This window comes from Ranitomeya imitator, chromosome 2 (assembly GCF_032444005.1).
Source record: "Ranitomeya imitator isolate aRanImi1 chromosome 2, aRanImi1.pri, whole genome shotgun sequence".
Classification (NCBI taxonomy): Eukaryota; Metazoa; Chordata; class Amphibia; order Anura; family Dendrobatidae; genus Ranitomeya; species Ranitomeya imitator.
Window position 1 is genome coordinate 353,591,599 of NC_091283.1, and position 144,179 is coordinate 353,735,777.

The 144,179-nt window shown below is 46.2% G+C and overlaps 2 protein-coding genes across 3 annotated transcripts in view; both read left to right on the top strand.

The window, feature by feature from the left end:
- LOC138663760 (gastrula zinc finger protein XlCGF57.1-like) overlaps positions 1 to 5,582 on the top strand; it is a 17,105-nt gene extending 11,523 nt beyond the window's left edge. For both annotated transcript variants that reach the window (XM_069750088.1, XM_069750089.1), the window contains exon 5: positions 1,642 to 5,582. In XM_069750088.1, the coding sequence (XP_069606189.1) occupies positions 1,642 to 2,798 (1,157 nt within the window). In that variant the 3' untranslated portion in view covers positions 2,799 to 5,582. The remainder of the gene's footprint in view (positions 1 to 1,641) is intronic.
- Positions 5,583 to 66,465: 60,883 nt separating this feature from the next.
- Positions 66,466 to 120,047, top strand: LOC138663767 (oocyte zinc finger protein XlCOF7.1-like). Its single transcript, XM_069750106.1, has 7 exons — positions 66,466 to 66,508; positions 112,359 to 112,473; positions 112,602 to 112,781; positions 112,850 to 112,973; positions 113,053 to 113,150; positions 113,342 to 113,432; positions 114,113 to 120,047. The coding sequence occupies exons 2-7, from the start codon at positions 112,399 to 112,401 to the stop codon at positions 114,862 to 114,864; spliced, it is 1,320 nt and encodes a 439-aa protein (XP_069606207.1). The 5' UTR covers positions 66,466 to 66,508; positions 112,359 to 112,398; the 3' UTR covers positions 114,865 to 120,047.
- The last annotated feature ends 24,132 nt before the right edge of the window (positions 120,048 to 144,179 follow it).

Here is a 144,179-nt window from a genome sequence, read left to right on the forward strand (position 1 = left end):
TAATCTTCCCCCCTTATACTTACCCGGCGTCCCGGTGTCCGTCCGGCCGTCTTCTCCCTGGGCGCCGCCATCTTGCAAAATGGCGGGCGCATGCGCAGTGCGCCCGCCGAATCTGCCGGCCGGCAGATTCGTTCCAAAGTGCATTTTGATCACTGAGATATAACCTATCTCAGTGATCAAAATAAAAAAAAATAGTAAATGACACCCCCCCCCCTTTGTCACCCCCATAGGTAGGGACAATAAAAAAAATTAAGAATTTTTTTTTTTTTCCACTAAGGATAGAATAGGGTTAGGGTTAGGGGTAGGGGTAGGGGTACGGTTAGGGGTAGGGTTAGGGTATTTTCAGCCATTTTAACTGCATAGAAAACTGCATAAAAAAAAGGATCAAAAAAAGGATCAAAAAACGCATCAAAAAAGGACAAAAAAAGGACCTGCGTTTTCTGCCAAGAGCTGCAGTTTTTTAAAAAACAGTCCTGAAAAAAAAAGGATGGAAATCAGGAACGTGTGAACATACCCTAAGGCTGTGACATCACAGAAAGGCTGGCTTATCCAGACCCTCCTCTCTCTACATTCTGCCTAAACTTTAAACTATTTTCTCTGATTTCTATAACTTCACTACAAAACATGTCAGAGTCCTAACATACTCCTCATTCATCTCGGATTAACGTGAGCATTCTAATGAGATCAAATATGTCCTATCTGGGATACATATTTACAGAGAAATCCCTACTTCTTTACCAGATGGAGTTAGAAGCCCGAGTTTCAAGGGATGGGTAGGTACACCAAGTGAGAATAAGAATATATATTTTCGTATGTCTAGCTTAAATCGTTTGCCTAATATCTAACAAAAACTAAACAAAGAATCTTTCATGAATCTTGGAGCCACTTTTCCAGTTTCAACTAGAGCAGGTGGGAGGGGTGAGGGACTTTCGTCCGAGCCTGGAATTTATGACCCCAGGGCAATAAAACCCCCTTCTAGCATACAGCCCGTAGCCCAGAGAGAAACAAGGAGAGTCAGCTAGTGAAGGGGGGGTTTAGCCCACCTCATGAGCTGAAGAGCAACTAAACTTATATGATATTTCATACCATCTCGTGACAGTCACAAAACCTTAATTTTCTATCTCTGGAGGAAATGGCTTTGTTGAAGAATCCACAAATTGTAATTTAATCTTTATATTTCCTTGAGACAAAACAGACCCATACCAACAGAAGAATTGTTCCCTGACAGATGGAAAGGGATCAGAGAGGTGAAAACTGAGGCAAATTAGAAATCATGTTTTAATTCTAGAAAATTCACTTCATCCTGAGGAGTTCACTTGTTTGAGCTGACCCTTTTCTTTCTGAAACTCCACCTAAAAGCGCTGAATTATAGGCCACATATTTTAGTCTTCACTGAATGTTTTGCTAAAAGAAAAAAGATTGATGTCAGTAACATTAAAACATTAAACTATGAATAAACTGGCTTGACCTGAAAAGTTAAAAACTTGAAACAGAACCCTTTGGCCTAACACTATAATATATTAGTCCCTGTTTTGATGTCTACTGTTGCCACCACTGCGTTATTCAGTTTTTCTTTTAAATTAATAATGTAATGTCAAGGCTTTATTTCTGAATCATAGTAAGTTCAGTCTTATCTTACAGATGACTGCACCAGGAGCTCAGAGGGACATCTGTTATCTTCGAATGATCATGGCGTCACATCAAGTACAGATGAAAAGCATGTCCTTCTCCAAAATAAATCTCGATCTCTTCACAGCAAAAATCAATCATCCAATCATTTTCAACATGTCCCATCTTCTGATTCATTAAAGACTGTTAAGCTAAATAAAAATAACAGAACGGATGTAGTACGTCAAAAAGCTCACACGTTAAAGCCATATTCATGTTTAGAATGTGGGAAAAGTTATAGCATTAAATCACGGCTTGTGAGACATCAAAAAAGACACACAGGGGAGAAGCTGTTTTCATGTTCAGACTGCGCTAAATGTTTTAAAGATAAATTGGAACTTGATACACATCAGAAAAGTCACAAAGCGAAGAAACCATTCTCTTGCACAGAATGTGAGAAATGTTTTTCCCGGAAATCCCGTCTTATTATTCATCAGAGAACTCATACAGGAGAAAAGCCATTTTCATGTTCAAATTGTGAAAAATGGTTTACAGAAAAATCCTTTCTTGAAATACATGAGAAAACTCACGCAGGGGAGAAGCCATATTCATGTTCCGAATGTAAAAAATATTTTAAAGAGAAATCACATCTTGTTAGACATCAGAAAACTCATCCACGGGAGAAGCCATTTTCATGTCCAGAATGTGGGAAATGTTTTGCAAAGAATTCAACCCTTATTGTACATGAGAGAATACATACTGGGGAGAAGCCATTTTTTTGTCCAGAATGTGGGAAAGGTTTTACAGAAAAATCTCAACTTGTTAAACATCAGAAAAGTCACAAAAGCAAAATGCCATTTACATGTTGTGAATGTGGGAAATGCTTTACGGAGAAATCACAACTTGGTAGACATCAGAGAAGTCACACAGGGGAGAAACCATTTTCATGCTCAGAATGTGAGAAATGTTTTATAGAGAAATCAGCTCTTATTAGACATCAGAGAACTCACACAGGGGAGAGGCCATTTTTATGTCTAGAATGCGGAAGAAGTTTTTCAGTGCAATCAAATCTTAGTAGACATCAGAGAATTCACAAAAGAGGGAAAATATTTTCGTGTCCAGAATGTGAAAAATGTTTTCCCTACAAATCACATCTTCTTAAACATCAAATAACTCATACACGGAAGTAGACATTTTTCTATTTCATTTGAGATAATTTTATAGACAAATTCTATGAAAAAATAATACACTGATTTCAGTTGAAGTAAAATAGTATCTACAGGAGGAAGGGAAAGCAATTTAGGGAACTAAATGATAAGGAAATCTATGCAATCACCAATAAAGATCTACTATTAAAATTAGTATACCTATAGATCAGCCAAGTGTATAAAATATTACTATCCCCAGCATAATTCTCACCAGTGGAACCATGTGATGTGAGCTTTACTACCATGTATGAACAATAATTATGTATACTCGCCTTTGATTTCTGGTAATAATAATAATCTTTATATAGCGCCAACATATTCCGCAGCGCTTTACAGTTTAACAGTTTCAAACACAAAAGTCATAAGTAACAACGTTAACAATACAATAATTAAAGCAAAATAAGAAGACCCTGCTTGTGAGAGCTTACAATCTACAATGAGGTAAGGGAGATGCAAAGTACAGGTGTGTATTTACAATGATGTATTTACAATCATGGTCCAGCCATCTTCAGGGGTTGGGGAATAGATGGGGATAGTGAATGGGCTACACACACACACAAACATAAAATGACTTTGATTAGTGAACGTGATAGGCCGCTCTGAACAAATGTGTTTGCAGAGCGCAGTGGTCTGTTAGGCTGATAGACAGAAATGAGGGAGGAGATGTAAGGGGGTGCCGCACTGTGGAGAGCTTTGTGGGTGAGAACAAGTACTTTGAATTGTATCCTGTAATGAATGGGTAGCCAGTGTAACGACTGGCGAAGAGCGGACGCGTCCGAGTAACGATTAGCCAGATGGACGACCCTGGCTGCTGCATTAAGGATGGACTGGAGAGGGGAAAGTCGAGTGAGGGGGAGGCCAATTAATAGAGCATTACAGTAGTCCAGGCGGGAGTGGATCAGGGCGACAGTGAGGGTTATAGTTGTCTCCATGGTGAGAAAAGGGTGGATTCTAGAGATGTTCTTTAGGTGTAAGCGGCACGAGCGAGCAAGAGATTGTATATGGGAGGTGAAGGAGAGATCGGAGTCAAACATAACACCCAGACAGCGCTCCTGCTGCCGGGGTGTTATTATGGTGCCACCAATGGAGAGGGAAATGTCAGATTTAGGGAGGTTAGTAGATAGTGGGAGCAGAAGAAGTTCAGTTTTGGAGAGGTTGAGTTTCAGATAGAGAGCAGACATGATGTTGGAGACTGCGGACAGACAGTCAGTGGCGTTCTGTAGTATAGCGGGGGTAAGGTCAGGGGATGACGTATATAGTTGTGTGTCGTCGGCATAAAGATGGTACTGAAAGCCAAATCTGCTGATGGTCTGTCCAATTGGGGCCGTGTAGAGAGAGAACAGAAGGGGGCCAAGGACTGAGCCCTGAGGTACCCCGACAGCGAGAGGAAGAGGAGATGAAGTGGAGCCAGAGAACAGAACACTGAAGGAGCGGTCAGAAAGGTAGGAGGAGAACCAGGAGAGAGCAGTGTCCTTAATGCCTAGTGACTGGAGCCTAGAGAGCAGGAGAGGGTGGTCAACAGTGTCAAAAGCTGCAGAAAGGTCGAGAAGAATGAGCAGAGAGTGGTCACCATTACGTTTTGCTGTCAGAAGGTCATTGGTCACTTTGATGAGTGCAGTTTCTGTCGAATGTAGGGGGCGGAAACAGGACTGTGAAGGGTCTAGGAGGGAGTGAGTCGAGAGGTAACGGGTAAGGCGGGAGTATATCAGGCGCTCCAAGAGTTTAGAGATGAAGGGGAGATTGGAGACCGGTCTGTAGTTTGTGCAGGATGGGTCGAGGGTGGGTTTCTTTAGTAATGGAGTAATGATAGAGTGTTTGAAGGAGGAGGGGAAAATGCCAGAGGAGAGGGAGAGATTAAAGATTGTAGTTAGGTGACTTGTGACGACTGGAGAGAGAGACTGGAGGAGATGTGAGGGAATGGGGTCGGTAGTGCATGTAGTCGGACGGGAAGAGAAGGAGCTTGGAGACGACTTCTTCTGTGATGGGATCGAATGTGGAGAGTGAGCCAGGGGCAATGAGGGGAGGGATGGGAGTCACTGAACTTAGTTGTTGGGAGCGGATCTCCTGACGGATATTGTCTATTTTCTCTATAAAGTGGGAGGCCAGGTCACCAGCACAAATGTCTGTGATAGGGGCTTGTGCTTTTGGCCTGAGGAGGGAGTGAAAGGTGTCAAAAAGTTTCTTGGAGTTGGATAGTGAGGAGATCAGGGTGGTAAAGTAGGTCTGTTTAGCGAAGTGAAGGGCAAAGTTATAGGTCCTTAACATAAATTTGAAGTGTATGAAGTCTTCTGGTGTGCGTGTTTTCCTCCATAAGCGTTCAGCACACCTAGAGCATCGCTGGAGAAATCGGGTTTGCGATGTGAGCCAGGGCTGTTTTATTCTGTGTTTGGAGGTTCTGAGGGTGAGGGGAGCTACTTGGTCAAGGGTGCTTCTAAGAGTCTCATTGAAGTGATGTACAGCCAGATCAGGACAGGAAAAAGAAGAGATTGGGGACAATGATGAGCGTAGGGAGTCTGAAAGTGTAAGAGGGTTAATGGCTTGTAGATTTCTGACTGAATGGTATGTAGAAGGGTGCTGGGGTGAGCGAGGATATGTGAGTGTGAAGGAGAGAATGTTGTGGTCAGAGAGGGGAAGCGGTGAGTTATCTAGGTAGGAGATTGAGCAGAGCCGGGCAAAAACCAGGTCCAGGGTGTTACCGTCTTTGTGTGTTTCAGAGGTTGAGAGCTGTGAGAGGCCGAGAGAAGTGGTTAGTGACAGAAGCTGGGATGCAGATGTGGAAGTGGGGCTGTTAATGGGGATGTTGAAGTCTCCCAGGATAAGGGTTGGTAGTTCTGAGGACATGAAGTGCGGCAGCCAGGCAGAGAAATGGTCCAGGAAGTGGGTGGGTGAGCCTGGGGGCCGGTATATGACCGCTACTCTGAGGGAGAGGGAACGAAAGAGTCTGATTGTATGGACCTCAAAAGAAGGGAATGAGAGTGATGGAACTGAGGGGATGACCTGGAAAGTGCATTGTGGGGACAGGAGTATGCCAACTCCACCACAACGTCTGTTTGTGGGTCTCGGGGAATGGGAGAATTGTAAGCCACCATGGGTAATGGCAGCAGGAGAGACAGTGTCAGAATCCTGAATCCAGGTTTCCGTGAGGGCTAGCAGATTCAGAGAGTTTTTCAGAAAGTAATTGTGTAGGAAAGGAAGCTTGTTGCATACAGACCGTGGATTCCAAAGGGCACAATTAAAAGAAGGAGGAGATGAAGGAGTGCAATTAATATTAGTAAGATTATTAAGGTTTCGATGTGAGGTAGGGTAGGGGTTGTGGTTGGTGGATGGTGGACCGGGGTTTGGAGAGATGTCCCCTGATATCAGCAGGAGTAGGAAGATAAAAAGCAAGTAGCTTTTGGGATTGTATGAAGTTTTTTTTATGCAGTCTGTTTGGGTAAGATGGACTGAGGTTTTTCAGGAAGGTGAGAAGTGCATGGGAGCTGTACATGGGAGAGGGAAGGAGTGAGGAGCTGATCTTGATGAGTCGTGATGGAGGGGGGATTGGGCGGTGAATGTGGATTGCAAGGGAACATAGGAGGATAGGAATAAAGCACATGGATAGAAGGGAGAGCAGAGTGTGGGTTACCTGACTCCTGCCCTGACTAACTGCCATGGAATAACTGCGGTATCACGATGCTTATCTTCTGTGACGCTTTGCTTATGGGACGCTAGCGTGCACCCCTAAGGAAGGTTCTAAATTTATAGCCCAGAAGAGATGGATTGTGGGAACTGGTTGAGGATAATTTGGCAGCTGGCTTGCACACCAGGGGCTTTTTTTTTTTTTCTTTGAAAAGATGATCAAAGACACTCAGCCTGGTAAAATCTACTTTCACACCTTCCACCAGATAAGATCTACACTGATCCCAGTCATGATAACCTGACAATTCTCTGTATTTTTAATCTATTTTAATCATGTAACTAATACTACTAAATTTTTGTAAATTTTGCTATTAAACTAAGTTTGTAATGGGAGATGAATGATTTTGATTGCCACTATACATTTAAAGGTTATCTGTCTGCATAAAATGGCTGTTTAAAGGGAACCTGTCAGCAGGAATGTGCATAGCATCCTACACACAGTGTCAGGTCAGCACTGTTATACTGAATAAAATTATAGCTTGGTTAATGAAATCCATCTTGTGGCTGTTTCTTAATCTTTATTTTCAGTTTTGTGTCAATGTATGTGGTGCTCTGATTAGGTGTTCATAATGCAGACTGCTGACAGGTCACTGATCCCTCAGTGACGACCATGGCACCTGCGCTGCAACATAATCCCATGGTTATTGTGCAGTTAATCCCTTTTGCAGATTTACTTGAGCGAGGAAAAAAAAAGTAATTTTGATAATGACGCCCGGGACGCCTGCACATTAGCAGCTATCGGTTTGTATAGAGATCCGATAGCTGCTGTTGCGCAGCTGTCGGCGCCATCTTGCTGAAGAAGAAAAAAAAGTCCTCCAACAAGATGGCGCCACCCGCACATGTGCAATAGCAGCTGTTGGCGATCTCCGAGAGCTACTACTGCGCAGGCGCGGGTGGCGCCATCTTGGAGGAGGACTTTTTTTTTTCTTCTCCAGCAAGATGGTGCTGCATATATATATTTTTTTTATTCAGTATGTGATGGTATTCATTATGCAAACTAGGGGGCAGGTCACTGAGGGATCAGTGACATGTCAGCAGTCTGCATTATGAGTACCTAATCAGAGCACCACATACACCAACCCTTCCTTAGGACACGGGCATATCATTAACGCAAAACTGAAAATAAAGATTAAGAAACAGCCACAAGATATCAACCAAAGAATGATTTTATTCAGTATAATGGCGCCGACCTGACACTGTGTGTAGGTTACTACGCATAATCCTGCTGACAGGTTCCTTTTAAAGATAAATGCTTTATCAAGCTGTGTTAAAGCGCTTTGGGAGACGTGTGCGATGCCCACAGTGGTGAGAGAGTCCACTTCTCTCTGCATAAGCCATCCATGGACCTGATGAAGGTCAGAGTCAATGACTGAAACTAGGGTTGAGCGACCTTGACCTTTTTAGAGTCGAGCCGTGTTTCGCGAAACCCGACTATCTTAGAAGTCCAGTCGAGTGGAATCGGCCGATTATCGCGAAAAGTCGGGTATCGACCGAAACACGAAACCCAATGCAAGTCAATGGGGGAGCATAGTCGGCAGTGAGTGGAGGCCAGGAAAACACCTACACTGCCCATTTTAATGGCAAAAACATCCATTCTTGTTACAGAAGCTTGTCAATCGTAATTTACCTTGTAATAATTGGAAGGCATTTGAAATTGGGGGTCATTTGGCTAAAGTTGTGGGGGGTAGGGCTGGTTCAAGTAATTAGTGGGCCCAGGAAATCTGGACCACGTCACGGCAGTGGAGCAGGGAGAGGTAAGTATTTCAACTTTGCAAGTGCTGTGATCCTGAGCAAGCAGGGGGGGCCCACTCGTTGGCATTGGCACTGGCACAGGGCCCCTCAAAGTACAGCGGTGTGTTTGCACGGCGGGGGCGCCTCCCACCGGCAGCAACACTTTTGCGTATTATGAGAGGCCCTGTGCCAGTGACGTCGCCAACTAGTATTCCTCCCCCCACCTGATGAAGGAACCTGCACTTTCATCTGCACCTTCCTCTTTGTCCCCGTGTAAGGTGGTATGGTATGCGGGAAGAGGAACCTGACTTTCAGCAGGGTCACAATCTTGTTGTGTAGCGTGCATGGGGAATGTTGTGTTATGGGTCAATGTACCAGCAGACTCATCTATCACTGGCTGTGCAATGGGCAGGATGAGGAGGAAACACAGATATAGGCCCAAAGAATAAAGTTGGCTAAATGCAGTTCCAAATTGGTAACACAGGACTAACCAGGGGGCATTGCAGTGGAGGACAACTGGAATGAGAGGCTGACACAGAGAGAAGGCCCAAATCAGTAAGTAGTCGAAATGCAGTTCAAAATTGGCAGCCGTAGTAAACAGGCGGCACAGCTTTGTTCAGTGGAGGAGAACAGCAAGGAGCGGCAGACACCGATAGTAGGCCCCAACCCAACTAGTAGGCCAAATGCAGTTGTTCCATTTAACCACTATTTAACAAGAGCCTGAAGATAGAAGCTCAGGAAAGGCAACCTGGAGAACACCTTGGAGTGGAACACACCGTCTCTACACCCCATACCAAATGTGTAGGCCTAATGCAGTGTAGTTTCCAACAACTACTAAACGAGAGCATTAAGATTGAAGCAATGGAGAGGAAACCTGGGGAACACCTTGGAGTGGAACACACCGTCTCTCTACACCCCATACCCAATTTGTAGGCTTAATGCAGTGTAGTTTCCAACAACTGCTAAACGAGAGCATTAAGATTGAAGCAATGGAGAGGAAACCTGGGGAACACCTTGGAGTGGAACACACCGTCTCTACACCCCATACCAAATGTGTAGGCCTAATGCAGTGTAGTTTGTTGTGAGTTCTGTTTTTGGGCTCCCTCTGGTGGTTACTGATGGTACTGGGTGATTTGTGTTCTGCTGTCTCTGGTGTCCACCTGTTCTATTAGGATTTGGGAGTTTCCTATTTAACCGGGCTTTCTTGTCATTTCCCCGCCGGCTATCAAGGTTATCAGAGTGTTTTGTTACCTCAGCTTCCGGCTTCAGTAATCTTCAGAAAAGTTTTTGATTTTCTTGTTCCACGTTTTGCTTTATTTTTGTCTTGTCCAGCTTGCATATAATTGTTTCTTTGCTGCTGGTTGCTCTAGTGGGCTGTAATTGCTCCTCATGTTCCATGAGTTGGAACATGAGTTCAAGTAATTGCAAGATGGTTTTTTGAAGGGTTTTTTGCTGACCGCGCAGTTTACTTTTGTATCCTCTGCTATCTAGTTTTAGCGGGCCTCATTTTGCTGAATCTGTTTTCATACTGTGTATGTGCCTTCCTCTCATTTCACCGTCATTATATGTGGGGGGCTGCTATTTCTGTGGGGTATTTCTCTGGAGGCAAGAGAGGTCTGTGTTTCTTCTAATAGGGGAAGTTAGATCTTCGGCTGGTGCGAGACGTCTAGGATCAACGTAGGCACGTTCCCCGGCTATTGTTATTTGTGTGTTCAGGTTTAGGGTCGCGGTCAGCTCAGGTTCCATCACCCTAGAGCTCGTTGGTGCTTGTCCTTTTGTGATTCCCTGCCATTGGAATCATGACAGTATACCCGGCCAAAATGTTTGGGCTGAAGTAGGAGGAAAAGTAGTCTGAGGAAGTTTTTTTTTTTTTTTTTTTCCTCCTCTTAATCCTTGAATGGCTCTGACCTTAGCTGTTTATCATGGACGTCCAGAGTTTAGCTTCCAGCTTGAATAATCTTGCTGCTAAGGTTCAAAATATACAAGATTTTGTTGTACATGCTCCTATGTCTGAACCTAGAATTCCTATTCCAGAGTTCTTTGCTGGAGATAGATCTAGTTTTCTGAATTTTAGGAACAATTGCAAGCTGTTCCTTTCTTTGAAATCTCGCTCTTCTGGAGACCCTGCTCAGCAGGTTAAGATTATTATATCTTTCCTGCGGGGTGACCCTCAAAATTGGGCATTTGCATTGGCACCAGGGGATCCTGCGTTGCTTAATGTGGATGCGTTTTTTCTGGCATTGGGTTTGCTCTATGAGGAACATAACCAGGAGATTCAGGCTGAAAAAGCTTTATTAGCTCTCTCTCAGGGGCAAGATGAAGCAGAAATATATTGTCAAAAATTTCGGAAATGGTCAGTGCTTACTCAGTGGAATGAGTGCGCCCTGGCTGCAAAGTTCAGAGATGGCCTTTCTGAGGCCATTAAAGATGTTATGGTGGGGTTCCCTGCACCTACGGGTCTGAATGAGTCTATGACTATGGCTATTCAGATTGATCGGCGTTTACGGGAGCGCAAACATGTGCACCATTTGGCGGTGTCTTCTGAACAGGCACTTGAGACAATGCAATGTGATAGAGTTCAGTCTAGAAGTGAACGGCAAAACTATAGGCGGAAAAATGGGTTGTGCTTTTATTGTGGTGATTCAGCTCATGTTATATCAGCATGCTCTAAACGCACAAAAAAGGTTGATAAGTCTGTTGCCATTAGTACGTTACAGTCTAAGTTCATTCTGTCTGTGACTCTGATTTGTTCATTATCAGCCATTTCCGTCGATGCCTATGTGGATTCAGGCGCTGCCATGAGTCTTATGGATTGGTCATTTGCCAACCGCTGTGGGTTTAGTCTGGAGCCTCTGGAAGTCCCTATTCCTTTGAAAGGAATTGACTCTACACCTTTGGCTATGAATAAACCTCAGTACTGGACACAAGTGACCATGCGTATGACTCCCGTTCATCAGGAGGTGATTCGCTTCCTGGTATTGTATAATTTACATGATGTTCTAGTACTTGGTCTGCCATGGTTACAAACTCATAATCCAGTCCTTGACTGGAAAACAATGTCTGTGTTAAGCTGGGGATGTCAGGGGGTTCATGATGATGCACCTCCGATTTCTATCGCTTCATCTACTCCTTCTGAGGTTCCTGTATTTTTGTCTGATTATCGGGATGTTTTTGAGGAGCCTAAGCTCAGTTCGCTTCCTCCTCACAGGGATTGCGATTGTGCTATAGATTTAATTCCTGGTAGTAAATTTCCTAAAGGTCGTTTGTTCAATCTGTCAGTGCCAGAGCATACTGCTATGCGGGATTATGTTAAGGAGTCCTTGGAAGAGGGACATATCCGTCCATCTTCGTCCCCTTTGGGAGCAGGTTTTTTTTTCGTGGCCAAAAAAGATGGGTCCTTGAGGCCTTGTATAGATTATCGTCTTTTGAATAAGATTACTGTAAAATATCAGTATCCTTTGCCTTTGTTGACTGATTTGTTTGCTCGCATTAAGGGGGCTAAATGGTTCACTAAGATTGATCTTCGGGGTGCGTATAATCTTATACGAATAAAGCAAGGTGATGAGTGGAAAACCGCATTTAATACGCCTGAGGGCCATTTTGAGTATTTGGTAATGCCTTTCGGACTTTCTAATGCTCCTTCAGTCTTCCAGTCCTTTATGCACGATATTTTCCGTGAGTATCTGGATAAATTTATGATTGTGTATTTGGATGATATTTTGGTTTTTTCTGATGACTGGGAGTCTCATGTTCAGCAGGTCAGGAAGGTGTTTCAGGTCCTGCGGGCTAATTCCTTGTTTGTAAAGGGCTCAAAGTGTCTCTTTGGAGTCCAGAAGATTTCTTTCTTGGGGTATATTTTTTCCCCTTCTACTATTGAGATGGATCCCGTCAAGGTTCGGGCTATTTGTGACTGGACGCAGCCTGCATCTCTTAAGAGTCTGCAGAAGTTCTTGGGCTTTGCTAATTTCTATCGTCGTTTTATAACTAATTTTTCTAGTGTTATTAAGCCTTTGACGGATTTGACTAAGAAGGGTGCTGATGTTACTGATTGGTCTCCTGCGGCTGTGGAGGCCTTTCAGGAACTTAAACGCCGGTTTTCTTCTGCTCCTGTGTTGCGTCAGCCTGATGTTTCGCTTCCTTTCCAAGTTGAGGTTGATGCTTCCGAGATTGGAGCGGGGGCGGTTTTGTCACAGAGAAGCTCCGATTGCTCGGTGATGAAGCCATGTGCGTTCTTTTCTAGAAAATTTTCGCCCGCTGAGCGAAATTATGATGTGGGTAATCGGGAACTTTTGGCCATGAAGTGGGCATTTGAGGAGTGGCGTCATTGGCTGGAGGGTGCTAGACATCGTGTGGTGGTCTTGACTGATCACAAAAATCTGATTTACCTTGAGTCTGCCAGGCGTCTGAATCCTAGACAGGCTCGTTGGTCACTGTTTTTCTCTCGTTTCAATTTTGTGGTTTCATACCTGCCAGGTTCAAAGAATGTGAAGGCGGATGCTCTTTCTAGGAGTTTTGTGCCTGACTCCCCTGGAAATTCTGAGCCCACTGGTATCCTTAGGGATGGGGTGATTTTGTCGGCCGTCTTCCCAGACTTGCGACGTGCTTTGCAGGAGTTTCAGGCGGGTAAACCTGATCGTTGTCCGCCTGAGAGACTGTTTGTTCCCGATAGTTGGACCAGTAGAGTCATCTCCGAGGTCCATTCTTCTGCGTTGGCAGGTCATCCTGGAATATTTGGTACTACAGACTTGGTGGCCAGGTCTTTTTGGTGGCCTTCCTTGTCGAGGGATGTGCGTTCTTTTGTGAAGTCTTGTGAGGTTTGTGCTCGGGCTAAGCCTTGCTGTTCTCGAGCCAGTGGATTGTTGTCACCTTTGCCTATCCCGAAGAGGCCTTGGACGCACATTTCCATGGACTTTATTTCGGATCTCCCTGTCTCTCAAAAAATGTCTGTCATCTGGGTTGTGTGTGACCGCTTTTCTAAAATGGTTCATCTTGTACCCTTTCCTAAGTTGCCTTCCTCCTCTGAGTTGGTCCCTCTGTTTTTCCAGAACGTGGTTCGTTTGCATGGGATTCTGGAGAACATCGTTTCTGACAGGGGATCCCAGTTTGTGTCTAGATTTTGGCGGACGTTCTGTGCTAAGATGGGCATTGATTTGTCCTTTTCGTCTGCATTCCATCCTCAGACGAATGGCCAGACGGAGCGAACTAATCAGACCTTGGAAACTTATTTGAGGTGTTTTGTTTCTGCTGATCAGGATGACTGGGTTACCTTTTTGCCGCTGGCCGAGTTTGCCCTTAATAATCGGGCTAGTTCTGCTACCTTGGTTTCTCCTTTCTTTTGTAATTCGGGGTTTCATCCTCGTTTTTCCTCTGGTCAGGTGGAGCCTTCTGATTGTCCTGGAGTGGACATGGTGGTGGATGGGTTGCATCGGATTTGGAGTCATGTGGTGGACAATTTGAAGTTGTCCCAGGAGAAGGCTCAGCAGTTTGCTAATCGCCGTCGCCGCGTGGGTCCTCGACTTCGTGTTGGGGACTTGGTGTGGTTGTCTTCTCGTTTTGTTCCTATGAAGGTCTCTTCTCCTAAGTTCAAGCCTCGGTTCATCGGTCCTTATAGGATCTTGGAAATTCTTAACCCTGTGTCGTTTCGTTTGGATCTCCCGGCATCGTTTGCTATTCATAATGTGTTCCATCGGTCGTTGTTGCGGAGGTATGAGGTACCTGTTGTTCCTTCGCTTGAGCCTCCTGCTCCGGTGCTGGTGGAGGGAGAATTGGAGTATGTTGTAGAGAAGATCTTGGATTCTCGTGTTTCCAGACGGAAACTCCAATATTTGGTCAAGTGGAAGGGTTATGGTCAGGAGGATAATTCTTGGGTGGTTGCCTCTGATGTTCATGCTGATGATTTGGTCCGCGCTTTTCATAGGGCTCATCCTGGTCGCCCTGGTGGTTCTCGTGAGGGTTCGGTGACCCCTCCTCAAGGGGGGGGTACTGTTGTGAGTTCTGTTTTTGGGCTCCCTCTGGTGGTTACTGATGGTACTGGGTGATTTGTGTTCTGCTGTCTCTAGTGTCCACCTGTTCTATTAGGATTTGGGAGTTTCCTATTTAACCGGGCTTTCTTGTCATTTCCCCGCCGGCTATCAAGGTTATCAGACTGTTTTGTTACCTCAGCTTCTGGCTTCAGTAATCTTCAGGACAAGCTAAGTTTTTGATTTTCTTGTTCCACGTTTTGCTTTATTTTTGTCTTGTCCAGCTTGCATATAATTGTTTCTTTGCTGCTGGTTGCTCTAGTGGGCTGTAATTGCTCCTCATGTTCCATGAGTTGGAACATGAGTTCAAGTAATTGCAGGATGGTTTTTTGAAGGGTTTTTTGCTGACCGCGCAGTTTACTTTTGTATCCTCTGCTATCTAGTTTTAGCGGGCCTCATTTTGCTGAATCTGTTTTCATACTGTGTATGTGCCTTCCTCTCATTTCACCGTCATTATATGTGGGGGGCTGCTATTTCTGTGGGGTATTTCTCTGGAGGCAAGAGAGGTCTGTGTTTCTTCTAATAGGGGAAGTTAGATCTTCAGCTGGTGCGAGACGTCTAGGATCAACGTAGGCACGTTTCCCGGCTATTGTTATTTGTGTGTTCAGGTTTAGGGTCGCGGTCAGCTCAGGTTCCATCACCCTAGAGCTCGTTGGTGCTTGTCTGTTGTGAATTCTGTGGCTGAGTTCACTTCTGTGGTCACAAGTGGTATTGCAGTCTCTGGGCTTCCTCCCTCAGGTGTTTTGGTGAGCTCGTTGGCTGCCTTGCTATTTAGCTCCACCTGAGTCTGTCTTCCTTGCTCCTTGTCAATGTTCCAGTGTTGGATCTGAGCTACTGCATCTTTCCTTGGGCCTGCTGCTCTGCTAGATAAGTGCTTCTAGTTTGTTTTCTGTTTTTTCTGTCCAGCTTGCTATTATCTTTTGCTGGAAGCTCTGAGAAGCAAAGGGGTGCACCGCCGTGCTGTTAGTTCGGCACGGTGGGTCTTTTTGCCCCTTTGCGTGGTTTTCGTTTTAGGGTTTTTTGTAGACTGCATAGTTCTCTTTGCTATCCTCGCTCTGTCTAGAATATCGGGCCTCACTTTGCTGAATCTATTTCATTCCTACGTTTGTCTTTTCATCTTGCTAACAGTCATTATATGTGGGGGGCTGCCTATTCCTTTGGGGTATTTCTCTGAGGTAAGTCAGGCTTGTATTTCTATCTTCAGGCTAGTCAGCTCCTCAGGCAGTGTCGAGTTGCATAGGTAGTGATAGGCGCAATCCACTGCTGCTTATAGTTGTGTGAGGATAGATCAGGTACTGCAGTCTACAGAGATTCCACGTCTCAGAGCTCGTCCTATTGTTTTTGGTTATTGCCAGATCTCTGTATGTGCACTGATTACTGCACGCTGTGTTGCCTGATTGCCAGCCATAACAGTACAAGGAGCCCCACCAATGATTCCCAATAGAGGGAAAAAAGAAATCCTGACATCATTTTTTTTTCTTAGCTCTGTCTTCAGTCTTTTTTTTCCCCTAGACATTAGAGTGCTTCAGGACACAGCTGTGGACATGGATATTCAGGCTCTGTGCTCCTCAATGGATAATCTCGTTGTAAATGTACAAAAGATTCAAGATACTATTGATCAGAAATCGATGCTAGAACCAAGAATTCCGATTCCTGATTTGTTTTTTGGTGACAGAACTAAGTTCCTGAGCTTCAGAAATAATTGTAAGCTATTTTTGGCCTTGAAACCTCATTCTTCTGGTAAAACTATTCAACAGGTTTTGATTATTATTTCTTTTTTGCGCGGCGACCCACAGGACTGGGCGTTTTCTCTTGCACCAGGAGATTCTGCATTGAGTAATGTTGATGCATTTTTCCAGGCGCTGGGATTGCTTTACGATGAGCCTAATTCAGTGGATCAGGCTGAGAAAAATCTGCTGGCTTTATGCCAGGGTCAGGATGATGTAGAAGTATATTGTCAGAAATTTAGGAAGTGGTCAGTACTCACTCTGTGGAATGAATCTGCACTAGCGGCTTTGTTCAGAAAGGGTCTCTCTGAAGCTCTTAAGGATGTAATGGTGGGATTTCCTATGCCTGCTGGTTTGAATGAGTCTATGTCCTTGGCCATTCAGATCGGTCGTCGCTTGCGCGAGCGTAAATCTGTGCACCATCTGGCGGTATTGTCTGAGAGTAAACCTGAGCCTATGCAGTGCGACAGGACTATGACTAAAGTTGAACGGCAGGAATACAGACGTCTGAACAGACTGTGTTTCTATTGTGGTGATTCCACTCATGCTATTTCTAATTGTCCTAAACGCACTAGGCAGTTCGATAGCTCTGCCGTTATTGGTACTGTACAGTCCAAATTCCTTTTGTCCATTACCTTAATGTGCTCTTTGTCATCGTATTCTGTCATGGCGTTTGTGGATTCAGGCGCTGCCCTGAATCTAATGGATTTGGATTATGCTAAACGTTGTGGATTTTTCTTGGAGCGTTTGCGGTGTCCTATTCCGTTGAGAGGAATTGATGCTACACCTTTGGCCAAGAATAAGCCTCAGTACTGGGCCCAGCTGACCATGTGCATGGCTCCTGCACATCAGGAAGTTATTCGCTTTCTGGTACTGCATAATTTGCATGATGTGGTCGTGTTGGGGTTGCCATGGCTACAAACCCATAATCCAGTATTGGATTGGAACTCTATGTCGGTGTCCAGCTGGGGTTGTCAGGGGATACATGGTGATGTTCCATTTTTGTCTATTTCGTCATCCATTCCTTCTGACATCCCAGAGTTCTTGTCGGACTTTCAGGATGTATTTGAAGAGTCCAAGTCTGATGCCCTACCTCTGCATAGGAATTGTGATTGTGCTATCGATTTGATTCCTGGTAGTAAATTCCCTAAGGGTCGTTTATTTAATTTGTCCGTACCTGAACACACCGCTATGCGCAGTTATGTGAAGGAGTCCCTGGAGAAGGGACATATTCGCCCATCGTCGTCACCATTGGGAGCAGGGTTCTTTTTTGTAGCCAAGAAGGATGGTTCGCTAAGACCGTGTATTGATTACCGCCTTCTTAATAAGATCACTGTTAAGTTTCAGTATCCCTTGCCATTGATTTCTGACTTGTTTGCTCGGATTAAGGGGGCTAGTTGGTTTACTAAGATTGATCTTCGTGGTGCGTATAATCTGGTGAGAATCAGGCAGGGAGATGAATGGAAAACGGCATTTAATACGCCCGAGGGTCATTTTGAGTATCTAGTGATGCCGTTCGGACTTGCCAATGCTCCATCTGTTTTTCAGTCTTTTATGCATGACATTTTCCGTGAGTATCTGGATAAATTCTTGATTATTTACTTGGATGACATTTTGATCTTCTCAGATGATTGGGAGTCTCATGTGAAGCAAGTCAGAATGGTTTTCCAGGTACTGCGTGCTAATTCCTTGTTCGTGAAGGGATCAAAGTGTCTCTTCGGTGTGCAGAAAGTTTCATTTTTGGGGTTCATCTTTTCCCCTTCTACTATCGAGATGGATCCGGTTAAGGTTCAGGCCATCCAGGATTGGACTCAGCCGACATCTCTAAAAAGTCTGCAGAAATTCCTGGGCTTTGCTAATTTTTATCGTCGCTTCATCTGTAATTTTTCTAGCATTGCCAGACCATTGACCGATTTGACCAAGAAGGGTGCTGATTTGGTCAATTGGTCTTCTGCTGCCGTGGAAGCTTTTCAGGAGTTGAAGCGTCGTTTTTGCTGTGCCCCTGTGTTGTGTCAACCTGATGTTTCTCTTCCGTTCCAGGTCGAGGTTGATGCTTCTGAGATTGGTGCAGGGGCGGTTTTGTCACAGAGAGGTTCTGGTTGCTCAGTGTTCAAACCATGTGCTTTCTTTTCCAGGAAATTTTCTGCTGCTGAGCGTAATTATGATGTGGGCAACCGAGAGTTGCTGGCCATGAAGTGGGCATTCGAGGAGTGGCGTCATTGGCTTGAGGGTGCTAAGCATCGCGTGGTGGTATTGACTGATCATAGGAACCTTACTTATCTTGAGTCTGCCAAGCGCTTGAATCCTAGACAGGCCCGTTGGTCGTTATTTTTTGCTCGTTTTGATTTTGTGATTTCATTCCTTCCGGGCTCTAAAAATGTGAAGGCGGATGCTCTGTCTAGGAGTTTTGTGCCCGACTCTCCGGGGTTATCTGAGCCGGCGAGTATCCTCAAGGAAGGAGTCATTGTGTCTGCCATCTCCCCTGATTTGCGGAGAGTGTTGCAGAAATTTCAGGCTAATAAACCTGATCGTTGTCCGGCCGAGAAACTGTTCGTCCCTGATAGGTGGACTAGTAAAGTTATCTCTGAACTTCATTGTTCGGTGCTGGCCGGTCATCCAGGAATCTTTGGTACCAGGGAGTTGGTTGCTAGATCCTTCTGGTGGCCATCTCTGTCACGGGATGTGCGTGCTTTTGTGCAGTCCTGTGGAATTTGTGCTAGGGCTAAGCCCTGCTGTTCACGTGCCAGTGGGTTGCTTTTGCCCTTGCCGGTCCCGAAGAGGCCTTGGACACATATTTCGATGGATTTCATTTCTGACCTTCCCGTTTCTCAAAAAATGTCGGTCATTTGGGTGGTCTGTGATCGCTTTTCTAAAATGGTCCATCTGGTGCCCTTGGTTAAATTGCCTTCCTCCTCTGATTTGGTGGCTTTGTTCTTCCAGCATGTGGTTCGTTTACATGGCATTCCTGAGAATATTGTTTCTGACAGAGGTTCCCTGTTTGTATCGAGGTTCTGGCGAGCCTTTTGTGGTAGGATGGGCATTGACCTATCTTTCTCCTCGGCCTTCCATCCTCAGACTAATGGCCAGACCGAACGAACCAATCACACCTTGGAAACATATCTGAGATGTTTTGTTTCCGCTGACCAGGATGATTGGGTGTCATTTTTGCCGTTGGCTGAGTTCGCCCTTAATAATCGGGCCAGCTCGGCTACCTTGGTCTCTCCATTTTTCTGCAATTCTGGGTTCCATCCTCGTTTCTCTTCAGGACAGGTTGAGTCTTCGGACTGTCCTGGTGTGGATTCTGTGGTGGACAGGTTGCAGCAGATCTGGACTCAGGTAGTGGACAATTTGACCTTGTCCCAGGAGAAGGCTCAGCTTTTCGCTAATCGCAGACGCCGTGTGGGACCCCGACTTCGTGTTGGGGATCTGGTTTGGTTATCTTCTCGTCATATTCCTATGAAGGTTTCCTCTCCTAAATTTAAACCTCGTTTTATTGGTCCGTATAGGATTTCTGAGATTCTCAATCCGGTGTCTTTTCGTCTGACCCTCCCAGACTCCTTTTCCATACATAATGTATTCCATAGGTCGTTGTTGAGGAGATACGTGGCACCTATGGTTCCATCTGTGGAGCCTCCTGCCCCTGTTTTGGTGGAGGGGGAATTGGAGTATATTGTGGAGAAGATTTTGGATTCTCGTGTCTCTAGACGGAAACTCCAGTATCTGGTCAAATGGAAGGGTTATGCTCAGGAAGATAATTCCTGGGTTTTTGCCTCTGATGTCCATGCCCCAGATCTTGTTCGTGCCTTTCATGTGGCTCATCCTGGTCGGCCTGGGGGTTCTGGTGAGGGTTCGGTGACCCCTCCTCAAGGGGGGGGTACTGTTGTGAATTCTGTGGCTGAGTTCACTTCTGTGGTCACAAGTGGTATTGCAGTCTCTGGGCTTCCTCCCTCAGGTGTTTTGGTGAGCTCGTTGGCTGCCTTGCTATTTAGCTCCACCTGAGTCTGTCTTCCTTGCTCCTTGTCAATGTTCCAGTGTTGGATCTGAGCTACTGCATCTTTCCTTGGGCCTGCTGCTCTGCTAGATAAGTGCTTCTAGTTTGTTTTCTGTTTTTTTCTGTCCAGCTTGCTATTATCTTTTGCTGGAAGCTCTGAGAAGCAAAGGGGTGCACCGCCGTGCTGTTAGTTCGGCACGGTGGGTCTTTTTGCCCCTTTGCGTGGTTTTCGTTTTAGGGTTTTTTGTAGACTGCATAGTTCTCTTTGCTATCCTCGCTCTGTCTAGAATATCGGGCCTCACTTTGCTGAATCTATTTCATTCCTACGTTTGTCTTTTCATCTTGCTAACAGTCATTATATGTGGGGGGCTGCCTATTCCTTTGGGGTATTTCTCTGAGGTAAGTCAGGCTTGTATTTCTATCTTCAGGCTAGTCAGCTCCTCAGGCAGTGTCGAGTTGCATAGGTAGTGATAGGCGCAATCCACTGCTGCTTATAGTTGTGTGAGGATAGATCAGGTACTGCAGTCTACAGAGATTCCACGTCTCAGAGCTCGTCCTATTGTTTTTGGTTATTGCCAGATCTCTGTATGTGCGCTGATTACTGCACGCTGTGTTGCCTGATTGCCAGCCATAACACTTGTCCTTTTGTGATTCCCTGCCATTGGAATCATGACAGTAGTTTCCAACAACTACTAAACGAGAGCATTAAGATTGAAGCAATGGAGAGGAAACCTGGGGAACACCTTGGAGTGGAACACACCGTCTCTACACCCCATACCAAATGTGTAGGCCTAATGCAGTGTAGTTTCCAACAACTACTAAACGAGAGCATTAAGATTGAAGCAATGGAGAGGAAACCTGGGGAACACCTTGGAGTTGAACACACCGTCTCTCTACACCCCATACCCAATTTGTAGGCCTAATGCAGTGTAGTTTCCAACAACTACTAAACGAGAGCATTAAGATTGAAGCAATGGAGAGGAAACCTGGGGAACACCTTGGAGTGGAACACACCGTCTCTCTACACCCCATACCCAATTTGTAGGCCTAATGCAGTGTAGTTTCCAACAACTACTAAACGAGAGCATTAAGATTGAAGCAATGGAGAGGAAACCTGGGGAACACCTTGGAGTGGAACACACCGTCTCTACACCCCATACCAAATGTGTAGGCCTAATGCAGTGTAGTTTCCAACAACTACTAAACGAGAGCATTAAGATTGAAGCAATGGAGAGGAAACCTGGGGAACACCTTGGAGTGGAACACACCGTTTCTACACCCCATACCAAATGTGTAGGCCTAATGCAGTGTAGTTTCCAACAACTACTAAACGAGAGCATTAAGATTGAAGCAATGGAGAGGAAACCTGGGGAACACCTTGGAGTTGAACACACCGTCTCTCTACACCCCATACCCAATTTGTAGGCCTAATGCAGTGTAGTTTCCAACAACTACTAAACGAGAGCATTAAGATTGAAGCAATGGAGAGGAAACCTGGGGAACACCTTGGAGTGGAACACACCGTCTCTCTACACCCCATACCCAATTTGTAGGCCTAATGCAGTGTAGTTTCCAACAACTACTAAACGAGAGCATTAAGATTGAAGCAATGGAGAGGAAACCTGGGGAACACCTTGGAGTGGAACACACCGTCTCTACACCCCATACCAAATGTGTAGGCCTAATGCAGTGTAGTTTCCAAAAACTACTAAACGAGAGCATTAAGATTGAAGCAATGGAGAGGAAACCTGGGGAACACCTTGGAGTTGAACACACCGTCTCTCTACACCCCATACCCAATTTGTAGGCCTAATGCAGTGTAGTTTCCAACAACTACTAAACGAGAGCATTAAGATTGAAGCAATGGAGAGGAAACCTGGGGAACACCTTGGAGTGGAACACACCGTCTCTACACCCCATACCAAATGTGTAGGCCTAATGCAGTGTAGTTTCCAACAACTACTAAATGAGAGCATTAAGATTGAAGCAATGGAGAGGAAACCTGGGGAACACCTTGGAGTTGAACACACCGTCTCTCTACACCCCATACCCAATTTGTAGGCCTAATGCAGTGTAGTTTCCAACAACTACTAAACGAGAGCATTAAGATTGAAGCAATGGAGAGGAAACCTGGGGAACACCTTGGAGTGGAACACACCGTCTCTACACCCCATACCAAATGTGTAGGCCTAATGCAGTGTAGTTTCCAACAACTACTAAACGAGAGCATTAAGATTGAAGCAATGGAGAGGAAACCTGGGGAACACCTTGGAGTGGAACACACCGTTTCTACACCCCATACCAAATGTGTAGGCCTAATGCAGTGTAGTTTCCAACAACTACTAAACGAGAGCATTAAGATTGAAGCAATGGAGAGGAAACCTGGGGAACACCTTGGAGTGGAACACACCGTCTCTCTACACCCCATACCCAATTTGTAGGCCTAATGCAGTGTAGTTTCCAACAACTACTAAACGAGAGCATTAAGATTGAAGCAATGGAGAGGAAACCTGGGGAACACCTTGGAGTGGAACACACCGTCTCTACACCCCATACCAAATGTGTAGGCCTAATGCAGTGTAGTTTCCAACAACTACTAAACGAGAGCATTAAGATTGAAGCAATGGAGAGGAAACCTGGGGAACACCTTGGAGTTGAACACACCGTCTCTCTACACCCCATACCCAATTTGTAGGCCTAATGCAGTGTAGTTTCCAACAACTACTAAACGAGAGCATTAAGATTGAAGCAATGGAGAGGAAACCTGGGGAACACCTTGGAGTGGAACACACCGTCTCTACACCCCATACCAAATGTGTAGGCCTAATGCAGTGTAGTTTCCAACAACTACTAAATGAGAGCATTAAGATTGAAGCAATGGAGAGGAAACCTGGGGAACACCTTGGAGTTGAACACACCGTCTCTCTACACCCCATACCCAATTTGTAGGCCTAATGCAGTGTAGTTTCCAACAACTACTAAACGAGAGCATTAAGATTGAAGCAATGGAGAGGAAACCTGGGGAACACCTTGGAGTGGAACACACCGTCTCTCTACACCCCATACCCAATTTGTAGGCCTAATGCAGTGTAGTTTCCAACAACTACTAAACGAGAGCATTAAGATTGAAGCAATGGAGAGGAAACCTGGGGAACACCTTGGAGTGGAACACACCGTCTCTCTACACCCCATGCCCAATTTGTAGGCCTAATGCAGTGTAGTTTCCAACAACTACTAAACGAGAGCATTAAGATTCAAGCAATGGAGAGGAAACCTGGGGAACACCTTGGAGTGGAACACACCGTCTCTACACCCCATACCCAATTTGTAGGCCTTATGCAGTGTAGTTTTCACCAACTACTAAACGAGAGTAGGAAGATCGAAGCAATGTGGACGAAACCTGGGGCACACCTTGTGGCGGCAGACACCGTTAGTAGGCCCTACCAAAGTTGTAGCCCCAATGCAGTTTTAAAATTCCTAGAGGCTGAAAACAAGACTATTGACGCTCAGCTTTTTTCAGAGGAACACAGCTGTATTGAGTGGCGCAGACAGACACAGGTAGTAGGCCTTAAACCAAAAATGTGGCTCACTGCAGCTTAAAAAAGGTTACAGGGGTACACAGGCAGCATTGCTCTGGGCAGTGGAGGACAATTTCAATAGTGGACCGCAGACAGACTTTGTACGCCTTCTATTAAAAAAAGGATGCTCTATGCAATTAAAAATAGGTTCCAGGGGTACACGGGCAGCTGTGGTCTGGTCAGTGGAGGAGTAGTAGAAAGAACGGGCCGCAGACAGGCTTCGAAGGCCTAACATAAAAAGATATTGGGCTGTAGGCACTTTAACATTGGTTCCAGGGGTACACGGGCAGCAGTAGGCTGGTCAGTGTAGTAGTAGTAGAAAGAACGGGCCGCAGACAGGCTTCGAAGGCCTAACATAAAAAAATATTGGGCTGTAGGCACTTTTAAATAGGTTCCAGGGGTACACAGGCAGCAGTAGACTGGTCAGTGTAGTAGTAGTAGAAAGAACGGGCTGCAGACAGGCTTAGAAGGCCTAACATAAAAAAATATTGGACTGTAGGCACTTTAACATTGGTTCCAGGGGTACACGGGCAGCAGTAGACTGGTCAGTGTAGTAGTAGTTGAAAGAACGGGCCGCAGACAGGCTTCGAAGGCCTAACATAAAAAAATATTGGGCTGTAGGCACTTTTAAATAGGTTCCAGGGGAACACAGGCAGCAGTGGTCTGGTCAGTGTAGGAGTAGTAGAAAGAACGGGCCGCAGACAGGCTTTGAAGGCCTAACATAATAAATTGGGCTGGCTGTAGGCAATTTACAATTGGTTCCGGGGTACACGGGCAGCAGTAGACAGGTCAGTGGAGGCCTAGTGGAAGGAGGGGCCGCAGACAGGCTTCGAAGGCCTAACATAATAAATTGGGCTGGCTGTAGGCAATTTAAAATTGGTTCCAGGGGTACACGGGCAGCAGTAGACAGGTCAGTGGAGGCCTAGTGGAAGGAGGGACCGCAGACAGACTTCGAAGGCCTAACATAATAAATTGGGCTGGCTGTAGGCAATTTAAAATTGGTTCCAGGGGTACACGGGCAGCAGTAGACAGGTCAGTGGAGGCCTAGTGGAAGGAGGGGCCGCAGACAGGCTTCGAAGGCCTAACATAATAAATTGGGCTGGCTGTAGGCAATTTAAAATTGGTTCCAGGGGTACACGGGCAGCAGTAGACAGGTCAGTGGAGGCCTAGTGGAAGGAGGGACCGCAGACAGACTTCGAAGGCCTAACATAATAAATTGGGCTGGCTGTAGGCAATTTAAAATTGGTTCCAGGGGTACACGGGCAGCAGTAGACAGGTCAGTGGAGTCCTAGTGGAAGGAGGGACCGCAGACAGGCTTCGAAGGCCTAACATAATAAAATTGGACTGGCTGTAGGCACTTTATAATTGGTTCCAGGGGTACACGGGCAGCAGTGGTCTGGTCAGCGGAGGCCGATTGTAATGAGTGTCTGCCAGTTAGTAGTCCAAAACAATAAATAAATGTGAATGTCTCGCATTAAAACAAAACGAAAACACTAAAGGGTGCAATCATTAGGTACAGGGGTGGGATCCTCTGCGTAGTTTCAGACCTACTAATTTGGCGCAAAGTATTTACTTTGGTAAATAGAGGACACTGCCCCTGACTATGTTAAGTACCATCATACATGTCAACACAATGGTATTGTCAGTGGCAGGAATGGAAGGATGTCAGCGCATAGACTAAACATTGGTGGAAGTGTGAGAGATAAATGTGGAAGTGGTAGAGCAATGTTTGACCTGGGGGTGGGTGAACTCTCTTGTGGCCGGCGGTACAGGCCCAGGGCCCCTCATGTTACAACAGTGTGTCTGACGTTGGGTGCGCACCACCACCGCCAGAGACACTTTATTGTACTATGAGGGACCCAGTGGCAGTGCTGTCGACCAAAAGCGGGCACACCCACCTCTTCAGACAAACAGCACTCTCACGGGTGCTTGCGCCAAGTCGCGATACCACGGCCCCGTGTGGGGAGTTTGGCCATTTAGGGAGGTGTAAACATGTCGTATGATGGACAATCAGTTGCAGCAAATTAAGACATTAGAAAAGTAATTCACAGTAGTCCACAGGCAAGAGCTTTTCATAGGAAAGCTAGGTGTCGGCCGGGCAAGGTGGGGCAAAAGAATTCGAACTCCAGTTGTGGTTCATTTTAATGAATGTTAGATCATCAACATTTTGGGTAGCCAGACGAGTCCTTTTTTCGGTTAATATTGAACCTGCAGCACTGAATACTCTTTCTGATAGGACACTAGCTGCCGGGCAAGCAAGCTCCTGCAATGCATATTCTGCCAATTCTGGCCAGGTGTCTAATTTGAATGCCCAGTAATCAAATGGGAATGACGGTTGAGGGAGAACATCGATAAGGGATGAAAAATAGTTTGTAACCATACTGGACAAATGTTGTCTCCTGTCACTTTCAATTGATGCAGCAGTACCTGTCCTGTCTGCGGTCATAGCAAAATCACTCCACAACCTGGTCAGAAAACCCCTCTGTCCAACGCCACTTCTGATGTGTGCACCCCTAACACTCCTGGTCTGCTGCCCCCTGGAGCTCGTGTGAGAACGATCACGGGCGCTGTGTGCTGGGAATGCCTGAAGCAAACGGTCAACAAGAGTTGATTGTTTGGTTGCTAATATTAGTTCCAAGTTCTCATGTGGCATAATATTTTGCAATTTGCCTTTATAGCGAGGATCAAGGAGGCAGGCCAACCAGTAATCGTCATCGTTCATCATTTTCGTAATGCGTGTGTCCCTTTTGAGGATATGTAAGGCATAATCCGCCATGTGGGCCAAAGTTCCAGTTGTCAAATCTGCGGTTGTGATTGGTTGAGGGGCAGTTTCAGGCAAATCTACGTCACTTGTGTCCCTCAAAAAACCAGAACCCGGCCTTGCCACGCAACCAATTTCCAGTGCCCCCGGGAAAGCTTCCTCATTAAAAATATACTCATCCCCATCATCCTCCTCGTCCTCCACCTCCTCTTCGCCCGCTACCTCGTCCTGTACACTGCCCTGACCAGACAATGGCTGACTGTCGTCAAGGCTTTCCTCTTCCTCTGGTGCAGACGCCTGATCCTTTATGTGTGTCAAACTTTGCATCAGCAGACACATTAGGGGGATGCTCATGCTTATTATGGCGTTGTCTGCACTAACCAGCCGTGTGCATTCCTCAAAACACTGAAGGACTTGACACATGTCTTGTATCTTCGACCACTGCACACCTGACAACTCCATGTCTGCCATCCTACTGCCTGCCCGTGTATGTGTATCCTCCCACAAAAACATAACAGCCCGCCTCTGTTCGCATAGTCTCTGAAGCATGTGCAGTGTTGAGTTCAACCTTGTTGCAACGTCTATGATTAGGCGATGCTGGGGAAGGTTCAAAGACCGCTGATAGGTCTGCATACGGCTGGAGTGTACGGGCGAACGGCGGATATGTGAGCAAAGTCCGCGCACTTTGAGGAGCAGGTCAGATAACCCCGGATAACTTTTCAGGAAGCACTGCACCACCAGGTTTAAGGTGTGAGCCAGGCAAGGAATGTGTTTCAGTTGGGAAAGGGAGATGGCAGCCATGAAATTCCTTCCGTTATCACTCACTACCTTGCCTGCCTCAAGATCTACTGTGCCCAGCCACGACTGCGTTTCTTGCTGCAAGAACTCGGACAGAACTTCCGCGGTGTGTCTGTTGTCGCCCAAACACTTCATAGCCAATACAGCCTGCTGACGCTTGCCAGTAGCTGGCCCATAATGGGACATCTGGTGTGCAACAGTGTCTGCTGCCGATGGAGTGGTTGGGCGACTGCAGTCTGTGGAAGAGCTCTCGCTTCTGCAGGAGGACGAGGAGGAGGAGGAGGAGGGGGTGCGAACGCCTACAGCCAACTGTTTCCTAGACCGTGGGCTAGGCACAACTGTCCTGAAATTGATGTCCCCTGTGGACCCTGCATCCACCACATTCACCCAGTGTGCCGTGATGGACACGTAACGTCCCTGGCCATGCCTAATGGTCCATGCATCTGTAGTCAGGTGCACCTTTGTACTCACAGATTGCCTGAGTGCATGGACGATGCGCTGTTTAACATGCTGGTGCAGGGCTGGGATGGCTTTTCTGGAAAAAAAGTGTCGACTGGGTAGCTCGTAGCGTGGTTCAGCGTACTCCATCAGGGCTTTGAAAGCTTCGCTTTCAACTAACCGGTAGGGCATCATCTCTAACGAGATTAGTCTAGCTATGTGGGCGTTAAAACCCTGTGTACGCGGATGCGAGGATAAGTACTTCCTTTTTCTAACCAGAGTCTCATGTAGGGTGAGCTGGACTGGAGAGCTGGAGATCGTGGAACTAGCGGGTGTGCCGGTGGACATGGCAGACTGAGAGACGGTTGGAGACGGTATTGTTTCCGCCGGTGCCCTAGATGCAATATTTCCTCCTACAAAACTGGTGATTCCCTGACCCTGACTGCTTTTGGCTGGCAAAGAAACCTGCACAGATACTGCCGGTGGTGCGGAAAATGGTGGCCTTACAGTGACGGAAGGGATGTTGCGTTGCTGACTAGCTTCATTGGCCGAGGGTGCTACAACCTTAAGGGACGTTTGGTAGTTAGTCCAGGCTTGAAAATGCATGGTGGTTAAATGTCTATGCATGCAACTTGTATTGAGACATTTCAGATTCTGACCTCTGCTTAAGCTAGTTGAACATTTTTGACAGATGACTTTGCGCTGATCAATTGGATGTTGTTTAAAAAAATGCCAGACTGCACTCTTCCTAGCATCGGATCCCTTTTCAGGGATTGCAGACTGAGCTTTAACCGGATGGCCACGCTGTCCTCCAACAGGTTTTGGCTTTGCCACGCGTTTTGGGCCAGATACGGGCCCGGCAGATGGAACCTGTTGCGATGTTGATGCCTGCTGTGGCCCCTCCTCCACCTCCGCTTCAGAACTACTGCCCCCTGCACCCTGTTCCCCCAATGGCTGCCAATCGGGGTCAACAACTGGGTCATCTATTACCTCCTCTTCTAGCTCGTGTGCAACTTCGTCTGTGTCACCGTGTCGGTCGGTGGTATAGCGTTCGTGACGGGGCAACATAGTCTCATCAGGGTCTGATTGTGGATCAGTACCCTGAGAGGGCAATGTTGTGGTCTGAGTCAAAGGACCAGCATAGTAGTCTGGCTGTGGCTGTGCATCAGTGCACTCCATGTCAGAATCTACTTGTAATGGGCATGGCCTGTTAACTGTTTCACTTTCTAAGCCAGGGACGGTATGTGTAAAGAGCTCCATGGAGTAACCCGTTGTGTCGCCTGCTGCATCCTTCTCTCTTGTTGTTTTTGCTGAAGAGGACAAGGAAGCGACTTGTCCCTGACCGTGAACATCCACAAACGATGCGCTGCTTTTACATTTACCAGTTTCAGAAGAGGAGGCAAAAGAGCTAGAGGCTGAGTCTGCAAGGTAAGCCAAAACTTGCTGTTGCTGCTCCGGCTTTAAAAGCGGTTTTCCTACTCCCAGAAAAGAGAGCGTTCGAGGCCTTGTGTAGCCAGACGACGAACCTGGCTCCACAGCTCCAGACTTAGGTGGAATATTTTTTTTCCCACGACCACCTGATGCTCCACTACCACTACCATCATTACCAGCTGACAATGAACGCCCACGGCCACGACCTCTTGCACCAGACTTCCTCATTGTTTTAAAAACTTAACCAAAGTAACTTTATTTGTTGCTGTCAAACAACTTACACGGTGAGCTATAACTTCAGTATGATTTCAATATCCCTTTACAGGTTGGTGAGACCACAAGGAAAATCAGGCACAATGTTTTCTGTGGCACCAAATCACAGAGATGCCACACACGCAGGACTGTCACTCAAGCACAAATGTCAATATTAATCTCCCACTGATTTTTTTTTTTTTTTTTTCAGGGAGACTTTAGAAACAAAATAAAATAAAATGATTTTTTCAGGAAGAATTTAGAAACCAAATAAAATAAAATAAATAGGCTTTCTATGGCCCACTGAGTGAGAGATGGCACACACAGGAGTCAGGAGTGGCACACAAGCCCAGAGGCCAATATTTTTCTCCCACTGATTTATTGATTTTTTCAGGTAGAATTTAGAACCCAAATCAAGCAAAAAAATAAATAGGCTTTCTATGGCCCACTATTTGAGAGAGAGAGATGGCACACCCAGGAGTCAAGACTGGCACACAAGCAGAAAGGGCAATATTAATCTCCCACAGATTTTTTTTTTTTTTTTCAGGGAGACTTTAGAAACCAAATAAAATAAAATGATTTTTTCAGGAAGAATTTAGAAACCAAATAAAATAAAATTATTTTTTCAGGGAGAATTTAGAAACCAAATAAAAAAAAAATGCTTTCTATGGCCCACTGAGTGAGAGATGGCACACACAGGAGTCAGGAGTGGCACACAAGCCCAGATGCCAATATTTTTCTCCCACTGATTGATTTATTGATTTTTTTCAGGTAGAATTTAGAACCCAAATCAAGCAAAAAAATAAATAGGCTTTCTATGGCCCACTATTTGAGAGAGAGAGAGAGAGAGAGAGATGGCACACCCAGGAGTCAAGACTGGCACACAAGCAGAAAGGGCAATATTAATCTCCCACAGTTTTTTTTTTCAGGGAGACTTTAGAAACAAAATAAAATAAAATGATTTTTTCAGGAAGAATTTAGAAACCAAATAAAATAAAATGATTTTTTCAGGGAGAATTTAGAAACCAAATAAATAAAAAAAAATAGGCTTTCTATGGCCCACTGAGTGAGAGATGGCACACACAGGAGTCAGGAGTGGCACACAAGTCCAGAGGCCAATATTTATCTCCCACTGATTGATTTAGTGATTTTTTCAGGTAGAATTTAGAACCCAAATCAAGCAAAAAAAATAAATAGGCTTTCTATGGCCCACTGAGTGAGAGATGGCACACACAGGAGTCAGGAGTGGCACACAAGCCCAGAGGCCAATATTTTTCTCCCACTGATTGATGTAGTGATTTTTTCAGGTAGATTTTAGAACCCAAATCAAGCAAAAAAATTAATAGGCTTTCTATGGCCCACTGAGTGAGAGATGGCACACACAGGAGTCAGGAGTGGCACACAAGCCCAGAGGCCAATATTTATCTCCCACTGATTGATTTAGTGATTTTTTCAGGCAGAATTTAGAACCCAAATCAAGCAAAAAAATAAATTGGCTTTTTATGGCCCACTTAGTGAGAGATGGCACACACAGGAGTCAGGAGTGGCACACAAGCCCAGAGGCCAATATTTTTCTCCCACTGATTGATGTAGTGATTTTTTCAGGTAGATTTTAGAACCCAAATCAAGCAAAAAAATTAATAGGCTTTCTATGGCCCACTGAGTGAGAGATGGCACACACAGGAGTCAGGAGTGGCACACAAGCCCAGAGGCCAATATTTTTCTCCCACTGATTGATTTAGTGATTTTTTCAGGTAGAATTTAGAACCCAAATCAACCAAAAAAATTAATAGGCTTTCTATGGCCCACTGAGTGAGAGATGGCACACACAGGAGTCAGGAGTGGCACACAAGCCCAGAGGCCAATATTTTTCTCCCACTGATTGATGTAGTGATTTTTTCAGGTAGATTTTAGAACCCAAATCAAGCAAAAAAATAAATAGGCTTTCTATGGCCCACTGAGTGAGAGATGGCACACACAGGAGTCAGGAGTGGCACACAAGCCCAGAGGCCAATATTTATCTCCCACTGATTGATTTAGTGATTTTTTCAGGTAGAATTTAGAACCCAAATCAAGCAAAAAAATAAATAGGCTTTCTATGGCCCACTGAGTGAGAGATGGCACACACAGGAGTCAGGAGTGGCACACAAGCCCAGAGGCCAATATTTATCTCCCACTGATTGATTTAGTGATTTTTTCAGGTAGAATTTAGAACCCAAATCAAGCAAAAAAATAAATAGGCTTTCTATGGCCCACTGAGTGAGAGATGGCACACACAGGGATGGCACTCTAGCAGAAATGCCAATCTTAATCTCCCACAAAAAAAAAAAAAAAACAGGGACTGTCCTACAATTACTATCTCCCTGCAGTAATCTCAGCCAGGTATGGCAGGCAGCAATAAGGAGTGGACTGATGCACAAATTAAATAAAAAGTGTGTACAAACCAAAAAAGATAGCTGTGCAGAAAGGAAGGAACAAGAGGATTTGTGCTTTGAAAAAAGCAGTTGGTTTGCACAGCGGCGTACACACAGCAATGCAGCTATCAGGGAGCCTTCTAGGGCAGCCCAATGAGCTACAGCGCTGAGAAAAAAAAAAATGTAGCTTCCACTGTCCCTGCACACCGAAGGTGGTGTTGGACAGTGGAAATCGCTACAGCACAAGCGGTTTGGTGGTTAATGGACCCTGCCTAACGCTATCCCTGCTTCTGACGAAGCGGCAGCAACCTCTCCCTAAGCTCAGATCAGCAGCAGTAAGATGGCGGTCAGCGGGAACGCCCCTTTATAGCCCCTGTGACGCCACAGACAGCAAGCCAATCACTGCAATGCCCTTCTCTAAGATGGTGGGGACCAGGACCTATGTCATCACGCTGCCCACACTCTGCGTTCACCTTCATTGGCTGAGAAATGGCGCTTTTCGCGTCATTGAAACGCGACTTTGGCGCGAAAGTCGCATACCGCATGGCCGACCCCCCACAGGGGTCGGATCGGGTTTCATGAAACCCGAGTTTGCCAAAAGTCGGCGACTTTTGAAAATGAACGACCCGTTTCGCTCAACCCTAACTGAAACGTTGCACACTTGCATACTCATTTTTGTATTGCAAAAATATTTTCTATATCTCATTTATGAGTGCCTAGTTCTTCGGATTTACAGTATACAAAAGCTGGACCACTGCTAGCACACCATCCTGTCTGGATTGCTGTGGTTTAAACAAAATCATAAAATAGTAACGTCTGCATATAGTGGGGCGTATACCACCTTTCTAAATTTAGAGTGTTATGTATAGGACAACATCTCGTAGGGCTAGTAACTAAATCCTGGCTGCTGCTGCCAATTCAAAATTGGCGACGAATGTTCTAGGCGGCGTTTCTGGTAAGAGACAATGCAGTAACTCACCACATTACTGTGATGAGATTGACCCCTTCATCAGGAGAATACAAACATTTAAATAGAAAAGGTATTGGATACTAGCTGTGATAGTTTTGATTTGGATATTCCCATTGGGTGACATCTTTTAGTTGGGACGTTTTCTATTTAAATCAACGTTTGTTGTACTTCCATGTGATGTTTTTTTACTGATGAAGGAGTCAGTCCAATCCAGAAATGCATTGATTTGTACGTTGGAATAAATACTAATCCCTAAATCACTGGTCACTGTATCGTCACTTGTCAACAGTGCAGCCTGATTTCCCGCTTTCTCTGATAACTTCACTGCCTACACTTCCATGATACCCACTATGGGATTGTCTATAAGGATGAACTAATGCAGGCGTTACAAAACTGATCAAAAACTGTGGTCTGTTGCCATTACCTCTTCCATATGCATTGTCATTTAAATAGTCTGTAAAGTAAAAATTAGAAGGAATCACAGAAGATTTCTAATGATGAGAGATGGGGAAGTAATAAAATGTTCCAGAGGTCTTTTTTTTTCATTTCACCCATGATGGCACCATGAGAGGGTCCGCCTCCCAGTAAAGGAAACCTGTGGATATAAAAAGGCGCAGCATCCCACCGTTCATCAGTGGTTTTCGGTCCTAGGGGCAGGATCTTGTGGATTCTCATCTGATGCTTGCAATATGGCGAGGATAGTGTTTGCAACCCACCATTGGCTGCCTTAACATGGGGAGGCGAATGAAGGTGGATTCCATGATATACCACACCTTGTGTTCTTCGGGTGAATATTCTTCTCAACCCCTGGGATTGTTATGGGGTGTTTGCTGAGTGTCCTTTCCCTACCCCATTCTCCTTGTCCAGTGGTGGGGTGAGGCGGCAGGCATCAGCGCAGACCTGGCAAGTGACGTTATAGCGATCTAGAAGTGCCAGACACTGGGGAAAATTCAAGCATACTGCTCCTCCCGTGATTACGCAGGGGAGGAAAGGGAGCGGGCAGCTAAGCCCAGGATAAGCTAAAGTCTACTAAGTCTGATTCAGGGTCTGAAGGAAGGCTTTTTCTCATGGATGCTTTGGCTTACAGAGGGATAGTCCAGGCGAAGTGAACCATGTCTCGGCTATCCCATTCACTTCGGTATTTGGGATGTTATGGTTGAGTGGCTGTGGACTATAAAACTGTTTTCCTTCCCCAATATTTTTACATTCATGTCTTAGGAGAATAGACCTTCAAAGGCATCAGCGTAGATGAAAGGTTAAGAGTGTGTTTTCTAAATCTAAATTGGGTGCCTCCTATACTAATCTGTAAATGATATTAACCCCTTTCTGCCATTAGACATACTATTCCGTCCATGTGGGGTGGGCCCTACTTCCCAAGGATGGAATAGTACGTCATAGGCGATCGGCCGCTCTCACGGGGGGAGCGCGGCCGATCGCGGCCGGGTGTCAGCTGCTTATCGCAGCTGACATCCGGCACTATGTGATCGCGATGTGCCGGCGGTGCAGGGAAGCATCCGCAGGGAGGGGGCTCCCTGCGGGCTTCCCTAAGACCCCCACAGCAACGCGATATGATCGAGTTGCTGCGGGGGTCTCCTACCTTCCTCCCTGCAGCAAGTCCCGGATCCAAGATGACCACGGATCCGGGTCCTGCAGGGAGGGAGGTGCCTTACCAAGTGCCTGCTCAGAGCAGGCACTTGGTAACGCTGCAGCGCTCTGAGACAGATCGGTGATCTGACAGAGTGCTGTGCAAACTGGCAGATCACCGATCTGTATTGTCCCCCCCTGGGACAAAGTAAAAAAGTAAAAAAAATTTTTTACAAGTGTGTAAAAAAAAAAAAATCCTAAATAATGAAAAAAAAATATATATTATTACCATAAATACATTTCTTTATCTAAATAAAAAAAACAAACAATAAAAGTACACATATTTAGTATCGCCGCGTCTGTAACGACCCGACCTATAAAACTGTCCCACTAGTTAACCCCTTCAGTAAACACCGTAAGAAAAAAAAAAAAAACGAGAATAAAAAAACAACGCTTTATTATCATACCGCCGACCAAAAAGTGGAATAACACGCGATCAAAAAGACGGATATAAATAACCATGGTACCGCTGAAAGCGCCATCTTGTCCCGCAAGAAACGAGCCGCCATACAGCAGCATCAGCAAAAAAATAAAAAAGTTATAGTCCTTAGACTAAAGCAATGCAAAAATAATTATTTTTTCTATAAAAGTTTTTATCGTATAAAAGCGCTAAAACATAAAAAAATGATATAAATGAGGTGTCGCTGTAATCGTACTGACCCGAAGAATAAAACTGCTTTATCAATTTTACCAAACGCGGAACGGTATAAACGCCTCCCCCAAAAGAAATTCATGAATAGCTGGTTTTTGGTAATTCTGCCTCACAAAAATCGGAATAAAAAGCGATCAAAAAATGTCACGTGCCTGAAAATGTTACCAATAAAAACTTCAACTCGTCCCGCAAAAAACAAGACCTCACATGACTCTGTGGACTCAAATATGGAAAAATTATAGCTCTCAAAATGTGGCAACGCAAAAAATATTTGCCAATCATAAAAATCCGCTAAAAAAACCACTATAAAAGTAAATCAAACCCCCCTTCATCACCCCCTTAGTTAGGGAAAAATAAAAAAAAATAAAAAAAATGTATTTATTTTCATTTTCCCGCTAGGGTTAGGGCTAGGGCTAGAGTTAAGGTTAGGGTTAGGGCTAGGGTTAGGGCTAGGGCTAGGGTTAGGGCTAGGGTTAGGGCTACGGTTAGGGTTAGGGTTAAGGCTACAGTTAGGGTTGGGGCTAAAGTTAGGGTTAGGGTTTGGATTACATTTGCGGTTGGGAATAGGGTTGGGATTAGGGTTAGGGGTGTGTCTGGGTTAGAGGTGTGGTTAGGGTTACCATTGGAATTAGGGTTAGGGGTGTGTTTGGATTAGGGTTTCAGTTATAATTGGGGGGTTTCCACTGTTTAGACACATCAGGGGCTCTACAAACGCGACATGGCATCCGATCTCAATTCCAGCCAATTCTGCGTTGAAAAAGTAAAACAGTGCTCCTTCCCTTCCGAGCTCTCCCGTGTGCCCAAACAGGAGTTTACCCCAACATATGGGGTATCAGCGTACTCAGGACAAATTGGACAACAACTTTTGGGGTCCAATTTCTCCTGTTACCCTTGGGAAAATACAAAACTGGGGGCTACAAAATAATTTTTGTGGGAAAAAAAAAGATTTTTTATTTTCACCGCTCTGCGTTATAAACTGTAGTGAAACACTTGGGGGCTCAAAGTTCTCACAACACATCTAGATAAGTTCGTGGGGGGGTCTAGTTTCCAATATGGGGTCACTTGTGGGGGTTTTCTACTGTTTAGGTACATTAGGGGCTCTGCAAACGCAATGTGACGCCTGCAGACCATTCCATCTAAGTCTGTATTCCAAATGGTGCTCCTTCCCTTCCGAGCCCTCCCATGCGCCCAAACGGTGGTTCCCCCCCACATATGAGGTATCAGCGCACTCAGGACAAATTGCACAAATACTTTTGGGGTCCAATTTCTCCTGTTACCCTTGGGAAAATACAAAACTGGGGGCTAAAAAATAATTTTTGTGGGAAAAAATTTTTGTTTTATTTTTACGGCTCTGCATTATAAACTTCTGTGAAGCTCTTGGTGGGTCAAAGTGCTCACCACACATCTAGATAAGTTCCTTAGGGGGTCTACTTTCCAAAATGGTGTCACTTGTGGGGGGTTTCAATGTTTAGGCACATCAGTGGCTCTCCAAACGCAACATGGCGTCTCATCTCAATTTCTGTGAATTTTGCATTGAAAAGTCAAATGGCACTCCTTCCCTTCCGAGCTCTCCCATGCGCCCAAACAGTGGTTTACCCCCACATATGGGGTATCAGCGTACTCAGGACAAATTGTGCAACAACTTTTTGGTTCCAATTTCTTCTCTTACCATTGGGAAAATAAAAAATTGGGGGCGAAAATATAATTTTTGTGAAAAAAAAATGATTTTTTATTTTTACGGTTCTGCATTATAAACTACTGTGAAGCACTTGGTGGGTCAAAGTGCTCACCAAACCTCTAGATAAGTTCCTTAGGGGGTCTACTTTCCAAAATGGTGTCACTTGTGGGGGGTTTCAATGTTTAGGCACATCAGTGGCTCTCCAAACGCAACATGGCGTCCCATCTCAATTCCAGTCAATTTTGCATTAAAAAGTCAAATGGCGCTCCTTCGCTTCCAAGCTCTGTCATGCGCCCAAACAGTGGTTTACCTCCACTTTATGGGGTATCGGCGTACTCAGGACAAATTGTACAACAAGGTTTGGGGTCCATTTTCTCCTGTAACTCATGGTAAAATAAAACAAATTGGAGCTGAAGTAAATTTTTTGTGAAAAAAAGTTAAATGTTAATTTTTATTTAAACATTCCAAAAATTCCTGTGAAACACCTGAAGGGTTAATAAACTTCTTGAATCTGGTTTTGAGCACCTTGAGGGGTGTAGTTTTTAGAATGGTGTCACACTTGGGTATTTTCTATCATATAGACCCCTCAAAATGACTTCAAATGAGATGTGGTCCCTAAAATAAAATGGTGTTGTAGAAATGAGAAATTGCTGGTCAAATTTTAACCCTTATAACTCCCTAACAAAAAAAAATTTTGGTTCCAAAATTGTGCTGATGTAAAGAAGACATGTGGGAAATGTTACTTATTAAGTATTTTGTGTGACATATCTCTGTGATTTAATTGCATATAAATTCAAAGTTGGAAAATTGCGAAATTTTCAAAATTTTCGCCATATTTCAGTTTTTTTCACAAATAAACACAGGTAATATCAAAGAAATTTTACCACTATCATGAAGTACAATATGTCACGAGAAAACAGTGTCAGAATCACCGGGATCCGTTGAAGCGTTCCAGAGTTATAACCTCATAAAGGGACAGTGGTCAGAATTGTAAAAATTGGCCCGGTCCATAACGTGCAAACCACCCTTGGGGGTAAAGGGGTTAAGGAGACGATTTTCTGCTGAATCTCGGTTCAGATTTAACCCATTAAGCAGTTAATTAAGGGGGAAATCTGTAATACACTATAGAGAAAGAGATTAAAACCTTCAGTGAGATTGGAAGCTCCCAGTACATCCCATAGAAGGAATTATGTCCATAAGAATGTTTCTGCCATGATCAAACAGAAATGGAGCCCAGCTCAGAAGACATGCAGATGTACAGTAACAGAAGCACCAGCCACCATCAGCAAGTACTGCCTACGTTTTCATTCCTTAAAGTAAAATGCCCAGAGAACATATTTTAACCTCCTCACCTCTTATTTAACGTGGCTTTAATGTTTGAAGAGTGGTAATGTCTCAAAAGCTATGTGGGGTCAGCAGGTTCTCTAGACCGCTAGCCGAAACAGAATGAATCGCCGGAATAAAAGCAGGTGTGACTTCAGAGCTTCCAGGGCCGACTACCCCATCTGTGGCACACACAGAGAGGAGGTAACGACAAACTTAGGAAGCTAATAGTCCATTGACATATGAGGCCAGGTGATCTGATTGTCCCAACCTGGATTCCTCAAACCTTTTGAAGGTTCAGTTATGGTCAATGAAGCATCTCTGTATTTCTGCAGTTGGAGCCTTGATGTCATGGCTGCTATAAGCTCTGAGACAATGACTCTGTATTTAGTTAGCCAGGAAGGTGATCCGTTCCACCAGCAGGGTCCTCCATATTCTCCCCATGGTCTCCAGCTTGACCTGGGAAACTCCACTTGTAATCGATGAGAACTGAACACGTATTAATGATTTCCCTCACAGCGTCCACTGCATCCCTCAGATCCTGGAAACTTTTAAAGGCAAATAGTGTGACACTGACCCCCCATGATTTTTCAGCTCGATGGTACAGATCCCCCTAAACTGATGGAACAATTTTTCCAGCTCCTTCTCCCGTACATTGGCAGGTAATTTGTCCACATAAATGCGCCCATTCCCTGAGCACTGACCCTCAGCCCGGGAGAAAGCCACTTGGCAGCCTGGTAAATGGTGTTCTCGTGGGACAATATCTGGGTGGACTAGAGTGATGGAAGATCCAGTGTTCCGAGGTCCATGGGCTTTGATATCACTGACCTTGACAGGTGGAAGTGGCAATGCAGGTTTTCTGGTGTAGGGTGGTCAATCTGCCATATAGTGTGAAGAACAGGGTATATCACTTCATCCTCTGCTGGTGTATTCCAGGCGTAGCGCCCCTCAGACCGTAATAGTTCTTCTTGTCAGACGTTGACTGGACAGGCTCCAGGCATGGGGCCCAGGCCCTGTAGAAAATCTTTGGCCATGTGTCCAAGGTGCTCACACGTGTAAAAGCGCCATGGGTTGGTCAAATCATGAGTCCTGTTTATCCTAGTGGGGTTTCTGCTGGGTAGTGGGATAGTCCTGCTCGAATGGCTCGTGGCCGCTTAAATCCTTGGTTGACGGGTCTCCTGGGATTGGCGGGCATATTGGATCGCCAGTGGCGTCTATTATCTGTAAACTTGTCGGCCAATCGGACTCCATGTTCTGGGGTTTCAGGCTTCTGGTCGGCTAACCACTCTCGTATTTCTGGGGTTATTTTCTTCATAAGTTGTTTGAGCAGAATCACTTTCCAGAAGGCATAAGCAGAGTGGGCAGCCCGACCATTAAGCCAGCGGTTTTAGTGTCGTCGGAGTTGACTGCCAATTTCTACATAGGTGACCCCTGGAGATACAATGTCCAGAACGTGGTACAATATCTTTCAGGGTGGTAAAACGTGACAACAGGGAATCCTTAACAGTTCAGCAGTCCAGACAGTCCTAAGGCCCAAGAGACCGAACAGCATTCCTTGCCCGGCCAGTCAAACTAGTCCACAAGTATTTGTCCCAATCAGCTGTGGACACCTGGTGCATCATCATTAGGGTTTCAAAGCTTTGCAGATGTTCATCAACATCTGTATTGAACTCATAAACACTGCTACGTCTCTGTAGCGAAGATGATTTTCTAGGTGGACATTCATGGAGGTAGGGTTCACAGTTTGTGGTAGAGGTACTGGAACTCCAAAACGTTATTCAATAACACATGCCCGCTCCTTGCTTGAGGCTCCCGGTCCCAATGCAATCAACAATTCCTGGATTCGGGCAGCTGGTGACTGGGGGTTTGATTCCAGACTACCAGTCGATCCTGGATTTAGCAAGCAGTTTAATTCCTCTGGGACCACTTCAGCTGAGTTGTCATCATCCTCCATGATGTTATGGGCATCCTAATAAACCAATTCCTGTATCAAATTTGACAGAGTGTCAGTGGCCCTGTATGCGATCTGTCGAAGCCGGCACAACTTGTGCAGTCATCGTTTCTGTATAACCCATCCGGTCATCCTCCCAAGGCTGAACTGGTGGAGTTGGACATGGTAGCATCGAAACCTGCTTTGTATGTTTCACCTATGGTCTACTGGGTCTATCTATATGCCTTTCTGGTTGTTGAGCCCTTGGATAGTGTATACGAACACCAATACCCTATAGCTCCCCTGGATCCGCCGGGCTGGGTAGTATCCCACCGCTGCCACCAAAATGTGGCGACATGGGGGGGAGGGTCAGCAGTTCTCGCTCATCCCACCAAATGACCTCTCTCCTTTTTTCCATGGGCATAATACTACTCAGACAACATAGGATGATAGGGAATTAGTATACACTAATTAAGTCCCTTTAACCAATCCATCCCTTATCCCTTTAACACTCTTCATAGAAGTATAGCAACAGAATAGAAAACAGAAAATGTCAGCAACTTGATCATTTTAGGATTAATAAGTAATTACTAAGTAAAGATGAAGTGTTTACAGAAGCTACCGCAGTATTGCAGAGGCCACTTCTCTTGGTCATGCTACCCTTTTAGGGTCAGTGTGGTTTAGGGTAAGAACCTTGAGCATCAACCGCTTCTGTTGCAACTTAGTATTAACATAAACAAACAGAATCATTTTTATGTAACCTCTTGTCATAATCTAATTGTAAGTTAATTGTTTCTACTGTAATATGATTGGTTATGTTAAAATATCCCTATGTCACTCCTACTTGTACATCTTTCGGTAATTTACTATTGTGCCCCAACACAATGGAGGCAGTTCTGTTCTTACATTGATCAGAGCTCCTGTGGTTACAATAAAACTTTCTTCACTCTATATAGAAGGTTGTGACGTCATCCTTGGGAAACTGAGAAATTATTCCTTATCGTTTGGTGCCGAAACCCAGGACTCAGTGGTTATCACACGGGGATCTTCCAAGCGAGGCTCAACGGGAAAAGTGGATCACTGCTAAAGTGTGCAGCAGGTGAGATTCCCTTTTTTTATGTGGTCATCCACTTTGCCTGCCAGTAACTGCTTGATCCTGTCTGGTGTCGCCTGAGATACCTTTGTTTTCCTTTATTTTTTTATGTTCACTCTCCCAAGGGTTTATTTTTCTTCAGGTTACATCTCTTATTGATTTTACAAGTTTAACATTTGTATAAAGTACAAAAGTCTTTTAAGATAAGTTTGTTATATGCAAAATATAAGGGTATGTTCACACGTTCCTGATTTCCATCCTTTTTTTTTCAGGACTGTTTTTTAAAAAACTGCAGCTCTTGGCAGAAAACGCAGGTCCTTTTTTTGTCCTTTTTTGATGCGTTTTTTGATCCTTTTTTTGATCCTTTTTTTGATCCTTTTTTTATGCAGTTTTCTATGCAGAGTCTGTGTTTTCTAGGAAGTTTTTTAGGGTTAAAATGGCTGAAAATACCCTATCCCTACCCCTAACCCTACCCCTAACCCTAACCCTACCCCTAACCCTACCCCTACCCCTAACCCTAACCCTACCCCTAACCCTACCCCTAACCCTAACCCTATTCTAACCTTAGTGGAAAAAAAAAATTCTTAATTTTTTTATTGTCCCTACCTATGGGGGTGACAAAGGGGGGGGGTGTCATTTACTATTTTTTTTTATTTTGATCACTGAGATAGGTTATATCTCAGTGATCAAAATGCACTTTGGAACGAATCTGCCGGCCGGCAGATTCGGCGGGCGCACTGCGCATGCGCCCGCCATTTTGCAAGATGGCGGCGCCCAGGGAGAAGACGGCCGGACGGACACCGGGACGCCGGGTAAGTATAAGGGGGGGAGATTAGGGCACGGGGGGGCATCGGAGCACTGGGGGGGGCATCGGAGCACGGGGCGGTGGGATTGGAGCACGGGGGGGCGGGATCGGAGCACGGGGGGGCAGCCACACTCCGCCCACGCACTTCCGCCCGCTTCCCCGCACTTCCTGCTGCAGCGGTTCTGCACCACAAACCGCAGTAAAACCCGCAGATATTTTTTTCATCTGCGGGTTTTACTGCGGGTTTGACCTCACAATGGAGGTCAATGGGTGCAGAACCGCTGCGGCTCCGAAAAAAGAAGTGACATGGTACTTCTTTTTTCCCGCAGCTATTCAGCGCGGCTTTTTTTTTTATTTTCCGCATTGTGGGCACAGCAGTTCCTGTTTTCCATAGGGTACAATGTAATGTACCCTGCATGGAAAACAGCTGCGGACCCGCAGCGGGAAAATCGCGGCAATTCCGCATGAAAAAAAGGATCGTGTGAACATGGCCTAAGTGTGTTTTCCTCTGTTTCTATGATCTCTGGTTCTAAATTTGTCAAGCTGTCTGAACACTGATTTTTAAACTAAATCAATATATCACTCACTGACTATTTGTTCAAGTGAATTTTTACCAGCATACAGTTGTGGCCAAAAGTATTGACACCCCTGCAATTCTGTCAGATAATACTCAGTTTCTTCCTGAAAATGATTGCAAACACACATTCTTTGTTATTATTATCTTCATTTTATTTGTCTTAAATGAAAAAAACACAAAAAGAATTGTCCTAAAGCCAAATTGGATATAATTCAACACCAAACATAAAAAGGGGGTGGACAAAAGTATTGGCAGTGTTCGAAAAATCATGTGATGCTTCTCTAATTTGTGTAATTAACAGCACCTGTAACTTACCTGTGGCACCTAACAGGTGTTAGCAATAACTAAATCACATTTGCAGCCAGTTGACATGGATTAAAGTTGACTCAACCTCTGTCCTGTGTCCTTGTGTGTACCACATTGAGCATTGAGAAAAGAAAGAAGACCAAAGAACTGTCTGAGGAGTTGAGAAACCAAATTGTGAGGAAGCATGAGCAATCTCAAGGCTACAAGTCCATCTCCAAAGACCTGAATGTTCCTGTGTCTACCGTGCGCAGTGTCATCAAGAAGTTTAAAGCCTATGGCACTGTGGCTAACCTTCCTAGATGTGGACGGAAAATTAAAATTGACAAGAGATTTCAACGCAAGATTGTGCGGATGTTGGATAAAGAACCTCGACTAACATCCAAACAAGTTCAAGCTGCCCTGCAGTCCGAGGGTCAACCCGTACTATCCATCGGCATCTGAATGAAAAGGGACTGTATGATAGGAGACCCAGGAAGACCCAACTTCTTACCCCGAGACATAAAAAAGCCAGGCTGGAGTTTGCTAAAACTTACCTGAAAAAGCCTAAAACGTTTTGGAAGAATGTTCTCTGGTCAGATGAGACAAAAGTAGAGCTTTTTGGGCAAAGGCATCAACATAGAGTTTACAGGAGGAAAAAAAGAGGCATTCAAAGAAAAGAACACGGTCCCTACAGTCAAACATGGCGGAGGTTCCCTGATGTTTTGGGGTTGCTTTGCTGCCTCTGGCACTGGACTGCTTGACCGTGTGCATGGCATTATGAAGTCTGAAGACTACCATCAAATTTTGCAGCATAATGTAGGGCCCAGTGTGAGAAAGCTGGGTCTCCCTCAGAGGTCATGGGTCTTCCAGCAGGACAATGACCCAAAACACACTTCAAAAAGCACTAGAAAATGGTTTGAGAGAAAGCACTGGAGACTTCTAAGGTGGCCAGCAATGAGTCCAGACCTGAATCCCATAGAACACCAGTGGAGAGATCTAAAAATGGCAGTTTGGAGAAGGCACCCTTTAAAATATCAGGAACCTGGAGCAGTTTGCCAAAGAAGAATGGTCTAAAATTCCAGCAGAGCATTGGAAGAAACTCATTGATGGTTACCGGAAGCGGTTGGTTGCAGTTATTTTGGCTAAAGGTTGTGCAACCAAGTATTAGGCTGAGGGTGCCAATACTTTTGTCTGGCCCATTTTTGGAGTTTTTTGTGAAATGATCAATGTTTTGCTTTTAGCTTCATTCTCTTTTGTGTTTTTTAATTAAAGACAAATTAAATGAAGATAATAATACCAAAGAATTTGTGATTGCAATCATTTTCAGGAAGAAACTGAGTATTATCTGACAGAATTGCAGGGGTGTCAATACTTTTGGCCACAACTGTAAGCTCGGTGACAGGGAAAGTGGTATATATAAAAATTCTCTCAGCTTTCCAATGAAACCTGTAGAGATTAAGGAAATCAAGTAAGTATGTACTATTTGCTTAATTATTGACGTATTAACTTAGAAGATAATAAGAATATTGGTATAAGTATTGTTTATTAAGAACGAGATTGGATAACCTCAGGTTGTGTCAATCATATCAAGAAAATAAATCTGATTATTATTAAGCTCATAATCTGGTCTGACGAGACCCACATTTGTTTCCTGGTATATTTACTCCACTGAAGATATGTGCAATATCAGTAGCCGTTGTGCCAATCCTACTGAAATTCCACAGAAGGAAACCAAATGTGTACAATATTCAGAAGGGGGTCCAATGATCTATATGATTTATACATATGGGCAGCCTGCTTATAGTATGTGGAACAGATGGAGGTTGGTTTTGCCAGACCTACCAACAGAAGGTGCACTAGATATCCCCCTTTTAAAAACAAATAATCTTACCTTGCTGCACTAGTGAAGATGAAAAAACATGTATTGTCCCTGGCTAGAAAGGGCTGCATCCATAGTTATTCCTCCTGCAACTGTTATTCCCCAATGCCCAATGCTCCACCATCATAGTATTACCCAAATAATCCCAAGTTAATGAATATGATGGATTGTGATGATGAGCAGATGATAACCTGTATTGCTCATAGCTTGTTAAATCAAGCACTGTAGTGCAGCGGTGTCTTTACTGTGCAGTGAAGAGGCAATGACCCAGGAGAGTTCAAAGTAAACGTAGGTTTAATGTCCAAAAACTTACAAACAAAACAAACGGTATCCTCCGGATTGCAGCTGGGAAACAAGACAGTCCATTAATGCGTCCTGTTACCAAGGGCGACTGCACCACTGTATTAGGCTGCGGGGTGCCAGGAGTTCGCTCTGCTTGGTTCTGTGTTCCCTCACACAGGCTGAGCGCTTGCAGAGCCGTCTGCTCTGCACCTTGCAAACTCCACACTGACACATCCAACCCTCTGCAGCAGACGTTTTTACACAAAACCTGTGGCCGTAGGCCACATGGAAAACCCGGGCCAGGGGAGGAAACGGACTACTCCACTACCTTTCTGTAGTCCGTTTTAAAAATAAAAGCCATGGCAGGTTTTTCTAATCTGCCTTGGACAAATAGCTTGTCCAAGACTAACACTCACTTTTATTCTGCATTGCAATCACAGCTATGCCTGTGACTGCAATGCACTTCTCAATATGCTTGTTTGCACATTCTGGGGGACACATAGCAACCCTTGCATATGACCAAGGTCACTGCCTCACAGCACGTATGGTCCGAACTACAGACACTGCACAGACAACGTCACAGGTGCAAACTTCCTCCCTTGAACATCAACCTCTTGCGTTGCATCTTTGTATTAACATAAACACATAGAATCAATTTTATGTAACTTCTCATAATCTAATTGGTTGTTAATTGTTTGTACTGTAATATGATTGGTTATGTGATAATCTTCCAATGTCCCTCCTACTTGTACATCCTTCTGTAATTTACTATAAGAATTGTACCCTGACGTAATGGAGGAAGTTCTGTTCTTCCATTGACCAGAGCTCTTATGGCTACAGACTGAGACTGAGAAGTTGTTCTTTATCAAGGGTGAGGGTAAGACAGTGTGGCAATACATTATTGAACCACAAAACAAGCAAATAACAAATAGAACAGTCTCATCAAAATACCCAAGATGGTGCACATTAGAGTCTCAACCGTCTCCTGACTTGCTGGGATAAGTGCAGCTGTGACTTCAGAGCTTCCAGGGCCGAGTACCCCACCTGTGGCACGCACAGAGAGGAGGTGATGACAAGCTTCGGAAGCTTACAGGCCATTGATGTACGAGGCCAGGTGACCTGATTGTCCCAACCTGGATTCTGCAAACCTTTTTGAGGGTTCAGTCATGGTCAATGAAGCATCTCTGTATTTCTGCAGTTGAAGCCATGATACCATGGCTACTGTAATGTATAGTCTGTCTAAACTTAGGCGTAGCCTCTTTTTTATAGTTCACAACTCTTTCAGGTATTTTTCCACAGGCTCGGAGAAAGGTGGAAGTAGGTAATTTCTCACTGCTCCAGTGTTCAAACAACATAGTTTGTCCTTGATATTTGCAGAGCACCAATGGGTATGGTTCAATTATCCTGTGCCTTTATTACCCAAGGATAGTAGAACAATACTAGAACTGCAATACTAGGACAGATACAATAGCTAATCAGCAGCCAATAATTCAATTGACAATAAGAGTCAACATTCATGATATGAACAATAGCTCATGTCCTTGGGCCTATAGAAATTATACATCTGGATAATTAAGAATAAATTCTGTGTTATCATACTATGCTATTGGCAATTCCCTTTCTGGATGGAGTTTTGTCTCAGGCTGCTGTTAACAAAAAAGAGGCATAGTCCTTCTACTTACAGCAATCTCTCTCTATGATGAGGAACATGTTTGTGCTCTGGGCTGTCTGCGGGCAGGTCTTTCCTTGGTTTCTCTGACTTAGAGCAGGAAAATAAGATGTGTCTACAGTCCCGCTCGAAGCACGGGCATCTCATTAACTGAAAACTTCTTAGGCCGGCCTCACACTAGCGAGTTTTACGGATGTAGGAGAGGTGCAGAAAATACGGATTGCACACAGTACAATGATTCTCTATGGCCCAGCTCCTATCTGCCGTATTTTACTGATCCGTATTATACGGTCTTCTACGGCCGTAGAAAATCGCAGCATGCTGCGTTTGTCACCATATTGCGCAAAAACTCCGCCAATGAAAGTCAATGGGGGCGAGAAAAATACGGATTACACATGGACAAACAGTGTGACTTGCAAGAAATACGCAGCGGTGTTCTATAGAAAAGCCGTCAATTCAGTGCGGTGTACAGTAAAATCACACTGACAGGTTAGAATAGAATAGCTAAGATAAATGTCTACACATAGTATATATATATATATTTATATATATATATATATACCGTATATATATATACATATATATAATATTATATATATGTCAGTGAGACACATACAGTGGGGCAAAAAAGTATTTAGTCAGTCAGCAATAGTGCAAGTTCCACCACTTAAAAAGATGAGAGGCGTCTGTAATTTTCATCATAGGTAGACCTCAACTATGGGATACAAACTGAGAAAAAAAAATCCAGAAAATCACATTGTCTGTTTTTTTAACATTTTATTTGCATATTATGGTGGAAAATAAGTATTTGGTCAGAAACAAAATTTCATCTCAATACTTTGTAATATATCCTTTGTTGGCAATGACAGAGGTCAAACGTTTTCTGTAAGTCTTCACAAGGTTGCCACACACTGTTGTTGGTATGTTGGCCCATTCCTCCATGCAGATCTTCTCTAGAGCAGTGATGTTTTTGGCTTTTCGCTTGGCAACACGGACTTTCAACTCCTTCCAAAGGTTTTCTATAGGGTTGAGATCTGGAGACTGGCTAGGCCACTCCAGGACCTTGAAATGCTTCTTACGAAGCCACTCCTTCGTTGCCCTGGCGGTGTGCTTTGGATCATTGTCATGTTGAAAGACCCAGCCACGTTTCATCTTCAATGCCCTTGCTGATGGAAGGAGGTTTGCACTCAAAATCTCACGATACATGGCCCCATTCATTCTTTCATGTACCCGGATCAGTCGTCCTGGCTCCTTTGCAGAGAAACAGCCCCAAAGCATGATGTTTCCACCACCATGCTTTACAGTAGGTATGGTGTTTGATGGATGCAACTCAGTATTCTTTTTCCTCCAAACACGACAAGTTGTGTTTCTACCAAACAGTTCCAGTTTGGTTTCATCAGACCATAGGACATTCTCCCAAAACTCCTCTGGATCATCCAAATGCTCTCTGGCAAACTTCAGATGGGCCCGGACATGTACTGGCTTAAGCAGTGGGACACGTCTGGCACTGCAGGATCTGAGTCCATGGTGGCGTAGTGTGTTACTTATGGTAGGCCTTGTTACATTGGTCCCAGCTCTCTGCAGTTCATTTACTAGGTCCCCCGCGTGGTTCTGGGATTTTTGCTCACCGTTCTTGTGATCATTCTGACCCCACGGGGTGGGATTTTGCGTGGAGCCCCAGATCGAGGGAGATTATCAGTGGTCTTGCATGTCTTCCATTTTCTAATTATTGCTCCCACTGTTGATTTCTTCACTCCAAGCTGGTTGGCTATTGCAGATTCAGTCTTCCCAGCCTGGTGCAGGGCTACAATTTTGTTTCTGGTGTCCTTTGACAGCTCTTTGGTCTTCACCATAGTGGAGTTTGGAGTCAGACTGTTTGAGGGTGTACACAGGTGTCTTTTTATACTGATAACAAGTTTAAACAGGTGCCATTACTACAGGTAATGAGTGGAGGAAAGAGGAGACTCTTAAAGAAGAAGTTACAGGTCTGTGAGAGCCAGAAATCTTGATTGTTTGTTTCTGACCAAATACTTATTTTCCACCATAATATACAAAAAAACTGATAAAAAAACAGACAATGTGATTTTCTGGATTTTTTTTTCTCAGTTTGTCTCCCATAGTTGAGGTCTACCTATGATGTAAATTACAGACGCCTCTCATCTTTTTAAGTGGTGGAACTTGCACTATTGCTGACTGACTAAATACTTTTTTGCCCCACTGTATATGTATGTATATTAATATTTCAGACAGCGCTAGATAGATTAAAATTGGGTAATTCAATTGCCGACTTTTGCTATCTCCTTCCAAAACCCGACATGATATGAGACATGTTTTACATATAGTAAACCATCTCATATCCCTTTTTTTTTTTTGCATATTCCACACTACTAATGTTAGTAGTGTGTATGTGCAAAATTTGGGCGCTCTCGCTATTAAATTAAAGGGTTAAATCGCGGAAAAAATTGGCGTGGGCTCCCGCGCAATTTTCTCCGCCAGAATGGTAAAGCCAGTGACTGAGGGCAGATATTAATAGCCTGGAGAGGGTCCATGGTTATTGCCCCCCCCCCACCCCGGCTAAAAACAGCTGCCCCCAGCCACCCCAGAAAAGGCACATATGGAAGATGTGCCTATTCTGGCACTTGGCCACTCTCTTCCCATTCCCGTGTAGTGGTGGGATATGGGGTAATGAAGGGTTAATGTCACCTTGCTATTGTAAGGTGACATTAAGCCAGATTAATAATAGAGAGGCGCCAATTATGACACCTATCCATTATTAATCCAATAGTATGAAATGGTTAAAAAAACACACACATTATTACAAAGTATTTTAATGCAATAAATACACAGGTTGTTGTAATATTTTATTAGACTGGTAATCCACCTGAAGACCCTTGTCACCTGGAACAAATGTAAAAAAAACAAACAACAATATTCCATACCTTCCGATGATCAGTCTCGTCCCACGCTGTAAATCCATCTGAAAGGGTTAGCTAATTTTACAAGCAGAAGCCTGCTAATGCAGCCGCCCCTGCCTGTAATAACCCGGCGAATGAATGGAATGTAGGTGAATGACCTGTAGTTACCTCGAGTTGCAGTGATGCGCCCTCTGCTGGATGTCCTCATATGAACTCGAGCGTGGGAAAATATTCTGAAAAGTTCCCAGAGGTGTACGGAGCGGAGTCGTGAGTGTACGAGGTGTACGGAGCGGAGCCTTGTGTGTACGAGGTGTACGGAGCGGAGCCGTGAGTGTACGAGGTGTACGGAGCGGAGCCGTGAGTGTACGAGGTGTACGGAGCGGAGCCGTGAGTGTACGAGGTGTAAGGAGCGGAGCCGTGTGTGTACGAGGTGTACGGAGCGGAGCCGTGAGTGTATGAGGTGTACGGAGCGGAGCCTTGTGTGTACGAGGTGTACGGAGCGGAGCCTTGTGTGTACGGGGTGTACGGAGCGGAGCCGTGAGTGTACGAGGTGTACGGAGTGGAGCAGTGTGTGTACGAGGTGGATCCGTGTGTGTACGAGGTGTACGGAGCGGAGCCGTGTGTGTACGATCTGTTTTTTCTCATAAACTTGTATTAGCGACGGATTGCCTCACGTTTCATCCTTCGCTCGCTAGATCTGTCGAAAATTGTCGGTCCGGCGGCCGGAGACCACGCACAAAGGAACTTTTTTTGTGTCCGTCAAAAAAACGGATAGCGACGGATTCCATTTTTTTAAACTGAGCATGCTCTTATTTTTTTAGGATCCAATTAGCCCTGATGAAGAAGGTGTGTAGCCTTCGAAACGCGTTGGACATTTTTAGGCCTCCCGCACACCCGTCCAGCAACTTGTGATGTCACGATCTACCACGCCCCCCCCCCCCTCGCACTCCGTCACAGCCTTGGCGTTGCTTCTGGCCGGAGCACGCCAGGAGCCGGCGGTCCCCTGAATCTTGCCAGCAGGATTACCTCTACGGGAGGACACTCCCTGGCATATCCACAGCTTACCACCAGGAGTGCGCCATGCGCTGCAGCCTTGTAGCAACACAAAAAAACCTAGGGACCGATCACTTCTCCTATACCCCGACACACTGTACCACCACCGATAACGCAAGTGCTTAATTAGTAGAGACAATTACTCTTCACTTGCCTTGATTGATGTAATTGTCAGGGGTCTGGTGCACAGCTGTATGACCACAACTCTTGCTTTCATGCAGTTTTTAAACATTGGCACACTATACCACCAACCCTGGTATGCACTAAGCGTAAAAGGCATTGTTGGTGCTTTTACCAGTGCCAACATAATCATTTCTTAGTTTTACATAGTTTTTGTTACCCTACCCACAGGTAGGGTAATACACAGACCCTATCACATCACCAGCAGCTTCACTTCTCCCAAGTTATTTAGGAGCGGCAGTATGTTTCCCTTTCTTTTCTTACCCAAGAATCTGAATAATTTTACTTTTGGCCACAACTGTAAGCTCGGTGACAGGGAAAGTGGTATATATAAAAATTCTCTCAGCTTTCCAATGAAACCTGTAGAGATTAAGGAAATCAAGTAAGTATGTACTATTTGCTTAATTATTGACGTATTAACTTAGAAGATAATAAGAATATTGGTATAAGTATTGTTTATTAAGAACGAGATTGGATAACCTCAGGTTGTGTCAATCATATCAAGAAAATAAATCTGATTATTATTAAGCTCATAATCTGGTCTGACGAGACCCACATTTGTTTCCTGGTATATTTACTCCACTGAAGATATGTGCAATATCAGTAGCCGTTGTGCCAATCCTACTGAAATTCCACAGAAGGAAACCAAATGTGTACAATATTCAGAAGGGGGTCCAATGATCTATATGATTTATACATATGGGCAGCCTGCTTATAGTATGTGGACAGGGGCTGACTGGCAAATTTTAGCCTGGGGGGCAAGCACAAGCAGTGGCCCATGAGTAGCGGCCCATCCTTAAAGGGGTTGTCGGATCTTAAGCTACATGTCTACAGTCACTATGTGTGAATCCTCATATCGTGTGCACTGCGCGCTGTGAGGATTCTCTGGTGCCATCGCCGCGAACAGGTGGTCTGGTGACCGCAAGCACGTGATAGATAGAGATATTATATATATATATATATATATATATTTAGACACACACATTCCCACTATATAATGACAGGCACAGCCCCACTGTATAATGACACGCACAACGCTACTGTATCATGACACACACACACACACACACAGCCCCACTGTATAATTAATGACACACACAGCCCCACTGTATAGTGACAGACACACAGCCCCACTCTATAATGAGGAGTGGTACTGTGCAGTGTATAGATACAGAATAAGGCCACATTCAGTATTTGACCTCAGTATTTGTAGCCAAAACCAGGAGTGGGTGATAAATACAGAAGTGGTGCATATGTTTCTACTATACATTTCCTCTGGATTGTCCCACTCCTGGTTTTGGCTACAAATACTGATGAAAACACTGAACAAATACTGACCGTGTGAACGTGGGCTTAATACAGGTGCTCATTAGGGTGGAATAACACTAGCATATGGCATCAGATGTGATATGTCAATGATACTCGGCTCTTGCTCTGCTGTGAGCGTGATCAGAGTGTCCGTGCTCCAATGCTCTCGCAGCACAGGTGTGGAGGAGACGGAGAAATTAATTTCTCCATCTCCTCAATGGTCTGACTCGCCGTGTATCAGACTGCAACATCTGCTGAGAAAAAAAAAAAAAAACACGACTGCACACGGACAGCAAGAGAGAAGAAGATTGTACCACTTTTGTGGAAGAAAATGGAACCGATTTTTTTTTTTAATACTCTTTATTAGTCAATGTGGCAACATTTCACTTCCATATCAGAGAAATGTTCAGTTATGGATCCAAAACGTTGCCACATGGGCCAATAAAGAGTACGCTACTTTTCTCATAATTAATCGTTGTGCTAGATAGACAGATACACACATACAATAGAAAAGATACTGAGAATTACACCATTTATGCAGGACATTAGAAGTATACACAGCTCCACAATATACTGTATATACTTGAGTATAAGTCAACCCAAGTATATGCCGAGGCACCTAATTTTGCCACAAAAAACTGTGAAAACGTATTGAGTCGAGTATAAGCCAGGTATGCATTGTCCCCACATCCCCGTCCTTGTATGCATGGCTCCCCTGTCCCTGTATGCATGGTTCCTCATCCCCGTCCTTGTCTGCATGGCTCCTTATCCCCGTGTCTGTGTGCATGGCTTCTTATCCCTGTTCATGTATGCATGGTTCCAAACAAAAAACAAAAAAAAAAAAACATCCTGCTTACCTTCACTGCATGCCCTCGCAGCATCTCGTTCCGGTGCCAGCAGCTCCTGTGGTCGGGCGATCACGTGTCCCCCGCTCATTAGGGTAATGAATATTTACCCACACCTATGGGAGTGGAGAGGGGTGAATACTCATTACCTTAATGAGCAGAAGACACGTGATCGGTCGCCCTGAAGAGCTGCTAGCGCCAAAACGAGATGCAGCGAGGGAGCGCAGGGAAGGTAAGTATGATGTGTGCTGGAAGCCGGCGGCTGTGGCTGTCAACGCTCTAAGAGAAATGAATATTCACTGCCATTGCAGTGAATATTCATTTCTCTTTAGCAGTGGCACAGGCTTTAGCCACAGCCGCCGGTTCCTGCTTCTGTCACCCGCTGCTCCTTCTCCATCTTTCTGGGACAATGATTTGTGAATAAAGGTACCGTTACACTAAACGATTTACCAATGATCATGACCAGCGATACGACCTGGCCGTGATCGTTGGTAAGTTGTTGTGTGGTCGCTGGGGAGCTGTCACATAGACCAACGATCAGAGGAAAGACTTCGGCATCGTTGAAACTGTCTTCAACGATGCCGAAGTCCCCGGGTAACCAGGGTAAACATCGGGTTAGTAAGTGCAAGGCCGCTCTTAGTAACCCGATATTTACCCTGGTTACCATTGTAAAAGTTAAAAAAAAAAAAAACAGTACATACTCACCTTCCTGTCACGTCCTCCAGCATCAGCTTCCCTGCACTGTGTAAGCGCCGGCCGTAAAGCAGAGCGGTGACATCACCGCTGTGCTCTGCTTTACGGCCGGCCGGCGCTGACACAGTCAGTGAGGAAAGCTGACGCTGAGGGACGTGACATGTGAGTATGTAATGTTTTTTTTTTTTTTAACTTTTACAATGGTAACCAGGGTAAATATCGGGTTACTAAGCGCGGCCCTGCGCTTAGTAACCCGATATTTACCCTGGTTACCAGTGAACACATCGCTGGATCAGCGTCACACACGCCGATTCAGCGATGACAGTGGGTGATCAGGGACCAAAAAAAAAAAGGTCCATTCCCAGCGACCAACGATCTCCCAGCAGGGGCCTGATCGTTGGTCGCTGTCACGCATAACGATTTCATTAACGATATCGTTGCTACGTCACAAAAAGCAACGATATCGTTAACGAAATTGTTATGTGTGAAGGTACCTTAAGCCGAGGGGAGTGTTTTCAGCACAAAAAAATATGCTGAAAAACTCGGCTTATACACGAGTATATATGGTATACTACAATCTATTATATACAGAGAGGCATATTATATACCGTGTTAAGGAATATAGAGCGGTGCATATATTATATAGTGTAGAGATGTGGCAGCAGTGTATATAGTGTGAATTCCACACTATATGCATAGCGCCATACTATATAAACATCTCTACAATATATGGTAATTAAGACAGCATTATACTATATTATGATGCATACATCACATAGGAGACACTGCGACTGCTGAACATATATCACATTGAAACTACTGTATATACAATACATATTAGATGGTGGCCCGATTCTAACGCATCGGGTATTCTAGAATATGTATGTCCACATAGTATATTGCCCAGTCACGTAGTATATTGCCCAGTCACGTAGTATATTGCCCAGCCACGTAGTATATTGCTTAGCCATGTAGTACATTGCCCAGCCATGTAGTACATTGCCCAGCCACGTAGTATTCAGCACACAGCCACGTAGTATATTGCCCAGCCACGTAGTATATTGCCCAGTCACGTAGTATATTGCCCAGCCATGTAGTACATTGCCCAGTCACGTAGTATATTGCCCAGCCACGTAGTATATTGCCCAGTCACGTAGTATATTGCCCAGCCATGTAGTATATTGCCCAGTCACGTAGTATATTGCCCAGCCATGTAGTACATTGCCCAGCCACGTAGTATTCAGCACACAGCCACGTAGTATATTGCCCAGTCACGTAGTATATTGCCCAGCCACGTAGTATATTGCCCAGACAGGTAGGTATATAACACTGCCCACGCAGTATTTAGCAGTGTGTGCACCATATCCCTGTTAAAAAAAAATTAATTAAAATAAAAAAGTTATATACTCACCCCTGGGATCGAGCGAAGCTGTGTGATGCGGCCGCCATCTTCTGTTCCCAGGATGCATTGCAAAATTACCCAGATGACTTAGCGGTCTCGTGAGACCGCTAAGTCTTATGGGTAAGTACGCAATGCATCTTTGGGAACGGAAGATGGCGGCCGGCTGGAGCGCATCGTCCGACGACGGAAGGTGAGAATAGCAGGTTTTTGTTTTTTTAACATTACATCTTTTTTACTATTGATGTTGCATAGGCAGAATCAATAGTAAAAACTTGGTCACAAAGGGTTAATAGCGGCGGTAACGGAGGGCGCTAACCGCGCCATAACGCGGTCTGTTACCGCTGGCATTAACCCTGTGTGAGCGATGACTGGAAGGGATTATGGAGCGGTCACTGACTGCGGGGAGTATGGAGCGGGCGCCGGGCACACGGACTGCGGGGAGTATGGAGCGGGCGCCGGGCACACTGATTGCGGGGAGTATGGAGCGGGCGCCGGGGACACTGACTGCGGCGAGTATGGAGCGGGCGGTGGGCACTGTGACTGCAGGGGTGTAGGGGAGGGACTAATCGGACTGTGCCCATCGTTGATTGGTCGCGGCAGCCATGACAGGCAGCTGGCGAGACCAATCAGCGACGCGGGATTTCGTTACGGAAATTGCCGACAGAAAGACGGAAGTACCCCTTAGGCAATTATATATATATATATATATATAGATTAGACACAGTAGTAGAAAAAACGGAACAGCACAACGCTTTACCTATCTTCTGGGTGCAAAGCCTCCAGGCAGCCCGTCCACCGGCTCTCCTTAGTCCATAGATTCAAGCAAAAAACAGGCAGCACTCCATTATATCTCAAGGCTTGAGAAAGGCTCATTTGGAGCCGAAACGTCGTGGTAAAGACATGTGGGTCTAATTAAACTCTGCACAGTTGACAAAGATATAATGGAGTGCTGCCTGTTTTTTGCTTGAATCTATAGATTAGACACAGATAGATAGTGCGACTATACACAGCAGTGTCGCCTATATAACGCATATACATTAGTCGGTACATTATACAGGTGATACTGCAAATGTTGGATACACGTTATATAGGCGATAGTGCTGTATATAATGATAGTATCACCTATATATCATATACAGTGGGGCAAAAAAGTATTTAGTCAGTCAGCAATAGTGCAAGTTCCACCACTTAAAAAGATGAGAGGCGTCTGTAATTTACATCATAGGTAGACCTCAACTATGGGAGACAAACTGAGAAAAAAAATCCAGAAAATCACATTGTCTGTTTTTTTAACATTTTATTTGCATATTATGGTGGAAAATAAGTATTTGGTCAGAAACAAACAATCAAGATTTCTGGCTCTCACAGACCTGTAACTTCTTCTTTAAGAGTCTCCTCTTTCCTCCACTCATTACCTGTAGTAATGGCACCTGTTTAAACTTGTTATCAGTATAAAAAGACACCTGTGCACACCCTCAAACAGTCTGACTCCAAACTCCACTATGGTGAAGACCAAAGAGCTGTCAAAGGACACCAGAAACAAAATTGTAGCCCTGCACCAGGCTGGGAAGACTGAATCTGCAATAGCCAACCAGCTTGGAGTGAAAAAATCAACAGTGGGAGCAATAATTAGAAAATGGAAGATATACAAGACCACTGATAATCTCCCTCGATCTGGGGCTCCACGCAAAATCCCACCCCGTGGGGTCAGAATGATCACAAGAACGGTGAGCAAAAATCCCAGAACCACGCGGGGGGACCTAGTGAATGAACTGCAGAGATCTGGGACCAATGTAACAAGGCCTACCATAAGTAACACACTACGCCACCATGGACTCAGATCCTGCAGTGCCAGACGTGTCCCACTGCTTAAGCCAGTACATGTCCGGGCCCGTCTGAAGTTTGCTAGAGAGCATTTGGATGATCCAGAGGAGTTTTGGGAGAATGTCCTATGGTCTGATGAAACCAAACTGGAACTGTTTGGTAGAAACACAACTTGTCGTGTTTGGAGGAAAAAGAATACTGAGTTGCATCCATCAAACACCATACCTACTGTAAAGCATGGTGGTGGAAACATCATGCTTTGGGGCTGTTTCTCTGCAAAGGGGCCAGGACGACTGATCCGGGTACATGAAAGAATGAATGGGGCCATGTATCGTGAGATTTTGAGTGCAAACCTCCTTCCATCAGCAAGGGCATTGAAGATGAAACGTGGCTGGGTCTTTCAACATGACAATGATCCAAAGCACACCGCCAGGGCAACGAAGGAGTGGCTTCGTAAGAAGCATTTCAAGGTCCTGGAGTGGCCTAGCCAGTCTCCAGATCTGAACCCTATAGAAAACCTTTGGAGGGAGTTGAAAGTCCGTGTTGCCAAGCGAAAAGCCAAAAACATCACTGCTCTAGAGGAGATCTGCATGGAGGAATGGGCCAACATACCAACAACAGTGTGTGGCAACCTTGTGAAGACTTACAGAAAACGTTTGACCTCTGTCATTGCCAACAAAGGATATATTACAAAGTATTGAGATGAAATTTTGTTTCTGACCAAATACTTATTTTCCACCATAATATGCAAATAAAATGTTAAAAAAACAGACAATGTGATTTTCTGGATTTTTTTTTCTCAGTTTGTCTCCCATAGATGAGGTCTACCTATGATGTAAATTACAGACGCCTCTCATCTTTTTAAGTGGTGGAACTTGCACTATTGCTGACTGACTAAATACTTTTTTGCCCCACTGTATACGGCAGTCTACATTCATTATATAGGCAATACTGCTTCTGATGTGTATATATGTTATATATAGGTGTTACTGCTGTGTATATATGTACGTGTGTGTGTGTGTATATATACATACACACACACACACACACACACACACCAGTATCACCTACATAACGACATATATACACAGAAGTATCACCTATATGCACATCAGTAGCAGTATTGCCTATATAATGTGTATAGACTGCTATATATATACATTATATAGGCGATACTGCTGTATATAATCACTATACCACAATATAATGTATGTATAGCAGTCTATATCCTATATAGGTGACACTGCTACTGATGTGTATATACCTTATATAGGTGATACTGCTGTGTATACATGTACATATATGTGTGTATATATATATATATATATATACATACATACACACACCGCAGTGTCACCTATATAAGGTATATACGCATCAGTAGCAGTGTCACCTATTAAGATATAGACTGCTATACATGCATCATAGTGGTATAGTGATCATATACAGCAGTATCACCTATATAATGTATATATAGCAGTCTATACACATTATATAGGCAATACTGCTGTATATACATTAAAAAATCATCTTGGGACTCACCCAGGTCCCTGAGATGGGGGGAGGTCGGGAGGATGAAGAGCTGAGGTGGGTCGGGTGACGGGTCCTGGCCAGCGTTGGCAGTGAAGTGGAGAGGAAGGATCATCCCAGGCATTGGTGAGCAGTCTGTCTGACGCTGGTGCAGGCCGGCCAGCGTCAGACACAGTCAGGCTATGCGCGCCGGCTTTTTCAAATATGTGCGCGCAGCCGCGCATGGTCTCCTCTCTCCTGCTTGCCCGCTCTGACATGGCCAGCGAGCACGCGCAGGAACTAGGACCGCGGCCGTGCTCGCACACTAGTGCGGGCCGCCGCGGCACTTCAGTGCAGGCAACGCGCGCGCACAGGACCTGACTAAAGGGCCGGCTGGAGGGACGCGGCGCGCTATGTATTAAAATCGCTGCCGATCCTCCAGCGGCCCTGTGCACCTGCTCAGGCACCGGCCCGGGGGGCAGATGCATTCCTGCCACCCGGCCCAGTCCGCCCCTGTATGTGGAACAGATGGAGGTTGGTTTTGCCAGACCTACCAACAGAAGGTGCACTAGATATCCCCCTTTTAAAAACAAATAATCTTACCTTGCTGCACTAGTGAAGATGAAAAAACATGTATTGTCCCTGGCTAGAAAGGGCTGCATCCATAGTTATTCCTCCTGCAACTGTTATTCCCCAATGCCCAATGCTCCACCATCATAGTATTACCCAAATAATCCCAAGTTAATGAATATGATGGATTGTGATGATGAGCAGATGATAACCTGTATTGCTCATAGCTTGTTAAATCAAGCACTGTAGTGCAGCGGTGCCTTTACTGTGCAGTGAAGAGGCAATGACCCAGGAGAGTTCAAAGTAAACGTAGGTTTAATGTCCAAAAACTTACAAACAAAACAAACGGTATCCTCCGGATTGCAGCTGGGAAACAAGACAGTCCATTAATGCGTCCTGTTACCAAGGGCGACTGCACCACTGTATTAGGCTGCGGGGTGCCAGGAGTTCGCTCTGCTTGGTTCTGTGTTCCCTCACACAGGCTGAGCGCTTGCAGAGCCGTCTGCTCTGCACCTTGCAAACTCCACACTGACACATCCAACCCTCTGCAGCAGACGTTTTTACACAAAACCTGTGGCCGTAGGCCACATGGAAAACCCGGGCCAGGGGAGGAAACGGACCACTCCACTACCTTTCTGTAGTCCGTTTTAAAAATAAAAGCCATGGCAGGTTTTTCTAATCTGCCTTGGACAAATAGCTTGTCCAAGACTAACACTCACTTTTATTCTGCATTGCAATCACAGCTATGCCTGTGACTGCAATGCACTTCTCAATATGCTTGTTTGCACATTCTGGGGGACACATAGCAACCCTTGCATATGACCAAGGTCACTGCCTCACAGCACGTATGGTCCGAACTACAGACACTGCACAGACAACGTCACAGGTGCAAACTTCCTCCCTTGAACATCAACCTCTTGCGTTGCATCTTTGTATTAACATAAACACATAGAATCAATTTTATGTAACTTCTCATAATCTAATTGGTTGTTGTTTGTACTGTAATATGATTGGTTATGTGATAATCTTCCAATGTCCCTCCTACTTGTACATCCTTCTGTAATTTACTATAAGAATTGTACCCTGACGTAATGGAAGAAGTTCTGTTCTTCCATTGACCAGAGCTCTTATGGCTACAGACTGAGACTGAGAAGTTGTTCTTTATCAAGGGTGAGGGTAAGACAGTGTGGCAATACATTATTGAACCACAAAACAAGCAAATAACAAATAGAACAGTCTCATCAAAATACCCAAGATGGTGCACATTAGAGTCTCAACCGTCTCCTGACTTGCTGGGATAAGTGCAGCTGTGACTTCAGAGCTTCCAGGGCCGAGTACCCCACCTGTGGCACGCACAGAGAGGAGGTGATGACAAGCTTCGGAAGCTTACAGGCCATTGATGTACGAGGCCAGGTGACCTGATTGTCCCAACCTGGATTCTCCAAACCTTTTTGAGGGTTCAGTCATGGTCAATGAAGCATCTCTGTATTTCTGCAGTTGGAGCCATGATACCATGGCTACTGTAATGTATAGTCTGTCTAAACTTAGGCGTATCCTCTTTTTTATAGTTCACAACTCTTTCAGGCATTTTTCCACAGGCTCGGAGAAAGGTGGAAGTAGGTAATTTCTCACTGCTCCAGTGTTCAAACAACATAGTTTGTCCTTGATATTTGCAGAGCACCAATGGGTATGGTTCAATTATCCTGTGCCTTTATTACCCAAGGATAGTAGAACAATACTAGAACTGCAATACTAGGACAGATACAATAGCTAATCAGCAGCCAATAATTCAATTGACAATAAGAGTCAACATTCATGATATGAACAATAGCTCATGTCCTTGGGCCTATAGAAATTATACATCTGGATAATTAAGAATAAATTCTGTGTTATCATACTATGCTATTGGCAATTCCCTTTCTGGATGGAGTTTTGTCTCAGGCTGCTGTTAACAAAAAAGAGGCATAGTCCTTCTACTTACAGCAATCTCTCTCTATGATGAGGAACATGTTTGTGCTCTGGGCGGTCTGCGGGCAGGTCTTTCCTTGGTTTCTCTGACTTAGAGCAGGAAAATAAGATGTGTCTACAGTCCCGCTCGAAGCACGGGCATCTCATTAACTGAAAACTTCTTAGGCCGGCCTCACACTAGCGAGTTTTACGGATGTATGAGAGGTGCAGAAAATACGGATTGCACACGGTACAATGATTCTCTATGGCCCAGCTCCTATCTGCCGTATTTTACTGATCCGTATTATACGGTCTTCTACGGCCGTAGAAAATCGCAGCATGCTGCGTTTGTCACCGTATTGCGCAAAAACTCCGCCAATGAAAGTCAATGGGGGCGAGAAAAATACGGATTACACATGGACAAACAGTGTGACTTGCAAGAAATACGCAGCGGTGTTCTATAGAAAAGCCGTCAATTCAGTGCGGTGTACAGTAAAATCACACTGACAGGTTAGAATAGAATAGCTAAGATAAATGTCTACACATAGTATAGATATATATATATTTATATATATATATACCGTATATATATATACATATATATAATATTATATATATGTCAGTGAGACACATATATGTATGTATATTAATATTTCAGACAGCGCTAGATAGATTAAAATTGGGTAATTCAATTGCCGACTTTTGCTATCTCCTTCCAAAACCCAACATGATATGAGACATGTTTTACATATAGTAAACCATCTCATATCCCTTTTTTTTTTTTGCATATTCCACACTACTAATGTTAGTAGTGTGTATGTGCAAAATTTGGGCGCTCTCGCTATTAAATTAAAGGGTTAAATCGCGGAAAAAATTGGCGAGGGCTCCCGCGCAATTTTCTCCGCCAGAATGGTAAAGCCAGTGACTGAGGGCAGATATTAATAGCCTGGAGAGGGTCCATGGTTATTCCCCCCCCCCCCGGCTAAAAACATCTGCCCCCAGCCACCCCAGAAAAGGCACATCTGGAAGATGCGCCTATTCTGGCACTTGGCCACTCTCTTCCCATTCTCGTGTAGTGGTGGGATATGGGGTAATGAAGGGTTAATGTCACCTTGCTATTGTAAGGTGACATTAAGCCAGATTAATAATAGAGAAGCGTCAATTATGACACCTATCCATTATTAATCCAATAGTATGAAATGGTTAAAAAAGCACACACATTATTACAAAGTATTTTAATGCAATAAATACACAGGTTGTTGTAATATTTTATTAGACTGGTAATCCACCTGAAGACCCTTGTCACCTGGAACAAATGTAAAAAAACCAAACAACAATATTCCATACCTTCCGATGATCAGTCTCGTCCCACGCTGTAAATCCATCTGAAAGGGTTAGCTAATTTTACAAGCAGAAGCCTGCTAATGCAGGCGCCCCTGCCTGTAATAACCCGGCGAATGAATGGAATGTAGGTGAATGACCTGTAGTTACCTCGAGTTGCGGTGATGCGCCCTCTGCTGGATGTCCTCATATGAACTCGAGCGTGGGAAAATATTCTGAAAAGTTCCCAGGCTCGAGTTCATATGAGGACATCCAGCAGAGGGCGCATCACCGCAAATCGAGGTAACTACAGGTCATTCACCTACATTCCATTCATTCGCCGGGTTATTACAGGCAGGGGCAGCTGCATTAGCAGGCTTCTGCTTGTAAAATTAGTTAACCCTTTCAGATGTATTTCCAGCGTAGGACGAGACTGATCATCGGAAGGTGTGGAATATTCTTGTTTGTTTTGTTTACATTTGTTCCAGGTGACAAGGGTCTTCAGGTGGATTACCAGTATAATAAAATATTACAACAACCTGTGTATTTATTTCATTAAAATACTTTGTAATAATGTGTGTGTGTTTTATTAACCATTTCATACTATTGGATTAATAATGGAGAGGTGTCATAATTGATGCCTCTCCATTATTAATCTGGCTTAATGTCACCTTACAATAGCAAGGTGACATTAACCCTTCATTACCCCATATCCCACCGCTACACAGGAATGGGAAGAGAGTGGCCAAGTGCCAGAATAGGCGCATCTTCCAGATGTGCCTTTTCTGGGGTGGCTGGGGGCAGATGTTTTAAGCCAGGGGGGCCAATAACCATGGACCCTCTCCAGGCTATTAATATCTGCCCTCAGTCACTGGCTTTACCATTCTGGCGGAGAAAATTGCGTAGGAGCCCACGCCAATTTTTTCCACAATTTAACCCTTTAATAGCTAGAGCGCCCAAATTTTGCACATACACACTACTAACATTAGTAGTGTGGATTATGCAAAAAAAAAAGGGATATGAGATGGTTTACTGTATGTAACCATGTCTTATATCATAAAGGCACGGATGATTGACCTCGTGGAGACCAAAACATCCAACACCGCGGAGACACCATCACGTGTTTCTCAACGCAGTGATCCAGAACACTGCCCCCAAATATGCAAATGCAAGTAGAGGAGCTGCGGAGACACCATCACGTGTTTCTCAACGCAGGCAGTGAATAGCCAGGCCTTTCCCCGGGAAGGAACAACCAAGGGAAGGGCAGCATCCAATAAAGGAAAACATCCAATAAAGGAAAACCACCTATGCCAAGCATGGTATCCATCCACAGACAGCTGTTTCGGGGTTTTTGCCCCTCATCAGTGTGGAGTAGGAAACTGGCTATCAGGAGCAGTGCCTAGTAGAAAGTCTATAAAGGCACGGATGATTGACCTCGTGGAGACCAAAACATCCAACACCGCGGAGACACCATCACGTGTTTCTCAACGCAGTGATCCAGAACACTGCCCCCAAATATGCAAATGCAAGTAGAGGAGCTGCGGAGACACCATCACGTGTTTCTCAACGCACGCAGTGAATAGCCAGGCCTTTCCCCGGGAAGGAACAACCAAGGGAAGGGCAGCATCCAATAAAGGAAAACATCCAATAAAGGAAAACCACCTATGCCAAGCATGGTATCCATCCACAGACAGCTGTTTCGGGGTTTTTGCCCCTCATCAGTGTGGAGTAGGAAACTGGCTATCAGGAGCAGTGCCTAGTAGAAAGTCTATAAAGGCACGGATGATTGACCTCGTGGAGACCAAAACATCCAACACCGCGGAGACACCATCACGTGTTTCTCAACGCAGTGATCCAGAACACTGCCCCGAAATATGCAAATGCAAGTAGAGGAGCTGCGGAGACACCATCACGTGTTTCTCAACGCAGGCAGTGAATAGCCAGGCCTTTCCCCGGGAAGGAACAACCAAGGGAAGGGCAGCATCCTATAAAGGAAAACATCCAATAAAGGAAAACCACCTATGCCAAGCATGGTATCCATCCACAGACAGCTGTTTCGGGGTTTTTGCCCCTCATCAGTGTGGAGTAGGAAACTGGCTATCAGGAGCAGTGCCTAGTAGAAAGTCTATAAAGGCACGGATGATTGACCTCGTGGAGACCAAAACATCCAACACCGCGGAGACACCATCACGTGTTTCTCAACGCAGTGATCCAGAACACTGCCCCCAAATATGCAAATGCAAGTAGAGGAGCTGCGGAGACACCATCACGTGTTTCTCAACGCAGGCAGTGAATAGCCAGTCCTTTCCCCTGGAAGGAACAACCAAGGGAAGGGCAGCATCCAATAAAGGAAAACATCCAATAAAGGAAAACCACCTATGCCAAGCATGGTATCCATCCACAAACAGCTGTCTGTGGATGGATACCATGCTTGGCATAGGTGGTTTTCCTTTATTGGATGTTTGAATTACCGGCTTTTAAGCTATCTAGCGCTGTATGAAATATTAATATATATACATACTGTATATGTGTCTACTGACATATATATATATATAGAGAGAGACAGTATATATGTTGTTACGATTTTTTGATAACATGGATCCATTATATGTCCGTATGTCGGTTTTGCAAGCCTGCGAGAAAATTACGCAGTACGGATGCCATACGGATTACATACGGAGGATGCCATGCGCAAAATACGCTGACACACCCTGCCTACGGAGGAGATACGGACCACTATTTTGGGGACTTTTCTGCGTATTACGGCCGTAAATTACGGACTGGGTGTGACGCCGGCCTAATACTGATTACACAAAAAAAGACGGATTTCTTCATCCCAGGTATCATTTTAATCAATATAACAGCGCCAACCTGACAGTGTCTGTAGTTTACTTAGCAAAATCCTACTGACTGGTTAACTCTAAATGAAGCGAATAGATCCTTTCGTGGGAGGAGTAAAATCGATAAGGATAAAAATCAGAAGGAGAGAATGTCACCATCCTCTACTGCTTCTAACGTTAAGTCTACCATCATTTTATAAACAATTATCTTGGCCATCTCATATACAAATTTGACTTGCAACTATTTAGCATGTGATTATTCAGATTCTTGGGTAAGAAAAGAAAGGGAAACATACTGCCGCTCCTAAATAACTTGGGAGAAGTGAAGCTGCTGGTGATGTGATAGGGTCTGTGTATTACCCTACCTGTGGGTAGGGTAACAAAAACTATGTAAAACTAAGAAATGATTATGTTGGCACTGGTAAAAGCACCAACAATGCCTTTTACGCTTAGTGCATACCAGGGTTGGTGGTATAGTGTGCCAATGTTTAAAAACTGCATGAAAGCAAGAGTTGTGGTCATACAGCTGTGCACCAGACCCCTGACAATTACATCAATCAAGGCAAGTGAAGAGTAATTGTCTCTACTAATTAAGCACTTGCGTTATCGGTGGTGGTACAGTGTGTCGGGGTATAGGAGAAGTGATCGGTCCCTAGGTTTTTTTGTGTTGCTACAAGGCTGCAGCGCATGGCGCACTCCTGGTGGTAAGCTGTGGATATGCCAGGGAGTGTCCTCCCGTAGAGGTAATCCTGCTGGCAAGATTCAGGGGACCGCCGGCTCCTGGCGTGCTCCGGCCAGAAGCAACGCCAAGGCTGTGACGGAGTGCGAGGGGGGGGGGGGGGCGTGGTAGATTGTGACATCACAAGTTGCTGGACGGGTGTGCGGGAGGCCTAAAAATGTCCAACGCGTTTTGAAGGCTACACACCTTCTTCATCAGGGCTAATTAGATCCTAAAAAAATAAGAGCATGCTCAGTTTAAAAAAATGGAATCCGTCGCTATCCGTTTTTTTGACGGACACAAAAAAAGTTCCTTTGTGCGTGGTCTCCGGCCGCCGGACCGACAATTTTCGACGGATCTAGCGAGCGAAGGATGAAACGTGAGGCAATCCGTCGCTAATACAAGTTTATGAGAAAAAACAGATCGTACACACACGGCTCCGCTCCGTACACCTCGTACACACACGGATCCACCTCGTACACACACTGCTCCACTCCGTACACCACGTACACTCACGGCTCCGCTCCGTACACCCCGTACACACAAGGCTCCGCTCCGTACACCTCGTACACACACGGCTCCGCTCCGTACACCCCGTACACACAAGGCTCCGCTCCGTACACCTCGTACACACAAGGCTCCGCTCCGTACACCTCATACACTCACGGCTCCGCTCCGTACACCTCGTACACACACAGCTCCACTCCGTACACCTCGTACACACGGCTCCGCTCTGTACACCTCGTACACACACGGCTCTGCTACATCCACCCTGTAAACCCCTCCTGACCCCACACATAAACTTCCCCTCATCCAGCACCATGACAACCAGCACAGCAGGGTCCTGCATACACTGAGGCCCCTGATCATGTGACCCCTGACTCCTCCCCTCCTGTGACCTCATCACAGGTCCTGTGCGCACAGAGCAGCCATATATGTGGAGTGCGGCTCTGCAGGTGGAGGTAGGTGCTGGAGATTCCCCATTACTAGGACCTGTCAGCCATGTTATTAACCCCTTCAGCACTGTTATCTGTGTGGTGACTCTCCAGGAGACATTTCTTCTTCCTCTCCCTGTGATATAGCTGTATGAGGGGCCGCTTTCTGTACGGTGTAATAGAAGCATATTGGGGCTATATAATCCCCGGAGACAGAACTTGTTATCTTATTTCTTGCCGCTGTGTCTGTATTTTCTCTCCTTTATGTAGAACCGTCCTATCGTTGCTTTGTTCGGCCCTCGGCTGCCCGTTCTTCCATGTTGTTCCCGGATCGGGCGATGTAGGCGGCTCTTCCTTCGGTGTCGCCTCTTCAGAGCTGAGATCGGAGTTATCTCTGATCGCGGCTGTTACATTGGGCTCCTGGCGGTCAATCAATGTACATTTAACCCCTTCACAACATCTGCCATACATGTACGGTGCAAGTCGGAAAAGGGTGTCATTGGAGAGGGCTCCCTTTGTGAGCTCGCCCCATTACCTGCAGGTAAAGTCTGTGTGTTACAGCCAGAAGCTGCCTCTAACAATTATTAACCTATTAAATGCCACTTTCTATCACTGACAGCGGCATTTAACACCCGCTGACACGGGGACGTGTCATTCCATGTCCCTGTGACTTGATTGTGGGTCGCTGATGGATTGCTATGACAGCCAGGGATCTGCTGAATACTTTCCTGCTTGTCATTACTGAGCTACTTTGAAAGCCTGCCTGTGGCCTGGCTTCAAAGGAGAGCATCATTTTCACTATATGCTGTAGTGTTGCTGTATGTAGCAGGAGCGATCAGATGATTAACCCCTTAGTGACAGAGCCAATTTGGTACTTAATGACCGGGCCAATTTTTACAATTCTGACCACTGTCACTTTATGAGGTTATAACTCTGGAACGCTTCAACGGATCCCGCTGATTCTGAGATCGTTTTTTCGTGACATATTGTACTTCATGTTAGTGGTAACATTTCTTCGATATTACTTGCGATTATTTATGAAAAAAAACGGAAATATGGCGAAAATTTTTAAAATTTTGCAATTTTCAAACTCTGTATCTTTATGCCCTTAAATCAGAGAGATATGTCACGAAAAATAGTTAATAAATAACATTTCCCACATGTCTACTTTACATCAGCACAATTTTGGAAACAAATTTTTTTTTGTTAGGGAGTTATAAGGGTTAAAAGTTGACCAGCAATTTCTCATTTTTACAACACCATTTTTTTTAGGGACCACATCACATTTGAAGTCATTTTGAGGGGTCTATATGATAGAAAATAACGAAGTGTGACACCATTCTAAAAACTACACCCCTCAAGGTCCTCAAAACCACATTCAAGAAGTTTATTAACCCTTTACGTGCTTCACAGGTACTGAAACAATGTGGAAGGAAAAAAATGAACATTTAACTTTTTTTTGCAAGCATTTTAATTCAGAACCATTTTTTTATTTTCACAAGTGTAAAAACAGAAATGTAACCACAAAAGTTGTTATGTAATTTCTCCTGAATACGCCAATACCCCATATGTGGGGGTAAACCACTGTTTGGGCGCACCACAGAGCTTGGAAGTGAAGGAGCGCCGTTTGACTTTTTCAATGCAGAATTGGCTGGAATTGAGATCGGACGCCATGTCACGTTTAGAGAGCCCCTGATGTGCCTAAACAGTGGAAACCCCCCACAAGTGACACCATTTTGTAAACTAGACCCCTTAAGGAACTTATCTAGATGTGTGGTGAGCACTTTGAACCCCCAAGAGCTTCACAGAAGTTTATAACGTAGAGCGGTGAAAATAAAAAATCGCATTTGTTTACACAGAAATGATCTTTTCACCCACAAATTTTTATTTTCACAAGGGTAACAGGAGAAATTAGACCACAAAAGTTGTAGTGCAATTTCTCCTGAGTACGTCGATACCCAATATGTGGGGGTAAACCACTGTTTGGGCGCACCGCAGAACTTGGAAGAGAAGGAGTGCCGTTTTACTTTTTCAATGTAGAATTGTCTGGAATTGAGATCGGACGCCATGTCGCGTTTGGAGAGCCCCTGATGTGCCTAAACAGTGGAAACCTCCCACAAGTGACACCATTTTGGAAACTAGACCCCTTAAGGAACTTATCTAGATGTGTGGTGAGCACTTTGAACCCCCATGTGCTTCACAGAAGTTTATAACGTTGAGCCGTGAAAATAAAAAAATCGCATTTTTTCTACAAAAATGATATTTTTGCCCCCAAATTTTTATTTTCACAAGGGTAACAGGAGAAATTAGACCACAAAAGTTGTAGTGCAATTTCTCCTGAGTACGTCGATACCCAATATGTGGGGGTAAACCACTGTTTGGGCGCACCGCAGAGCTTGGAAGAGAAGGAGTGCCATTTTACTTTTTCAATGTAGAATTGTCTGGAATTGAGATTGGACGCCATGTCGCATTTGGAGAGCCCCTGATGTACCTAAACAGTAGAAACCCTCCACAAGTGACCCCATTTTGGAAACTAGACCGCCCCAAGGAACTTATCTAGACGTGTGGTGAGAACTTTGAATGCCCAAGTGCTTCACAGAAGTTTAGAATGCAGAGTTGTGAAAATAAAAAATATTTTTTTTTTCCACAAAAAAGATATTGTAGCCCCCAAGTTTTTATTTTCACAAGGGTAACAGGAGAAATTGGACCGCAATTGTTGTTGTCCAATTTATCCCAAGTACACTGATGTGCCATATGTGGGGGTAAACCACTGTTTGGGCGCACGGCAGAGCTCGGAAGGGAAGAAGCGCTGTTTTGGAATGCAGACTTTGATAGAATGGTCTGTGGGCGTTATGTTGCGATTGCAGAGCCCCTGATGTACCTAAACAGTAGTAACCCCCCACAAGTGACCCCATTTTGGAAACTAGACCCCCCAAGGAACTTATCTAGATGTGTGGTGAGAACTTTGAATGCCCAAGTGCTTCACAGAAGTTTAGAATGCAGAGTCGTGAAAATAAAAATAAATTTTTTTTCCACAAAAAGATTTTGTAGCCCCCAAGTTTTTATTTTCACAAGTGTAACAGGAGAAATTGGACCCCTAAAGTTGTTGTCCAATTTATCCCGAGTATGCTGATGCCCCATATGTGGGGGTAAACCACTGTTTGGGCGCACGGCAGAGCTCAGAAGGGAGGGAGCACCATTTGACTTTTTGAGCGCAAAATTGGCTGTCGTGTTTGGAGACCCTCTGATGTAACTAAACAGTGGAAACCCCCCAATTCTAGCTCCAACCCTAACCCCAACACACTCCTAACCCTAATCCCAACCCGATCCATAATCCTAATCACTAAACCTAATGATAATCACAACCCTTACCCCAAAACAACCCTAATGTCAACCCTAACCATAACCCTAATCAAAACCCTAAATCCAACACACCCCTAATCCTAATCTCAACCCTAACCTCAAACCTAACCCTAATCCCAATACACCCCTAATCACAACCCTAACCTTAACCCTAATCCCAAACCTAACCCTAATCCCAAGCGTAACCTTAATGCCAACCCTAACCCTAATACCAACTCTAATCCAAACCCTAACCCCAAATCTATCCCTAACTTTAGCCCCAACCCTAACCCTAGCCCTAAGGCTACTTTCACACTTGCGTCGTTTGGCATCCGTCGCAATCCGTCGTTTTGGACAAAAAATGGATCCTCCAAATGTGCCCGCAGGATGCGTTTTTTTGCCCATAGACTTGTATTGCCGACGGATCGTGACGGATGGCCACACGTCGCGTCCGTCGTGCACTGGATCAGTTGTGTTTTGGCGGACCGTCGGCACAAAAAACGTTCAATGTAACGTTTTTTTGTACGTCGCGTCCGCCATTTCTGACCGCGCATGCGTGGCCGTAACTCCGCCCCCTCCTCCCCAGGACATAGATTGGGCAGCGGATGCGTTGAAAAAATACATCCGCTGCCCACGTTGTGCACAATTTTCACAACGTGCGTCGGTATGTCGGGCCGACGCATTGCGACGGCCCCGTACCGACGTAAGTGTGAAAGAACCCTAACCCTGAATTTAGCCCCAACCCTAACCCTAGCCCTAACCCTAGCCGTAACCCTAACCCTAGCCGTAACCCTAACCCTAATTTTAGCTCCAACTGCTCTTCTCCTGTCTGCCGGTAGATGGCGGGCGCACTGCGCATGCGCCCGCCATTTTCTTTTCCCCGGCAGCCAGGAGGAGCAGCAGGAGGATCCAGGGACACAGGTGAGTAAGGCAGGGTCCCCGAATCCCCCTATTTCTCTGTCCTCTGATGTGCGATCACATCAGAGGACAGAGAACTACACTTTGATTTTTTTTTTTTTTGCGGTCGTCGGTAAACAGTTAATTACCGGCGATCGCAAAACAGGGTCGGTAAAACCGACCCCGATCATGTTCTTTGGGGTCTCGGCTACCCCCGGCAGCCGAGACCCCAAAGAGTCTCCCGATGCCGGCCGGCGGGCGCACTGCGCATGCGCCCGCCATTTTGAAGATGGCGGCGCCCACCGGGACACACGAGGAGCACCGGGGGAGATAGGTGAGTATCGGGGGGCTATCTGGGACCCCCTTTCTCTGTCCTCTGATGTGCGATCACAAAATCCGACTCTGGGGGGCGCTATTCACTTTTTCCACAGCGCCGTTAATTAACGGCGCTGTGGTTTAAGTACCCTTAGCGGCCGCCGTTAAAAGGCGTATCGGCGGTCGCTAAGGGGTTAAACTTCATGTCACCTAAGGAGACAAACAAGCAGGGGCATAGCAATGCAGTAGTAGCTGGTTTATTGCAGAGCAGAGACCCACATGGTCTGTGCACTGCAGTACACGCTGCCGGCCAATCAGAGAGCAGAAGCTGATGTCGGCATACATATGACTGGGGGTACACAACAGTGATGTTTTGCACTCCTGATGCTTGCACACTGAAGCCGGCTTCAGAAGAGGACACCATGCAGTGGGGGAACTGATGGGCGGTGAGTATGATGGTTTAATTTTTATTTTTTCTATCCATTAAAGAACAGTGGGGGAATGGGGGACATACACTGTTAGGGCTAGCGGAACGCACCAAATAATTAAATAGATACAATAAGGAGCGTTCGCAGCCCGGGGTCCACCGTGCAGAGATGGAACCTGCTGCTAAGTAATGACGGACTATATGGCGGTACAATGGGGATACACACATGGGTTAACTTCACCCTGTATGAAGAAAGCGAACCCTGGTACGTCACAGGGTCACGGTACTGCACAGAGAGCGCAAGCAAGGGACCACAGAACTCTATCCCAGGACACAGGATTAGAGTTCGTGTAGACCTCTTGCGATCGACACCACAATTGGGGTATCAGAGCAACTAATATGCACAGATGTGCATGCTGTGCCACACTAGCGGACGCCATTAACCACCCAGACTTGGGTAAGGTAAGCGCTCTAATAGCGCACGGCGCTGCACTGGCGGTCACAGCAGTTAGACGCTGTTTACGTGTGGCTTTGTGCTGATAGCTTAGCCGGGCGCTAGATAGCAGACATCCAACTTTCGCGAACAGTCATAAACAAAGGAGGGGATATTTAAAGAACGACTTGCACTCATCAACACACACACGTTTTCAAATGTATACTAGCACATGGCTATGCGAACCTTTTATAGCTGCAGCAAGTACAGGACCTTCCCAGAAGGACCAATGGGAGTCTGCCATAGAAGAAGAACACCTTCAGGACCTTCCTAGAGGACCAATGGGATTTGCTGCAGTATCTAAGCATGTGACCCCCGACCTCCAATGGGAGGTCGTCTCGTGGGCATGCTCAGAAAGGAAAAAGCTAGACTTAGTCCCAGAAAGACCTGCTCGCTGCTGAACATTGCTGGCTACAAGGACACAGCCTGGAAGGGCAGTAGTAACCAGTCGTCCAGTATCAGCCTGAGCTAGGCACTGGGACTGACGTCTCCGCTAAGCAGGCTCCACTGCGGCAGGAGAAGAATGGGAGACTGCGGCAGAGATTGTTCGAGATTCCCCTTGTGCAGAGGCGGGAACTCGACACCTAACATACACCAGGATGAAGTATATAAATACAATGGGGAAAATAAGTATTTGATACGCTGCCAATTTTGCAAGTTTTCTCACCTACAAAGAATGGAGAGGTCTGTAATTTTAACACTGTGAGACAAAATCTTAAAAAAAACAAAAAAAAAAACAGAATAAGATCGTATGATTTTTACATAATCAATTTGCATTTTATTGCATGATATAAGTATTTGATAAAATAGAAAAACGGAACTTAATATTTGGTACAGAAACCAATGTTTGCAATTACAGAGGTCAGACATTTCCTGTACTTCTTGACCAAGTTTGCTCACACTGCAGCAGGGATTTTGGCCCACTCATCCATACAGATCTTCTCCATCTTTCAGATTTCGAGGCTGTTTCTGGACAACATTCAGTTTCAGCTCCCTCCAAAGATTTTCCACTGGGTTGAGGCCTGGAGACTGGCTAGGCCTCTCCAGACCTTAAAATGCTTCTGATGGAGCCACTGCTTAGTTTCCCTGGCTTTGTGTTTTTGATCATTGTCATGCTAGAGGACCCAACCACAACCCATCTTCAATGCTCTTACTGAGAGAAGTAGGTTGTTGGCCAAAATCTCGCAATGCAAGACCCCATCAATCATCCTTTCAATACGGTGCAGTTATCATTTCCATTTTGCAGAGAAACACACCCAAAGTATAAAGTTTCTCCCACCATGCTTAACAGTTGGGATGTTACTCTTGGGGTTCTCATCCTTCTTCCTCAAACACAGCGAATGGAGCTGATACCAAAAAGTTCTATTTTGGTCTTATCTGACCACATTACCTCCCCCATGTCTCCTCTGCATCCTCCAGATGGTCATTAGCAAACTTCAAATGAGCCCGGACATGTGCTGGCATGAGCAGTGAACCTTGTGTGCTCTGCAGGATTTTAATCCATGTGTCACGGGAGGACCTAGGAGATCCCAGCATCTTGTTTCTCCTACTCCTGCGCTGATTAGAAGCACTTCACTTTCATATTAAATTGTGCAGGCTTCTTTTAGCAGTGCATGGGTTAATCTACTCGCTCCTGGAAGCTTTCCTGCATTAAGGTTCTTAGCTGTTCACTCTTAGCCACACCCAACTCCTATATAATCTGGAACCTGGCAAGCACTCATTGCCAGAGAAAGCTTTTGCTGCATGGTTGGAAGTTGTTGGTTGTTATCTGAGAAGGCATTTTGGTGGATTTATCTAAGTATCTAAGACTATTGATAGGTTTTGGGTAGGTATTCATTTCCCCTCCTTCTTGAATTTTACTTTTACCTCATCCTCCTCTCCCCTGTGCATTCTTCTGTTGTTTGTGTGAATATATTTGTATGATTGGTATTTTCCTTTATTCCTGTTCGTTTTACCTTGTTAGTCTGGTTGGTGTATTACGGTACACTATTACTCCCCTCTTTCCTGGGTGGAGGAAGGGTGCAGACTCAGGGCAGATACAGGAGCTAAGACAAGGTATGTGTCTAAGGCATCTTCCCCATCAGAAGTAATCCAGGGAACAGAGCGAGCCAGGGCGAACTTAGCATAGGGACAGATGAGGAGCCCCTTGTCCCAGGACACCCAGCAACAGAGCCGTGACACCATGATGATGTCGTGTGTTACTAACGGTAATGGTTGAAACTGTGGTCCCAGCTTTCCTCAGGTCATTGACCAGGTCCTCCAGTCTAGTTCTGTGCCAATTCTTGACCTTTCTCAGAATCATCCTTACCTCACATAATGGCAGTCATTTTGTGTTTCTTCCATTTTATAATAATTGTGCCAAAAGTTGTTGCCTTCTCTCCAAATTGCTTGCCTAGTGTACTGTAGCCCATCCCAGCCTTGTGCAGGTCTACAATTTTGTCCCTGGTGTCCTTAGACAGCTGTTTGGTCATTTCCATGTTGGAGGGGTTGGATTGTGAATGATTGTGTGGACAGGTGTCTTTCTACAGATAACAAGTTCAACAGGTGGAATTAATACAGGTAATGAGTGGTAAGAGGGCTTCTTAAAGAAAAACTTAGGGTATGTTCCCATGGTCAGTAAACGCTGCGGGTTGGGCGCTGCATACATCTGCAGCGCCATCCCTCAGCGGCCAGATGTTGCAGCATAGTGGATGGGATTTGAAGAAATCCCATCTCCACTATGCGTGCATCGGCACCCGTGGCTTCCCTGCAGAGACGTACATGCGGCGTGTCTTTCCAGACCTCAGCATGTCAATTTATCTTGCGGAGAGGCTCAATCTCCGCAAGATAAATGTCCCCATACAATGTATTAGGCACGGTGATTCCGTACGGTTCAATGAACACACGCGGAATCACCTGCGTTCAAAAGCTGGCAAGGCTTTGGAAGGATCCGACATGTGCTGCGTCCAAAGCACTGCCGATTCCTGTCCGTGGCAACATACCCTAACAGGTCTGTGAGAGCCAGAATTCTTGCTGGTTGGTAGGTGATCAAATACTTATATCATCTCTATGCCTTAATTCAACCCCTACCTTGCACTCATTACCTGTATTAATTGCACCTGTTTGAACTCTTTACCTGTATAAAAGACACCTGTCCACACAGTGAATCACACTCTAACTTCTCTACCATGGCCAAGACCAAAGCGCTGTCTAAGGACACCAGGGACAAAATTGTAGATCTGCAGAAGGCTTAGATGGGCTACAATACCCTCAGCAAGCAACTTGGTGAGAAGGCAATAAATTGTTAGCACAATTATTAGAAAATGGAAGAAACTCAAGATGAATGTTAATCTTCCTTAGTATGAAGTTTCATGCAAGATCTTGCCTCGTGGAGTAAGGATGATTATGAGAAAGGTCAGGAATCTGCCCAGAACTACACAAGAGGATTTGGTCTATGGCCTGAAGGGAACTGGGACCAGTCTCAAACAGGCTTGGCCATGGTGAAGAGGTTGGAGTGTGATTATGTGGAGTATATTCGGCGTGCTAGAAAAAAAATGCATGAGTCGCCATGGCTGTTCGAAAGCCGCAACACATGCAGTGATTGCCTAACAAACAGGCAATCTGAGCATGCTCGCTCATCACTAGTGTCTATAGCGGAGATGAGCGCGATCCGAGACAAAAAATGCAGAATTGTTAGTAGTAATTGGCAAATCCCAGGAATCGCTTGTTAGCTTTCACACCAACCTGGCAAAGCCACTCAGGGATGGTAGATGTCTTCTCTCGATCTATCTCCAGGCCTGTGTCTGAGATGATATAACCTAGAAAAGATTGTTCAAACACACATTTCTCAAATTTAGCGTGTAGGCCTTTCTCTGAGTCGCTGCACAACGTGGTGAATGTTTCGCCTGTGAGAGGACAGATCTGGAGAGAAGACCAAGATATTGTGTAGGTAAACACGACACAAATATAGAGAGGTCACAAAAGATGTCATCTTCACATTCTCGTAAGACAGCTGGGGCATTGGTGAGCCCAAACGGCATAACTTAGTACTTGTAATGACCGTCTCGGGTGTTGAAAGCAGTCTTCCATTCATCTCCTCGGTGTATCTGGATTAGATTGTATGCTCCTCGCAGATCCAGCTTGGTAAAAATCCTAGCACCTGTGAGGCGGTCAAATAACTCCAGGATCAATGGAAATGCATACTTGTTCTTAATCGTGATCTGATTGAGATCCCTATAATCAATGCAAGGTCGGAGAGTCCTATCCTGTTTCTTAACAAAGAAGAAGCTGGCTCCAGCTGGTGAAGAGGACTTCTGAATTAATCCTCTTGCCAAATTCTCCTCAACATACTGTGACATGGCTAGAGTCTCCGCCTGGGTCAGGGGGTACATATGTCCTTGTTGAGATGAGGGACCCATAAGCAGGTCTATAGGGCAAGTCGTTTGGCTTATGTGGATGTAACGTCTCTGCTTCTTTCTTGTCAAAGACGTCAGCATAAGACCAGTAAGCAGATGGTAAGCCCGACAGATAAGATGGTGCCACCGGCGGCCAGACCACTCATGCAGACACACTTCTCATGTCAAGACTGTCCCCAAGAAAGCGCCTCTCCGTATCGCTAGTCAAGGATGGGTTCATGCATGCGGAGCCACAGAAGACCCATGAGAAGTGGATGAGACCGGTTAGGAAGCTTGTAGAAGGCGATTTTTTTTTTAATTATTTTTTTTTTCAGTGTGCAGCACTCCTATCCGGAGCTCTACTCGCTCAGTGTCTACCTGAATAGCTTTGAATAGGGACCTCCCATTGACAGATGACACTAACAATGGATTCTGGTGCTATTGGACAGGGATCTGGTTACGATCTACCACTTCTTGCTAAATGGAAGTTTTCTGCCGCATCAGAATCCAAGTGCACAGACTCAACAAACTGGGAACCTCCACAAGTCACAGATAAGGTCAGGATCAACAGTGACGAGGAATTGCTCTCGCCAAGGGTAGCCTCTTCTAACAGCCCTGAGCTTGGGAGTTTCCCAACTTCTTGGGACAAAAGCGAATGAGATGACCGGTTTATCCACAATAGAAGCACAAGCCTTTAGCTTGACTGCTCTCCTGCCGTTGCTCAGTCAGCTTCACTTGCATAGGTTCAAGAGATGCTGTAGGCGTGGAAGGCTAAGGAGTGAGTGACCTTTGCAGAGATGGGGCCTGATGAATCGGTTTTCTTTCACGCACCGTTTCTTGGCAACCCTCCTGGAACCATAGGTCGATTCGGATGGTCAACTAGATTGTCCAGAGTAGAAAAGAATGTCTCAGCTTACTAGGTCATTCTTGATCCTTCCAGACAATCTATTTAAATGTATTTTTATTTAGTGTGTGTAAACTTCTAGACTTCTAGTTTCAACTGCACAGCTCCGATTCCAACGCATGTTATATACCCCCTGATATAGTCACTGCGGACTCCACGATAACCCCAGACTACTCAATGCCACCACCAGGTGTTTATATAGGCTGACTGAACTATTAAATTTTATATTTAATCCAAAAGAAGGCAGTGTTTGTAAAAAAAAAAATTATGGCCACGAACTAAAGACTATTAGACCAATACCCATAGAGTGGAGTCCACGGCTCTACGGGATGAAGACTTTTCCAGCACGGAGCACCAGTTGAATCGTTATTGTTGTATTTTATTAGATATTTGCTTGCGGTGTTTTATGAGTGATTTGCTTGCTCGTCAGTTCATCCTCCAGGAATCAGTGTTTCCATTCAGTGACAGCAAGCAGAGGATGGACTGCAGGCTGGATCTTATGTATACTTAAGGCCATACTTGAGATTACCAAAGGTAAATGTCAAGCAATCCTTCCATAAATCTCATATGTATCTCAAGGTCTACAAATCCATTGTAATCCCAGCCTAGGCCAATAGTCTAGATGGGGATTGTAGGCCCAGGGAACCCGTCACCACACAGGGTCTCACATGCAGTCCCACGTGATGGAATATGCTTCATTCTGTGAGTTAATAGAAAATGTTTAAGGGGGAGAGAGAAAAAGATGCCACAGGTTTAGTCAGGCAGTAGTTGGAGTGACTTCGGAGGGAGAAGATCCAAGCTGGAATGCAGGGATGGTCTATAGAGCTTTGGAGATCGGTTGTTGGCTGTCTTGGATCCCCTGCTACGGTTGAGCGATCTGTCGTCTGGATTTAACAAATTTTCTTAAGGATTGTTGGTCCTTGATACATGGACGTTGGTTGTGTTACCTGTCATTTGGAGGAGCCTGGACTGTGACTACAGACTACGAAATCTGTGGACCAACCAAAAGTTGGGAGACAGTGAGTATCGCCTGGTGCAGAGGGAGTAGGACTATTGGTCTCGGTGAAGGGATCTTGTGTATTGACGACACTGTATTTTTGCCATCTACCTGCATTTGTTGTACAACCACGGATGTATGGAATGAAAAATAGTTGTATAGTTAACCTGCCTAGGTGATTATTACAACCAAGAACCTCAGATCTTCACAATATACAAAAATTTTACAAATGGGACAAAACAATGCACCATATACAGTAAATAAAGCAAAAAGATGTAACTGAAGAAACTTACTACAATTGAGGATGTTCACCGAACTGTGTATCTCTGCGTCAACAAAGATCATAATTCAGCTTGACCTATTATCAATACCTTGACCTATTATCAATACAAGACTATCGTCCAGTGGCCTTAACATCACATGCTATGAAGTCCTTAGAGAGAATAATACTCGCCTACTTGTGTCCAAGGGTGAGGGCTTTTACTGACCCCCTACAGTTTTGCGTACCAGCAGAGATTGGGTGTGGATGATGCTGTAGTGTCTCTGCTACATACAGTACATTCATTCTTGGACAATGATGGATCTGTAGTTCGCGCCATGTTTTTTGAATTCTCAAGTGCTTTCAATACCTTACAGCCGCCCTTACTACGTAATAAGTTGACCGATATGGCGGTAGATGAGGGGATGGTGAACTGGATAAGTGACTACCTGACGAACAGGCCACAGATTGTAAGGATGGGGAAGGTGGTATCTGGCAGTGTGCGGAGCAGTGTTGGAGCCCCTCAGGGTACAGTGTTGTCGCCCTTCATCTTCACTATGTATACAGCTGACTTTCAGTATAAATCAGATTTTTGTCACCTCCAGAAATTCTCTGATGACTCAGTGATTGTAGGGGACATTGTGGGGGGCCGGGAGGAGGAGGAATATAGAAGGGTGGTTTCTGACTTTGTTGATTGGTGCCGGACGACTAACTGTCATGAACTAAATGTAAAGAAAACCAAGGAGTTGGTGGTGAGTTACAGAAAGAAAAAGGAGGATTACTTACCAATCAATATTGCTGGCTGGGAAGTTGAGATTGTTGAGAACTACAAATATTTGGGGGTACACTTTGACAGTAAACTCGATTGTAGGTGTCATACAGAAAAAGTTTACAAGAAGGGAATTAGCAGACTGTACTTTCTTCGGAAGTTCAGGTCGTTCAATGTGTGCAGTAAAATGCTGGAAATGTTCTACCAGTCCGTTGTGGCAAGCGCCATCTTTTTTGCTATCATATGCTGGGGCAGTATTGTGCGGGTATCTGACACTAATAAGCTGAACAAACTTATCAAGAAGGAGAGCACGTCTGTTGGCCTCCGTCTGGACTCTTTTGAGGAGGTATTGGAGGATAGAATTCAGAAGTGCAGTGCTATAATGATCAATAATACACACTCAATATACGAGCTGTTCTTGAAGCAGAAGAGCACATTCAGCAGCCATCTAATCCTACTAAGGTGTAAGAACGAGAAATTCAGGAAATCGTTTGTACCTACTGCTATGGGGATGTATAATAATTTCCTAAGGGTGGTAGACAATAATGACTGATTGCTGGTGTGCTAATGTCAATTAACAGTGACTTATATACACCTTAACTACCCACTTTTATTTGTTATGTAATGTTGGTATACCTGTGTAAGATTTGTGTCCTAATATTTTATGTACTGCTGTTTGTATTGATGCTGTAACTTCCCCCCCCCCCCCCCCCCCGCGGGATCAATAAAGTGTATCGTATCGTATCAACACAATCCCCTTGATGACCTCATGTTGGCCAGGTTGTGGGCTGTTCTCAGCCCCTCATTTTATTAAAACTCTCATCTTATGCGATAATTTCTCTCCGGATGATCGCAGAAGTTTGAGATTTTACTGTTACCCAGAGGTCAAACATGACATAGAATCATAGAACCCCTGCTCAATGCTGGATTCACTAAACTATCTGTCTGTCCAGCCTCTGTTTGAAGACTTCCATTGAAAGTGAACTCACCGCCTTTCGTGGCAGCCTGTTCCACTCATTGATCACCCTCACTGTCAAAAAGTTTTTTCTAATATCTAATGTCTATATTCTCTCTTTTAGTTTCATACCATTGTTTCTCGTGTTTCCATGTTCAAATGAGAATAAGGATGATCCCTCTACATTGTGACATCCCTTCAGATATTTAGCTTTCTTTTTTGCAAGCGAATCATTCCCAGATCCTTTAACCTTTCTTCTGCAATCCACTCACCATCCTGGTAGCTCTTCTCAGAATTTGCTCCAGTTTTTCAATGTCTTTTTTTAAAATGTGGTGCCCAGATCTGGACAAGGTATTCAAGATGAGGCCTAAGCAAGGAGGAGTAGAGGGGGATAATTGCTTCACATGATCTAGACTCTATGCTTCTCTTAATCCCTTCCTGACATGCTCTGTATATGTACGTTGCTGCGGGAGCTACGTTCTCACAAAGCACCATACATATATGGCGCTGCATCATGCGGAGTGCCACAGCGATCAGGTATCAGGTATGGGTGTCAGCTCTATGCGTCAAACCCAGAGTGTTTCCTGTCCGTGGAAAATTACCCTAAGGGTTACAGGAGAAATTGCACCATACAATGTGTTGTGAAATTTCTCCTGAGTAGACCGATACCCCATATGTAGGGCAAGACAAATTTTGAGGCACAGTGCAAAACTCAGAAGGGAAGAGGCAACGTATTGGAGTTCAGATTTTGCAGGGCCCCTGAGGTGCCAGAACAACAGAAACTAATTCATCTAGGGATGCAGTGATCATATTGACCTCATTTGTGCCTCACAGAATTTTATACCTTTGAGCGGTGAATAAATAATAAATTATATTTTTACCAATAAAATTGTGTTTTAGCCCCAAGTTTTGAATTTATCTGAAGGTTCATAGGAAATTTTTTTACAACAAACTGAGGTCCATTTTTTCCTGAGTGCGCCAATACCTTACATGTAATTGGGAAATATTTTTCAGGCACAGTGCAAAGCTCAGAAGGCAAGGAGCGCCAGATTTTACTGTTATGGTTTGCAGGTGCCATGACCCACTGGGAGAGCTCATGAGGTGCCAGAACATCAGAACCCCCCCATAAGTGACCCCATTTTACAAACTACACCTCTCAGTGAATTCATCTAGGGGTGCAGTGATCATATTGACACCATGGCTGTGTCATAGAATTTTATACTTTTAGACAATGAAGACAAAATAACTACATTTTTACCACCAAAATTTTGTTTTAGCCCCAGATTTAACATTTTCATACAAGTGGGTAAAAATGGCACCATAATTTGTCCCACAATTTCTACTGAACTTGGCAATACTCCATATTTGGTTGTACAGTACTATTTAGCCATACGGAGAGACTCAGGAGGCATAGAGCGCTATTTGCCTCCTGGGGCGCAGATTTTCCTAGAACAGTTTGTGGACTCCATACACAGAGCCCCTAATTGCTAGAAGAGCAGAATTACCCCTAAAGTGACCACCTTTGGGAAATTATACTCCTTGGGGAATTTATCTACAGATGTAGTGACGATTTTGATTCCATGGGTATTTTCCAGAAGCAAGCAGCAATGAATGTTGCCAAGTCAAAATTGCAAACTGCCGTTGTAGTGACCAGTACTTTAAGCCCAGCCCGTGCTTCTGGAGGCATGTACCCGTAAGTTAGGCAGGTTCTCATTGCTTCAGAAATGCCAAACATGTGGACGCTATATGTGGTTTAGGTACACTGTTTGGCTCTGAAGGGAGGGTGCATTTGGATTTGGGAGTGGAGAATTTGCTGAATTTGTTTTCGCGGGTGAGGAGCCATTTTGCTTTTATAGAGCCTTTGTACTACCAGTAACATGGAAGTCCACTATATTTCCATTAATAGATGACAGACCTGAGTGGGGACTTGCTTTTTTTGTGATTGAGTTGAAGATTTTATTGGGAACAGTTTGCACAATGTTTGGGATGATTTTTAGCCGGCGCTCTATACTGAGCACTTTGGGGTTTCCATATAAATCTCTCTGAGTGATGTGATTCGGATGAAACTGCCGAAGGATCCACTCACTATAATGATGCAGCAGAGTTACTCTGGATTCCGTCTGGGCTAGGTTCAGAGGTGTCCTTTTCAGATGTGCACAAACGACGGCACTTTTAGGCAATCCTAAAAAGACGGACACCGCCGGACCACAGTTCAGATGGCATCCACAGTGCCTCCATCTGCCTCATGTGGTTGAGCGGCTCACTTGGCTGCACAGGAAGGTATACACAGGTACACTGCGGCTTTAAGAACTTTTGTTTATTGTAGGCGGCATAAACCAAGGTGTAGTAATACAGCCCTCTGGGCAAAACAGGAAAACAAAACAACATGGTGGCAGAACAAACAGTCCTTCTGTGAGCAGGGTCCCTCCCACTCATGGCTGACAACACACATGGTTCAGGTTCCCTACTCCATGCAGCATTTTCCTGGAGTGCTCCTTCTCCATGCGAGCACACTGAACTCTGAAAGCTCTTTCCTTCAGCCATTTAAGCCCAGACCATGTGACTCATCAACCATGTGACTGATCACATGACTGTGATCTCACCAAGGTCTTGTCGGCACACAGTGGCCCTGGCTCTGTAGGTGGAGATATGGGGGGACATTCTCTCACCCGCTCTATGAATGTCCCCCTAAAAACCAGCCCATAACATAGCTTAACACTGTGCTGGAAGAATTAAAACTCTGGATTTTATATCGCTAACGCCATTAGGCATAGTGAAACATATGTCCTCTGTATTGCATTACCAGTGACTCATTATAAGGACTCTTCCGCCAGAGGTTGTTTGAATCATGTATTTCATAGATTCACACGGAAACCCCGGCGCATGCGCTCAGCGCAGTGCGCAGGTTAAATGTGCGCCGAGCGTTACTGTGATTTTTGGGAGGCAGAATGGAAAAAATCAACAGCAGGAGAAGAATTGTTTTATTTTATTTTTACGCCTTTCCTCGGTATAAGGCTGCGTCACACTAGCAGTATTTGGTCAGTATTTTACATCAGTATTTGTAAGCCAAAACCAGGTGTGGAACAATTAGAGGAAAAGTATAATAGAAACAAATGCACCACTTCTGCATTTATCACCCACTCCTGGTTTTGGCTGAGAAATACTGATGTAACATACTGACCAAATACTGCTAGTGTGACGGCAGCCTAAGTGATATGGTGATTTTATTCCATACCCAATTTATATAGGGTTTTTATGTTTGGCTGCTGTCACACGCTAAAAGACGCTTTTTATTACAAACAATAGTTTTTGCATCACCATATTTTGAGAGCTATCATTTTTCCATATTTTGGCCAACATAGGGTGTTCACTGAAGGAGTTAACTAGAGGGAGTTTGATAGGTTGGATTGGTTGGGTCTTCCGGACGCGGTGATACCAAATATATGTTCTTTTATTGTTTGTTTGTTTTTCATACAAATATTTATTTATGGATACAATATCTTTTGATTTTTTTTTCATGATCTTTTTTAATTTCTTAAAATTACATTTTACATTTAAAAATAAATGAATAACTTTTTTTCTTTGTCCCGCTATCGGACTATCATTTTTTGCAGGCCAGGCTGATTTTGGTCTCCCTTGCAAGACTCACTTCATTTCTGGCTTTAGCTCTTCTGATGCTTGCTCTGAATTCCCTGCAAACTGCATTATATTCTTCTTTAGATATGCCCCCTTTTTCTATTTTAATACGCATTTATTTTTTCCTTTTTAGCAAGTGATTAAGTTCTGTATTCATCCACCTTAGCCTCTTTACATGCTTCCAATTCGTCTTTCTTTTTGGTATCATTACCAATTGTATAGTGAGAATTTCATTTAGCAACATCTCCCATGCTTCTTGGACACTTCTGTCCTTTAGAACATCCAGCCATTTGACCTTTCCTACTCTCTTTCGAAGTTCATTAAAACCTGCCTTTCTGAAGTCCAACCTTAAAGTCTTAGTCCTCACTGGTCTTCCTCCTCTACTCCAAAATTCGAGGATAGCATGATCGCTGCTTCTTAATTTCTGGCCACCTTTGCTTCCTCAACCGTTTTCTCCCTTTTGGTAAGAATTAGGTCCAAAATTGTAGATCCTTTTGTTCTCTCTTCTGCCTTTTGAAAGATGAAGTTGTCAGCAAGAGAACATTAAGAATTTTTTGGAGCCATAACTATTGCCTGAGAGAGATTCACAACAAATATCTGGATAGTTAAAATCTCCCATGATCACTTTTTCATACATGGCTGGTGTCGCTAATCTGGCCACTATTGATTTGGTGCTTATAGACAGGTGTCACAGTTATGAAGAAATATGCATATTCTTCCCCTATTTATCGTGAAGCTGAAAATGTATGTCCCATCACTATCGGATTTATACAAACTCCAATAGTCATAATTTTTTTTCAGAGACATACTGTCATGGCCTGTTTGGTAGTTGTTGGTCTGTGCTCCCGGGGTTAATGCTGGTGGCCTCTCTTTTGCTATGGGAGGGCCTTTTTAGCCTCTGTTAGGCCTCGCTCCTTGTCAGTTATACTTCTGTCCTCGGCTGAGTTAGTTGACCCCTGTGTGCCTGTGCCTTGTGCCTGTTTTCGTGTTTGATCTCTTGGTTCTGACCCGGTCTATCCCTCTGTTGTGTATTTGACTACTCATTTGGTACTGTCTGCTTGCTTTCCTAGTTCTTGACTCCTGCATGGTTTGTGACTATCCATTCTGTCGTCCCTTTGGTACCGTTATTGCCCCTCTCGGTTTTCTGACTTTTTTGGCTTGGCCCTGACTACTCTTCTGCTTCTGGTGCTCATAGCCAGCTGCCCCTACTCGCTTTACCTCCCTGCTGTCCGGCCGGTCCCCGCCGTGTCCCGCTGTCTCCAGGCATCCAGTAGTTGGCTCCACCCCGGTCCCTCCCCCTGCAGTCACGTGACCGCAGGTCCTGCTCACCGGCGGTTGCGTGCCTACCCGTCTCTCCCCCTGGACGCTGCGAGCCCCGCTGGTCCGCACTTCACAGGACATGTACTTACCGGTGGGTATCCGTTGCACCGTTCCTGAGATTATACCTGACCTATAACATTTTTTTCCCCCGGCGTTTGTGGGTATTATGGATCCAATTCATGGTCTTTCTGAGGAGGTGAAGAACCTGACTCAGATGTTTCAAAAACTTAACGTTGAGCAACGAGCTCTGGCTCAGTCCCATCAGCAAGTAACTGACACGGTACAAGGGGGCTTTGTCTTCAGGGATTCAGGGGCGGAGGCTCGAGATGTTACTTTAGTTCCTCCGAACCCCCAGTTAAGTTGACGGATACTTTTTCCGGAGATAAAAAGGAATTTAAAGTCTTTTAAGGAGGGTTGTAAGCTTTTTTTTCTCATTAAGACCCTGCTCTTCTGTGGGTGGGGGTCATTATGTCCCTGTTAAGGGGAGCCCCCCAGGCTTGGGCTTTTTCCTCTCCCTTAAAGGGCCCTTGAGACAATGTCGGTGGATGCATTTTTTAAGGCCCTTGGGAATATCTACAGTGAGCCCGATCGGGTGTGTCTGGCTTAGGACATGGTGATGAGTGTTTGTCAGGGGAGGCACTCGACCGAGTTGTTTTGCTCCGAGTTCACATGATGGGCTGCTGAGGTTTCTTAGGATTTTGACGCCCTTCGGGGCTTGTTCCGTACAGGCCTGTCTGAACGTCTGAAAGATGGTTTGGCGCTTCACCTTCCACCTGATTCTCTGGAGGATGCGATGACCCAGGCTGTCTGTATGGATCGCAGGCTGCAGGTGAGAGGTGTCATGCAACTTAAAACCCCGTTATTCTCCAGTGGAAGTGGAACCAGTCCCACACCTGAGGCCATGGAGGTGAGCGCCGTCACCCTTAAGGAGAAAGAGAGGAGACGTCGCTGCGAGAAGCCGCATATTCATGAATGTAATGGGCGGCACCACGTGACCGCTCATACAGGAGAAGGTGCGGCCAGGAGAGGACGCTGCGAGGGAGCCGGGTGAGTATTTTAGTAACAGCGGGCGGGCGCACAGGGGGTGGGAGGGAGGTGGGGACAGGGATCTTTATTTTAAACAAGAAAAAAAAAAGGATTTTTCATATCTTCTTTCCAGCGAACGCTGCTGGAGAGAAGATATGAATGGCGGCTTCAGCACCAGATGCAGGGGACAGCGCTTATCTCTAGTGCTGTCTCCTGCACGCTCCGTGTGGTACCCAGTCGGCACACGGGCGGCACACGTGTGCCACACGGATGGCCTACGTGAGCTCACGGACACGGATAACTCCGGTACCGATTTTTTTCGGTACCGGAATTATCTGGATGTGTGGGACAGGCCTAAAGTGGTGCCCATTGACTCCTCTCCCCTCACCAAAGAAGAGATTCTCTATGTTTCAGAGGTCTTTTCATTCAAGATGGGCTCAGGTCATACTGAAAAGATAAGTTGTTTTGTCATGGACAATCTGCCTGCTGGGTTGGTGTTGGGAATGCACTGGTTGCAACTTCATAACCCAGTCAACAAATGAGAAATGGGGGAAATTGTTCAATGGGTCCTAACTGTGTCAACCTATGTTGTAAATCTGCATTATTAACTGAACCTGTTAAGTCTGTCTCTGTGTCGTCTGTCGGTATGGAGGGTATTCCGGAGTACCTGAAGTACCTCAAAGACATGTTTTCCGAAAGCAAGGCTGAGGTCTTACCACCACATAGACCCTTTGATTGTGCCATTGAGTTAGTTCCTGGGGCTAAGTTGCCTAAAGCCCGTCTGTTCACTTTGTCTGGCCCGGAGCGGTTAGCCATGAAGGAGTATATTGCGAAAAGCCTCCGCAAGGGGCATATACGGCCTTCCGTCTCTCCTGTGGCTGCCGGGTTCTTTTTCGTAAAGAAAAAAGATGGGGGTTTACGTCCCTGCCTCGACTTTCAGGAACTCAACAAAATAACTGTGAGAAACACGTACCCTCTTCCCCTTATTCCAGATTTGTGTAACCAGCTATCAGGGGATAAATCATTCTCCAAACTAGATCTCCGGGGAGCTTATAATCTGATAAGGGCTCGGGAGGGGGGGGGGGGAAACGGCGTTTCTCACATCAGAGGGACTTTTTGAAAACCTGGTCATACCATTCAGTCTTACTAACGCTCCCTCAATTTTCCAGACCTTCATTAATGTAATGTTTGCTGACCTTATATACCATTTTGTTATGACCTATTTGGATGACATTTTGGTGTATTCCTCAGACAGTCATACTCATCTGCAACATTTACGAACAGTTCTTCAAAGACTCAGGGAAAATCAGTTTTGTTAAATTGCAGAAATGTTCATTTTTTGTACAAGAGCTGTCTTTCTTGGGTCTGATTGTGTCCTTTGAGGGGTTTCGTATGGATCCCAAGAAAGTGCAGGCTATTGCTGATTAGGTTCAACCCTGGGATCTTAGGGGACTCCAGCGCTTCTTGGGATTCGCCAACTATTATCGTAAATTTATTAAGGGGTTTTCACAGGTGGTTAACCCACTCACCGATCTTACACGCAAGGGTGCGGATGTAAAAAATTGGTCTGCGTCTGCCGAGAATTCCTTTTTAGTACTGAAATAATGTTTTATGTCCGCTCCGATCTTGGTGCAGCCAGACCCATCCAAGCCATGTATTGTGGAGGTGGACGCTTCTGAGGTGGGGGTGGGAGCAGTGTTGTCCCAAGGACCTGCCACTCTGACCAATCTCAAGCCATGTGCCTTCTTTTCAAGGCAGTTCTCAGCCGAAAGAAATTACGATGTGGGCAATAGGGAACTTCTGGCGGTCAAGTTGGCATTTGAAGAATGGAGGCATTTTTTGGAAGGGGCTGCTCATCTGATCACCATGATTTAGCATATACTGAGTCTGCTAAAAGACTGACTCCCAGACAGGCTCGCTGGTCGCTTTTTCTTTTCCCGGTTTCAGTTTTCTATTTTTGTCCTGGGTCCAAAATGTTAAAGCTGATGCTTTGTCCCGAAGTTTTGATTCAATGTCTCCCCCCAAGCTGCAGTCCTCCATTCTTCGTCCTGGGGTGGTGGTGGCGGGAGTCTCGTCAGAGTTGTAACGAGAGATTGTGTGGACTCAGTCTCTTACTCCTGCTTCCAAACCAGAGGGTACATTGTTTGTCCCAGAGCTGTTTTGGCCTAGGCTCCTCCAGGAGTTTTGTGAGTCCAGGCTGAGTGCCCATCCTGGCATTTTGGCCACGTGGGAGGCAGTGGCGAGGGTTTTTTGGTGGTCCTCACTGGGTTCAGACGTTAAAAGATGTACAGTGCCTACAAGTAGTATTCAACCCCCTGCAGATTTAGCAGGTTTACACATTTGGAATTAACTTGGCATTGTGACATTTGGACTGTAGATCAGCCTGGAAGTGTGAAATGCACTGCAGCAAAAAAGAATGTTATTTCTTTTTTTTCTTTTTTTTTTTAAATTGTGAAAAGTCTTTTCAGAGGGTCATTTATTATTCAACCCCTCAACCCACCAGAATTCTGTTTGGTTCCCCTAAAGTATTAAGAAGTAGTTCAGGCACAAAGAACAATGAGCTTCACATGTTTGGATTAATTATCTCTTTTTCCAGCCTTTTCTGACTATTTTAGACCCTCCCCAAACTTGTGAACAGCACTCATACATGGTCAACATGCGAAAGACAAAGGAGCATTCCAAGGCCATCAGAGAGAGACAAGATCGTGGAGGGTCACAAGGCTGGCAAGGGGTACAAAACCCTTTCCAAGGAGTTGGGCCTACCTGTCTCCACTGTTGGGAGCATCATCTGGAAGTGGAAGGCTTATGGAACTACTGTTAGGCTAGGGTCACATTGCGTTAGTGCAATCCGTTTAGCACTAGCGGATTGCGCTAACACAATGTTTTTACCGGGGCCGCGTTCCGGGGTCGCGGTAACGTCCCCGTTCTCGCAGATCCCTGATCTGCGAGATCGGGGAACGGACCGCGGGCGCGCCTCGGACGCTGCAAGCAGCGTCCGCGGCGCGCCACAAAACACCGGCGCGTCGCTAGCGCGTGCCGAACATGGCACGCGCTAGTGCTGCGCGTTCCCATTGCCGTGAATGGGCGCGCTAACGGACGCGTTGCACGGCGTTAATTTCGCCGTGCAACGCTGTCCATTAGCGCGTTCCCATTAACGCAATGGGAACCTAGCCTTAGCCGTCCACGGCCTGGACAGCCTTTGAAAGTTTCCTCCCGTGCTGAGGCCAGGCTTGTCCGAAAAGTCAAGGCTAACCCAAGGACAACAAGGAAGGAGCTCCGGGAAGATCTCATGGCAGTGGGGACATTGGTTTCAGTCAATACCATAAGTAACATACTCCACCACAATGGTCTCCGTTCCAGACGAGCCCGTAAGGTACCTTTACTTTCAAAGCGTCATGTCAAGGCTCGTCTACAGTTTGCTCATGATCACTTGGAGGACTCTGAAACTGACTGGTTCAAGGTTCTCTGGTCTGATGAGACCAAGATCGAGATCTTTGGTGCCAACCACACACGTGACGTTTGGAGACTGGATGGCACTGCATACGACCCCAAGAATACCATCCCTACAGTCAAGCATGGTGGTGGCAGCATCATGCTGTGGGGCTGTTTCTCAGCCAAGGGGCCTGGCCATCTGGTCCGCATCCATGGGAAGATGGATAGCACGGCCTACCTGGAGATTTTGGCCAAGAACCTCCGCTCCTCCATCAAGGATCTTAAGATGGGTCGTCATTTCATCTTCCAACAAGACAACGACCCAAAGCACACAGCCAAGAAAACCAAGGCCTGGTTCAAGAGGCAAAAAATCAAGGTGTTGCAGTGGCCTAGTCAGTCTCCTGACCTTAACCCAATTGAAAACTTGTGGAAGGAGCTCAAGATTAAAGTCCACATGAGACACCCAAAGAACCTAGATAACTTGGAGAAGATCTGCATGGAGGAGTGGGCCAAGATAACTCCAGAGACCTGTGCCGGCCTGATCAGGTCTTATAAAAGACGATTATTAGCTGTAATTGCAAACAAAGGTTATTCCACAAAATATTAAACCTAGGGGTTGAATAATAATTGACCCACACTTTTATGTTTAAAATTTATAAAAATTTAACTGAGCAACAAAACTTTTTGGTTTGTAAGATTTATGCATCTGTTAATAAATCCTGCTCTTGTTTGAAGTTTGAAGGCTCTAACTTATTTGCATCTTATTAAACCTGCTAAATCTGCAGGGGGTTGAATACTACTTGTAGGCACTGTATATCTGCAAGAGTTCTCATAACCTTTGCCAGTTCCTGATAGGCCATGGAATCACCTGTCTGTCCTTCCAGGGGTAATACAGTTGTGTGGGTGGTGTTGGACAGGTTTTCTAAGCAGGCCCATTTTGTACCCTTGGCTGCATTGCCATCGGTAGAAACCTTGTCCAGATTGTTTGTGCAACATGTGGTCCGTTTGCATGGGGTACCCTTGAATGTGGTGTCAGACAGAAGTGTGCAGTTTGTGGCTAAGTTTTGGAGAGCATTTTGCAAGAAATTGGGTATTGCTTTATCTTTCACGTCTGTGTACCACCCCGAGAGTAACGTTCAGACGGAACATACCAATCAGTCCCTGTTTGACCTCTGTTCAAAAGGATGACTGGTGTGATGCGTTGCCTCTGGCCGAATTCGCCTTCAACAATCATGTGAATCAGTCTACCAATATGTTTTCTTCTCTGGTCAATTATGGGATTAACCCACATTTTGGGGAATTTTCTTGCTTGGATTCTGGTTGTCTTGGGGCAGAGGGGTCTGTGCAGCGGCTTAGAAATCTGTGGACGGAGGTCCGTCTTAATATCTCCTTGGCTCGGTAGGTATACATTTTTCACAGATAGGAGGAGAATCTTGGGTCATGCTTTTAGGGGTGGGGAGAAGGTTTAGCTTTCCAAACAGAATATCAACCTTAAAGTTCCGTCGGCCAAATTGGGTCCAAAATTCATTGGTCCTTACGAGATTGTGGAGATAGTCAATCCAATAGCGTAAAGGTTATGTCTCCCAGCCTCTTTGAAACTTTCTAATGTGTTCCATAAATCCCTTTTGAAACCCTTGGGATCGGTGGAGGAGGATTCTGGGTCAGCTGTCCCTCCGGTATTGGTTGAGGGGCACATGGAGTATGCGGTTGGACACATTGTGGATTCCCGTCTGGTACATCGTTCCTTGCAGTACCTGGTTCACTGGAGGGGGGTATAGACCAGAAGATCGGTCATGGGTTTCTGCCCACTTGCTACACGCGGACCTTCTGGTTCGGGCATTTCATGCCAGACACCCTGAGAAGCCTGGGGGTCCAGTGACCTCCTGTTGAGAGGGGGTACTGTCATGGCCTGTTTGGTAGTTGTTGGTCTGTGCTCCAGGGGTTAATGCTGGTAGCCTCTCTTTGGCTATGGGAGAGCCTTTTATAGCCTCTGTTAGGCCTCGCTACTTGTCAGTTATACTTCTGCCCTCGGCTCAGTTAGTTGACCCCTGTGTGCCTGTGCCTTGTGCCTCCATTGTGTATTTGACTACTGATTTGGTACTGTCTTCTTGCTTTCCTGGTTCTTGACTCCTGCGTAGTTTGTGACTATCCGTTCTGTCTGTCCCATTGGTACCGTTATTGCCCCACTTGGTTTTCTGACTCTTTTGGCTTGGCCCTGACTACTCTTCTGCTTCTGATGCTCGTACCCGGCTGCCCCCTACTTTCTGTACCTCCCTGTGGTCTGGCCGCTCCACCGGCGTCCCGCTATCTTCTCCATGCGTCCTGTAGTTGACTCCGCCCGGTCCCTCCCCCTGAGGTCATGTGACCGCAGGTCCTGCTCAACGGCAGTTGCATGACGCGCCGTCTGTCCCCCTGGACGCTGCGAGCCCTGCTGGCCCTCACTTAACAGGACACGTACTTACCGGTGGGTATCCATTGCATGGTTCCTGAGATTATAACTGACCTACCTCCTTGCGGTCTGGCCAGTCCCTGCCGTGTCCCACTGTCTCCAGGCATCCAGTAGTTGGCTACGCCCCGGTCCCTCCCCCTGCAGTCACGTGACCGCAGGTCCTGCTCACCGGCGGTTGCGTAACGCCCCGTCTCTTTCCCTGATGCTGCGAGCCTCGCTGGCTCGCACTTCACAGGACACGTACTTACCAGTGGGTATCTGTTGCACGGTTCCTGACACATACATCTGGGCTGGCTATTGTAGCATTTCCCTTGCAGTAAACCCCAATGTCACTTGAATTCAAAATGTATTTCCTGGGGATAAAGACCCTTCCACTTTGGGGGGGGTGGTTGGAGCTTACTATGCTTGTAAGATTAGAGTCCATGGAAGACAAAAACCGGTGGGTGCCATGTCTCTAGCTGGTTCAGCACAGGAACAATACAAGGAAAAAAGAGGAAGAGCAGAACTTCCAGCGACTATGGAATTACAAAAGTGACCTTTTTATATCTATTGAAGTTTTGTTACTTTTATTGTTAGCTCTGTCAATTGATTCATATGTCTGTTCTCCTTACACACTTGTGTATGCATCTTTCATTAATCACAGGTTTCTGAGATTGGTCCTGGCTAGTGTTGAGCATTCCGATACCGCAAGTATCGGGTATCGGCCGATATTTGCGGTATCGGAATTCCGATACGGAAATTCCGATACTTCCCGCGTATCGGATACCGGAATCGGAAGTTCCCAGAATTCAAACTGAACGCAGCAGCCAATGAGGAATGATTGGAAGTGTGGGCACATCCTGTTTAGCATGGTGGGCATGTAAGTACTGGCAAGGCTTGGATTGGCTGCTGAAATGATGTCACTCTGCACTATAAAAAACGCTGCCGCCATTTTGCGCTCACTCTGCTGTGATTTCAGTTAGGGACAGGACGCTGTGTTCTAACTGAGGGCCAGTCGAGCTAGCTAATTGCTTTATTTTCCTTTCCAAAGGCTAATTTAGCAAAACGCTGTGTGTTCTTCACTGTTCACCTTGCTCTTGCCTTGCAGCGCTGTTTTAACAGCGTTCTGCAAGGTCTCTGTGTGTGTGTGTGTGTGCAGCTCACTCTGTAGTCTGTGTGCAGCCATATACCCGGTTGTATTCAGCTCAGGGGGGGTTCACACTGCCTCACACAGTTGTCCTTTTTTGCTCTTAGTGCAGCCTGCTGCACATTTTTTCTCAAATTTCCTATTAGTGTTTTTCCACCAGTCTCCAGCTCTATTGTGGAAAAACACTACATAGGATAACCTAGAGGGGGTTTTTTGGGCCTTGCAGCGCCGTTTACGGCTGTCTGCACGGTCTCCGTGTGAGCCCAGCTCGCCCTGTAGTCTGTGTGCAGCCATAGCCGGTTGGATTCAGCTCAGGGTTCGTTACTGGCTCATACCTTGAGAAAAATTTTACTTTTTTTCAAATAGTGCAGCCTGTTTAAAATTTGAAAAAAAAAATTCCTATTAGTGTCTTTCCACTCGTATCCAGCTAAATAGTGGAAAAACACTATATAGGATAACCTAGAGGAGGGTTTTTTGGCCTTGCAGCGCCGTTTACGGCTGTCTGCACGGTCTCCGTGTGAGCCCAGCTCGCCCTGTAGTCTGTGTGCAGCCATAGCCGGTTGGATTCAGCTCAGGGTTCGTTACTGGCTCATACCTAGAGAAAAATTTTACTTTTTTTCAAATAGTGCAGCCTGTTTAAAATTTGAAAAACAAAAATTCCTATTAGTGTCTTTCCACTCGTATCCAGCTAAATAGTGGAAAAACACTATATAGGATAACCTAGAGGAGGGTTTTTTGGCCTTGCAGCGCCGTTTACGGCTGTCTGCACGGTCTCTGTGTGAGCGCAGCTCGCCCTGTAGTCTGTGTGCAGCCATAGCCGGTTGGATTCAGCTCAGGGTGCGTTACTGCCTCATACCTTGAAAAACAATTTCCTTTTTTTCAAATAGTGCAGCCAGTTTAAAATTTGAAAAAAAAAATTCCTATTAGTGTCTTTCCACTCGTATCCAGCTAAATAGTGGAAAAACACTATATAGGATAACCTAGAGGAGGTTTTTTTGGCCTTGCAGCGCCGTTTACGGCTGTCTGCACGGTCTCCGTGTGAGCCCAGCTCGCCCTGTAGTCTGTGTGCAGCCATAGCCGGTTGGATTCAGCTCAGGGTTCGTTACTGCCTCATACCTTGAGAAAAATTTTACTTTTTTTCAAATAGTGCAGCCTGTTTAAAATTTGAAAAAAAAAAATCCTATTAGTGTCTTTCCACTCGTATCCAGCTAAATAGTGGAAAAACACTATATAGGATAACCGAGAGGAGGGTTTTTTGGCCTTGCAGCGCCGTTTACGGCTGTCTGCACGGTCTCCGTGTGATTTAAACTAGCTCTGTAGCCCGATCTGCACCAAAAAAAAAGTTAAGTTCACCAAACACAACTTAACACTTGTGTAGGCCACATTTGAAAAATAATAAAGTTTAGTCCACAATTTACAACATTAGTGTTTCTTACACCTGTTAGGAGGAGCATTTCAGGAATAAGCACACTAAGGCCTTAGTACTTTTCTGCTTATCTTTATCTGTCAACCAAGATGAAGAGGGCAGGGAGTAAGGCACGTGGGCGTGGGCGCGGAGCAGGGAGAGGAGCAGGGAGAGGACGTGGTGATTCTGTGCCTGCTGCGGGCGCCGGTGACTCGTCGTCACTCAGTTTCAGCAGGGAACAGTCCTTCATGCGCAGCTTTGTCGGAGAGCGCCGTGCACCGCTGCTACGTGAAGACCAAATTGAAGCCGTTGTCGGGTGGATGGCAGCTAACGCCTCGGCATCGACTTCAGTTAGTGCCACATCCTCTCAGGCACAGAGCACTGGAGAGCAGCCATCTGTCTCTTCACCACCTGCCAAATTGGCCAGGCAGTCAGAGAGCCCAGGACAGGAGCCGTCTCTACTTCTGTTCTCTGAATCTCTTGGCTTGGAAACAGGGGGCCAGCCAAGCAGCATTGGAGAAATGGAAGAAGAGGCAGTGTGCAGTGATGCCCAAAAGCTTTATCTCTCTGACTCTGAAGAGGCAGGTGGGCCAGTGCCTCCGGTGACCACAGCGCAGTACGCATCTGATGATGAAACTCAGGTGCCGCTTTCTGATGCGTACTGTGCTGCCGAGACTACCCAGGAGGAGCAGTTGGTGGCAGAGGGTAGTGGAGATGATGAGGTCCTTGACCCATCGTGGCGTGAGGAACAGGAAGGTGGTGGGAGCAGCTCTGAGGAAGAGCTTCCCCTTACGGGCCAAAGAGGGAGAGGGAGGGGGAAGACTGCGGAGCCTGTAGCCTCCACTTTGGCACCCGTTAGGAGCCTGTCTCTTTCCAAAGCCAAAAAGGGCGCTCCCAAGACTTGCAGTGCCTGGTCCTTTTTTGACACAGTTGCAGATGACATTTGTTTTGTCAAATGCAAGCTGTGTCATCAGAAAGTAAAAAAAGGTAAAAGTGTCAGCAACCTCAATACCACAAATATGTGGAAACATGTGCGGAACAGGCACGCGGTGGAGTTACAGAAACACAGTGAAGACGTAGGCCAACCAACAGCGGCAGCTACCACCTCTTCATCTCGTGTTGCCTCTTCCTCCACTGTTGTCCAGAGACCTAGTGTAATTCCACCCACAGCACCACCTTCCCAGTCATCCTCACACTCCCAGTCTACTCTACAGCCATCGGTAGTCCAGGCATGGGAGAAAAGGCGGGCATTCTCGGCCAACCACCCCCGAGCACAGGCTCTGAATGCAGGCATTGCCAAACTGTTGTCCCTGGAAATGCTCTCGTTCAGGCTGGTGGAGACTGACAGCTTCCGTGACTTGATGGCATTGGCAGTCCCACAGTACAAGGTGCCCAGCCGCTTTTACTTCAGCAGGCAGGCTGTCCCTGCCCTGCACAGGCATGTTGAGGCAAACATAAAACATGCGCTACTGAACGCCGTCAGTAGCAAGGTCCACCTCACCACCGATGCGTGGACTAGTCAGCATGGACAGGGGCGATATGTTTCCCTCACTGCCCATTGGGTTAATGTTGTTGAGCCAGGTACAGATCGTGCGAGTGGCGCAGGACGTGTCCTGCCCACTCCAAGGATTGCAGGAATCCAGTCTGTACGCATCGACTCCTCCTCTTACACCAGTTCCTCTGATTCCTCTCTGCAGGATCCGTCACAGTCCACCTCCACATGGACCCGTGAACGTTTACCTATGACCGACATGAGCACAGCCGTGGCCAAACGTCAGCAGGCCGTCTTGAAACTAGTTTCATTGGGGCATCGAAGCCACACAGCGCAGGAGCTCTGGAATGCCATCAAGCAGGAGAGCGATGTGTGGTTACTGCCAGCGAATCTCCAGCCAGGCATGGTAGTGTGTGACAATGGCTTGCCCTCTTACTGTACTCCCAGACGGCTCTTCCCCGTTCAAGTTTTGGGTCTCTAAGCTGGATACATGGCCAGAGCTAAGCCAGTATGCATTGGAGGTGCTGGCTTGCCCTGCGGCTAGTGTCTTATCGGAACGCGTCTTTAGTGCCGCAGGTGGTGTACTAACAGACCGTCGCATGCGACTATCCTCCGATAACGTTGACCGGCTTACTTTCCTGAAAATGAACCAGGCCTGGATCTCGCAGGAATTTGCCACTCCTCTGCCTGATTAAGTAATTGGGTGTCATCCAGGTCTCCAGCCTGCGCTGTTCTGTTATCCCTTGGGCATGCCCTATTTGCGCTGCCTGTCTTCTGACATAATTTGGTGTCAGGCTGGCTGCGCCTGTGCGGCCGCGCTGCCCGAGATCCCGCCTCGCAGTGTCTTCTGATTGAGTCACACTGCGGGCCTGGGATCCATGGGCATGCGCAGTGCATATCTTCCCCTCGGGCTCTCGCTCATTTCCCTCCGCCTTCTTTAGACTGTGCGCCGTCAGCTGATCCCTAGCATGCCACGGCCGTGACACCGCACAGTCTGAAGAAGAGGGAAGGAGGGGAGTGAGAGTCGAGGTTATTCACTGTGCATGCCCATGGTTCCAAGGCCCGCAGTGGGATTACGTTAGACGAGACTGCGAGGTGGGATCTGGAGCAGCGTGGACGCACAGGCACTGACAGCCTGACACCAAATTATGTCAGAAGACAGGCAGCGCTAATTGGGCATGGCCATGGGCTAACAGAACAGCGCAGGCTCCGTGACAGCTTAAAACAACGCTGAGGAGGCAGCGCACGGCATCAAGGGGATAGGAATGACAGCTGTGCTGTGTCCCATTACGAAGGAAATTCGCACCTCCGGAACGGTTTAACGGTATAAAGGGACACATTTTTAGTGTTTACTTCGGTGTTTGCAAGGAGCATAATTAAAAGAGCAACCTTTTCCTTTTGCATCCTTAGTGCTGCACAAGATGGCTCTTTCAGCTACAAACGTCTTGGGGGGGGGGTTAAAGGTTTCCTTTCAACTTGCTCCAATCAGGCTTCGGCCTACACTCTGTTCCTCTGCTCCTCCTGCTGTCCCTGGGCTCTAACACCGCCAGTTGGTGCCTGGAAGTGCTGTGTGCACAGTCAACAGTCGCTCCTCTGTTATTGGGGTTCAGTAACGTCAGCTGATCCCCAGCTGTGTGCGGCAATACCTCCAATCTGCTCCTCCTGCTGTCCCTGGGCTCTAACACCGCCAGTTGGTGCCTGGAAGTGCTGTGTGCACAGTCAACAGTCGCTCCTCTGTTATTGGGGTTCAGTAACATCAGCTGATCCCCAGCTGTGTGTGCGGCAATACCTCCAATCTGCTCCTCCTGCTGTCCCTGGGCTCTAACACCGCCAGTTGGTGCCTGGAAGTGCTGTGTGCACAGTCAACAGTCGCTCCTCTGTTATTGGGGTTCAGTAACGTCAGCTGATCCCCAGCTGTGTGTGCGGCAATACCTCCAATCTGCTCCTCCTGCTGTCCCTGGGCTCTAACACCGCCAGTTGGTGCCTGGAAGTGCTGTGTGCACAGTCAACAGTCGCTCCTCTGTTATTGGGGTTCAGTAACGTCAGCTGATCCCCAGCTGTGTGTGCGGCAATACCTCCAATCTGCTCCTCCTGCTGTCCCTGGGCTCTAACACCGCCAGTTGGTGCCTGGAAGTGCTGTGTGCACAGTCAACAGTCGCTCCTCTGTTATTGGGGTTCAGTAACGTCAGCTGATCCCCAGCTGTGTGTGCGGCAATACCTCCAATCTGCTCCTCCTGCTGTCCCTGGGCTCTAACACCGCCAGTTGGTGCCTGGAAGTGCTGTGTGCACAGTCAACAGTCGCTCCTCTGTTATTGGGGTTCAGTAACGTCAGCTGATCCCCAGCTGTGTATCCGGCAACGTGTCATGCGACCGCCACGCTTGCACAACTAAAATGTAAGGGGACCTGTCCCCCCCCCCCCAGGCGTTTGTTACTGAAAGAGCCACCATGTGCAGCACTAATACTGCACAAGGGAAAGGTCGCTCTTGAAATTATGCTCCTTGCAAACGCTGAACTACACACTCATGTAATGTGTCCCCTCACACCGTCCAACCGTCCCGGAGGTGGGACTTTCCTTTGTAATGTGACGCAGCACAGCCGTCATTGCTACCCCCTTGGCACCGTGCGCTGCCTCCTTAGCGTTGTTTGATTCCGTCATGGACCCTGCGCTGTTATGTTATCCCTTGGCCATGCACAGTTTGCGCTGCCCGTCCTCTGACATCATTTGTTGTCGTCCTGGCTGCGCCTGTGCGTCCACGCTGCCCGAAATCACACCTCGCAGTGTCGTCTAATGTGATCCCACAGTGGGCCTGGTATCCATGGCCATGCGCAGTGCATATACTAGCCTCTCACTCCCCTTCTTCACGCTTCTTCAGACTAGGCGGCGTCAGCTGATCCCTAATAGCATGCCACGGCCGTGACGCCGCACAGTCTGAAGAAGCAGGAAGGAGGTGAGTGAGAGGCGATGATATGCACTGCGCATGCCCATGGATCCCTGGCCCGCAGTGGGACTACATTAGATGACACTGCAAGGTTGGATCTCGGGCAGCTTGGACGCACAGGCACTGCCAGCCTGACACCTACATGATGTCAGAAGACGGGCACCGCTAACTGTGCATGGCCAAGGGATAACATTACAGCGCGGGCTCCGTGACAGAACCAAACAACGTTGAGGAGGTGGCGCCCGGCACCAAGGGGGTTGGAATGACGGCTGTGCTGTGCCACATTACAAAGGAAAGTCCCACTTCCGGGATGGTTTGACGGTGTGAGGGGACACATTATATGAGTGTGTACTTCAGCGTTTGCAAGGAGCATAATTTTCGGAGCCACCATTTTCCATGTGCAGTATTACTGCTGTACAAGATGGCTCTTTCAGCAACAAATGCCTGGGGGGGGGTTAAAGGTTCCCTTTCAACTTGCTCCACTGCAGGCTTCGGCCTACACTCTGCTCCTCTTTGATTCCCTGGGTTTCAACACTGTCAGTTGCCACCTGGAAGTGTTGTCTACACAGAAAAAACACTAGGTGATGTGTCAGTGGGGTTCAGCACCGCCAGCTGTTCCCCTGCTGTGTAGTCGGCAACGTGTCCAGCACAAGCCACGCTGCCACAACAGAACAAAAGCTGCCACCAGTGCAGGCTTCGGCCTACACTCTGCTCCTCTCCTCCTCCTGCTCACCCTGGGCTCAAACACCGCTAGTTTTTGCCCGGAAGTGCTAGCTGCACAGAGAAAAACACCAGCCAATGTGTTAGTGGGGTTCAGCAACGCCAGCTGTTCCCCTGCTGTGTAGCCGGCAACGTGACCTGCAAACGCCACGCAGGCACATGAACTGAAATTAAAGGGAACCTGGCCCCACCCCCCCAGGTGTTTCTATGTATAACAGCCACCTAGTACAGCAGTACTGCTGCATTTGTACAAGGTGGATGACTTTTTCTCCTTGCCCACGTGGAACTCAACATGTACAAAATGTGTCTCATTGAGACCATTCCACTGTCCCTGAGGTGTGACTTTCTAATGATACGCAGCACCCCCCTTGGTAGCGTTTCCCGTCTTTTGTCATCATGGTTAGCTGGCTGCGCCTGTGCATCCGCCCTGCTAGAAACAACGCCCCTCGTTGTCATATTTATTTTGTCAGCGAGGGTGTGGTTTATGGGCACGAGCAGTGCATATGTTCGCCTGTCTTAACTCATCTCCTTCCGCCTTCTTCAGACTGTGCGGCCTCCTGGCCGTGGTAGGCGATAAGGGATCAGCTGAGGCCGCCCAGTCTGGAGCAGGTGTAAGGACATGTGTAAGCGGCAAACCTATTTACTGCACAAGGCCACGAATCCCAGCCACGCAGTGTGATTTTTTGAAAACACACTGTGGGTCTGGGATTCATGTCCATCGCTAACCGCAACGGCCGAAATGAAATGAGGTCAGAAGACAGGAAGCGCTCACAGCGCATGGCCAAGGGATCACAATAGCGCAGACTCCTGTACAGCAAATAACAACGCTCAGGAATCTGCGCCCAGTACCTAGGTGCAAATTTTGACACCTGTGCTGCGTCTCCTTAAAAAGACAAGTCACGCCTCCACAACTGTTTGACAGTATAATGGGCTAAATAGTGTACGTGTTTTAGTCAGCGTGTGCAAGGAGCAAAACAAATAGAGCAACCTTTTACTTGTGCAGCATTAATGCTGCACAAGGTGTGGCTCTTGTACCTTGCAACACCTGAGGGGGGTTAAAGGTAACCTTTGAAATTGGTTCAACTAGGCTTCGGCCTACACTCTGCTCCTCTCCTGCTGACCCTGGGCTCAAACACCGCTAGTTTTTGCCCGGAACTGCTAGCTGCACAGAGAAAAACACCAGTCAATGTGTTAGTGAGGTTCAGCACCGCCAGCTGTTCCCCTGCTGTGTAGTCGGCATCGTGTCCAGCACAAGCCACGCTGGCACAACTGACCAAAGCTGCCACCAGTGCAGGCTTCGGCCTACACTCTGCTCCTCTCCTCCTCCTGCTGACCCTGGGCTCAAACACCGCCAGTTTCTGCCCGGAAGTGCTAGCTGCACAGAGAAAAACACCAGCCAATGTGTTAGTGGGGTTCAGCACCGCCAGCTGTTCCCCCGCTGTGTAGCCGGCATCGTGTCCAGCACAAACCACGCTGGCACAACTGACCAAAAGCTGCCACCAGTGCAGGCTTCGGCCTACACATTGCTCCTCTCCTCCTCCTGCTGACCCTAGGCTCTAACACCGCCAGTTTTTGCCCGGACATGCGAGCTGCACAGAGAAAAACACCAGTCAATGTGTCAGTGGGGTTCAGCACCGCCAGCTGTTCCCCTGCTGTGTAGCTTGCAACGTGACCTGCAAACGCCACGCAGGCACATGAACTGAAATTGAAGGGAGCCTGCCCCCCACCCCCAGGTGTTTCTATGTAAAACAGCCACCTTGTACAGCAGTACTGCTGCATTTGTACAAGGTGGCTGACTTTTTCTCCTTGCCCACGTGGAACTCAACACGTACAAAATGTGTCTCATTGAGACCATTCCACTGTCTCTGAGGTGTGACTTTCCTTTCTAATGATACGCAGCACCACCCTTGTTAGTGCTGCCCGTCTTTTGACATCATTGGTTAGCTGGCTGCGCCTGTGCGTCTGCCCTGCTCGAAACAACGCCCCTCGGTGTCTTATTTTTTTGAACAGCGAGGGTGTGATTGATGGGCATGTGCAGTGCATATGTTTGCCTGTGTTCACTCATCTCCTTCCGCCTTCTTCAGACTGGGTGTCCTCATGGCCGTGGCAGGCGATAAGGGATCAGATGAGGCCGCCCAGTCTGAAGCAGGTGTAAGGACATGTGTGAGCGTCAAACATATTTACTGAACAAGGCCACGAATCCCAGCCACGCAGTGTGATTTTTTGAAAACACACTGTGGGTCTCGGATTCATGTCCATCGCTAACCGTAACGGCCGACATTAAATGAGGTCAGAAGACAGGAAGCGCTCACAGCGCATGGCCAAGGGATCCCAATAGCGCAGACTCCTGTACAGCAAATAACAACGCTCAGGAATCTGCGCACAGCAGCTAGGTGCAAATTTTGACACCTGTGCTGCATCTCCTTAAAAAGACTAGTAGTCACGCCTCCACTACTGTTTGACAGTATAATGGGCTAAATAGTGTACGTGTTTTATTCAGCGTGTGCAAGGAGCAAAATTAAATAGAGCAACCTTTGACTTGTGCATCATTAATGCTGTTCAAGGTGTGGCTCTTGTACCTTGCAACACCTGAGGGGGGGGGTTAAAGGTAACCTTTGAAATTGGTTCAACTAGGCTTCGGCCTACACTCTGCTCCTCTACTCCTCCTGCTGACCCTGGGCTCAAACACCGCTAGTTTCTGCCCGGAACTGCTAGCTGCACAGAGAAAAACACCAGTCAATGTGTTCGTGGGGTTCAGCACCGCCAGCTGTTCCCCTGCTGTGTAGTTGGCATCGTGTCCAGCACAAGCCACGCTGGCACAACCGACCAAAAGCTGCCACCAGTGCAGGCTTCGGCCTACACTCTGCTCCTCTCCTCCTCCTGCTGACCCCGGGCTCAAACACCGCCAGTTTCTGCCCGGACATGCTAGCTGCACAGAGAGAAACACCAGCCAATGTGTTAGTGGGGTTCAGCACCGCCAGCTGTTCCCCTGCTGTGTAGTCGGCATCGTGTCCAGCACAAGCCACGCTGGCACAACTGACCAAAAGCTGCCACCAGTGCAGGCTTCGGCCTACACTTTGCTCCTCTCCTCCTCCTGCTGACCCTGGGCTCAAACAACGCCAGTTTCTGCCCGGACATGCTAGCTGCACAGAGAAAAACACCAGCCAACGTGTTAGTGGGGTTCAGCACCGCCAGCTGTTCCCCTGCTGTGTAGCTGGCAACGTGTCCTGCAAACGCCACGCAGGCACATGAACTGAAATTGAAGGGAGCCTGCCCCCCACCCCCCCAGGTGTTTCTATGTATAACAGCCACCTTGTACAGCAGTACTGCTGCATTTGTACAAGGTGGCTGACTTTTTCTCCTTGCACACGTGGAACTCAACAAGTACAAAATGTGTTTCATTACAGACCATTACAATGTCCCTGAGGTGTGACTTTCCTTTTTAATGACACGCAGCACCCCCATTGTTAGCGCTGCCCGTCTCCTGACATCATTGGTTGGCTGGCTGTGCCTGTGCGTCCCCCCTGCCCGACACAACGCCCCCCGTTGTCTCATATATTTTGACTGCGAGGGTGTGATTGATGGGCACGAGCAGTGCATATGTTCCCCTGTCTTCACTCCCCTCCTTCCGCCTTCTTCTGACTGTGCGGCCTCATGGCCGCGGCATGCGATAAGGGATCAGCTGAGGCCGCCCAGTCTGAAGCAGGTGTAAGGACATGTGTGAGCGGCGAACATATTTACTGCACAAGGCCACGAATCCCAGCACCGCAGTGTGACTTTAGGAAAAGCCACTGTGGGTCTGGGATTTATGGCCATCGTTAACCGCACCGGCCAACATGAAATGAGGTCATGAGATGGCCTGCACTAACAGGGTATTGCCAAGGGATAACACAAGAGCGCAGTTTCCTGTACTGCAAATAACAACGGTAAGGAATCTGCGCACAGCACCTAGGTGTAAATTTGTACACCTGTGCTGCGTCTCCTTAAAAAGACTAGTAGTCACGCCTCCACTACTGTTTGACAGTATAATGGGCTAAATAGTGTACGTGTTTAATTCAGCGTGTGCAAGGAGCAAAATTAAATAGAGCAACCTTTGACTTGTGCATCATTAATGCTGTTCAAGGTGTGGCTCTTGTACCTTGCAACACCTGAGGGGGGGGTTAAAGGTAACCTTTGAAATTGGTTCAACTATGCTTCGGCCTACACTCTGCTCCTCTACTCCTCCTGCTGACCCTGGGCTCAAACACCGCTAGTTTTTGCCCGGAACTGCTAGCTGCACAGAGAAAAACACCAGTCAATGTGTTAGTGGGGTTCAGCAACGCCAGCTGTTCCCCTGCTGTGTAGTCGGCAACGTGTCCAGCACAAGCCACGCTGGCACAACAGAACAAAAGCTGCCACCAGTGCAGGCTTCGGCCTACACTTTGCTCCTCTCCTCCTCCTGCTGACCCTGGGCTCAAACAACGCCAGTTTCTGCCCGGACATGCTAGCTGCACAGAGAAAAACACCAGCCAATGTGTTAGTGGGGTTCAGCACCGCCAGCTGTTCCCCTGCTGTGTAGTCGGCATCGTGTCCAGCACAAGCCACGCTGGCACAACTGACCAAAAGCTGCCACCAGTGCAGGCTTCGGCCTACACTTTGCTCCTCTCCTCCTCCTGCTGACCCTGGGCTCAAACAACGCCAGTTTCTGCCCGGACATGCTAGCTGCACAGAGAAAAACACCAGCCAATGTGTTAGTGGGGTTCAGCACCGCCAGCTGTTCCCCTGCTGTGTAGCTGGCAACGTGTCCTGCAAACGCCACGCAGGCACATGAACTGAAATTGAAGGGAGCCTGCCCCCCACCCCCAGGTGTTTCTATGTATAACAGCCACCTTGTACAGCAGTACTGCTGCATTTGTACAAGGTGGCTGACTTTTTGTCCTTGCCCACGTGGAACTCAAAACGTAGAAAATGTGTCTCATTGAGACCATTCCACTGTCCAAGAGGTGTGACTTTCCTTTCTAATGATACGCAGCACCCCCCTTGGTAGCGCTTCCCGTCTTCTGACATCATTGGTTGGCTTGTTGCGCCTGTGCGTCCGCCCTGCCTGAAACAATGCTCCTCGTTGTCTTATTTTGACTGCGAGGGTGTGATTGATGGGCACGAGCAGTGCATATCTTCACCTGTCTTAACTGATCTCCTTCCGCCTTCTTCAGACTGTGCAGCCTCATGGCCGCGGCATGCGAGAAGGGATCAGCAGAGGCCGCCCAGTCTGAAGCAGGTGTAAGGATGTGTGTGAGCGGCCAAAATATTAACTGCTCAAGGCCACGAATCACAGCACCGCAGTGTGACTTTATGAAAAGGCACTGTGGGTCTGGGATTTATGGCCATCGTTAACCGCACCGGCCAACATGAAATGAGGTCATAAGACGGGCAGCTCTAACAGGGCATTGCCAAGGGATAACACAAGAGCGCAGACTCCTGTACAGCAAATAACAACGCTCAGGAAGCTGCGCCAAGCACCAAGGCGTTATTTGGGACACCTGTGCTGCGTCTCATTAAAAAGCCAAGTCACGCATCCACTACAGTTTGACTGTAGAATGGGCTAAATTGTGTACGTCTTTCATTCAGCGTGTGCAAGTAGACAAATTAATAGAGCAACCTTTAACTTGTGCAGCATTAATACTGCACAAGGTGTGTCTCTTGTACTTTGTAACACCTGAGGGGGGGTTAAAGGTTTCCTTTGAAATTGGTTCAAATAGGCTTCGGCCTACACTCTGCTCCTCTGCTCCTCCTCCTGCTTCAACACGGGCTCTAACATCGCTAGTTTGTGACCGCAAGTGCTAGCTGCACAGAGAAAAACACACGCCATTGTGTTAGTGGGGTTCAGCAACGCCAGCTGTTCCCCCACTGTGTAGCCGGCAAAGTGTCCTGCAAACGCAACGCAGACACAAAGCTGCCTCCAGTGCAGGCTTCGGCCTACACTCTGCTCCCCCTGCTTACCCTTAGCTCCAACACCGCTAGTTGGGGCTCTAGGAAGACAATCTTTAATAGGCAACGCATCTGGGTTCCAGCACCGCCAGCTGGTTCTCGGCAGTGTTCTTGTCACAGGTACTCCTTCGTGCCAAGCCTGGTTTCAGCACCGTCAGCTGTTTCCGGGTTGTGTCAAGCTCACAGAGACGCCTATGCTTGCCCCGTCGTGGTGCGGTCGGGTTAGCCAACTCCAGGGTGCCTCCAGTTTAGGAGCTTCCTATGTGGGCTGCGTGAACTGGTAGTCAAGGCTGGTTCTGTAGTGCCAGTAGGCCCAGCTCCCCCTGTAGGACTGTTGGGGTTCGGTAACTGCGGCTGCCTCGCGGCCTAGCTGTTCTCTCCTCTCCTGTGGGCCTTGGGGTCCACCACCTGGTTCCAGCACCGTCAGCTGGTTCCGGGCCGAGCCTTTGGCTTAGGTGCCTCCTCCTGGGTATCCGAGTTCCGCCAACGTCAGGCGGTCCTTGGTAGTGCTTTTAAGCGCGGGCACCTACAGCTTAGTAACCGTGTTCCAGCACCGCCAGCTGGTCCTTGGTCGTGCCATTGGCTCTTGCACACTGGGGCAACGCATCTGGGTTCCAGCACCGCCAGCTGGTTCTCGGCAGTGTTTTTGTCACAGGTACTCCCTCGTGCCAAACCTGGTTTCAGCACCGTCATCTGTTTCCGAGGTGTGTCAAACTCGCTGAGACGCCTATGTTTGCCCCGTCGGGTTAGCCAACTCCAGGGTGCCTCCAGTTTAGGAGCTTCCTGTGTGGGCTGCGTGAACTGGTAGTCAAGGCTGGTTCTGTAGTGCCAGTAGGCCCAGCTCCCCCTGTAGGACTGTTGGGGTTCGGTAACTGCGGCTGCCTCGCGGCCTAGCTGTTCTCTCCTCTCCTGTGGGCCTTGGGGTCCACCACCTGGTTCCAGCACCGTCAGCTGGTTCCAGGCCGAGCCTTTGGCTTAGGTGCCTCCTCCTGGGTATCCGAGTTCCGCCAACGTCAGGCGGTCCTTGGTAGTGCTTTTAAGCGCGGGCACCTACAGCTTAGTAACCGGGTTCCAGCACCGCCAGCTGGTCCTCGGTCGTGCCATTGGCTCTTGCACACTGGGGCAACGCATCTGGGTTCCAGCACCGCCAGCTGGTTCTCGGCAGTGTTCTTGTCCCAGGTACTCCCTCGTGCCAAGCCTGGTTTCAGCACCGTCAGCTGTTTCCGGGTTGTGTCAAGCTCACTGAGACGCCTATGCTTGCCCCGTCATGGTGCGGTCGGGTTAGCCAACTCCAGGGTGCCTCCAGTTTAGGAGCTTCCTATGTGGGCTGCGTGAACTGGTAGTCAAGGCTGGTTCTGTAGTGCCAGTAGGCCCAGCTCCCCCTGTAGGACTGTTGGGGTTCGGTAACTGCGGCTGCCTCGCGGCCTAGCTGTTCTCTCCTCTCCTGTGGGCCTTGGGGTCCACCACCTGGTTCCAGCACCGTCAGCTGGTTCCAGGCCGAGCCTTTGGCTTAGGTGCCTCCTCCTGGGTATCCGAGTTCCGCCAACGTCAGGCGGTCCTTGGTAGTGCTTTTAAGCGCGGGCACCTACAGCTTAGTAACCGTGTTCCAGCACCGCCAGCTGGTCCTCGGTCGTGCCATTGGCTCTTGCACACTGGGGCAACGCATATGGGTTCCAGCACCGCCAGCTGGTTCTCGGCAGTGTTTTTGTCACAGGTACTCCCTCATGCCAAACCTGGTTTCAGCACCGTCAGCTGTTTCCGGGGTGTGTCAAACTCGCTGAGACGCCTATGCTTGCCCCGTCGTGTTGCAGTCGGGTTAGCCAACTCCAGGGTGCCTCCAGTTTAGGAGCTTCCTATGTGGGCTGCGTGAACTGGTAGTCAAGGCTGGTTCTGTAGTGCCAGTAGGCCCAGCTCCCCCTGTAGGACTGTTGGGGTTCGGTAACTGCGGCTGCCTCGCAGCCTAGCTGTTCTCTCCTCTCCTGTGGGCCTTGGGGTCCACCACCTGGTTCCAGCACCGTCAGCTGGTTCCAGGCCGAGCCTTTGGCTTAGGTGCCTCCTCCTGGGTATCCGAGTTCCGCCAACGTCAGGCGGTCCTTGGTAGTGCTTTTAAGCGCGGGCACCTACAGCTTAGTAACCGGGTTCCAGCACCGCCAGCTGGTCCTCGGTCGTGCCATTGGCTCTTGCACACTGGGGCAACGCATCTGGGTTCCAGCACCGCCAACTGGTTCTCGGCAGTGTTTTTGTCACAGGTACTCCCTCGTGCCAAACCTGGTTTCAGCACCGTCAGCTGTTTCCGGGGTGTGTCAAACTCGCTGAGACGCCTATGCTTGCCCCGTCGTGTTGCAGTCGGGTTAGCCAACTCCAGGGTGCCTCCAGTTTAGGAGCTTCCTATGTGGGCTGCGTGAACTGGTAGTCAAGGCTGGTTCTGTAGTGCCAGTAGGCCCAGCTCCCCCTGTAGGACTGTTGGGGTTCGGTAACTGCGGCTGCCTCGCAGCCTAGCTGTTCTCTCCTCTCCTGTGGGCCTTGGGGTCCACCACCTGGTTCCAGCACCGTCAGCTGGTTCCAGGCCGAGCCTTTGGCTTAGGTGCCTCCTCCTGGGTATCCGAGTTCCGCCAACGTCAGGCGGTCCTTGGTAGTGCTTTTAAGCGCGGGCACCTACAGCTTAGTAACCGGGTTCCAGCACCGCCAGCTGGTCCTCGGTCGTGCCATTGGCTCTTGCACACTGGGGCAACGCATCTGGGTTCCAGCACCGCCAACTGGTTCTCGGCAGTGTTCTTGTCACAGGTACTCCCTCGTGCCAAGCCTGGTTTCAGCACCGTCAGCTGTTTCCGGGTTGTGTCAAGCTCGCTGAGACGCCTATGCTTGCCCCGTCGTGGTGCGGTCGGGTTAGCCAACTCCAGGGTGCCTCCAGTTTAGGAGCTTCCTATGTGGGCTGCGTGAACTGGTAGTCAAGGCTGGTTCTGTAGTGCCAGTAGGCCCAGCTCCCCCTGTAGGACTGTTGGGGTTCGGTAACTGCGGCTGCCTCGCGGCCTAGCTGTTCTCTCCTCTCCTGTGGGCCTTGGGGTCCACCACCTGGTTCCAGCACCGTCAGCTGGTTCCAGGCCGAGCCTTTGGCTTAGGTGCCTCCTCCTGGGTATCCGAGTTCCGCCAACGTCAGGCGGTCCTTGGTAGTGCTTTTAAGCGCGGGCACCTACAGCTTAGTAACCGGGTTCCAGCACCGCCAGCTGGTCCTCGGTCGTGCCATTGGCTCTTGCACACTGGGGCAACGCATCTGGGTTCCAGCACCGCCAGCTGGTTCTCGGCAGTGTTCTTGTCACAGGTACTCCCTCGTGCCAAGCCTGGTTTCAGCACCGTCAGCTGTTTCCGGGTTGTGTCAAGCTCACTGAGACGCCTATGCTTGCCCCGTCGTGGTGCGGTCGGGTTAGCCAACTCCAGGGTGCCTCCAGTTTAGGAGCTTCCTATGTGGGCTGCGTGAACTGGTAGTCAAGGCTGGTTCTGTAGTGCCAGTAGGCCCAGCTCCCCCTGTAGGACTGTTGGGGTTCGGTAACTGCGGCTGCCTCGCGGCCTAGCTGTTCTCTCCTCTCCTGTGGGCCTTGGGGTCCACCACCTGGTTCCAGCACCGTCAACTGGTTCCGGGCCGAGCCTTTGGCTTAGGTGCCTCCTCCTGGGTATCCGAGTTCCGCCAACGTCAGGCGGTCCTTGGTAGTGCTTTTAAGCGCGGGCACCTACAGCTTAGTAACCGTGTTCCAGCACCGCCAGCTGGTCCTCGGTCGTGCCATTGGCTCTTGCACACTGGGGCAATGCATCTGGGTTCCAGCACCGCCAGCTGGTTCTCGGCAGTGTTTTTGTCACAGGTACTCCCTCGTGCCAAACCTGGTTTCAGCACCGTCAGCTGTTTCCGGGGTGTGTCAAACTCGCTGAGACGCCTATGTTTGCCCCGTCGTGTTGCAGTCGGGTTAGCCAACTCCAGGGTGCCTCCAGTTTAGGAGCTTCCTATGTGGGCTGCGTGAACTGGTAGTCAAGGCTGGTTCTGTAGTGCCAGTAGGCCCAGCTCCCCCTGTAGGACTGTTGGGGTTCGGTAACTGCGGCTGCCTCGCGGCCCAGCTGTTCTCTCCTCTCCTGTGGGCCTTCGGGTCCACCACCTGGTTCCAGCACCGTCAGCTGGTTCTCGGCAGTGTCTTTTGCTCTTGTACCTTCTGCTCCCCATCCTGGTTCCAGTACCGTCAGCTGGTTCCAGGCAGAGCCTTTGGCTTAGGTGCCTCCTTCTGGGTATCCAAGTTCCACCAACGTCAGGTGGTCCTTGGTAGTGCTTTCAGGCACGGGTACCTCCTGCTTAGTAACCGGGTTCCAGTAACGTCAGCTGGTCCTCGGTAGTTCCATTGGCTCTTGGACCTTCGGCTACCCATCCGGGTTCCAGTACCGTCAGCTGGTTCTCGGCAGTGTCTTTTGCTCTTGTACCTTCTGCTCCCCATCCTGGTTCCAGTAACGTCAGCTGGTTCCGGGCAGAGCCTTTGGCTTAGGTGCCTCCTTCTGGGTATCCGAGTTCCGCCAACGCCAGGCGGTCCTTGGTAGTGCTTTTTAGCACGGGTACCTCCTGCTTAGTAACCGGGTTCCAGTAACGTCAGCTGGTCCTCGGTAGTTCCATAGGCTCTTGAACCTTCGGGTAGCCATCCGAGTTCCAGTTCCATCAGCTGGTTCTTGGCATTTTCTCAGCCTTCTTGTACCTTCTGCTACATTTCCAAGTTGAAGACCCTAAAGTCGACGACCCGGAAGACCACCCCGATGACGACGACGACGACCCGGAAGACCACCCTGATGACGACGGCGGAGACGACGACGGCGGAGACGACGACGGCTGAGACGACGATGGCGGAGATGACGACACTGGAGACGACGACCCTGGAGACGACGACATGGAAGACCGAGAAGCAGAAGAACAAGAGGCTGCAGAACAAAGAGCAGAAGAACATTAAGCATAAGACTTAATATCAGAGCAAAAGATATTATCTAAATTATATGCAGAAGAAGACTAAGCAGTGTATGGGGGTGAGTCCGTTCCTCCTCGTGGTGCCCCTGGATAAAGCCTGATGCTGCAGGCCAAACTGAACGCGGACAAATGTAACTTTTGTGACTGGCAGAACGGAAGGTGTAATCTTCCAACTTTTATAGATAACAACTACGGGAATGCCTGTCACAAATGAGAATATGATGAAGAAGTAGAATAGGAAGAATAATAACAGTGGAATAAAAAGAATATGTAGAATAGGAAGAATAATAATAGTTGAATAAAATGAATATGAAGAATGTAATAAAAAAAAAAATAGGTAGAAGATGAAGAAGAAGATGAATAAGGTGAAGAAGAAGTTGATGTCAAAGATGCTGATGATGATGAAGATGAAAGTGTGGGAAAAGTAAAAAAAAAAAAAAAAAAAGGGGAAGGGCGTGGAATAGTGAAACATCAATATCTGACAAAATAAAAAAAAATTTACATACTCAATATCTTTTTCACTCCGAACGTCTTTAAAAAAAAAAAAAACATGCTATTCTATTTGATTGGGCTAAACCTCATTGCCTTTAATGTCTCCGCCACCTCCCACAATACATCCTACATTATTCTTAGTTGTTTTCCTTGATGTAGAATGAACCTACAAGGAAAGAAAGGGTTTATTTTAATTCCGATATTTTGGTCCCATTGACTTGCATTGGGATCGGGTATCGGTATCGGCGATATCCGATATTTTTTGAATATCGGCCGATCCCAACCGATACCGATACTTTCCGATATCGGAAGGTATCGCTCAACACTAGTCCTGGCTAGAATAAAATGAGACTATTAAAATTCCTTGTTTTATTGAGCCAATCGAAGTGCTGCTCTTCCTCTTTTTTGTTTCCTTCCACTTTGCTATCTATGTGTATACACAAGTACCATATTGTTGTCCAGCCCTCTGATTCCTGGGAAAATAGTTCTTCTGTCTCAATTACCTGTACAAGCTATAACTGTTTGTCTACACACAAAAGACATCCTTGTTGGTACTGCAATGGTCTTTTGTCCTAAAAGGAGCTCCTGCATGTTAATTAAGATTTCCTGCTCCTTTATGTACATTGTATTGTTCTGAGCCTGGAATTCAAACTGTCAGCTGTTTTTTGTCAGCAACTCCTACTACAAAAGAGAGGGGAGTGGGAGGGATGAATTCCCCTTCTCTAGTGGCGTCAGAGATTTTAATATTTTCTATGACAATGTGTTATACAGAAGTCAATGTGGTGCCATGTTATGATAGACTTGTTGGATGGGTATAAGGCGTGCACTCTGCAGCATGGCATGGGGCTAGGATGTTGAATTCATGAAAGGGTTAGTCCTGCTCTGCTCAGTTCCACATTGGGAGGTGAGCAGGGCAGGTGATTTCACATGTTCTGATATATACAGGTACAAGGACATGTGCACAATCAGCAAGTATTGAGGAAATGTCCTAATCTTCTGAACACTATTCTCCATTTCTAAAATTCCCATCCAGTGCATACTTGCATCACTGTATAGATGATGTTACTATTATCATCAGAAGCATGCAGCATCCTTGGTACTTTATTCATGGTATTTTTAATGATGTAACATCGGCTCATTTTCATCCCATTCAGGTCCCTACAATATCGGATTCTCTTAGAGGACCCTTCAAGAATGTATAGGAACAGGGACAAGGCGGAGCAGATATTACACCTCACCCTAGAGATCCTCTTTCGGCTTACTGGAGAGGTGAGAGATTCTGATGATGTCACATTACATCATTCTTATCTATGGGAATAACAGAGAACATAACTGGAGAGGTGAGGACTCTGGAAATGCCTGTAGTGAGATTTATTAATGTGTCTCTCCGTAACCAGGATTATAAAATAGTGAAGAAGACCTCTAGTGAGCGCTGTCAGGCCCCAATGTCTGAGAGTTGGGGAAGACTCCTGAGCCCAATCATGGGGCCTCCACCTCACCCACTGATACATGATGATATCAATGATCAGAAGATCCTAGAACTCACCAACAAGATGATTGAGCTGCTGACAGGAGAGGTGAGACTGCTGGGACATTATGCAGTAACGCTATTGGGGGATGATGCTATCATTGTATTCTATGTCAGGTACCTGTAAGGTGTCAGGATGTCACCGTGTATTTCTCCATGGAGGAGTGGGAGTATTTAGAAGGACACAAAGATGTGTACAAGGACATCATGATAGAGGTTCCCCAGCCCCTCACATCACCAGGTAATAGAACCAAATACACCCGACCTATACTTATCTGTGTGTAAAGAAATAATTCAGTCCCTGTATGTGTTTCCTCCAGTTCTATCCAGTAAGAGGACAACACCAGAGAGATGTCCCCGTCCTCTTCTCCCCCAGGACTGTAAACAAGAATATCTCAATGTTCCTCAGGATCATCAGGTAGATGGAGAGAAGATGTCATGAGATTTCCCATATTATGTGTAGACTTCTGTGGAGGTCTTGTGCGCAGTCTTCACAGAGTATTATATTTTTTACACTTGTGTAATGAGAATGGTGGAGATGGCAGGGTTAGAAGTGATCATAGATTGGTCTTCTCTATCTGTCTGTGACTTTTACAATATTTGTTTCAGGTTACAGATCTGACTCGTATGAATACTACACAGACATATGTGAGGGGTGATGAATGGTGTGAAAAGAAGATTCATACAGATAACCTCCCAGGTGAGTAGTAACTACTAAATTCCACTCAGTCATTGGCTGGTACAATTATGTGTTGTATTTTATACTGTATGAATCCGCAAAGATACTGAAAGGCTGAATTGATCTCCTTGATGTGTCTTGAGTTGAGCCTTTGTCTCCAATCTGAAAGTGATTATCTTCTTCAATTTTTATTTTGGACTGAGGGTGACGGATCACCCTGATTCCAAAAGATCACCGTCATGACAGGTACTGAGCCTTCAGCCAGCTACTGACTGTTATGGTGTTCAGGAAAAAGTTTATCTCCCAGTCCTCATGCTTTAAAAGCCACTGTCAGAGATTGACAGCCCCAATTAAGGAGTAAGGAGAATAATGTATTTTCCTCCATTTTCGTGCTAATCTAGTTTTACAATTGCAGCAAGTCTGGATTAGCACATCCAGCTTTGTGCTTGACTGCATGTAGTGCTGACGTATAGGTCCTTTTTGATTTCCCACTGAACATTTTACTAGAAAAGATAGGTGATGTGAACACGAAGCCATGAAGAAGGAATGAAAATTTTAAAGAGCACTAAGTGGTGGCCTAATCGCGTTATCTTTTATTACCTGCTTCAGAAACTACTATTGCCACCACTGTGTTACTTAGTTGATGATTGAATTTGACTACCATTTGTATAGAAAGTTAATATTTTGTTTTCTCTTGGCAGATGAATATACCAGAAGGTCAGAGGGATATATGATATTTTCAGATTTTAACTCAGATGATCGTGGTATCACAGCAACTACTTACAAAGAGTATGACATTATCTCAGATACATCACCAGCTTTTCATACTAGAGAACTATCATCTGGTACTTTTCAACATGTCCTATCTTCTGATTCATCACAGACTCTTGAGCAAAATATAAGTACCAGAAGTGATATTAAACATCAAAGACCTGGCGTAGGTGAGAAGCGATTTTCATGCTCAGTATGTGGAGCGTGTTTTAACCAGAAATCTAGTTTTGTTAGACATGAGAGAAGCCACACAGGGGAGAAGCCATTCTCATGTTCAGAATGTGGGAAATGTTTTCAGCAGAAATCAAATCTTGTTACACATGAGAGAACTCACACAGGGGAAAAGCGATATTCCTGTTCTGAATGTGGGAAATGTTTTACAGAGAAATCAAATCTAATTATACATATGCGAAATCATGCAGGGGAGAAGCCATTTTCATGTCCAGAATGTGGGAAATGTTTTATAGGAAAATCACATCTTGTTCGACATCACAGAATTCACACAGGGGAGAAGCCATTTTCTTGTTCAGAATGTGGAAAATGTTTTAGAGAGAGATCAAATTTTTTCAGACATCAGAAAGCTCACAAAGGGCAGAAGCCATACTCGTGTTTGGAATGTGGGAAATGTTTTATATACAAATCACATTTTGATAGACATCAGTTATCGCACACAGGGCAGTAGTAATTTATTAATAAAAATCCTGTATCAATAGGCAAATGTAATCTAAATAATACACCTAGATTTCGCTATGCATATAGAAAATTCTATCTTTTATACTTACAGTATAACTGCATCGTAAAGGGGTTGTCCAACAACCCTTTCTTCTACCGGATCAGACATTCGCTACAGAGAAGCCCTGGTATCCATGATCAGGACAGCTGAAGCAATCATCCCACATAAAGCTTGTCATATTTATTAAAGGGTGAGGCTGCCAGGAGGAATAAAGTTAATTTCTTCCTGGTAGCCGGTCTCTTAGTGCAGCGGACACACAGCGTCAGAACACTATTAACCTGCAAATTAATCCCGTATTTGTAGGTAATAGAGTTGCCTTTAAGGACACAGTCCCTTTTTATTTTGTTTTTTTTTTATTTTCGTTCTTTGCTCTCCTTTTTCAAATACTGTAGAGGTAACTTTTGTATCTTTTTACTGACAAACACACAAGGGCTTGTTTTTGGCAGGTCAAGCTGTAGTTTTGAATGACTCCATTTTACAATAGGTAAAATGGCAAAGAAATTCCAAGTGCGTTGGGAAAAAAACCCTCAATTCTGCCATTGTTTTTGCGTCTTATTTTTATGGTGTCAATTGCATTGTGACAGTAGCATATCAGATCTGACAAGGCCTGGTCTCTGTGATTACGATGATATCAAACGCATAGTTTTGTTTTGTTTTTTTTTCTAATTATTTTAGTTAAAACTTTGTAAAAAAAATATGTGGCTTGTGTCACGAATTTTTGAAACCCATAAGTTTTTTTATTTTATAGTCAACGAATCTGTGTGAGGCTTTTTTTGCATGTAGATAAGACGCTTTGATCACTTTTTTTGCAGTGTTGTGGTGACCGAAAAACCACAATTCTGGCATTTTGATTATTTTTTTTACCTCTTTACAGCGTTTACCATTCAGATTCATTATGCTGTTAGTTCAGACTTTCATGTACACTGCAATACCATATATCTTGCATGTATATCTTTCTATTCCTTTAAATTTATTTATATTTATCTAGGGAAAAGGGGGATGATTTGAATACTTTTTTTCATACTTTTTAATAATTACTTTTACATGTCACTTATGTTTTTCAGTTCCCTTAGGGGACTTGATATATAGCAATATCAACATATTCCTGTAAATGGTAAAAATGACAGTCTTCTTTGATGCTCAGTCACAAAGCTGGACGCCAGAGGAGAAAACACATCACAGATACTGGGGCTGCCCCACAGCTGACATAGCAGCCCGTCCACTCCCCACGATCAGATTGCGGGCTGACGTGCGCCTGACGGAATGTCCGGCTGCTGGATTGCGGAGCTTAACTGTCGCTGTCAGTGATTGATAGCGGAAATTCAATGGTTAACAGTTTCGATCGTCAGTAGCGTTGATTGCTGCTGTTAAGGACAGATGCCAGCTATGTAATACAGGTGACATCTGCCCTGTTTGGAGCAGCCTCAGCTTAATTTCTTCCAGGCACCGCACACCCCGGAGCTTAGAAGAAATCATTAACATAAAACATTATAAATTTCTCAAGTTCTACACTGCAACTATGAGGCATACAGGTGAGACTTGTTTAACCATTCTATTACCTGTATGCCAATAGTGGATCAAAATTGTCTAGAGTAAACAGAAAATGTATTCGGGTGTTGCACTTTCAGTACAGCAGGCTTTCATGCTGGTGACTTGTAAGCGCAATCCTACTCACTGCAAGCACCGCTCTGCTCCTCCCAGTGTCAAACCATCTCTCTGAGCTGTCTTGTGCAGCACTTCCAGCACTGCTACATCCTCCTGTTGCTGGAGTCTCCACCTAGCTATAGGGAGGCATGGCCTGACTCTGCAGGAATTTAAAACCACTGTCTCCTGCAGAGTTTTGCTTCCCTTGCCTATCCCCTTACAGAAGTATACATGGCTCCTCGTCCCTGTATGCATAGCTCCTTATCCCTGTCCTTGTATGCATGGCTGCTTATCCCCTATCCCAGTATGCATGGTTCCTATAAAAAAATAAACAAAAAAAACACACATCCTTCTTACCTTCCCTGCATGCTCTCACTACATCTCGTTCCGGCGCCGGCAGCTCTTCCTTCCGAGCGATCACATGTCACCGCTCACTAAGGTAATGAATATTCACTCCATGCCTATGGGAGAGGAGAGATGTTAATATTCATTACCTTAGTGGGCGGGGGACACGTGATTGCTTGGCTGCAAGAGCTGCTGACACTGGCGAGAACAAGATGCAGCGAGAGCGCGCAGGGAAGGTATGTAGGATGTGTGCTGGAAGCCTGCAGCTGTAAATGCATGCTATAAGAGAAATGAATATTCACTGCCAACGCAGTGGGCAGCAACTAACAGAATGGTTTTTAACAAGGAAAATTGCAAAGTACTACATCTGGGCAATAAAAATGAAAAAAACATATACAGAATAGGAGGAATAGAGCTAAGCAACAGCACATGTGAAAATGACTTGGGTATACTAATAGATAACAAGCTGAACATGAGTCAACAGTGTGATACAGCAGCAAAAAAGGCAATTGCAATTCTGGGATGTATTAACAGAAGCATACAGTCTAGATCACGCAAAGTCATTATTGCCCTCTACTCCTCTTTGGTAAGACCTCATCTGGAATACTGTGTCCAGTTTTGGGCATCACATTTTAAAAAAAGACATCAACAAACTGGAACAAGTTCAGAGAAGAGTGACCAGAATGGTGACCGGTCTGCAAACCATGTCCTATGAGGAACGGTTAGAGGATTTGGGAATGTTTAGCTTGCAAAAAAGAAGACCGAGAGGAGACTTAATAGCTGTCTACAAATATCTCAAGTGCTGTCACATTGTAGAAGGATCATCTTTATTCTCATTTGCACAAGGAAAGACTAGAAGCAATGGGATGAAACTGAATGGGAGGAGACACAGATTAGATATTAGAAAAAACTATTTGACAGTGAGGGTGATCAATGAGTGGAACAGGCAGTCACAAGTTGGTGGTGAGTTTTCCTTCCATGGAAGTTTTCAAACAGAGGCTGGACAGACATCTGTCTGGGATGATTTAGTGAATCCTGCTTTGAGCAGGGGGTTGGACCAGATTACACAGTAGGTCCCTTCCAACTCTACCATTCTATGATTCTATGAATATTAATTTCTCTATAGCAGTTGGCACAGGCTTTAGCTGCAGCCGACGGCTCCTGCCTCTGTGACCCGCTGCTCCCCCTCCCCGCCGTCTTTCTGGGACAATGACTTATGTATAAGCCGAGAGGGCGTTTTCAGCACACAAAAAAGTGCTGAAAAACTTGGCGTATATACAGTACTTAGTTACACCCCTCCAAAGTAAGCCCGACAAGTGGCGCCGTGGGTCCACAACTACTATCGTCATATGGCCTAGCACCGTCATAACGCGATTAACCCTATATCTGCAGGTTAATATCATTATCGGACTTTCCTTTAATGTTTCTTAACACATACGTATGTTCCTCCAGTTTGCATGTGTTCCCGCTGAATAGAGTTATTTGTTAATAGAGATACAACTCTAGATTAAAGACTCCCAAACATAATTAGAGAAAAGCTTTTCTAACCTGATGATTTCATTAGGACTGGCCAAATATCTGACGTGTATAGAAAGACCCTAATTTATCATTGTCTCCACTTTTTTTTCTATAGTAATCTGTTCTCTAATATTGACTTTATTCATTATTTAATTTGCATATTTTTTAAGTTAACTTTACTTGTTTTTGCCCATTTGTTTTTTCTTCTTTGGTTCGGCATTATGGTCGTGCTTTTCGTTTTCTAAAGGTTTTAACGTAATTTAGAATGACGTAATGATGTTTTGAAAAGTGGCAAAACTTTTGCTCCATTGTACTTCAATACCTTAATCAAAATCTGTCTAGTTTTGTTTTTGCGCTGTTGAAGTCTATAGTGTGACATTTTAAAGAATCATGTGACTTTTTGCTCTAAAAAGATATATATGACTAGAAAAGGAGCCTCATTAATTTTGCGCACAAATACTCAGCCTATGTGTGGCATTTTGAAGAATTTGGCTAAAAGAAAAATCAGTGTGGAATTGACTTGTACAGTGAACAGGCAAGTTCACAGAACGTATGAGCATACTGTGGCAAGTGCCATCTCAATCAAACGGCACAATCAAGTAAAAAAGAAAATATTAAAAAGTTCTTAGCAGTAGTATAATAATAATAATGCTCAACAGGAGCAACTAGAGATGAACAGATCTGACCATTCGAATTCGCCAAATCACACGGATTTTACAAGGAAATTTTATTCACAGCAAATGTATTCTCCACGTATTGAATGCTCCTTTCCAGATCCCAGAGCATAGTAAGTGTAGGATATAAAAAGAAACTCGCCGCTCACCTGTTCCGATGTCCTTGCATCCCTCCGTTCTATCCTCCACGCTTCTTGTTTCCCCCATTCAGCTGTCATGTTCAATTAGGACTTGGAGGTCATAGTGAGCTGTGCTGTCACACAGGCTGTGACAATCAAGACATGACAACGTGTGCTGCACTGTCTTGGTGCATAGTGACCTAAAACACTTAGATGACTTGGGAGACCCTTCCTGGAGTGAAGATACTAGAAAGAATGTGTTTGACCACTGCGAAAAGGAGATACTCGGAGAACCAAACAGCAGGTACTTTGGGGCAAGTGAGAGATTTTGTGTATATGAATTATTTTTTAAAAGTAAACATTTAGCTGAATTTGTGCATAGCAAATTAGAAAACATCTATATACTGAAGTATACTGATTTTTGTGAAATTAAGAGTAGAATTCAGTTCCACCTGAATAAATTTGCTCGATTCTTGGAGCCACCCAAACGTATAGTTACGTAGAAGAAGGAAGTTCTCGTAACTATAGGTGCTCACTCCATCCTTCCCACCAAGGATACAAAGTTGATATCTTGGGGACATTGTGAACTGAAACAGAGGAGATCAATTTAAAAAGGTTGAAAATGTGTTCACCATCTAAATAAAAACTTACAGACTGTTGCTATTTGGACCCTTGCTGCCATTCAAATGTCTAAGACTTTTTTCGGGCCTTCACGCCTCTTGTATGAATAGATTAACTATCTGTTACTCTGTAATGCTTGTTATTGCTTGCACTTGTCCCTTTTTAATTCTAAAGTGCTGCAGAATATGTTTCTGCTATATAAGTAAAAAAATTATTATTACTATGACTCTTTATATATGTTAAAGGGAATGTCATCAGGATTTTATCCCTACCCCCCTCCAATTATTTATATTCATATGTAATTCTTTTAAAGGGACACTGTCACCTGAATTTGGAGGGAACAATCTTCAGCCATAGAGGCGGGGTTTTCGGGTGTTCGATCCACCCTTTCCTTACCCGCTGGCTGCATGCTGGGTGCAATATTGGATTGAAGTTCATTCTCTGTCCTCCGTAGTACATGCCTGCGCAAGGCAAGATTGCCTTGTGCAGGCGGGTACTATGGAGGACAGAGAATGAACTTCAATCCAATATTGCAGCCAGCATGCAGCCAGCGGGTAAGGAAAGGGTGGATCGAACACCCGAAAACCCCGCCTCTATGGCTGAAGATTGTTCCCTCCAAATTCAGGTGACAGTGTCCCTTTAAAGACAAATCTAGCAATATTAGCCCCTGAGTCTTCATCATGCGGCCCGCAGGCACCATAGCTCCCTGTGACTATGGTGGCTCGATCCAGAGGCCGTCGCTGCCAGCACTTTAGCTAAATGTGTGTCCTATGAAGCACATTCAAATTAAATGTATTGTGGCTCAGAGACCATCAGAGGATGGCTGACAATGGCATGGGCTGTATGACATCATTGCCATACGCTGCCCTGGCTGTGCAGGAAGAAGAGGTCACTGTTCGCCGAGGGAGCGAGATTAGGTGAGAATGATTTGGGGACATTTGCTACATGAAGGTGACCAGGATGGGGACATTTGCAGCATAAAGGTGACAAGGATGGGGACATTGCTACAACAAGGTGACCATGACCTAGACATTTGTTACAACAAGGTGACCAGCTATAAAATTGTACTATAACCTAAATGATGAATGGCACTCAAAAAAATGCAAAAAATATGAAAAAGTTGTATGGGAAAAAAATGCTACCACTAAAAATGTCATCTCATCCTGCAAGAAAATGTGGCCTGTTAAATTCAAATATGACAGACCGTTCCTGAGAAATCAGCATTTGAATGGCTATACGAAAAGAGGCTGAAGAGCTTTTCGAAGCTCTTCTCTATCTCCTGCTCTATTCCCCGCCCAGCAGCAAATCCTCATACTTGATTGCCAGCTTCTTTGCTTGAAATCACACTGGTGTCGCTGGGCTGGGAATTGAGCTGGGGAGAGCAGAGGTTTGAGAAGAGTTTTCATGAGCCAAAAGCATTTGAGACTCCTTTGCATATAAATTCAAATAATGATTTCTCCGTAACAGAGGAATGGACTGTCTAGGTAAAAGTATTGCTGACTTTATCATTTGAAAGAGCTACATGTGGCTATAAATAGTTTGAAGGGTGAAATCATGAGAAAGATTGCATAGTATTTGAAAAGCAGACTGATAGGTCTAGAAAGAGATCAGAAGGGAGATCATATACAGTGGGGCAAAAAAGTATTTAGTCAGTCAGCAATAGTGCAAGTTCCACCACTTAAAAAGATGAGAGGCGTCTGTAATTTACATCATAGGTAGACCTCAACTATGGGAGACAAACTGAGAAAAAAAAATCCAGAAAATCACATTGTCTGTTTTTTTAACATTTTATTTGCATATTATGGTGGAAAATAAGTATTTGGTCAGAAACAAACAATCAAGATTTCTGGCTCTCACAGACCTGTAACTTCTTCTTTAAGAGTCTCCTCTTTCCTCCACTCATTACCTGTAGTAATGGCACCTGTTTAAACTTGTTATCAGTATAAAAAGACACCTGTGCACACCCTCAAACAGTCTGACTCCAAACTCCACTATGGTGAAGACCAAAGAGCTGTCAAAGGACACCAGAAACAAAATTGTAGCCCTGCACCAGGCTGGGAAGACTGAATCTGCAATAGCCAACCAGCTTGGAGTGAAAAAATCAACAGTGGGAGCAATAATTAGAAAATGGAAGATATACAAGACCACTGATAATCTCCCTCGATCTGGGGCTCCACGCAAAATCCCACCCCGTGGGGTCAGAATGATCACAAGAACGGTGAGCAAAAATCCCAGAACCACGCGGGGGGACCTAGTGTATGAACTGCAGAGATCTGGGACCAATGTAACAAGGCCTACCATAAGTAACACACTACGCCACCATGGACTCAGATCCTGCAGTGCCAGACGTGTCCCACTGCTTAAGCCAGTACATGTCCGGGCCCGTCTGAAGTTTGCTAGAGAGCATTTGGATGATCCAGAGGAGTTTTGGGAGAATGTCCTATGGTCTGATGAAACCAAACTGGAACTGTTTGGTAGAAACACAACTTGTCGTGTTTGGAGGAAAAAGAATACTGAGTTGCATCCATCAAACACCATACCTACTGTAAAGCATGGTGGTGGAAACATCATGCTTTGGGGCTGTTTCTCTGCAAAGGGGCCAGGACGACTGATCCGGGTACATGAAAGAATGAATGGGGCCATGTATCGTGAGATTTTGAGTGCAAACCTCCTTCCATCAGCAAGGGCATTGAAGATGAAACGTGGCTGGGTCTTTCAACATGACAATGATCCAAAGCACACCGCCAGGGCAACGAAGGAGTGGCTTCGTAAGAAGCATTTCAAGGTCCTGGAGTGGCCTAGCCAGTCTCCAGATCTGAACCCTATAGAAAACCTTTGGAGGGAGTTGAAAGTCCGTGTTGCCAAGCGAAAAGCCAAAAACATCACTGCTCTAGAGGAGATCTGCATGGAGGAATGGGCCAACATACCAACAACAGTGTGTGGCAACCTTGTGAAGACTTACAGAAAACGTTTGACCTCTGTCATTGCCAACAAAGGATATATTACAAAGTATTGAGATGAAATTTTGTTTCTGACCAAATACTTATTTTCCACCATAATATGCAAATAAAATGTTAAAAAAACAGACAATGTGATTTTCTGGATTTTTTTTTCTCAGTTTGTCTCCCATAGATGAGGTCTACCTATGATGTAAATTACAGACGCCTCTCATCTTTTTAAGTGGTGGAACTTGCACTATTGCTGACTGACTAAATACTTTTTTGCCCCACTGTATGTAGGACACCATTTCCAATAAGATACACTGTAGGAGAGAGGAGCGCAAATAGGGTCTTATCCAATAGATATTTTAGGGTATACAATCAGATTGCACTCACCTGAAGTATATTTTCATTAGAGCATAAAAACTCATCAGGGTAGACAGCTGCTGCAGATCCACAGATAAACCAGTGACCGAATCATGATATTAAGACTCGGAAATTTGTGCATACAACCCGCGCTGCTGTACAAATAAGGTCGAGGCACTTATTGAACAATAATGGTGTTTTATTATCACTGTGTTTTGAAGTTAAGAGAACTTCTTCCTCAGGAGATGCTGTAAGTGTACAATACCACTACATACTGTTTAAATAGATTCCACATTCAAATCTGGCGCCAAAGGGGAACCATGTGTCAAACAGTGTCAAAGTTCATGAGAACTGACACATTGTAAACCAGATGACAATCACAGCTTAACCTCAGACCCTCAGAACAACGCGATGTGATTGCGTTGTCCTGAAGGTCTCTATGAAGACCCCCAGATCCAAGATGGCCACGGGGTCCTTCCGGGTCCTGCAGGGAGGTGGCTTCTCGGTGCTAAAGTTTATAATTTACACCATTGGCCTGGGACAGCTCATAGAATCTCATGGCTTTCAGTATCACCTCTATGCTGATGACACACAGATCTACATCCCTGGACCAGATATCACCTCCCTACTAACCAGAATCCCTCAATGTCTGTCCACTATTTCATCCTTCTCCGCTAGATTTCTAAAACTTAACATGGACAAAACAGAATTCATTGTCTTTCCCCCATCTCACTCGACCCCCCCCCAGCGAACCTATCCATTACAGTAAACACTGCCTACTCTCCCCAGTCCCACAAGCTCACTGTCTCGGGGTAATCCTTGATACTGATTTCTCCTTCAAACCGCATATCCAAGCCCTTTCCACTTCCTGCCGCCTTCAACTCAAAAATATTTCACCGATCCGTACATTCCTAAACCAAGAATCTGCAAAAACCCTAGTCCATGCCCTCATCATCTCTCGCCTCGACTATTGTAACCTCCTGCTCTGTGGCCTCCCCTCTAACACTCTTGCACCCCTCCAATCTATTCTAAACTCTGCTGCCCGACTAATCCACCTGTCCCCCCGCTATTCCCCGGGCTCTCCCCTCTGTCAATCCCTTCACTGGCTCCCCATTACCCAGAGACTCCATGTCAGGATCCCCTGATCGCTGCCACCAACTTGTCACGATTCACACCGTGACAGTCACCCCTACGTCACGGATCGGGGTGACTTTGGGCCAACAGACGGCTATCACATGTGCAGGGGGGCTTATCTTAGTTATCCCTCCACTCCACAATGTGATGAAAAAACACACACAAGGCTATTGACCTCTTAGTTTACAGCAGGGGCTTATTCTAGGTATCCCACTGCTCTTCAATATACCACAAACTGTAGGAATTTATGTACAGTGGGGCAAAAAAGTATTTAGTCAGTCAGCAATAGTGCAAGTTCCACCACTTAAAAAGATGAGAGGCGTCTGTAATTTACATCATAGGTAGACCTCAACTATGGGAGACAAACTGAGAAAAAAAATCCAGAAAATCACATTGTCTTTTTTTTTTATCATTTTTTTTGCATTTTATGGTGGAAAATAAGTATTTGGTCAGAAACAAACAATCAAGATTTCTGGCTCTCACAGACCTGTAACTTCTTCTTTAAGAGTCTCCTCTTTCCTCCACTCATTACCTGTAGTAATGGCACCTGTTTAAACTTGTTAGTATAAAAAGACACCTGTGCACACCCTCAAACAGTCTGACTCCAAACTCCACTATGGTGAAGACCAAAGAGCTGTCAAAGGACACCAGAAACAAAATTGTAGCCCTGCACCAGGCTGGGAAGACTGAATCTTCAATAGCCAACCAGCTTGGAGTGAAGAAATCAACAGTGGGAGCAATAATTAGAAAATGGAAGACATACAAGACCACTGATAATCTCCCTCGATCTGGGGCTCCATGCAAAATCCCACCCCGTGGGGTCATAATGATCACAAGAATGGTGAGCCAAAATCCCAGAACCACGCGGGGGGACCTAGTGAATGAACTGCAGAGAGCTGGGACCAATGTAACAAGGCCTACCATAAGTAACACACTGTGCCACCATGGACTCAGATCCTGCAGTGCCAGACGTGTCCCACTGCTTAAGCCAGTACATGTCCGGGCCCGTCTGAAGTTTGCTAGAGAGCATTTGGATGATCCAGAGGAGTTTTGGGAGAATGTCCTATGGTCTGATGAAACCAAACTGGAACTGTTTGGTAGAAACACAACTTGTCGTGTTTGGAGGAAAAAGAATACTGAGTTGCATCCATCAAACACCATACCTACTGTAAAGCATGGTGGTGGAAACATCATGCTTTGGGGCTGTTTCTCTGCAAAGGAGCCAGGACGACTGATCCGGGTACATGAAAGAATGAATGGGGCCATGTATCGTGAGATTTTGAGTGCAAACCTCCTTCCATCAGCAAGGGCATTGAAGATGAAACGTGGCTGGGTCTTTCAACATGACAATGATCCAAAGCACACCGCCAGGGCAACGAAGGAGTGGCTTCGTAAGAAGCATTTCAAGGTCCTGGAGTGGCCTAGCCAGTCTCCAGATCTCAACCCTATAGAAAACCTTTGGAGGGAGTTGAAAGTCCGTGTTGCCAAGCGAAAAGCCAAAAACAACACTGCTCTAGAGGAGATCTGCATGGAGGAATGGGCCAACATACCAACAACAGTGTGTGGCAACCTTGTGAAGACTTACAGAAAACGTTTGACCTCTGTCATTGCCAACAAAGGATATATTACAAAGTATTGAGATGAAATTTTGTTTCTGACCAAATACTTATTTTCCACCATAATATGCAAATAAAATGTTAAAAAAACAGACAATGTGATTTTCTGGATTTTTTCTCCTTAGTTTGTCTCCCATAGTTGAGGTCTACCTATGATGTAAATTACAGACGCCTCTCATCTTTTTAAGTGGTGGAACTTGCACTATTGCTGACTGACTAAATACTTTTTTGCCCCACTGTATATCCCGCTTACAGTTCCACTTAAAACTTGCAGCTCTCTGGCGCCCCCCTTACTCTCAGGTCAGATGAGGTACTGCACCTGGGGTAATTAGTCGCCAGAAAGGCTGCCTGCTATGTACTGGTTATAGGGCACGCTGCAGCGACGCGATAAACTACTCCCACTCAGGCAGGAACAATAATTATCAACGCCGCAGTCGCTATAACATCACCCCAAAAGCCTGCACACTATCGCTGCCACCAGCTTCGATTAAACGGGTCCAAAGCTAACCCAAAAACAACAGTAGCGTATTTCCCTTCAGGAGACTTAGGGTACGGTTTAGAACAGGAGAACGAACTAGTATTAAATAATATACCCCATCAAAAGTTTCAGGCAGTGTTTTATCAAAATATTTTACAAAGATGTTACAAATGAGACAATTGCAAATATGTACAAGGTAATTATAACATCAAGGGGATTAAAGGAGAAAAGATAACACTCACATGTTCTCAGTTCATTGCATTGCAGGCAACCATACGTCCCAGTTCATTGGATGTGCTCAGGGCTCTCCAAGAGAAGACAAGAAAAAGTCAAGACTGAGCTGGGGATATTGGCAGACAGATATAGCTTCAGCCTGTGACATCCCAGAAAGGGGTTGGATTATCCAGACCCTCCTCTCTCTACATTCTGAGTACTGCAACCTTAAATTTATCTACTTTCTATAACTTCGCTACAAAACATGTCATAGTCATACCAAACCCAGCATTCATCTCGGATTAACATGGGCATTCTAATGAGATCAAATATGTCCTGTCTGTGATACATATTTACAGAGAAATCCCTACTTCTTTACCAGATGGAGTTAGAAGCCCGTGTTTAGAGCGACGGGCAGATCCACTGAGGGAGAGTAAGAATATATATTTTCGTGTTCTTAACGTAAACGGTTTGCGTAATATCTTACAAAAACCAAACAAAGAACTTCCATGGATTTCTGGAAACTTCTAGACACTTCTAAACAGTTCTCTGCTAGAGGAAGATTTGAGCCTAGTCGTAAATACCTTTCGGCCATAAAACTCCCCCCAGTACATTGGCAAAGCAGCTCTTGGCTGAGTGAAAGGGAAGGGGGGGGCTTTTTAGCCCACAGCCTGCTAGCAAGAGAAACTACTTATATGATATTTGATACCATATCGTGACACCTCCCCCTTTTGGTGTGCGCTAGGGAGGTAGAACCCCACGGTATGCCTCCATGAGCACCTCAGTAGGTTCACCCTGGCGGGACAGTCCATCTGCATTCCCATGCTCTTTGCCCGTTTTGTGTTCAATGGTGAAGTCAAACTGCTGAAGGGCAAGGCTCCAGCGTAGCAACCTGCCGTTGGTTCCACACATGGCGTTTAGCCAGCGCAGAGGGTTGTGGTCAGTCACCACAGTGAAGGGGCGACCGTACAAGTAGGGCTGCAAGCGCTGCAGGGCCCACACTATGGCCAAGCACTCCTTCTTGATGGTGGAGTAGGCCACTTCCCTCGGCACAAGTTTCCGGCTCAGGTATAACACGGGGTGCTCTTGGTCCTCCAAGTCAACCTGGCTGAGCACAGCACCAAGGCTAAACTCGCTGGTGTCGGTCTGCACCAAGAACGGTCGACTGCTGTCGACTGCTTTCAACACAGGGGCATTGCACAGTGCAGTTTTCAACGCCTGGAAGGCCCCCTCACAGCCATCTGTCCAGCTGACGATGTGGGGTAGCTTCTTCCTGGTGAGGTCCGTCAAAGGTTTTGCCAGGCTACTATAGTGCGGTACGAAGCACCTATAGTACCCTGCAGTGCCCAAGAAGGACATCACCTGTTTCTTGGTCACGGGAGTGGGCCAGTTCACGATCGCGCCCACTTTCTCCGGCTCTGGCTTCAGGGTGTTCCTGCCTACCCGGTGCCCCAGGTAGTGAACCTCCCTCATGCCCATCTGGCACTTTCCCGGCTTGATAGTCAGTCCTGCTTGGTGAATTCGCCTGAGCACCTCATTGAGATGCAGGTGTTCCTCCCAGGAGGAACTGAAGATGGCAATGTCATCCAAGTACGCCACGGCGTACTTCTCCAGTCCCTGAAGCAGGAGGTTGACCATCCGCTGGAAAGTGGCAGGGGCATTCTTCATGCCGAAGGGCATGACCGTGGACTCGTACAGTCCGAAGGGCGTAATAAAGGCGGACTTCTCCTGCGCTTCGGGGCTCAGGGGAATCTGCCAGTATCCTCGACTCAGATCCATTATTGTTAGGTAATCTGCACAAGCTAACCTATCCAGCAGCTCCTTGATGCACGGCATTGGGTGCGCGTCAGAGGCTGTGATGGCGTTGAGCCCCCTGTAGTCCACGCAGAACCGGGTGGTCCGATCCTTCTTTGGCACGAGAACTACAGGTGATGCCCACGCGCTCTTTGACCGTCGAATCACCCCCAGCTGTAACATCTCATCGATCTCAGCGCATAATCTGCTGCACCTGGTCAGAGATTCGATAGGGTGTTCGCCGTAGTGGGGCGTGATTCCCGGTGTCCACCTCGTGGACTGCTAACTGAGTCCTCCCAGGTCGGTTGGAGAACACGACCCGGAAGGGTTCCAGTGTGGTTTGCAACTGCAACCGCTGGGGTTCAGTTAACGAGGCGCTTACCTCCCCTGTTGTGAATTCTGTGGTCAAACTCCCTCCTGTGGTCATGAATGGTACTTCGGCTGGTTCTGTCCATGGGCTTCCTCTGGTGGATGTAAGTGGGGCTGCGGCTTCTGAGTTTCCTTCCACAGGTGACGAGGTTAAGTCGTTAGGTGCTGCTCTATTTAACTCCACTTAGTTCTTTGCTCCAGGCCTCCAGTCAATGTTCCAGTATTGGTCTTGCTCTCTCCTGGATCGTTCTTGTGACCTGTCTTCCCAGCATAAGCTAAGTTCTGCTTGGGTTTATTTTGTTTGCTATTTTTCTGTCCAGCTTGCTATTTTGATTGTTCTTGCTTGCTGGAAGCTCTGGGACGCAGAGGGAGCGACTCCGCACCGTTAGTCGGTGCGGAGGGTCTTTTTGCGCCCTCTGCGTGGTCTTTTGTAGGTTTTTGTGCTGACCGCAAAGCTACCTTTCCTATCCTCGGTCTGTTCAGTAAGTCGGGCCTCACTTTGCTAAATCTATTTCATCTCTGTGTTTGTATTTTCATCTTTACTCACAGTCATTATATGTGGGGGGCTGCCTTTTCCTTTGGGGAATTTCTCTGAGGCAAGGTAGGCTTATTTTTCTATCTTCAGGGCTAGCTAGTTCTTAGGCTGTGACGAGGCGCATAGGGAGCGTCGGGAGCGCTCCACGGCTATTTCTAGTGTGTGTGATAGGATTAGGGATTGCGGTCAGCAGAGTTCCCACATCCCAGAGCTCGTCCTATATTATCAGTAACTATGAGGTCATTCCGTGTGCTCTTAACCACCAGGTCATAATACTCCCCGTCCTCGATGGACCCATTGGCCTTGGCTTGGGCCAGAATGTCCAGGAGAGTGTCTTCCTCCCCGTCTTCGGGCACGCTGCAGACCGGTAGGACTAAAGGTTCATATTCGTGATGAGCCTTCATCATGTTGACGTGAAAGGCCTTTCGCCTATCCCGAGCGTGGTCAAGCGAGACCACGTAGGTGACCGGGTTGAGCTGTTGGTGGACGACGTATGGGCCCTCCCAGGCTGCCTGAAGCTTATCCGTTGGTACGGGGACCAGCACCCACACCTTTTGACCCGCGTGGTAGGTCCGCTCTCGGGCGTTCTGGTTGTACCAGTGCTTCTGGTCAGCCTGAGCCTGCGTCATGTTGTCATGCACCAACTGCGTCAAGGTCTGCATCTTGTCACGGAAGCGCATGACATACTCCACTATGGACACTACAGAAGGGTTCAGCTCCTCTTCCCAGGATTCTCTTACCAACCCAAGGGGTCCCCGGACTCGCCGGCCATACAGGAGCTCGAAGGGAGAGAACTCCATCGAGGCCTGTGGAACCTCTCGGTAAGCGAACAGCAGGTGTGGGAGGTACCGCTCCCAGTCGCGCCCTTGAGTCTCAACCAGCATGCGTAGCATCTGTTTGAGGGTACCATTGAAGCGTTCACACAAGCCATTGGTCTGTGGGTGATATGCACTCGATACCAGGTGCTTCACCTGCATTCTCTTACAGAGAGCCTCCATTAGGCGAGACGTAAATTGGGTCCCTTGATCAGTAAGCATTTCCCTGGGAAATCCTACACGTGAAAAGATGGCCAACAGGGCATCCGCCACCTTATCTGCCCTAGTTGACGACAGAGCTACTGCCTCTGGGTATCGGGTAGCGTAGTCTACCACAGTAAGGATATATCGCTATCCAGAGCTGCTGGGGACGGCCAGCGGGCCCACAATGTCCACCGCGATTCTCTGGAAAGGCTCCTCTATCACTGGTAAAGGGATCAGGGGAGCCTTAAGAGCAGGCCCCGCCTTCCCCACTCTTTGACAAGTGATACAGGAGCGGCAGTAGTTTGACACATCTGTCCCCATCTTAGGCCAATAGAAGCGTTGAGACAGCCGGGCCTTAGTTTTGCTGATCCCCAAGTGTCCAGCTAGCGGGATCTCATGGGCAATCTGCAACAACTCACCCCGGAATTGCTGCGGGACGATCAGCTGTCTTTCCCTCAACCACTCCTTTTGTGATTCTCCAGGTACTGTCTCCCGGTACAACCTTCCTCGTTCCCAGAACACCCTCTCCTTATCAGTCTCGGAGAAGAGCGTCCCGGCGAGTTGTCTCAAACTCTCTAGGCTCGCATCTGTGTGCAGAGCGGCCTGAAACTCTTGGCTAGGGGACGCCAGACGCGATGTTAGGGTCCCTTCCCCACGGGAACCCTCTTGGACCTGCTCTGGGTCCACCTCTGGTTCAGTCACAGTGGTGACTGAGGAGGGTCCGGAAGGCTGACGGTTATCTGCGTTCCGGGCACTCTGACTGCGGGTGACAGCAGCTACGTAGGCTGTCTCCCCGGGGGTTTCTATAGGCCCATCAGCCGGCGCTGCTATGAGCTCTACCTCCCCATCCACCCCCAAGGGGCAGTGCTACTTATGGGCCAGTTACCTTCCTCGGTGGCACTGGTCACTTTCATGGCATCACCTTCCTCATGGTTCCCATGCATTCCCCCATTTCCTGTAGCACCGACACTTGCCCCTGTTAGGGGTTCCTCAGCCGTTTCACTCCGCAGAGCGACGTGGCTGGGCACGCCTGTACCTATGGAAACATTAACCTTCACAGAAAAATCATTATCAGGTTCAGTTGGCACAGGTACAACATTTTCGCTATCAATCCTAGGAAAAAAAATGGTTATTAGATGCATCATTACAAGATAAAGCATGGTCAGGTAACATGCGATTTCCCGTCATCATCATCATCATCAGGGTTAACTTTACCCTCATTAGTAGATTGGGGAGGGCTGTCAGGGACGTAGTATGCAACCATCCTCCCCAAATCAGTCCCCAACAAAACATCAGTGGGCAAATTATCAGACAGCCCCACTTCCTTCACCCCGCTCCCAGCACCCCAATCAATATAAATCCAGGCCATCGGTAAGGGACAGCTGATGCCCCCAATCCCAGTGACAGTTAGGGTTTTCCCTGGAATGATTTCTTCAGGGGCTACCAGTTTGGTTCGGATGAGGGTTCGTTCAGCCCCAGTGTCCTTGAGGCCAGCAGCAACATGGCCTCCCACCGTGACGTGCTGTACGTTGTCACACACCCTCCCAACCATACCACCCACCAAAAGAACTGCTGCATTAGGCCCTGGGGCCTTGGCTTGGGGGTTCTTCGGCTTGGCTGGACAGTAGGTACTGATATGACCAGGCCGATTGCAGAAGTAACACTGGCGAGGATTGGTGGTAGGTCTGGGGTTGTTGGCCACGGGGGCAGGACCTTTGGTGTGTTGGCTGGCAGAGGTACTGGCGTTGGTTGCAGGCTTACCCCCTCTCCAGCTGGTGGTGACTGGCTTCCGCACTTCCGATCTACTGTTGGCCTCATAGGCATCGGCAATCTGCGCGGCTTTCGTCACGTCTTTGGGTTCTCTGTCCATCACGAACTGTCGCACCTCAGCTGGGCAAAGATGAAAAAACTGGTCTTTGATCATTAGTCTTCGCAGCTGTGCAAAGGTGGTCACTGACAGTCCTTGGGTCCACTGGTCAAAGTGGGTCCCCAGTCCATGCACCACATCACTGTAACTGTTGTGTGGGCCACGTTGGAGGGTCCGGAACTTTCTACGGTACACCTCGAGTGTAAGCTGGTACTTGGCTATCAGAGCCTGCTTGATGGCCTCATAGTCTCCATCTTGTTCTTGGGGGAGGGCAGCAAACGCCTCCAGAGCTTTGCCTCGCAGCCCTGGTGTCAGGTATCAGGCCCATTCTTGTGCAGACACAAAGAAAAAAGCTGAACCGCACAGCCACGTCAATAAGATCTACCACAATCCATGAGTGGTGTGACCGGAGAGCCTGACATCCAGGTAGAGGTGCTCGCATAGAAAACAGCAATGCAGCAAATGAGGAATAAAGAAAATGCAGCAGCACTCACCAGCTTCGGTGTGGTCTAAGTCCTTTATTAAGACATGTGAAACATCACCATATTCTTCACGGCACGGGGGAGTGTGAAAGGGGAGGAGGTGAGCAGGGATCGATGACGGCCGTTTCGCGCCAACAACAGCGCTTCCACGGGTCTAAGGTGCTGGGAGGAGGCGTCAGAACATATAGGTGAGTAGGAACAACCCCTTCCCATCCCACGCCCCCAAGCCCAGTCACCTGCAAACAAGATACAACATGTGCAAACATACAAATATAAAATATTAAAAACAATGTCGGCGAAATCATCCAGAAAGAGTGCGACCATCCATATCTCTACTCCAGTAGTGAAATGCTACAAAGAATAATAAATAATGCATCAAATAGCCGCAACAGTGTGGAGAATATTACCCAAAACTATCAGCAGCACGTCGGGTACTCCTTTATGCTCCGACCATATTATGCGCAGGACGACAAAGGGGGAAGGGTGGTTCTTATACCTAGGGAGATGTACCTCTCGGAGGCTTTGCGACAGTTGTCAGATGGGGAGACGTATCGCAAGTTATTGGGAGATCCCACCAATAAATTCAAGACAGAGCTGCGTTCCTTCTTGAGGTCGGCGGTGGAGCTAGGGGTTATAACTCAGAGAAAAGCGGAAAAATTGTTTCCGGAGTTCCCCACAAAACCCCACTGGTACCACCTCCCGAAGGTGCACAAGTCTGCCACTTCTCCCCCGGGTAGACCTATTGTGTTGGGGGTGGGCTCTTTGACTGAGCCGCTATCCCAGTACCTGGACTGGTTGTTACGCCCCCTGCTTCGTTCTGTCCCCTCGTATATCAGGGATACTAATTCTTTTCTGGGTCACATTCATGATTTTGTTTGGCAGCCGGGGTTCTCCCTAGCATCCATTGATGTGGTCAATCTTTACACCAGGATCCCTCAATTGATGGGGGTGGACATGTCAGACGTATCCTTTGTACTACTGACAAGGGTTCCACTTTCATTGATTTTGTATGCGGTGGGCTCCACAATGTGATGAAAAAACACACACAAGGCTATTGACCTCTTAGTTTACAGCAGGGGCTTATTCTAGGTATCCCACTGCTCTTCAATATACCACAAACTGCAGGAATTTATGTATATCCCGCTTACAGTTCCACTTAAAACTTGCAGCTCTCTGGCGCCCCCCTTACTCTCAGGTCAGATGAGGTACTGCACCTGGGGTAATTAGTCGCCAGAAAGGCTGCCTGCTATGTACTGGCTATTGGGCACACTGCAGCGACGCGATAACTACTCCCACTCAGGCAGGAACAATAATTATCAACGCCGCAGTCGCTACAACATCACCCCAAAAGCCTGCACACTATCGCTGCCACCAGCTTCGATTAAACGGGTCCAAAGCTAACCCAAAAACAACAGTAGCGTATTTCCCTTCAGGAGACTTGGGGTACGGTTTAGAACAGGAGAACGAACTAGTATATAACCCATCAAAAGTTTCAGGCAGTGTTTTATCAAAATATTTTACAAAGATGTTACAAATGAGACAATTGCAAATATGTACAAGGTAATTATAACATCAAGGGGATTAAAGGAGAAAAGATAACACTCACATGTTCTCAGTTCATTGCATTGCAGGCAACCATACGTCCCAGTTCATTGGACGTGCTCAGGGCTCTCCAAGAGAAGACAAGAAAAAGTCAAGAAGACTGGGCTGGGGATCTTGGCAGACAGTTATAACTTCAGCCTGTGATATAGAAAATGCAAAGCACAGCCGAGGGGGGAGGTGCACAGTCGATAGGTGCCCAAACCTTGATATATAGAAAACAAGTGACTAGCACACTCCTAGGAATTGTGATGCAAAATGGAGGGGTTTATTTACATACAAAGTCACAAACGTTTCGGTCAACTCTAGAACTTCATCAGTGTGCTACAAAGAAAATAAATACAAAACAGAAATATATGTAAACAAAAACAGGGAGTGTAAACAAAATAGGACACAGTGATAACAAAAATTAACCAAATAAACAGAAGTATATACATCATATGAATACAAAATGTCATGGGACGTCAGATAATAAATAATCGTAGAATACAACCAGCATAACCGCCGTTTGTGTACTAAAAAGGCTGCGAAATAGAATGTGGACATAGAACCGCAAGAAGTAGAACATAAGTGCGAGTGTGGGACTAGAATCAGAACCTACATAGATCGTATAGGGGCCAGGGAACCGGAGAATAATATAAATATATAATAAGATGGCAGTGGAGTAAGTGTGGTGAGGAAGGAGTAAAGTAGTAAGAGGATGGAACACATACCTAAGTACACCTGTATGTAAGGTTGAGCCCCAAATGGAATGTAAATAAATGGCATCTAAAATTGGACATGGGAAACGTATCAAAAAAATGACACAGCTGGAGTGTCGTGACAGTGTAACCATATAGTTAGACTAGAGCAGGTACATACCAAAAAATATAACTGGTAAACTCGAACCAGGACAAACAAATTGGAGATGTCTATATAAAAAAGATATGGTATTCAGTATATCCAGGAGTAAAAACAGGCCGGGAAAATGGACAAAATGGTATATGTAATAACTATTGTTGCATAAATTGCCCACAGAGATACATACCTAATGGAAAGGGTTAAGCCAAGGGGAGGGGAGAAAACCCTTATAGCTAAAGAGCTATGCCGTAAATCTACAAGGAAGCAACAAAATGTAAGTTAACCATAAGGCTAAGGAGAACGGCCCGGTATAAAGATGCCATATAAGATGGGTGTGGGGAAAAAAGAACTATTCTTACCAGCGCACAGGAGAGACAAAACTCCGCGGTGTCCACCGCCAGGAGGAGTGTGTGGCTATGTGCTGGGTAAAGCTATATATAGGGGATGGGGAGGAGCACAATGTCAGCTGGATGGGCGGAGCCAACATGAGAAAAAAAAAAGGGGGGGCAGGAAAATGTGCATTCCACAGAAGATCTTATAGGAGAAAGGTGCATTCCAGTGGAACGATCGCTGTGCGGGTGGCAGTGAAGTGTCACAGGCAGCAGGAGCGAAAGATCAGAAAGGACGGTTCTGTAAAACGGAAAAAATGATTAGTAATAAGGCCATGTATGTTATACAATCATTGAGCTAGATGAACAGCATATAATAAAGTAGACCAAAAACCGCTGGTACAAAGTTATAAAGGGGCAAACCTGTCAATCATCCCCAAAGTATTGGGTGCTATACTAAAACATTTGGAGAACTAGGCAAGTGGCATAGTTGATATAAGACAGAAGTTAAAAAACTCAACAGGGTCAAAACAGTAACCCCAGTATTGGATGTACAAACAGGGAGGTAAAAAAGCCAGATAGCATCAAAGAACGACCTGAAATTAGGACGTCATATATGGTCCCCAGCAAGAACAATTCTTCTGTTCAAAGGGAACGGCTGTAGGTTATGAGATACTGGTGAAGACAAATAACAACTTGATAGTAGCGACACATGTATCAATCAGATTTACAAGCTGACAATGTCCTGTATAGAATAACTTACATAAAGGATAATAGGTTATAGTCCCTATTCAGCCCTTTAGGGGTGAGGGTGTTGAGCTCATGGATCCAATATGCCTCCCTACATTTGAGCATGGAAATACGATCCCCACCGCGTCTAGGTGGTGTAATTTGCTCAATGATTTGGAATTTCAATTGTGCCAGGTTGTGACCCTTTTCTATGAAGTGTGATGGAAGAGGGAGTAGAAGGTTCTGGCAACGAATTGTAGATTTATGCTTGGATATACGTGATTTGACTGGTTGGGTGGTCTCACCTACGTATAACAGACCGCAGGGACATTTAATAAGATACACTGCAAAATTGGTGTTACATGTAAAAAAAACCATTGATCTGGTATCTTTTCCCAGTGTGTGGATGGTGAATGTTGTTACCCTTAATTACATTGTTACATTGGTTACAGCTGAGACAAGGAAAAGTACCCATTTTTGGATTGCTCAAAAAACGCTGTGATGACCCAGGATGTGTGGGGCCTATGTCGGCACGAACCAGATTATCTTTAATATTGCGGGGTCGTTTGAAGCACGGGAGAAAAGGGTGTTGGAACTCTTGTACAGTTGGAAATGCTGTTTGGAGAATATGCCAATGTTGGCGTATAGTTTTATGTAGTCTGTATGCAGCGGGATGGTACTGGTGCACAAAGGGGATGCGTGACCTAGCAGACTTTCTTGTCATAGTGGTGTCATTGATATTGGTGGTATCTAGGACACGGGGAGGGTAACCTCTCTCTCGGAATTTGGACTTCATCTCTGATGTCCTCTGTGCTCTGAGAATGGGATCCGAGACAATCTTATTGACTCTATGCAGCTGTGATTTGGGGATGGATTTCTTCATATTATTGGGATGAAAACTGTCGTAATGTAACAGGTATGCTGTTACGGTCCGTAGGTTTGGAGAATAGGTCTGTAGAGAGATTGCTACTGGTGTCCTTGATGATTAAGGTGTCTAGAAAGCTGATTTGGTGAGGATCATGTGTCATAGTAAAGTCCAATCCGGGCCACGATGTTCTGAGGAATTGAAAAAAGTCCCGTACAGAATCCAGACTCCCCCTCCAGATACAAAAAATATCGTCTATATAACGCTTCCATGTTAAGACATGGTGTATGAAGAGTTCATGGGTATATATAGATGTATTTTCAAAATGTGCCATATAGGCATTGGCGTAAGGGGGTGCCACATTCGAGCCCATAGCTGAACCCCGTATCTGGAGATAGTAAGAATCCTCAAACAGAAAAAAATTGTTATAGAGGACAATGGTCAAAAGGTCACTACATAGGTCAATGAGACCAGGATCAATATTGTTTGTGGAAAGAAGCCAACGGGTCGATTGTATACCGTTTGTGTGTGGTATTGACGTATATAAATCTTTAACGTCGAAAGAAACTAGAAGGCTATCTGGGGGAATAGGTGTAACACTCCTAACAGTTTTGAGGAATGCTCCGGTATCCAATAAAAAAGAACTGGTGTTTCTGATGAGAGGTGTCAGGATCTTTTCTAGGTAGATGGAGATCGGGGCCAAAACGGAGTCTGTGGATGCTACAATAGGTCGGCCAGGAGGGTTAAGTAGATTCTTATGTATCTTGGGTAGGACGTAGAAAACTGGCGTAATAGGATGTTTTTTTGTTAGGAAAACTCGTGTTTTACAATCGAGGATACCGCAGGACTGGAAATGGTCAAGAGTGGTCTGAATGGTATGTTGGATATTGGATGTGGGATTGTTGGGGAGTTTTTTATATGTGGTCGTGTCTCCGAGTTGGCGGTATATTTCATTTCGATAGAGAAGTTTGTCCATAACCACTATGGCCCCTCCCTTATCTGCTGACTTGATGATAATACTATCATCCTGCTTGAGGGATTTTAGAGCTTGACGTTCAATTGTTGAAAGGTTGGTGGGGTAATTAATTTTACCTTTGTCGATATCATTTCGCAATTGTTGAAAAGAACTGTCGACAAATTGGATAAAAGTTTCTAGGGGGTGTGAACCCTTAGGTGGTTGGTATAAACTCTTATCTCTCAGGCCAAGACTAGCTGCTGTAATCCCTACGGACGGAGAAATTTGTGGGTCTGATGGTACTTCTTGGGTGGATTTAGAAAAATTAACTTTTAACCTTAGGGATCGATAGAATTTTTGCAGGTCCATGTCCATTTGAAATGTGTCATGTCTGTAACTAGGACAAAAGGACAGGCCTTTTTGCAAGGCGCTATGTTCGGCCACGCCTAAGGATTTGGACGAAATATTGACAACTAACGTTGTCCTCTATAACAATTTTTTTCTGTTTGAGGATTCTTACTATCTCCAGATACGGGGTTCAGCTATGGGCTCGAATGTGGCACCCCCTTACGCCAATGCCTATATGGCACATTTTGAAAATACGTCTATATATACCCATGAACTCTTCATACACCATGTCTTAACATGGAAGCGTTATATGTTGTGAATTCTGTGGCAGAGTTCACTCCTGTGGTCACAAGTGGTACTTCGGCTGATTCTCTCTGGGATCTTCCGTTTGTGGTGGAAAGTGGTACTGCAGCTTCTGAGTTTCCTCCCTCAGGTGATCTGGTGAGCTCGTTAGCTTCTTCTCTACTTAACTCCACCTGATGCTTTGATCTATGCTTCCTGTCAATGTTTCAGTGTGGGACTTGTTTTTTCCCTGGATCATTCCTGTGGCCTGCTGCTCTGCAAAGCTAAGTTTTGCTTATGTTATTTTGTTGCTATTTTTCTGTCCAGCTTGCTTTATTGGTTTTTCTCGCCTGCTGGAAGCTCTGAGACGCAGAGGGACCACCTCCGTACCGTTAGTCGGTGCGGAGGGTCTTTTTGTCCCCTCTGCGTGTTTTTTTATAGGTTTTTGTGCTGACCGCAAAGTTATCTTCCCTATCCTCGTTCTGTTCAGCTAGTCGGGCCTCACTTTGCTAAATCTGTTTCATCTCTATGTTTGTGTTTTCATCTTACTCACAGTCATTATATGTGGGGGGCTGCCTTTTCCTTTGGGGAATTTCTCTGAGGCAAGGTAGGCTTATTTTTTATCTTCAGGATTAGCTAGTTTCTCAGGCTGTGACGAGGCGCCTAGGTTCTGGTCAGGAGCGCTCCATGGCTACCTTTAGTGTGGTTTGATAGGCTTAGGGATTGCGGTCTGCAGAGTTCCCACGTCTCAGAGCTCGTTCTATTATTTTGGGTTATTGTCAGTTCACTGTATGTGCTCTGACCTCCATGTCCATTGTGTTTCTGAATTGCCTTTCATAACAGTACAGGAAGCCAAAAGTGCTAATAATTCTCAATAGAGGGAAAAAAGAAGTTCTGAGACCATTTTTTTTTCTTTGCACTGTGTTTTGTCTTTTTTTTCCCCTAGACATTTGGGTGGTTCAGGACACAGGTGTAGCAATGGACATTAAAGGTCTGTCTTCATGTGTGGATCAGCTCACGGCAAGAGTTCAAAATATTCAAGATTTTGTGGTCCAGAATTCTTTGCTTGAACCGAGAATTCCTATTCCAGATTTGTTTTTTGGAGATAGAACTAAATTTCTGAGTTTCAAAAATAATTGTAAACTATTTCTGGCTTTGAAACCTCGCTCTTCTGGTGACCCAATTCAACAGGTTAGGGTCGTCATTTCTTTTTTTGCGCGGCGACCCTCAGGACTGGGCGTTTTCTCTTGCGTCAGGAGATCCTGCATTGAATAATATCGATGCGTTTTTCCTGGCGCTTGGGTTGCTGTACGATGAGCCTAATTCAGTGGATCAGGCAGAAAAAAATTTGCTGGCTCTTTGTCAGGCTCAGGATGAGATAGAGGTATATTGTCAGAAATTTAGAAAGTGGTCAGTGCTCACTCAATGGAATGAATCTGCGCTCGCAGCAATATTCAGAAAGGGTCTCTCTGAAGCCCTTAAGGATGTCATGGTGGGATTTCCTATGCCTGCTGGTTTGAATGAGTCTATGTCTTTGGCCATTCAGATCGGTCGACGCTTGCGTGAGCGTAAACCTGTGCACCATTTGGCGGTATTACCTGAGCTTAAACCTGAGCCTATGCAGTGTGATAGGACCTTGACCAGAGTTGAACGGCAAGAACATAGACGTCTGAATGGTCTGTGTTTCTACTGTGGTGATTCCACTCATGCTATCTCTGATTGTCCTAAGCGCACTAAACGGTTCGCTAGGTCTGCCACCATTGGTACTGTACAGTCAAAATTTCTTCTGTCCGTTACCTTGATCTGCTCTTTGTCATCATATTCTGTCATGGCATTTGTGGATTCAGGCGCTGCCCTGAATTTGATGGACTTGGAATATGCTAAGCGTTGTGGGTTTTTCTTGGAGCCCTTGCAGTGTCCTATTCCATTGAGAGGAATTGATGCTACGCCTTTGGCCAAGAATAAGCCTCAATACTGGACCCAGCTGACCATGTGCATGGCTCCTGCACATCAGGAGGTTATTCGCTTTCTGGTGTTGCATAATCTGCATGATGTGGTCGTGTTGGGGTTGCCATGGCTACAAGCCCATAATCCAGTATTAGATTGGAAATCCATGTCGGTGTCCAGCTGGGGTTGTCAGGGGGTACATGGTGATGTTCCATTTCTGTCAATTTCGTCATCCACTCCTTCTGAGGTCCCAGAGTTCTTGTCTGATTACCGGGATGTATTTGATGAGCCCAAGTCCAATACCCTACCTCCGCATAGGGATTGTGATTGTGCTATCAATTTGATTCCTGGTAGTAAATTCCCAAAAGGTCGATTGTTTAATTTGTCCGTGCCTGAGCACACCGCTATGCGCAGTTATGTGAAGGAATCCCTGGAGAAGGGGCATATTCGCCCGTCATCGTCGCCATTAGGAGCAGGGTTCTTTTTTGTAGCCAAGAAGGATGGTTCGCTGAGACCTTGTATAGATTACCGCCTTCTTAATAAGATCACGGTTAAATTTCAGTACCCCTTGCCATTGTTATCTGATCTGTTTGCTCGGATTAAGGGGGCTAGTTGGTTCACAAAGATAGATCTTCGTGGTGCGTATAATCTGGTGCGAATTAAGCAAGGTGATGAATGGAAAACTGCATTTAATACGCCCGAGGGTCATTTTGAGTATCTCGTGATGCCGTTCGGACTTGCCAATGCTCCATCAGTGTTTCGGTCCTTTATGCATGACATCTTCCGAGAGTACCTGGATAAATTCCTGATTGTGTACTTGGATGACATTTTGATCTTCTCGGATGATTGGGAGTCTCATGTGAAGCAGGTCAGAACGGTTTTTCAGGTCCTGCGTGCTAATTCTTTGTTTGTGAAGGGATCAAAGTGTCTCTTTGGTGTGCAGAAGGTTTCATTTTTGGGGTTCATCTTTTCCCCTTCTACTATCGAGATGGATCCTGTTAAGGTCCAAGCCATCCATGATTGGACTCAGCCGACATCTCTGAAAAGTCTGCAAAAGTTCCTGGGCCTTGCTAATTTTTATCGTCGCTTCATCTGCAAATTTTCTAGTATTGCTAAACCATTGACCGATTTGACCAAGAAGGGTGCTGATGTGGTCAATTGGTCTTCTGCTGCTGTGGAAGCTTTTCAAGAGTTGAAGCGTCGTTTTTCTTCTGCCCCTGTGTTGTGTCAACCAGATGTTTCTATTCCGTTCCAGGTCGAGGTTGATGCTTCTGAGATTGGAGCAGGGGCTGTTTTGTCGCAGAGGTTCTGGTTGCTCAGTGATGAAACCATGCGCTTTCTTTTCCAGGAAGTTTTCGCCTGCTGAGCGTAATTATGATGTGGGCAACCAAGAGTTGCTGGCCATGAAGTGGGCATTCGAGGAGTGGCGTCATTGGCTTGAAGGAGCTAAGCATCGCGTGGTGGTATTGACTGATCATAATAACTTGACTTATCTCGAGTCTGCCAAGCGCTTGAATCCTAGACAAGCTCGTTGGTCGTTGTTTTTTGCCCGTTTTGACTTTGTGATTTCGTACCTTCCGGGCTCTAAAAATGTGAAGGCGGATGCTCTGTCTAGGAGTTTTGTACCCGACTCTCCGGGTTTATCTGAGCCGGCGGGTATCCTCAAGGAAGGAGTAATTGTGTCTGCCATCTCCCCTGATTTGCGGCGGGTGCTGCAAAAATTTCAGGCTAATAAACCTGATCGTTGCCCAGCGGAGAAACTGTTTGTCCCTGATAGGTGGACGAATAGAGTTATCTCTGAACTTCATTGTTCGGTGTTGGATGGTCATCCTGGAATCTTTGGTACCAGAGAGTTAGTGGCTAGATCCTTTTGGTGGCCCTCTCTGTCGCGGGATGTGCGTGCTTTTGTGCAGTCCTGTCGGATTTGTGCTCGGGCTAAGCCCTGCTGTTCTCGTGCCAGTGGGTTGCTTTTGCTCTTGCCGGTCCCGAAGAGGCCTTGGACACATATCTCTATGGATTTTATTTCTGACCTTCCCGTTTCTCAAAAGATGTCAGTCATTTGGGTGGTCTGTGATCGCTTTTCTAAGATGGTCCATCTGGTACCCTTGTCTAAATTGCCTTCCTCTTCTGATTTGGTGCCTTTGTTCTTCCAGCATGTGGTTCGTTTACATGGCATTCCAGAGAATATTGTTTCTGACAGAGGTTCCCAGTTTGTTTCGAGGTTTTGGCGAGCCTTTTGTGGTAGGATGGGCATTGACTTGTCTTTTTCCTCGGCTTTCCATCCTCAGACTAATGGCCAGACCGAGCGAACCAATCAGACCTTGGAAACATATCTGAGGTGCTTTGTTTCTGCTGATCAGGATGACTGGGTGTCCTTTTTGCCTTTGGCTGAGTTCGCCCTTAATAATCGGGCCAGCTCGGCTACCTTGGTTTCACCGTTTTTCTGCAATTCTGGGTTCCATCCTCGTTTCTCTTCTGGACAGGTTGAGTCTTCGGACTGTCCTGGTGTGGATACTGTGGTGGACAGGTTGTAGCAGATTTGGACTCAGGTAGTGGACAATTTGACCTTGTCCCAGGAGAAGGCTAAACTTTTCGCTAATCGCAGACGCCGTGTGGGTCCCCGACTTCGTGTTGGGGATCTGGTTTGGTTATCTTCTCGTCATATTCCTATGAAGGTTTCCTCTCCTAAGTTTAAACCTCGTTTTATTGGTCCGTATAGGATTTCTGAGGTTCTTAATCCTGTGTCTTTTCGTCTGACCCTTCCAGATTCTTTTTCCATATATAACGTATTCCATAGGTCATTGTTGCGGAGATACGTGGCACCTATGGTTCCATCTGTTGAGCCTCCTGCCCCGGTTTTGGTGGAGGGGGAATTGGAGTATATTGTGGAGAAGATTTTGGATTCTCGTGTTTCAAGACGGAAACTCCAGTATCTGGTTAAATGGAAGGGTTATGCTCAGGAGGATAATTCCTGGGTTTTTGCCTCTGATGTCCATGCTCCCGATCTTGTTCGTGCCTTTCATGTGGCTCATCCTGGTCGGCCTGGGGGCTCTGGTGAGGGTTCGGTGACCCCTCCTCAAGGGGGGGGGTACTGTTGTGAATTCTGTGGCAGAGTTCACTCCTGTGGTCACAAGTGGTACTTCGGCTGATTCTCTCTGGGATCTTCCGTTTGTGGAGGAAAGTGGTACTGCAGCTTCTGAGTTTCCTCCCTCAGGTGATCTGGTGAGATCGTATTTCCATGCTCAAACGTAGGGAGGCATATTGGATCCATGAGCTCAACACCCTCACCCCTAAAGGGCTGAATAGGGACTATGACCTATTATCCTTTATGTAAGTTATTCTATACAGGACATTGTCAGCTTGTAAATCTGATTGATACATGTGTCGCTACTATCAAGTTGTTATTTGTCTTCACCAGTATCTCATAACCTACAGCCGTTCCCTTTGAACAGAAGAATTGTTCTTGCTGGGGACCATATATGACGTCCTAATTTCAGGTCGTTCTTTGATGCTATCTGGCTTTTTTACCTCCCTGTTTGTACATCCAATACTGGGGTTACTGTTTTGACCCTGTTGAGTTTTTTAACTTCTGTCTTATATCAACTATGCCACTTGCCTAGTTCTCCAAATGTTTTAG

Bases quoted from the DNA above. Each gene is read 5' to 3' on its own strand.
- LOC138663767 (XM_069750106.1), top strand. From the start codon at position 112,399: ATGTATAGGAACAGGGACAAGGCGGAGCAGATATTACACCTCACCCTA. The intron at 112,474-112,601 runs GTGAGAGATTCT...CTCCGTAACCAG, and splicing joins TCTTTCGGCTTACTGGAGAG to GATTATAAAATAGTGAAGAA. The intron at 112,782-112,849 runs GTGAGACTGCTG...ATTCTATGTCAG, and splicing joins TTGAGCTGCTGACAGGAGAG to GTACCTGTAAGGTGTCAGGA.